Source organism: Thunnus thynnus, chromosome 15, assembly GCF_963924715.1.
Source record: "Thunnus thynnus chromosome 15, fThuThy2.1, whole genome shotgun sequence".
NCBI classification, from domain to species: Eukaryota; Metazoa; Chordata; class Actinopteri; order Scombriformes; family Scombridae; genus Thunnus; species Thunnus thynnus.
In genome coordinates, this window is record NC_089531.1 from 19,035,143 (window position 1) to 19,174,075 (window position 138,933).

Sequence of the window (138,933 nt, forward strand, 5' to 3'; positions counted from 1 at the left end):
ATCCCTGATTAAGAACTTTGACCATGCTGAGGGACTCACTTGGATCGGACTCAGTGACACCCAGAAGGAAGGAGGATGGATGTGGTCTGATGGATGTGCAGTGGACTTTGACTTTTGGAATTCAGGAGAGCCAAACAACTCAGGAGGAAATGAAGACTGTGTTCTCAACAACTATGATACTGGTCTAAAATGGAATGATGGCAAATGTTCTGATACCCTTCCGTCTGTTTGTGCTTCTCGCATACTCTGTCCTTAGCAACTGACATGGTTGCTATGGACGACCTGGTGAATTTCCACCTGTTGTTCTGTTAAAATGCAATGGGCCTCAACAAAAAAGTTACAAATGTTTATGAAGAAAAGTCATTTATCAAACCTTCATTTTCACCAGTGTTGGACATTCATAAAAGTTTGTCGCTACAGATAAGACCTGGGCTGATGCAGAGCTCCACTGTGTGTCAGAGAGGCCAACCTGCTGTCTATCCACAGTCTGAAACACAAAAAATAAACATATATACAATTTTACATGTGTGTACAGAAGTTATTTCTCTAACTCTTACTTTCACCATTGTTGGATGTTCACATATGTTAAAAAGATATATGGTAGTTACGGCCTTGTTAAGTACAGACTGTTATATAATTGACATCTTGGTAGGCCTGTAGACTTTACCAAGAGAGCCATCAAGACCTCTTCTTGTTTATTTTAAAAATGTTGTGTGAATGAAAGTCTTAATCAGGGGTCCACACTTAAAATGTAAATAATGATCCCATGCAGATATTTATAGGCCACTAATGTGGGGGAAGTATGTACACAAGTTATTTTATCAACCCAAATTTTCTCTGACATTTGACAGTCACACAGGTAACTTCCACTCATTGTGCAAAACAAAACAATATTAGGAGAATTAACAGTGAAATAATTCACTGTTTTTCACTTGCTTGTTTGTGTAAATTTAGATTATTAAAGTGTTTTTCAAAGTCTGCTCCACCACTTCATAGACTCTGTGTAGTAGATAAATTTGGTAACAGCTGTTTTGATCACAAGAACACCGAGTACAAATACTCTGTGGGAGGGGGGTAAAGTGTAATAAAGTCATGTATGCAACACGTTTTCAACATCATTTCAACTCAAAGGTAAAATCACAATGAGTGAAATGTTCAAGTGAGAACCACAATTTTCCAAAGCATTTTACTTGTAAAAGCATCTTTGATTCATTACAAGCAAAAGTTAAAGAGGATGTAAAGATGAAGGCCCACTTTCATACAGAAATTCAGTGTTATGAGCAGTTTAGTGCTTGTCTGTGCATTAAAACTCTCTTTCAAAGACAGACACTGATCCCTTTTTATCACCAACATTTTCATTCAGATGTTGCTTGATTCAAGTGTTCCAGTAAGCCGTGACAGTGTGACAGTGAGCCTGCATGCACACTACAAGACCCTGAAACTTAACCAGCTAAATGTCATTCAGTCATAATTTATTACATCACACCTGTGACATGTAAAAAATATCTTCAGTTAAAAAGATCTATGGTAGCTACGGCCTTGTTAAGTACAGACTGTTATATAACTGACATCTTGGTAAGCCTGTAGATTTTACCAAGAGAGACATCAAGACCGATTCTTGTTTATTTTAAACATGTTGTGAATGAAGATCTTAATCAGGGGTGTTCACACTTAACCTGTAAATAATGATCCCATGCAGATATTTATAGGCCACTAATGTGGGAGAAGTATGTACACAAGTTATTTTATCAACCCAAATTTTCTCTGACACTTGACAGTCACACAGGTAACTTCCACTCATTGTGCAAAACAAAAACATATTATTAGGAGAATTAACAGTGAAATAATTTGCAGTTTTTCCACTTGCTTGTTTAGATTATTAAAGTGTTTTTCAAAGTCTGCTCCACCACTTCATAGACTCTGTGTAGTAGATAAATTTGGTAACAGCTGTTTTGATCACACGAACACCGAGTACAAATACTCTGTGGGAGGGAGATAAAGTGTAATAAAGTCATGCATGCAACACATGTTCAACATCATTTCAGCCTAAAGGTAAAATCACAATGAGTGAAATGTTCAAGTGAGAACCACAATTTTTTTCAAAGCATTTTACTTGTAAAAGCATCTTTGATTCATTACAAGACAAAAATTAAAGATGATCTAAAGGTGAAGGCTCACTTTCATACAGAAATTCAGTGTTATGAGCAGTTTAATGCTTGTCTGTGCATTAAAACTCTCTTTCAAAGACAGACACTGATCCCTTTTTATCACCAACATTTTCATTCAGATGTTCACAGAAAAGAAAAATTCTTCTGGAACTTCTTGGCAGAGCATGGAGAAAGGATAAAACCTTCATTTAGTCAGCATATTAGAGGATAGCTTCACAATTTTTCTAGTTGGTCTTTAAACTCCAGTCAGGTGCCCATATGAATATTGAAACACTGTAATCATTCCTCCTGTTCATACTGACAATTAGAAGATCCTCCAAATGCATTTTCAATGTAAGTGGACAAAATTCACCGTCCTCATTTTATGAAAAAACATATTTCAGAGTTCCTCTGAATTTAATGTGAGGCTAAAGTCTTCCATATTAGTTGAATTAAATATGTATATTATTTTAAGACACAACTAACTAATTGGTAGTTGATGTTCAAAGGTGAATGCTTTAGTGTTATGATCAGCTTAGTCCTTGTGAGGCATTAAAAACTCTTTGTGATCGCTTTTTATGACCAATACTTCCCTCAGATGATCACAGAAAATAAATACTCTCATTCCTCTTCTTGGTTGGTCTGGCTCTGGGTGCCGAGTCTCCTTTAGGTGACCATGAAATGACGCTACAGTGCGGGGTGAATCTCTAATTTTTCTCCATTTCATACAAACTTTAGTTTGCTAATATCAGCTTTTCTACAACCAAAAACTAAAACTTGAGTTATATAACTGTCGACCATCAACGTCCATTTCTCACAGAAGCCACATGTTTTATTTCTTCACCTACTGGTTTGTGTAAATTCAAATTATCTAAGTGCTTGACTGTCCCAGCAATTTATATTCTGTTTTAGATAAATATGGGAACAGCACAGGTGTAACAGCTCTTATGATGTAATCACAAGTACACTGCCTAAAATACATGTAAATATCTTTTTATGTATTCAAAACTCAATATTTACTTGGTTCTGATGGTAAAATCACACTGTTGTGAGTTAGTTTATATTAGATCTATTTAACACAGGCAGCAGTCAGGGCTTAATACACTTTTTATATCTGTTCTAATTGAGGCTCTGGGCTTTTTCCCAAATCATTTTAGTGCCAAGAGCATCTTTACTTCATCACAAGGCAAAATTCAAAGGTTGATCTCAATATGAAAAAGCACTATTATACAGAACTTTAATGTTATGATCAGCTTAGTCCTTGTCAGGCATTAAAAACTCTTTCAAAAAATAGACTGTGGTCACTTTTTATGACCAATACTTCCCTCAGATGATCACAGAAAAATAAACATTCTTCTTGGCACTTTTTGGTGGTGTGTGGAAAAGCACTGAGCAACATAATATATGAACAGCTGCCTCGCTCTCTTTCCAGTTGGCATAAGCTATAACAAGAAACACTCCCTATTATGTGCATGTGTGTGTGTGTGTGTGTGTGTGTGAAAGAGAGGTAGTTTCACTGATGATTGACACCCAGCAGCAATAAGGTTTTCTGATGCTGCTAACCCCTATCATATTGTAGTCATCCTGATGAGTCTTTTACTCAGCAGGCTTCTGCCAACTAAACAACGGTGATGGATGATGAAGAAATGAGGGAAGTGTCAGACATTTAGAATTACTGACGACAATCCCACTCACCCAGAAAAAATGTTCACACATTTTTAATGACCTGAATGAAAAAAAAAAACATTTTATTTATTCAGTTTTGGCTATATTGTCTGTATATTGTTGTTTTCCAAAATGAAGATATTCATGTTGCTCCAAAGCTCTCACTATTACAGGAATGAATTCTGGTAGGGAAATACTAAATACTTAAAAAATAATAATACAAAAATGAAAAATATTAACTCACCCCAGGTTCTCAAAACCCACAAATCCCCTGGAAAAAACCGCAAAGGACATGACCTCCATATTCTCAAAAACCAGGTCTATTGAGGATATGGAGGTCCTCAGACATTTTGATTTGTCCTTTGGGAAAAGCACAGATGTTACTAATAACATAAATGATGGCTCTGCTTGATTCAAGTGTTCCAGTAAGCCGTGACAGTGTGACAGTGAGCCTGCATGCACACTACAAGACCCTGAAACTTAACCAGCTAAATGTCATTCAGTCATAATTTATTACATCACACCTGTGACATGTAAAAAATATCTTCAGTAAAAAAGATCTATGGTAGCTACGGCCTTGTTAAGTACAGACTGTTATATAACTGACATCTTGGTAAGCCTGTAGACTTTACCAAGAGAGACATCAAGACCGATTCTTGTTTATTTTAAACATGTTGTGAATTTAAGTCTTAATCAGGGGTGTTCACACTTAACCTGTAAATAATGATCCCATGCAGATATTTATAGGCCACTAATGTGGGAGAAGTATGTACACAAGTTATTTTATCAACCCAAATTTTCTCTGACACTTGACAGTCACACAGGTAACTTCCACTCATTGTGCAAAACAAAAACATATTATTAGGAGAATTAACAGTGAAATAATTTGCAGTTTTTCACTTGCTTGTTTGTGTAAGTTTAGATTATTAAAGTGTTTTTCAAAGTCTGCTCCACCACTTCATAGACTCTGTGTAGTAGATAAATTTGGTAACAGCTGTTTTGATCACAAGAACACCAAGTACAAATACTCTGTGGGAGGGGGGTAAAGTGTAATAAAGTCAAATGTGTATGCAACATGTGTTCAACATCATTTCAACTCAAAGGTAAAATCACAATGAGTGAAATGTTCAAGTGAGAACCACAATTTTTTTCAAAGCATTTTACTTGTAAAAGCATCTTTGATTCATTACAAGACAAAAGTTAAAGATGATCTGAAGGTGAAGGCTCACTTTCATACAGAAATTCAGTGTTATGAGCAGTTTAGTGCTTGTCTGTGCATTAAAACTCTCTTTCAAAGACAGACACTGATCCCTTTTATCAACATTTTCATTCAGATGTTCACAGAAAAGAAAAATTCTTCTGGAACTTCTTGGCAGAGCATGGAGAAAGGATAAAAACCTTCATTTAGTCTGCATATTAGAGGATAGCTTCACAACTTTTCAAGTTGGTCTTAAAACTCCAGTCAGGTGCCCATATGAACATTGAAACACTGTAATCATTCCTGCTGTTCATATTGACAATTAGAAGATCCTCCAAATGCATTTTCAATGTAAGTGGACACAATTCAATGTCCTTGTTTTGTGAAAAAATATATTTCAGAGTTCATCTGAATTTAATGTGAGGCTAAAGTCTTCCATATTAGTTGAATTAAGTGGATATCTTCCAAAGTTAAAGTGTTTTAGTACAAAATTCCTCTTCGTTTCCCCAGACAGTGTTTCTCTGTTGAATGGCAGTGAGAGGATAGTAATAAAAAGAGGAACATTTGCAGTAAAAAGTTGATAACTTTGGAAGATATCCATTCGATTTTACTAATTTGGATATAAGCTTCTGATAACCTTCAAATACGTATTTGCACAAACTGAGGGCTGTCCATCACTTACATTGAAGCACATGAGGAATGACTCTTCTAACGGCCAGTATGAACAGGAGGAATGATTACAGCAAGAAAAAACACTTTTAATGTTCATATGTAAATATGAATATTATTTTAAGACACAACTAACTAATTATAGTGTTGATATGAAATCTCATGGTGAATTGATGGTCTTTTCTTGGGTTATGCTCAGCTTCTGTGTGTTACTGTGTGGGTGAAAATATTTGGCAAGTGCTCTTGACCAATCATATAATGCCAGCAGTGCAGACACCCTCTCTAAAGCATTTAAAAGAGAACAGCCTTTCCCCTGTCTCTGCACGATTCTTGATCACACCTCACAGTGCAGATCAGCTCCAATCAAGAAATTACCAACATGCTCTTGTTCCTCTTCTTGTTTGGTCTGGCTCTGGGTGCCGAGTCTCCTTCAGGTGACCATGAAATGAAGCTACAGCGTGGGAACTGTCCCATGTTCTGGTACAGCTTCCAGGGCCGCTGCTACAAGTATGTCTCCACACATATGACCTGGGCTGATGCAGAGCTCCACTGTGTGTCAGAGAGTGCCAACCTGGTGTCTATCCACAGTCTGGAAGAACACAATTTTGTCAAATCCTTGATTAAGAACTTTGACCATGCTGAGGGATACACTTGGATCGGACTCAGTGACACCCAGAAGGAAGGAGGATGGATGTGGTCTGATGGATCTGCAGTGAACTTTGCCTTTTGGAGTTCAGGAGAGCCAAACAACGAAGGAGGAAAAGAAGACTGTGTTCACAACAACTATGGTACTGATCTGAAATGGAATGATCACTCATGTTCTCTCACCTTTCCGTCTGTTTGTGCTTCTCGCATAGACTGTCCTTAGCAAGTGATATGGTTGCTATGGACAACCTGGTGAATTTCCACCTGTTGTTCTGTTAAAATGCAATGGGCCTCAACAAAAAAGTTACAAATGTTTATGAAGAAAAGTCATTTATCAAACCTTCATTTTCACCAGTGTTGGACATTCATAAAAGTTCGTTGCCACAGATAAGACCTGGGCTGATGCAGAGCTCCACTGTGTGTCAGAGAGGCCAACCTGCTGTCTATCCACAGTCTGGAACACAAAAAAAAAAAACATATATATACAATATTACGTGTGTGTACAGAAGTTATTTCTCTAACTCTTACTTTCACAATTGTTGGATGTTCACATATTCGACTCCAGTGGTTCAATAAAAAAATCTGTGAGTTTGCAAATTTCGGTTTGTGGACAAACTCTCAATTTCCTTTATTTTTATGAATATTGAACATTCACACATGTAACTACAGTGATTGGTCGAAAAGAATATTCACGCAATTTTTGATAGTCTCAAAATTTTCTTTTTTGTCCCAATTTGACTATAAAATATGTTTATAGAATTACAATAAAAGGCATTTACTTTTAACAATAATGCAATAAAGACATTTCAATCCACAGATTTTTCCTCTTGCAAGTTTGTGTAGATTTAAATGATTGTTTTAGTTAAAGTGCTTTTACATGTCTATTCTAGATTTTCATACTCTGCTTGTTGATTAAATGAAGTAGCAGCACATGAATTTTATATTCTGATTCATCAATAATAGGGAGTTTTGTTACCTTTAAGCAGCCTCCTCCAGAGGCCAATAATTCTCTTTTTAACTGCGACACAAAGTATCTTCCCAACTCTCCATAGACCTTATTAATACAGATTGTCATTTTAACTTTTAAGGTATACTTAATAAATGTGTAGCTTTTCCAGTATATATGTGTATATTTTAAACTGCCACTCTTCACATACACACAACATAACTGTTTGGCCTAAACTACCTAAAACATTTAATCTGACATCTACCAGTAAATCCAGAGTTTTACATTTACTAACATGAGCAAACATATCTGTGGAGGTCTGCTTATACAGCTCCTCAATGGCAATTATGATGAGTTATTTTAATTCATTATGACACTGAGATATTTACAGCAATATTGAATCTCTAAATTTTATCTATTTCATACAAACATTATTTTGCTAATATCAGCTTTTCTACAACCGAAAACAAAAACTTGAGTTATATAACTGTTGACCATCAACATCCATTTCTCACAGAAGTCACACGTGTTTTTTTTTCTTCACCTGCTGGTTTGCATAAATTTTAATTATCAAAGTGTTTGGCTGTCCTAGCTATTTATATTAGGTCTTAGATGAATATGGGAACAGCACAGGTGTAACAGCTGTTATGATGTAATCACAAGTACACTACCTGAAATACACGTGAATATCTTTTTATGTATTCAAAACTGAATATTTACTCGGTTCTGATGGTAAAATCAAACTGTCTTCAGTTAGTTTATATTAGACCTATTTAACACAGGTAGCAGTCAGGGCTTAATACACTTTTTTATATCTGTTCTAACTGAGGCTCTGGGCTTTTTCCCAAATCATTTTAGCACCAAGAGCATCTTTACTTCATCACAAGGCAAAATTCAAAGGTGACCACTTTAATGTTATGATCAGCTTAGTCCTTGTCAGGCATTAAAAACTCTTTCAAAGACAGACTGTGATCACTTTTTATGACCAATACTTCCCTCAGATGATCACAAAAAAATAAACATTCTTCTTGGCACTTTTTGGTAGTGCATGGAGAAAAGATGTATTCATTCCTTAACTTAGTTTTGTTTAAAACAACACCAATCAGTTTTTACCTCACATCTTTATTGGGGTGGAAGGAGAGTGAATGGATTAGACCTGATGTATTATTTGAATAACTTGTAGCTTTCATTTGACATTTCTAGGTGAGCTGGTCATTTCTGGCTTATGTTGGCAACTGAAAATGTTTGCCCAGAAAAAATGTGCACATAATTTTTAATGATCTCTATTTAAAAAAGAAAAAAAAACATTTTATGTATTCAGTTTTAACTATATTGTCTGTATATTTTTGTTCTCCAATATGAAGATTTTAATGTTGTTCCAAACTCTCACTATCGCAGGAATAAAATTCTGGCAGGGAAATATTAAATACTTAAAACATAATGTCACGAAAAATGAAATATTAGCTTAAAAAAACTGCAGAGGACATGACCTCTGTATCCTCAAAAAACCAGGTCTATTGAGGACATGGAGGTCCTCAGACATTTTGATTTGTCCTTTGGGAAAAACACAGATGTTACTAATAACATTAATGATGGCTCTGTTTGATTCAAGTGTTCCAGTAAGCCGTGACAGTGTGACAGTGAGCCTGCATGCACACTACAAGACCCTGAAACTGAACCAGTTAAATGTAATTAAGTCATAATTTATTACATCACACCTGTGACATGTAAAAAATATCTTCAGTAAAAAAGATCTATGGTAGCTACGGCCTTGTTAAGTACAGACTGTTATATAACTGACATCTTGGTAAGCCTGTAGACTTTACCAAGAGAGACATCAAGACCTCTTCTTGTTTATTTTAAAAATATTGTGTGAATTTAAGTCTTAATCAGGGGTGTTCACACTTAACATGTAATTAATGATCCCATGCAGATATTTATAGGCCACTAATGTGGGGGAAATATGTACACAAGTTATTTTATCAACCCAAATTTTCTCTGACACTTGACAGTCACACAGATAACTTCCACTCATTGTGTAAAACAAAAACATATAAATAAGAGAATTAACAGTGAAATGATTTACTATTTTTCACTTGCTTGTTTGTGTAAGTTTAGATTATTAAAGTGTTTTTCAAAGTCTGCTCCACCACTTCATAGACTCTGTGTAGTAGATAAATTTGGTAACAGCTGTTTTGATCACAAGAACACCGAGTACAAATACTCTGTGGGAGGGGGGTAAAGTGTACTAAAGTCATGTATGCAACACGTGTTCAACATCATTTCAACTCAAAGGTAAAATCACAATGAGTGAAATGTTCAGGGGAGAACCACAATTTTTTCCAAAGCATTTTAGTGGTAAAAGCATCTTTGATTCATTACAAGACAAAAGTTAAAGATGATCTGAAGGTGAAGGCTCACTTTCATACAGAAATTCAGTGTTATGAGCAGTTTAGTGCTTGTCTGTGCAGTAAAACTCTCTTTCAAAGATAGACACTGATCCCTTTCTATCATCAACATTTTCATTCAGATATTCATAGAAAAGAAAAATTCTTCTGGAACTTCTTGGCAGAGCATGGAGAAAGGATAAAACCTTCATTTAGTCAGCATATTAGAGGATAGCTTCACAACTTTTCTAGTTGGTCTTAAAACTCCAGTCAGGTGCCCATATGAACATTGAAACACTGTAATCATTCCTCCTGTTCATACTGACCATTAGAAGATCCTCCAAATGCCTTTTCAATGTAAGTGGACACAATTCAATGTCCTTGTTTTGTGAAAAAATATATTTCAGAGTTCATCTGAATTTAATGTGAGGCTAAAGTCTTCCATATTAGTTGAATTAAGTGGATATCTTCCAAAGTTAAAGTGTTTTAGTACAAAATTCCTCTTTTTTTCCCCAGACAGTGTTTCTATGTTGAATGGCAGTGAGAGGATAGTAATAAAAAGAGGAACATTTGCAGTAAAAAGTTGATAACTTTGGAAGGTATCTACTTGATTTCACTGATTTGGATATGAGCTTCTGATAAACTTCAAATACATATTTGCACAAACTGAGGGCTGTCCATCACTTACATTGAAGCACATTAAGAATGTATCTTCTAACGGCCAGTATGAACAGGAGGAATGATTACAGCAAGAAAAAACCACTTTCAATGTTCATATGTAAATATGAATATTATTTTAAGACACAATTAACTATTTATAGTTTTGATATGAAATGTGCAACATAGCTAAAAGAGCAGTAATAAAGGATATGGCCTTTCTTGGACAAATAGAGTAATTTACAATTCATTTCAGACTGAACAAAGGTTTTATTTCATATTTTTACAATAGTTAACAGAGCAGTAATGAACATAATACCGAAAATCTGTGAAGGGAAAAGGACCTTCATAATTTTTAAGATGAATATTTTTGGGAAGAATATATTTGGGCCTCGTATTCCCTTCTTTCAAAACCGATCCTATTAGATCCCCTTTGTTTATTAAAAGTAAATTGACAGGTGGAACGTACATTTCTTGCTTTTGAAATTAAATTAAAAATAACTGAGCTCTGGTCATGAAACCAAAGAGAATAGTAACATTATAATGCAGAATATATGTAAAAATCTGACTGTTTTTATTAGGGCTGCCAAAGAACCTTGAACTCAGGTAGATATAAGTAGAATAAACTCATTTCCTTAGCAAGAAAATGTGTACTATATAACTGTATAATATATAATAATATCATATATAATAAAATATAATAAACTTCTACTTTAGGTTGTTCTAATAGAAAAGCTCAGTGCCACAATAAAATGATTAAAGGATTCTGACTGATACTGTAATAATGTTGTTGAGCATGTTTTTGATGCAATAAAAATATAATTATATAGAAAACAATCAGTAGAGATCTACCGAAAATGCCAAAGTTCAACAAATGTAAATCAATAGTCATCAATAATAAAGCAATCACAAATGTTACATTGAGTCATGCAGCATAGATGTACTGTAGAGCTCTGATGAAGACCCACTTTTAAACAGAACTTCAATATGTTTACATACTGTGTGGGTGAGTAAAACTGTATGTGTTTGCCAAGTGCTTTTAACCAATGATATCACACCATGAGTGCAGACAACCTCTCTGAAGCAGATAAAAGAAAGCAGCCTTTCACCAGTCTCTGCATGATTCTTGATAACATTTAATGGTACAGATCAGCTCCAACCAACAGATCAACCTCCCATCATGCTCCTGTGACAGAGAGACACCAACTTGCTCTTGTTCCTCTTCTTGTTTGGTCTGGCTCTGGGTGCCGAGGCTGTACATGTATGACCTGGGCTGATGCAGAGTTCCACTGTGTGTCAGAGAGTGCCAACCTGGTGTCTATCCACAGTCTGGCCATGTAGCTGCTAGCTGAGACCATTAGGAGTCACAGCTTTATATTAGGATTCCAAATAAGATCTTTTATGTATAAGATTGAGCTGTATGCAGAAGACATCTTTTTGTTTATTACTAACCCTTCAAATCCATACCAGCCTTTATGTCAATCATGATCAGCTCCCTGCCCTCCAGGTACCTGCTGCATCACAGAAACAAAGTGTAAGCACAAGCCAGGAGACCGTCACAAGTTTATTTATGTATTTCTGAGGTGACAATGTGTCAGTTTATGTGCCATGTTCAGAGGTTCAACAATGTGGAAGTGCATACTTCAGGAAGATGTAATGCTGGAATGTAAAAGTACTTGTTGTTATGTGTTGTGGCCACTTGAGGGCAGCAGGAGAGCAAGTCAGTGTGATGACGCTTATCTCTCTCCTCTGGTGTCAAGTGCTGCAATGGAGAGGAAACCAACATGAGGGTGTATTTAGTGTTTTTATTGGTCCATGTCATGACTGTTTAAAGTTATGTTTTCTTCAAAGCAATATTGTTTAAAACCTGTTTGCATGATAAAACAGAAAACACAAAGTTCACAATGCAAGAGAGGACATGTTGAAGGTTTTGTACTAACGTAATATTGTTAATGTGTAAATATATGCCCATATTTGGTATGTTGTTAGTATTTATCTGTTGTAAATGAGAAAAGATGTCAAGCACAAAGCAATACATCTCCCCTCGTGTCCCTTTAACCTTCTGACAACTGAAGCCACGTCTTTTCTAAAGCTGTGTTTTACTATGTCACAACTTTATTGGAAATGAATAAATTATAGGTTTTATGACAGCTGGTGATCTTTTCTTTAGGTTATGTTCAGACACTGTGTAGTAGTGTACAACTAATTGTGTTTCTCAATGCATTTGACCACTGATATCAATCCAACAGCCTCTCCGAAACAGATAAAAGAAAGCATTTCAGCTGTCTCTACAAGATCCTTGATAGCATCCAACAGTGCAGATCAGCTCCATTTAACACATCAACACCTCATCCTGCTACTGTGACAGAGAGACACCATCCTGCTCTTGTTCCTCTTCTTCTTTGGTCTGTTTGGCAACTGTCCCATGTCTTGGTAAAGCTTGAACGGCAGCTTCTACAAGTACATCACCACATGTATGACTTGGGCTGATGCAGAGCTCCACTGTGTGTCAGAGAAGGCCAACCTGGTGTCTATCCACAGTCTGGGTGGAAATACTTTTGTCAAATCACTGATCAAGAACTTCGACCATGCTGAGGGACTCACTTGGATCGGACTCAGTGAAATCCAGAAGGAAGGAGGACGGATGTGGTCTGACAGATGTGCAGCTTTATCTTTTGGAAAGCAGGAAAACAACGCTGGATGAGATGAAAACTGTGTTTACAGCAATGACATCTGTCTGTTCGGGTTTGCTATGGACAACCTGATGAATTTACAACTATTGCTCTGTTGTAATGCAATGGGCCTCCACAAAAAAGTTAAAAATGTTTTTCACTGATGATGGCCCTTCACATAGGTAACTCCATCGATTGAAAAAAAGGGAATTAGCCAATTTGTTTAGACAACTTCTCTGATTCCCTCTATTTTCATGAATATTTTACATTCAAATATGTAACTCCAGTGATTGTTCAAGAGGAATATTCACACAACTTTTTCCCCACACAAAAATGTATTATTGATAGAATTGCAAAAAAAAAGTCATTCACTTTTAACAATAATGGCATGAAGACATTTCAGTCCACAAATTTTTCCTTTTGCAATTTAGATCTAAATTACACTGAAACACAATGACATCCCGGTGTTATGACAACAACTTTATGGATCTCTGGCACCCTCTGATCAATCAATAGTCCCAGTGGCCTTAGTGACCAAATGACAAATGACAAAAGGCACACTGGATTCCTGCATTTCTATGTAATAGACAGCAGAAGTGGATTTGCCTGTACACAATAGTAAGTATGAGATATAGTATAAATATATGTATAATGTGTTCTCATCCTCCACCCATTTTCCATCATCCCTTCTCTGTTATATAATTGATAGTTACTGTAATCATGTTGTTGAGCATTGTTATGTTGCAATGAGGATATGATTATATATAAAAAATAACAAGAGCTTTCCTGAAAGTGCCAAAGTTCAACAACTGTAAGTCAATAATTAGCAGTTATTGCTTGTACTTTATATAACATGGACCTATACATTTTTCAGACGGCATTCCTTTTCAAAAGCAACATTTTACTACATCGATTTTTCTAAAATAAATGTAATAAAAGTGAATGTATTAACCTGAAGGGAAAAGGACCTTCATAATTTTTATGATGAATATGTTTAAGAAGAATGCATTTGAGCCTCCTATTTTATTCTATCATATAAACAAAGCCAATCCAAGTAGATCCCCTTTGTTTATTAAAAGTAAACTGACAGGTGGAACGTACATTTCTTGCTTTTGAAATTAAATTAAAAATAGCTGAGCTCTGGTCATGTAACCAAAGAGAATAGTAACATTTTAATGCAGAATGTATGTAAAGATCTAGGACAGTTTTTATTAGGGCTGCCAAAGAACCTTGGACTCAGGTAGATATAAGTGGAACAAACTCCTTCACTTAGCGAGAAAATGAGTACTATATAACTGTATATCATATATATAATAATATAATATAATAACCTTCTACTTGAAGTTGTTCCAATAGAAAAGCTCAGTGCCACAATAAAAGGATTAAATGGTTTTGACTGATACTGTAATAATATTGTTAAGCACTTTTTGGATGCAATAAAAATAGAATTATATAGAAAAACAAACAGCAGAGCTCTCCTGAAAGTGCCAAAGTTTAACAACTGTAAATCAATAGTGATCAATAGAAAAGCAGTTATTACTTCTCTTTGATTTCATTGTTTTCATTTCAGAGTCCTGGTTGATAATTAGCCAAACATTACAAAATATCACACCATCAGTGCAGACAGCCTCTCTGAAGCAGATAAAAGAAAGCAGCCTTTCACCTGTCTCTGCAAGATTCTTGATAACATTTAACGGTGCAGATCAGCTCCAACTAACAGATCAACCTCTCATCCTGCTCCTGTGACAGAGAGACACCATCATGCTCTTGTTCCTCTTCTTGTTTGGTATGGCTCTCGGTGCTGAGACTCCTTCAGGTGACCATGAAATGAAGCTACAGAGTGGTAACTGTCCCATGTTCTGGTACAGCTTCAACGGCCGCTGCTACAAGTATGTCGCCACACATATGACCTGGGCTGATGCAGAGCTCCACTGTGTGTCAGAGAAGGCCAACCTGGTGTCTATCCACAGTCTGGAAGAACAGAATTTTGTCAAATCCCTGATTAAGAACTTTGACCATGCTGAGGGATTCACTTGGATCGGACTCAGTGACACCCAGAAGGAAGGAGGATGGATGTGGTCTGATGGATGTGCAGTGAACTTTGTCTTTTGGAATTCAGGAGAGCCAAGCAACGGAGGAGGAAATGAAGACTGTGTTCACAACAACTATGATACTGATCTGAAATGGAATGATTGCCCATGTTCTAAAACCTTTCCGTCTGTTTGTGCTTCTCGCATAGACTGTCCTTAGCAAGTGATATGGTTGCTATGGACAACCTGGTGAATTTCCACTTGTTGTTCTGTTAAAATGCAATGGGCCTCAACAAAAAAGTTACAAATGTTTATGAAGAAAAGTCATTTATCAAACCTTCATTTTCACCAGTGTTGGACATTCATAAAAGTTTGTCGCTACAGATAAGACCTGGGCTGATGCAGAGCTCCACTGTGTGTCAGAGAGGCCAATCTGGTGTCTATCCACAGTCTGGAACACAAAAAATAAACATATATACAATTTTACATGTGTGTACAGAAGTTATTTCTCTAACTCTTACTTTCACCATTGTTGGATGTTCACATATGTTAAAAAGATCTATGGTAGTTACAGCCTTGTTAAGTACAGACTGTTATATAACTGACATCTTGGTAGGCCTGTAGACTTTACCAAGAGAGCCATCAAGACCTCTTCTTGTTTATTTTAAAAATGTTGTGTGAATTTAAGTCTTAATCAGGGGTCCACACTTAAAATGTAAATAATGATCCCATGCAGATATTTATAGGCCACTAATGTGGGGGAAGTATGTACACAAGTTATTTTATCAACCCAAATTTTCTCTGACATTTGACAGTCACACAGGTAACTTCCATTCATTGTGCAAAACAAAACAATATTAGGAGAATTAACAGTGAAATAATTCACTGTTTTTCACTTGCTTGTTTGTGTAAGTTTAGATTATTAAAGTGTTTTTCAAAGTCTGCTCCACCACTTCATAGACTCTGTGTAGTAGATAAATTTGGTAACAGCTGTTTCAATCACAAGAACACCGAGTACAAATACTCTGTGGGAGGGGGGTAAAGTGCAATAAAGTCAAATGTGTATGCAACACGTGTTCAACATCATTTCAACTCAAAGGTAAAATCACAATGATTGAAATGTTCAAGTGAGAACCACAATTTTTTCCAAAGCATTTTACTTGTAAAAGCATCTTTGATTCATTACAAGACAAAAGTTAAAGAGGATGTCAAGATGAAGGCCCACTTTCATACAGAAATTCAGTGTTATGAGCAGTTTAGTGCTTGTTGACACTTGACAGTCACACAGGTAACTTCCACTCATTGTGCAAAACAAAAACATATTATTAGGAGAATTAACAGTGAAATAATTTGCAGTTTTTCACTTGCTTGTTTAGATTATTAAAGTGTTTTTCAAAGTCTGCTCCACCACTTCATCGACTCTGTGTAGTAGATAAATTTGGTAACAGCTGTTTTGATCACAAGAACACCGAGTACAAATACTCTGTGGGAGGGAGATAAAGTGTAATAAAGTCATGTATGCAACACGTGTTCAACATCATTTCAACTCAAAGGTAAAATCACAATGAGTGAAATGTTCAAGTGAGAACCACAATTTTCCAAAGCATTTTACTTGTAAAAGCATCTTTGATTCATTACAAGACAAAAGTTAAAGATGATCTCAAGATGAAGGCTCACTTTGATACAGAAATTCAGTGTTATGAGCAGTTTAGTGCTTGTCTGTGCATTAAAACTCTCTTTCAAAGATAGACACTGATCCCTTTTTATCACCATCATTTTCATTCAGATGTTCACAGAAAAGAAAAATTCTTCTGGAACTTCTTGGCAGAGCATGGAGAAAGGATAAAAACCTTCATTTAGTCAGCATATTAGAGGATAGCTTCACAATTTTTCTAGTTGGTCTTTAAACTCCAGTCAGGTGCCCATATGAATATTGAAACACTGTAATCATTCCTCCTGTTCATACTGACAATTAGAAGATCCTCCAAATGCATTTTCAATGTAAGTGGACAAAATTCACCGTCCTCATTTTATGAAAAAACATATTTCAGAGTTCCTCTGAATTTAATGTGAGGCTAAAGTCTTCCATATTAGTTGAATTAAATATGTATATTATTTTAAGACACAACTAACTAATTGGTAGTTGATGTTCAAAGGTGAATGCTTTAGTGTTATGATCAGCTTAGTCCTTGTGAGGCATTAAAAACTCTTTGTGATCGCTTTTTATGACCAATACTTCCCTCAGATGATCACAGAAAATAAATACTCTCATTCCTCTTCTTGGTTGGTCTGGCTCTGGGTGCCGAGTCTCCTTTAGGTGACCATGAAATGACGCTACAGTGCGGGGTGAATCTCTAATTTTTCTCCATTTCATACAAACTTTAGTTTGCTAATATCAGCTTTTCTACAACCAAAAACTAAAACTTGAGTTATATAACTGTCGACCATCAACGTCCATTTCTCACAGAAGCCACATGTTTTATTTCTTCACCTACTGGTTTGTGTAAATTCAAATTATCTAAGTGCTTGACTGTCCCAGCAATTTATATTCTGTTTTAGATAAATATGGGAACAGCACAGGTGTAACAGCTCTTATGATGTAATCACAAGTACACTGCCTAAAATACATGTAAATATCTTTTTATGTATTCAAAACTCAATATTTACTTGGTTCTGATGGTAAAATCACACTGTTGTGAGTTAGTTTATATTAGATCTATTTAACACAGGCAGCAGTCAGGGCTTAATACACTTTTTATATCTGTTCCAATTGAGGCTCTGGGCTTTTTCCCAAATCATTTTAGTGCCAAGAGCATCTTTACTTCATCACAAGGCAAAATTCAAAGGTTGATCTCAATATGAAAAAGCACTATTATACAGAACTTTAATGTTATGATCAGCTTAGTCCTTGTCAGGCATTAAAAACTCTTTCAAAAAACAGACTGTGGTCACTTTTTATGACCAATACTTCCCTCAGATGATCACAGAAAAATAAACATTCTTCTTGGAACTTTTTGGTAGTGTGTGGAAAAGCACTGAGCAACATAATATATGAACAGCTGCCTCGCTCTCTTTCCAGTTGGCATAAGCTATAACAAGAAACACTCCCTATTATGTGCATGTGTGTGTGTGTATGTGTGTGTGTGTGTGTGTGTGTGTGTGTGTGTGTGTGTGTGTGTGTGTGTGTGTGTGTGTGTGTGTGTGTGTGTGTGTGTGTGAAAGAGAGGTAGTTTCACTGATGATTGACACCCAGCAGCAATAAGGTTTTCTGATGCTGCTAACCCCTATCATATTGTAGTCATCCTGATGAGTCTTTTACTCAGCAGGCTTCTGCCAACTAAACAACGGTGATGGATGATGAAGAAATGAGGGAAGTGTCAGACATTTAGAATTACTGACGACAATCCCACTCACCCAGAAAAAATGTTCACACATTTTTAATGATCTGAATGAAAAAAAAAAAAATTTTATTTATTCAGTTTTGGCTATATTGTCTGTATATTGTTGTTTTCCAAAATGAAGATATTCATGTTGCTCCAAAGCTCTCACTATTACAGGAATGAATTCTGGTAGGGAAATACTAAATACTTAAAAAATAATAATACAAAAATGAAAAATATTAACTCACCCCAGGTTCTCAAAACCCACAAATCCCCTGGAAAAAACCGCAAAGGACATGACCTCCATATTCTCAAAAACCAGGTTTATTGAGGATATGGAGGTCCTCAGACATTTTGATTTGTCCTTTGGGAAAAGCACAGATGTTACTAATAACATAAATGATGGCTCTGCTTGATTCAAGTGTTCCAGTAAGCCGTGACAGTGTGACAGTGAGCCTGCATGCACACTACAAGACCCTGAAACTTAACCAGCTAAATGTCATTCAGTCATAATTTATTACATCACACCTGTGACATGTAAAAAATATCTTCAGTAAAAAAGATCTATGGTAGCTACGGCCTTGTTAAGTACAGACTGTTATATAACTGACATCTTGGTAAGCCTGTAGATTTTACCAAGAGAGACATCAAGACCGATTCTTGTTTATTTTAAACATGTTGTGAATTTAAGTCTTAATCAGGGGTGTTCACACTTAAATAATGTAAATAATGATCCCATGCAGATATTTATAGGCCACTAATGTGGGAGAAGTATGTACACAAGTTATTTTATCAACCCAAATTTTCTCTGACACTTGACAGTCACACAGGTAACTTCCACTCATTGTGCAAAACAAAAACATATTATTAGGAGAATTAACAGTGAAATAATTTGCAGTTTTTTACTTGCTTGTTTGTGTAAGTTTAGATTATTAAAGTGTTTTTCAAAGTCTGCTCCACCACTTCATAGACTCTGTGTAGTAGATAAATTTGGTAACAGCTGTTTTGATCACAAGAACACCGAGTACAAATACTCTGTGGGAGGGGGGTAAAGTGTACTAAAGTCATGTATGCAACACGTGTTCAACATCATTTCAACTCAAAGGTAAAATCACAATGAGTGAAATGTTCAGGGGAGAACCACAATTTTTTTCAAAGCATTTTACTTGTAAAAGCATCTTTGATTCATTACAAGACAAAAGTTAAAGATGATCTGAAGGTGAAGGCTCACTTTCATACAGAAATTAAGTGTTATGAGCAGTTTAGTGCTTGTCTGTGCATTAAAACTCTCTTTCAAAGACAGACACTGATCCCTTTTATCAACATTTTCATTCAGATGTTCACAGAAAAGAAAAATTCTTCTGGAACTTCTTGGCAGAGCATGGAGAAAGGATAAAACCTTCATTTAGTCTGCATATTAGAGGATAGCTTCACAACTTTTCAAGTTGGTCTTAAAACTCCAGTCAGGTGCCCATATGAACATTGAAACACTGTAATCATTCCTGCTGTTCATATTGACAATTAGAAGATCCTCCAAATGCATTTTCAATGTAAGTGGACACAATTCAATGTCCTTGTTTTGTGAAAAAATATATTTCAGAGTTCATCTGAATTTAATGTGAGGCTAGGGTCTTCCATATTAGTTGAATTAAGTGGATATCTTCCAAAGTTAAAGTGTTTTAGTACAAAATTCCTCTTTGTTTCCACAGACAGTGTTTCTCTGTTGAATGGCAGTGAGAGGATAGTAATAAAAAGAGGAACATTTGCAGTAAAAAGTTGATAACTTTGGAAGATATCCACTCGATTTTACTAATTTGGATATAAGCTTCTGATAACCTTCAAATACGTATTTGCACAAACTGAGGGCTGTCCATCACTTACATTGAAGCACATGAGGAATGACTCTTCTAACGGCCAGTATGAACAGGAGGAATGATTACAGCAAGAAAAAACACTTTTAATGTTCATATGTAAATATGAATATTATTTTAAGACACAACTAACTAATTATAGTGTTGATATGAAATCTCATGGTGAATTGATGGTCTTTTCTTGGGTTATGTTCAGCTTCTGTGTGTTACTGTGTGGGTGAAAATATTTGGCAAGTGCTCTTGACCAATCATATAATGCCAGCAGTGCAGACACCCTCTCTAAAGCATTTAAAAGAGAACAGCCTTTCCCCTGTCTCTGCACGATTCTTGATCACACCTCATGGTGCAGATCAGCTCCAATCAAGAAATTACCAACATGCTCTTGTTCCTCTTCTTGTTTGGTCTGGCTCTGGGTGCCGAGTCTCCTTCAGGTGACCATGAAGTGAAGCTACAGCGTGGTAACTGTCCCGCATCCTGGTACAGCTTCCGCGGCCGCTGCTACAAGTATGTCGCCACACATATGACCTGGGCTGATGCAGAGCTCCACTGTGTGTCAGAGAGGGCCAACCTGGTGTCTATCCATAGTATGGAAGAAGAGCAGTTTGTTAGATCCCTGATTATGAATTTTGACACTGCTGAAGGATTCACCTGGATCGGACTCGATGACATCCCCAAAGAAGGCAGTTGGATGTGGTCTGATGGATGTGCAGTGAAATTTGTCTTTTGGGATGCAGGACAGCCAGACAATGCTGGAGGAAATGAAGACTGTGTTCACACCAACCATCGTATTGATCGGACATGGAATGATCTCCCATGTTCTGATACCCTTCCGTCTGTTTGTGCTTCTCGCATAGACTGTCCTTAGCAACTGGTATGACCTGGGCTGATGCAGAGCTCCACTGTGTGTCAGAGAGTCCAACCTGCTGTCTATCCACAGTCTGGAACACAAAAAATAAACATATATATACAATTTTACATGTGTGTACAGAAGTTATTTCTCTAACTCTCACTTCCACCATTGTTGGATATTCACATATTCAACTTCAGTGGTTCAATAAAAAAATCTGTGTAAGTTTGCAAATTTCAGTTTGTGGACAAACTCTCAATTTCCTTTATTTTCATGAATATTGAACATTCACACATGTAACTCCAATGATTGGTCAAAAGAAATATTCACATAACTTTTTGATAGTCTCAAAATTGTCCTTTTTGTCCCAGTTTGACTATACAAAATGTATTATTTATAAAATTACAACAAAAAGCATTTACTTTTGACAATGGCATAAAGACATTTCAATCCATAGATTTTTCTTCTTGCACATTTGTGTAGATTTAAATGATTGTTTTAGTTAAAGTGCTTTTACATGTCTATTCTAGATTTTCATACTCTTTGCTTGTTGATTAAATGAAGTAGCAGCACATGAATTTTATATTCTGATTCATCAATAATAGGGAGTTTTGTTACCTTTAAGCAGCCTCCTCCAGAGGCCAATAATTCTCTTTTTAACTGCAACACAAAGTATCTTCCCAACTCTCCATAGACCTTATTAATACAGATTGTCATTTTAACTTTTGAGGTATACTTAAGAAATGTGTAGCTTATCCAGTATATATGTGTATATTTTAAACTGCCACTCTTCACATACACACAACAGAGTTTTACATTTACTAACATGAGCAAACATATCTGTGGAGGTCTACTTATACAGCTCCTCAATGGCAATTATAATGAGCCATTTTAATTCATTATGACACTGAGATATTTAAAGCAATATTGAATCTCTAAATTTTATCTATCTCATGAAAACTTTTTGCTAATATCATCTTTTCTACAACCAAAAACTAAAACTTGAGTTATATAACTGTTGACCATTAACATCCATTTCTCACAGAAGTCACATGTTTTTTTATTTCTTCTCCTGTTGGTTTGCATAAATTCAAAGTGCTTGGCTGTCCCAGCTATTAATATTCTGTTTTAGATGAATATGGGAACAGCACAGGTGTAACAGCTCTTATGATGTAATCACAAGTACACTACCTGAAATACACGTGAATATCTTTTTATGTATTCAAAACTCAATATTTACTCGGTTCTGATGGTAAAATCACACTGTCTTGAGTTAGTTTATATTAGATCTATTTAACACAGGCAGCAGCCAGGGCTTAATACACTTTTTATATCTTTTCTAACTGAGGCTCTGGTCTTTTTCCCCAAATCATTTTAGTGCCAAGAGCATCTTTACTTTATCACAAGGCAAAATTCAAAGGTTGATCTCAAAGTGAAAAAGCACTATTATACACAACTTTAGTGTTATGATCAGCTTAGTCCTTGTCAGGCATTAAAAACTCTTTCAAGACAGACTGTGATCACTTTTTATGACCAATACTTCCCTCAGATGATCACAGAAAATAAAAATTCTTCTTGGCACTTTTTGGTAGTGTGTGGAGAAAAGATACATTCATTCCTTAACTTAGTTTTGTTTTAAACAACACCAATCTGTTTTTACCTCACAAGGTCTTTATTGGGGTGGAAGGAGAGTGAATGGATTAGACCTTATATATTATTTGAATAAGTTGTAGGTTTTATGTGACATCTCCAGGTGTGCTGGTCTTTTTTGGCTCATGTTCAGATACTGTGTGGCAGTGTGCAACTGACAATGTTTGCCAAGTGCACTTGGCCAATAATAGTACACCAACAGTGCAGACACCCACTCCACAGCATATAAAAGAAAACAGACTGTCACTTGTCTCCTCCAGGATCTCCATCCCACTCACTGGCGCATATCAGCTCTGCTCCTATGACACAGAGACACCATCATGCTCTTGTTCCTCTTCTTGTTTGGTCTGGCTCTGGCCACCGCATCTCCTTCAGGTGACCGTGAAGTGAAGCTACAGCAGGGCGACTGTCCCATGTCTTGGTACAGCTTCAACGGCCGCTGCTACAAGTATGTCTCCACACGTATGACCTGGGCTCATGCAGAGTTCCACTGTGTGTCAGAGAGTGCCAACCTGGTGTCTATCCACAGTCTGGAAGAACACAATTTTGTCGCATCCCTGATCAGGAACTTTGACCCCTCTGAGGAAGCCACCTGGATCGGACTCAGTGACATCCATATAGAAGGAAGATGGATGTGGTCTGATGGATCCGCAGTCGACTTTACCTTTTGGCATGAAGGACAGCCAGACAACTATCAAGGAAATGAACACTGTGGCACCTGCTATGCCAATGAGCTGAGATGGAATGATGCTGATTGTTCTCTGACATCCCCTTTTGTATGTGCGTCTCACACAGTTTTTCCTTAGGATCTGAGATGGTTATGTCTGATTCAACCAATGACTTTCCACCTGTTGCTCTGTTGAAATGCATTGGTTCTCAACAATAAATATATATTTGTGCAAGTTTATGTGTGTACAGAAAGTAATTTTTATCAAACCTTCATTTTTATGAATGAAAAGGACACTAAGATGTTTGTTATTATTCAGACAAGAGGGTCAAACAAAAGGGGAAATAGAAAAAGCAGAACATGAAACTTGTCTGCAAGATTTTACACCTCTGAATCGCCAATAAATTTCATTTGGCTTAAGAGTTATTGGGAATTCACTCAGTCAGCGATGAGAGCAAAATGCACATGATCCTTCCCTGTAATTTTGATGCAGCTTGATCACACCCTGGACAACAGTATTACAAAGTTGAAATTATATAATTGTATTCCCCTGACATGCTTCAATTAATCAAGCAATGTAATGTGTGAACAGCTGCCTCTGTCTCAACTCAGCTGATTCCAGTTGGCATGAGCTGTGACAAGAAGCACTCCATGCCATGTGCTGTGTTTGTGTGTGTGTGTGTGTGTGTGTGTGTGTGTGTGTGTGTGTGTGTGTGTGTGTGTGTGAAAGGGAGGTAGGGTCATTGATGGTTGACACCCGGCAGTGATAAGGTTTGCTGATGCTGCTAACCCCTATCATATTGTAGTCATCCTGAGGAGTATTTTACTCAGCAGGCTTCTGCCAACTAAACAACAGTGAAGGATGATGAAGAAATGAGAGAAATGTCAGACTTTTAGAATTACTGAGGACAGTCCCCCTCACCCAGAAAAAATATGCACATATTTTTTTATGATCTGAATAAAAACAAACATTTTATTTATTCAGTTTCAGCTATATTGTCTGTATATTTTTTAGTTTTCCAATATGAAGATCTTAATGTTGTTCCAAAGCTCTCACTGTTGCAGGAATAAAATTCAGGAATGGGAAATATTAAATATTTAAAAAATAATTATATAAAAAATTAAATGTATTAACTCACCCCAGGTTCCTTAACCCCCCAAATCCCCTGGAAAAAAATGCAGAGGACATGACTTCCATATCCCCAAAAAGCCAGGTCTATTGAGGATATGGAGGTCCTCAGATATTTTGATTTGTTATTTGAGAAAAGCACAGATGTTACTGGTAATATTAATGATAGCTCTGTTCATTCAAGTGTTCCAGTAAGCCGTGACAGTGTGACAGTGAGCTAGCATGCACACTACAAGATCCTAAAACTGAACCAGTTAAATGTAATTCAGTCATCATTTATTACATCACACCTGTGACATGTCAAAATATCTTCAATAAAAAGATCTATGATAGTTACGGCCTTGTTAATTACAGACTGTTATATAACTGACATCTTGGTAGGCCTGTAGACTTTACCAAGAGAGCCATTGAGACCTATTCTTGTTTATTTTAAAAAAGTTGTGTGAATGAAAGTCTTAATCAGGGGTGTCCACACTTAACCTTTAAATAATGATCCCATGCAGATATTTATAGGCCACTAATGTGGGGGAAGTATGTACACAAGTTATTTTATCAACCCAAATTTTGACACTTGACAATCGCACAGTTAACTTCCACTCATTGTGCAAAACAAAAATATATTATTAAGAGAATTTGCAGTGAAATAATTTGCTGTTATTTACTTGCTTGTTTGTGTAAGTTTAGATTATTAAAGTGTTTCTCAAAGTCTGCTCCACCACTAGCCTCTGTGTATTAGATAAATTTGGTAACAGCTGTTTTGATCACAAGAACATTGAGTACAAATACTCTGTGGAAGTGGGATAAAGTGTGTAGGAGGACAACTAATCTTTTACTTGAACTTGAAATTCATGTAAATTAAATGTCTTATCATTATGCAAGTTATATCATGTTATTTTTCATGTAAATATAAGAAAAATGGTACAACATTCATAGTTGTTTTACTATCCACCAATATTAAATCTTGATCTTATTAACTTTTATTAACTTTATACTACATGTAACAATGCTGCCCTCTATTGACAAGAGTTAAATTCCCTTATATTAAGAGTTGATGAATGTTTGGTAACCATGTATTTGTATTTTAAAATCACCCAAGTGTTTAACTTTTGATTTATTAACCTCATAGACAATCATATTTTAGTAGTTAAATTAGATAAGTACAGTGGAAACTGATTATAGTGCTCACGTTTACAGTGATCAATCGCTTATATGGATCAAAATGCTCGGGACAGAATCATTCCTATACAAATGCTGTTTAAATAATTCACTTAAAGTAACGAATAGTTCGTTCACAGTGTTCATTTTGGGTATTTTCATACATGAAAACATATGGAAAAAACATTTTAAACTACAGTAATTCTATTTTCTTTTTACCTTACTCCCATAGTACACATATGATGTGTATTTAGCGGCTACGACACCATTATCAGGCATTGCAGCACACCTCCGCAGGGTTGTTTAAAGGTGTGGGTGTGTTTATTTGTAACCACCGTGAAACAATCAGAAAATAACGTTTTATTCCTCTCTTTCATCTGCTTTCTCATTACCACTGCTCGCTTTCCTCATCCACTCTCTAGCTTGCTCGACCACTGCTTCTCTCTCTCTCTCTTTCTCTCTCCTGTATGTATGTTCATGTGGATGTTTATGCAAACATCTAACACCTGACAACAGTCAACTGAAAGCTGCTCTCATTTAACTGACAAAGGGAGAAACCACATCTCTGCCCCTTCATCTGCTCTGAATGTCACAAAATACTCTGGTGAAGGGATCATTTCTCTGAAAAACATAAAATAGACCAGTGTGTCACATAGAATCTGGGTGAGTCAGTTACTGGGAGAAGACGAGAGGGTCAAACAAAAGGGGGAAATAGAAAAAGCAGAGAATGAATCTTGTCTGCATGGTTTTACACCTCGGAATCGCCAATAAATACATGACAAACCTATGATTAACACATTATCTGAGGGGTGGTTTAAACAAAAACTCCATAGTCCATTTCTCCATAGACCATATTAATACAGATTGTCATTTTAACTTTTGGGGTATATTTAAGAAAGGTGTAGCTTTTCTAGTATATTTTAAACTGCCACTAACAGCCGCATCTACAGGTACATTAACACACATAAGACCTGGGCTGATGCAGAGCTCCACTGTGTGTCAGCGAGGGCCAACCTGGTGTCTATCCACAGTCTGGATCACAAAAAATATACAAATATACAATTTAAAGTGTATGAACAGAAGTTATTTCTCCAACTCTTACTTTCACCATTGTTGGATATTCATGTAGTCAACTCCTGTAATTCAATAAAAAAATCTTTGGGAGTCTGCAAATTTCAGTGTGCAGACAAACTCTCAATTTCTTTTATTTTCATGAATATTGAACATTCACAATCTGGAACACAAAAAATATACAAATATACAATTTTACGTGTGTGTACAGAAGTTATTTTTCTAACTCTTACTTTCAGAATTGTTAGACATTCGCATAGTCAACTCCAATGGTTCAATAAAAAAATCTTTGGGAGTCTGCAAATTTCAGTGTGCGGACAAACTCTCAATTTCCTTTATTTTCCTGAACTAGGGCAATGCCCATTCAAAATGTGCCTGTTCAGAACAGTCCTTTCTCAATACCTAGAGATTTGTGCTGCTTCCCTAAATGCCTCTCATGCAGACTATCAGTAGACTCTACAATTTATTGATGCTCCCTAAACGCCTGACACTCAGGATATCTGGAGACTACAATTTTGAATTGAACTGAAGTTGATCGGATGAACTGTAGAGCCTGTTCAAAACATGCCTGAGACATCCTGCACTATGTCTTGAACATACATACGAAGTTCTCAGGTGTGAGGGGAATAGAGCGTGACTCTCTAAACTTCAATTCATTCTCTATGGTAGTTCTTATCACCACGGATGTAATCCCATCTCTGACCACAATGTGGTTGCTGTCAGTATTTCTGTTCGTTGGGCAGAAGAAGAAGCAAATCAACGTTGTACAAGCAATGTTGTTTATGAGGTATTTTATATATTTCTGAATGTGCCTGAGACATCCAGCACTAAGTCTTGAAAGTATATGCCAAGTTTCATTCACAGGAACATTACACAGATCAATAGTGGGGCTTAAGTCTCTTAAACATTCTTAAATCATTTACATTATGGATGTAATCCCACCTCTGACCACAATGTGGGTTGCAATGGCAGGGTGGCATGGTCTGTATTTCCGCTCGTTGACTCCACAGGCAGAAATAGAAGCAAATCAACATTATCAATGTGATTTATGAGATATTTTTTTAATATATTTCTCAAGAACCACTCATCCAAACAACTTCACACATTGACATTAATCCACCTGCCGGGTATGAAGTAGATCGGATGAACAGCTCTTGAGATACGCGAAGGACAAACCCACATACATACAGACAGAGATTCCTTGCTTTATATAGAGAGATAATGAATATTCACACATGTAACTCCAGTGATTGGTCAAAAGGAATATTAGTAGTAATACAGTAGTTTTTCTATTTTTCTATGTATTTTTCTATATAATAGTTTTTATGGTAACTTTTTGGATTACTCATGTGATTTAAGATCTATATTTGATTTAACTTTTGAAGTGTTCTATTTTATATGTGCCTGTATAATATTGATGTTGTTTCAAGTTGTTTTTGCCCTTTTCTTAGAGGTGCAACCCCTGGGTAAATTCCCAGTTAAAATGGGCATAGAAGTAGAAACCATACCATTGCTACAATATTAGGCCCTGTCATTTGAGCATCAATCTTTTCCTAGGTTGTTTACAACATATATCTCAACGTGAGGTATGACAGACTATCTTGTTTATTTTTAGTGAGTGTATTTTTTTTAGAGTGTTTTCCTGCCTCGGATTAGTCTGTATAGAGATACATGACGTTTCTAAAATTACGATTGGTTAAGGGGCGGGTCTATCACGCAGAGCAACGGGAGTGTGAGCTTCTTTGAGACGAGAGTCAGTGTGTGTGTTCGGGTGCTGTGGCGAATAGCTACAAAAGTTAGTTAACCGTCAGATTAAGTGAGTCCAGTAACAGCCTAACTCATTTGTAAGGAGTTGGTTAAATGGCTAGGAGTTTTCGCCTTTGGCATTGTGTCTCATTTTAACGCTGTAGGCTGCTCCTGCTGCTTAGTTATTAGTTAGCATGCACGCTAATGTTATGCTAGCGTTTTATGTATGGACTCTGAAGCCCGCTCTCAGCATCAGACTGGGCACCTTTGGCTTTAGAGAGAAACCTACCGTTTCTTTCTTCTTTTTTCACTGGGACTTTCCTTCTTCATCGCTGCTGGGACGGAATGCGGACTTCCCTTCACCTTGCCTGGTACGGAGTTTGGTCTGGGGTCGGCCATCACAGTAAAGAGACGGTTTAACTGTCCGGCGTGGGTGAGTAACCCACAAGAGAAACTTGAAGTAGGGATGCACGATATTGGATTTTTTGCCGATATCCAATATGCCGATATTTCCAACTCATCGTGGCCGATTGCCGATTTTTTTCCAGCTGGCTGAGGAGGCTATTATGCATGCAAGCAGAGATTGTACTAAGTATGATCAAGAAAGACAATATATGAAGGAAGAACTTAGGAGGACTGGAGTTCAGGAGCTCAGCGTTAAAACTTTAATGAACCTGACACGTGGATGGAGCAGTAGAGTTTTCTTTGAGTTTACTAGACAGACAGGATTAAATGTGTAGGATTTAATCTCTGGTCCACACTCCGGAGCAGAAGGTAGCGGTAATGCACCTAATACGCTGGTTGCCAACTGCATTTATAAATCAAAAATTTTTTTTTTCCAAACAGAGTGGTACATCCTGTCAGTCGAGGTGTTTCCTCTCCGTGCAGCCGATCATAGCAGCTCCTCTACGGACTGTTTCTCACTGATGGTGCTTCCCCGCGCAGGCTCTACTTCACTCAAGTCGGGGCAGCTTGAGTGAAGTGGAGCCATCAGGGTGAAACAGTCCGTGGAGGGAAGTACAGTCAGGGGGCAGAGGAGATGGCAACAAATCAGCCTCTCATAATCGGCAGAAATGGCCGATGCCGATATTTAATTTTAAAGCTTTTATCGGCTGATACCGATGACATGCTGATAATATCATGCATCCCTAACTTGAAGTGTTGTTTATTCATGCAATCTGGGTGTTAATTGAGGTAATAGCTGTTGGATAGTTCATATCAGCTTAAAAGTACAGATTATTTTCTGCACAGTTAGAACTGCTAGATGCCGTGGATATTGTGGTGCAGAGCAGGTTAACTCACCCTAAGAGAACACCAAACGTGCTTTTGTTTTATTCTCTTTGTTGGGACGGGCAGGAGTGTGTTTGGTTATTAGCAATAATTCATAATTATCTATGATAATTATGAATTATGAAATCAAAAGATTATTAATATCAATCAATAATTCAGACACCAACTGTTGGATCCTTGAGGAGCACAGTTGGTTATTAACAATGATTAACAATTATCAGTAATAATTGATTAATTATAAAATTAATAGAATTATTAACATGTACTAACAAATACAGGGCATCACCTGGAAACCGGGACCAATAACCAAACAAGGTAGTCTTATAGGGATATTAATATTCTCAAGTGAACAAAGAAGGGTTGAATTCGAGCTCTGACTCCTTCAATCAGCCACTTTTAACAAGATGTTAGACACACTAGTGACAAAAGAACTTCTCTTTAAAGATATAACAGTATTTATTAAACTTAGCAAGGTCAACAAAGTTAACAAATGCTTCATTCAATAAACTACTAAACTTCTAAAATCTAATTCTACCAAGCAAAACACAAACAGCTATGTACAGGGTTGAACACATGCAGGGGAGTGCATGTGTGCGTGTGTGTGTATATGTGAGTGTGTGTGTGTGTGTGTGTGTGTGCCAAGATGGCGACTTGGCCTGACGTGATGACGTCATCGGTCTGCGACGCGGACGTGACTATGGGAGGAAGTCATGTCACGTGAGAACCGAATGGCGGAAATACGGCGGTGTCTTGGTTAGACAATAGCAAGATGGCGCCGCCTGGTGGTCGGCGTCTTGCACTCACCCAATTCCGTGAAAAACACACATGTCTGATGGAGGATAAGGAAAGACAAAGCAAAGCTTTGTCTGACGTTATCTGACCATCAGATGTGCAGAAAGATGTAGGTGCTGGTTTGTGTGTGTGTGTGCACGCATGTGTGTCTGTGTTTGTTAGTCGCAAGAGAGGGAGGAGGGAAAGCGATCGTGAGGGGAAGAGAAGCAGTTCCTTTGTCCACAGACAGCATGCGTATGGATGGCAGTCTGTAATGCACGTTGTCTGGTTTCTGATCGACCAAGCAACTTACTTACTCACTCACGGTGGCACAAATACAGCAGTAGTCCCGAGCGGGACAAACACAAAACAGTCTAGGGTGGTGAACACAACTAAACAGGCAGCAATCTTAAAATACTCTTAAGAGTAAGCAGGAAAAATGGACTCGGCGGTCCGTCAACTCACACAACAAATAAACAGTAGCAATAAAGCTAAAAAGCTAAATGCTAAACAACAGCACTGATGCTGAAAAGAACACACATCTAACACTGCCTCTGCCCAGACTCATGCCTCTTACTTGGTCCCTTAAGAAAGTGGGCAGGGTGTGTGTGAAGTCCATCTTTGTCCGGTTCTGTCCGGCTCTGTTCAGCTCTGTCCTTGGTTCGGATGCAGACGGTGGCCGTTCTCGCGCTGTGGCGACTCTCCGGCAAGCTGGCTCTCAGCGGCGTGGCGGAGAACAGCAGAGTCGACTCAGTGAAGAAGAGCAGGGCAGAGAAGTTCCACGTCTTCCTGAAGAAACTCCGTCTCTTTCTTCTCGAGGGAATTTGAGGACGCTGGTTGCAGCAGCGGTCTCTCTTGGATCCGGGAATGTGTTCGGGTGAACACGGGCAAAGTCTCGTCTCGTCCGGCGAGGGGAAAGACTTTGGTGAGGGGAAAAACACGTGCGTGGGGTACCCCCTTTAGTCAAGCTGACTCACAGAGGAACAGAAGTTACCCCTAGCTCAGTGACATGGGAAAGGCGTGTTTTTCAGGGTGTGCTCAGTTTTTAAAGGGGCGGTGATGTCATGGCTGTGTCATCAGGATGCTCTGCCCTGCAGGAGCATCTCTGCCAATGAGGGACTGTATGTTGACTGTTCCTTGCAGAGGTATGAAAATCGCAAAGCATCCCTGGAAATGGAGTTTGCAATGGACTCCCATTGTCTATAAGCAGCATTTTGGCGCTATTCCTTTGTCTCGTTGGAAACAGGAAAAAGCACCTCGTGGTCAGGCTTCACAGGTTACATGTAGGCCTTCTCTGTGTGACCTTGTGGTTTGAGGCCCAACATCTTTAAATTTTGGTGAATAAATTATATAATTTCATATAAATTTCCTCTTTGTAGGAACAGTTAGGAGCCAAGGTTTCAAAGGGAAGGGGTCAAGCGTTACAGTTAGACAGTCACTTTAGTCTACTTCCATTTCAGCTGGAATGTTTGGAAGTGTTATCTTGTCTATATGGTAATATTGGACATATTAAAAAAGAGGTGATACAAGTGATTAGTATTAGGATGTCGTTTAAGTTAAAGAACCCAGGGCGCTGTATCTCAGGGTAGTTAATACTGGGGAAAATGCTACAGAGGTTTTTTTCTTTTCCACATGTGGAAGTATCAGGCAGTGTCCAGCTCTGCCCTGATTGGTTCAGCTTGGGAGCAGATTGACTCTCAATCATGCAGCTCACAATCACCTAAGTGCTGAATGTGTTTGTGCCTATATATTGTTTGTCTTGCTCTGTGATGGTGATTTAACAAAACCTGACGAAGTCTCTGGTAGGTCGAAATGTTGCTCAATTAAATTTGCTAGGAGTTATTAGTACAGTGTGCAGATCTTTTTTCTGATTTTTGCCAAAAGAAATATTCACTCAGCTTTTCAGTAGTCTCAAATTTTTCTTTTTTGTCCCAGTTGGACTATACAAAATGTATTTTTTTTATAGAATTACAACAACCTCTTGCACATTTGTGTAGATTGAAATGATTGTTTTAGTTAAAGTGCTTTTACATGTCTGTTCTAGATTTTCATACTCTTTGCTTGTTGATTAAATGAAGGAACAGCACATGAATTTCATATTCTGATTCATCAATAATAGGGAGTTTTGTTACCTTCAAGCAGGCTCCCCCAGAGGCCAATAATTCTCTTTTTAACTGCAACGATCACGGTTTTTAGGGGCAGTCTGAGATTTCTTGGGGCATTTTTGCCCTTGCCCCCCGCCAATTTCCGACGCTGTTTGGGGTATACTTAAGAAATGTGTAGCTTTTCCAGTATATATGTGTATATTTTAAACTGCCACTCTTCACATACACACAACATAACTGTTGGGCCGAACCTACCTAAAACATTTAATCTGACATCTACCAGTAAATCCAGAGTTTTACATTTACTAACATGAGCAAACATATCTGTGGAGGTCTGCTTATACAGCTCCTCAATGGCAATTACAATGAGCCATTTTAATTCATTATGACTTTGAGATATTTAAAGCAATAGTGAATCTCTAATTTTTCTCCATTTCATAATAACTTTATTTTGCAAATATCAACTTTTCTACAACCGAAAACTAAAACTTGAGTTGTATAAATGTTGACCATCAATGTCCATTTCTCGCAGAAGTCACATTTGTTTTATTTCTTCACCTGCTGGTTTGCGTAAATTCAAAGTACTTGGCTGTCCCAGCTATTTATATTCTGTTTTAGATAAATATGGGAACAGCACAGGTGTAACAACTGTTATGATGCAATCACAAGTACACTACCTAAAATACATGTAAATATATTTTTATGTATTCAAAACTCAATATTTACTTGGTTCTGATGGTAAAATCACACTGTCTTGAGTTAGTTTATATTAGATCTATTTAACACAGGCAGCAGTCAGGGCTTAATACACTTTTTATATCTGTTCTAACTGAGGCTCTGGGCTTTTTCCCAAATCATTTTAGTGCCAAGAGCATCTTTACTTCATCACAAGGCAACATTCAAAGGTGAACAATTTAGTGTTAAGATCAGCTAAGTCCTTGTCAAGCATTAAAAACTCTTTCAAAGACAGACTGTGATCGCTTTTTATGACCAACACTTCCCTCAAATGATCACAGAAAATAAACATTCTTCTTGGCACTTTTTGGTAGTGCATGGAGAAAAGATATATTCATTCCTTGACTCAGTTTTGTTTTAAACAACACCAATCTGTATTTACCTCACAGGGTCCTTATTGGGGTGGAAGGAGAGTGAATGGATTAGACCTTATATATTATTTGAATAAGTTGTAGGTTTTGTGTTGTTGTGGATTTTCGGAGCTGATGCACTGGCAGTTGTCAGTTTGAAGAAGAGAAGACCAAACCAAACTTCGTATGATGATTCTGGGAAAACTTTAATGAAGAACCTTGCAAGGGAGAGCGACTCAAGGGACACCTCCTGTTCGTACGGTGTCCCCAAACTCGTCTGACCCTCACAGTCCAAGACCAGCCTTTAAGCCAATCATAGAAACTAGTTCGTCAGTTCCGAATCATAAACCTATGACCTAAATCTGTATCTTTGGTTTGTCTTGTTGCGTCTGATGATGACCTGCATTCTGGCCTTGGTTCGCCTGTGAGGCTCCTGGTTTATTAAACAACATGTGTTATCTTCTGTTTGAGAGAACAGAAGAGTACAGCTTGACATTCTGTTGTCCTGGTCAGTTATGGAATATCCATAACAATCCCCTCTTATTGATCAAAAGATCAATACAAATTACCAATTTATGACTGGACTGGTGGACTGTAAGGGCACAAACAGAGTAGAAACAACATCCGCACAACAGATAACAATTCTCACACAAAAGTAATACAAGAATCAACAATTGCATTGAACAAAATCAAAAGTAAAATCATCAAAACACATAATCATTTAAACACATAATGCAATAACAATAAAAGCAAACAATCAGTAAATTAGATAAAAAAAACCCCTCTTATGTACCCCTTTAAAACAACTGTCATGTGACCCATGAGTTCTGTCTTCCAACCACCAGGGGCAGTAGTGAGGCAAATCCTCAAAGAAGATCTCCTAGAACACCAAAGCGTTAAAGGAGGTCATTGACAGAGGTCACCAGTCACATGCGCAAACAACCTAAGACAAGACACTTCCTGCCTCTTACTAGATGAAATCCTAGCAACTTAAAGGGGAGTCATACAAACATTTGATTACATCATAACAATAAAACAAATCAATCACAAAGTGAAGTCTTCAACCCATGCACTTTGCGTACAGTAGAGGGCCATCACCATGGAGAGGTTACTAGCACATACGATGCATGGTGATGTGGAATCCATCCTCCTGGAGTGATCCTCTTCGTCGACGTGGATGAACTCTGCTTCGTCTCAAACAGTGTTTTATCATATGTAGACCACCGCCATAGTGTTGTAGAGTCCCAATGGGCTCATTGATTTGTCCGTATGTCCAAGATCTGGCTCTTGGTCTGCATTTTCTGGATCATTCTGCAAAGGGCGCCCCTGTCCATGGGGCACTGGGTTCATGGCACCGACTGTGTCATGAGAAGGAAAGCCTTTCCGCTCTCCTTCGCCTGGAATCAGAGAGACTCCTGTCTCTCTCTCATTTGGACCGACTTGATCTGTCCCCTGCCCGAACCTACTTGTGGCGTGGATCCATTCTGCTCTGCCTTCGACCTTCAGGGCCGTCCTAGTAGTCAGCAGCACCTGGTATGGACCTTTCCACCTAGGAGACAAAGACACTTTTTCCAGAGATTTGATTAATACCAGGTCACCTTCTCGAAAGGAATGAATTGGTTCTTCCGATGGTTTGGGGAGTCTGTCAGCCACCTGTAAATGATACTTTCTCAAAATCTCTGTTAGTCTTTTCACATACTCAGTCATGAACTCATCCGTCCAAAGCAGAGTAGCTTTGTGTGGTGTCAGTGGGGGACTTGTCCCTGTGGACATTGGTCTTCCCATCAGCACCTCGTGAGGACTCAGTCCTGTAGTTGCACTTGGTGCACTCCGAATGGAGTACAGCACAATCGGCAGTGCATCAGGCCATTTCAGGCCTGTGGCTAGGACTGTTTTGGTCAATCTGTCTTTGATAGTTGCATTCATTCTCTCAACTTGACCTGAACTCTGTGGATGATAAGGAACATGTAACTGCCACTTAAATCCTAAGATTTCTGACAGTCCCTGAGTGATTTTTGACACAAAAGCTGGACCTCTGTCCCTATCTATTCCCTGCGGCACTCCGTACCTAGGGATTACCTCTTTTAGCAGACACTTTACAACTGTTCTTGCATCTTCTTTTTTCGTTGCAAAAGCTTCTACCCACTTCGAGAACCTGTCGGTTATGACTAGCAAGTATTTGAAGCCTTGTGAGCTTGGCATATGTACAAAATCTATTTGCATATTTACAAAAGGACCTGATGGGGGTTCTAAGTGGTCATGTTTCACTGTGCTATTCTTTTTTCTGGTCTGTTGACATATCATACAACTATCCACAAGTGTTTGTGAAACTTGAGTAATGCCTGGAGCAAACCACTGTGAGCGAATAACATCATTCATCACCCCTCTTCCAACATGCGCTGGACCATGCGTCACACGTGCCAGTACATGAAGGAGAGCTCGAGGGCAAACCGGTCGACCATCAGGGTGGAGCCACAAGCCAGACTCCGCGTCAACTTTACAACCTTTACGCAACCAAAGACTTCGCTCCCTGTCATCAGCGTGATTTTGCATTGTCACGACATCATTAGCGGAAGGAACTGGAATTGGATTGGTAGGTTGTGTGGAGGCACATTGAAGTACCAAAGAGGGAGAGGAAAGTGCCGCTTGTTTGGCTGCAGTGTCAGCCATTGCATTTCCTCGTGAAACAGGATCAGTTCCATTCGTGTGAGCAGCACATTTGATGATTGCAAGCTGAGATGGGCGCAAAATAGCATCTAACAGGTCATTAACCAAAGTGTGATGCTGTAGTGGTTTTCCAGAAGATGACACAAAACCTCTCATCTTCCATAACTGGCCAAAATCATGAGCAGCGCCAAATGCATATCTTGAGTCAGTGTAAATAGTAGCCACCTTACCAGAAGCAAGAATACACGCTCTAGTTAGAGCATACAGTTCTGCTGCTTGAGCAGAGGTACCTGGAGGCAGTGCTTTTGCCTCTACTACCCCCCAATCGTTAACTACTGCATAGCCAGCTAGATGTGTGCTATCAGATGGTCTGCTAGCTGAACCATCAGTGTAAAAAATCAAATCAGAATTGGGTATTGGTGTCTGCAACAAGTCTGGCCTTGGGGATGTACACAGGTCAATAGTTGTGATGCAATCATGCTCATCATCTGTGTCAATCAATGGAAGGAGAGTAGCTGGATTCAATGGAGGTGAGCGTTTTAAAGTGATGTGTGGACTATGAAGAATGATTGCTTCATAGCCTGAACGACGTGCAGCTGTCATGTGTTGGGTAGCAGATGTGTTCAAGATGTGAAGTACTGCATGTGGAACGTGCACAACACAGTCATGAGCCAGTACAATTGGAGAAGATTTCTCAATCATGATGGCAACGGCGGCCACCGCTCTTAAGCAACCTGGTATGCCAAGAACCACAGGGGTTAGTCGAGAGGAGTAGTACGCAACTGGACGGTAATGAGACCCATGTTTTTGCACGAGAATGCCTGTAGCAAAGCCATCTCGTTCATGTACATGCAGATGGAACGGCTGATGATAGTCCGGCAGCCCCAATGCCGGAGCCAAGGTGAGAGCATGTTTCAGGTCCTGAAAAGCTTTGTTCATGTCCTCAGTCCACTGCACCTTGGGAGGAGCTGATTGCAGTGTGGCGTTTCGCAAAACAGAGTCCATAGCAGCATACTCAAAGATCCAATGTCTGCAATAATTCGCCATCCCCAAGAACGAGAGCATTTGTTTCTTGGTTGTGGGAGGAGGCATGTTAACCAGCAGTTTCAACCTCTCCGGTGACAACAGGCGCTGTCCATTTTTCAAAACATGACCCAAGTATGTCACCTCAGACCGACAAAATTGCAGTTTGGCAAGTGATGCTCTATGACCACACTCAGCTAGTCTCTGTAGGAGCAAGATGGAGTCCGTTCGACAAGCTTCCTGTGATGGTGAAGCTATCAGGAGGTCATCTGCATACTGTAGGAGAGTGGAGCCCCCTGGAAAGTGGAGGTCATCCAAGTCCCGTTTCACTGCTGCTGCGTAAACTGTAGGACTCTCGACAAAACCCTGAGGCAAACGCTGCCAGGTGTACTGTTTTCCTTTGAATGTGAATGCAAACAGATACTGGCTATCTGGATGCAACGGGATTGAGAAAAAAGCTGAACTCAAATCAATGACTGTGTAGTGTGTTGAGTTGGATGGTAGTGAAGCTAAAATCGAATTTGTGTCTGGCACAATTGGAGCTGTTGGCACTACAATGCTATTAATAGCTTGCAAATCTTGTACAAAACGCCATTCATCTGGGCGGTTTGCTTTTGGAATGGGTAAAATGGGTGTGTTACATGGGCTCGTTGTTTGAACCAACACACCTTGATCCAGTAAAGACTGAATTACACCTTCAATACCAGCAATTGACTTGTGTGGCAAATTGTATTGCCTGACCATTGGTAGTTTAGCACCAGGTTTGAGTGTGACTTCGTGAGGTGGAGCCGAATTCACAAAACCCACATGGTTTTTATGTTTAGCCCATAAAATAGATGGAACCTCTGAAAGCTCTGATGGAGGCCCATACTGTGTGGGGAGGGGTGGTTGTTGCAAAACAAACCTACTCTGAGGTAGCTGGATGTGCTCAGTTAAAGATAACATGTACAGCTCAAGGCCCAAGTGTGTTATTGTTTGAGTTTGAGGAGTCTGCGCAGCTCCTCTCAATGCCTGGCACTGTGCCACCATGCTTTCAAGCTGTTGTGGGTCACAGCCAGGAGAGACAGCTACAGTGATGTATGGAAATGAATCTTTATCATTAACCAATTTGCGCTGTGCGTCAGATAACCGAATTGGAATTGCACATCCCTGTGGACCAACAAACAAACATTGTTCACACTCCAACCCCTCTTGTGTATTCAAAAACACATCAGCTAATTGTTTGTACACCTCTGGGGGGTTAAATGCTGCTGTACAGTGACACTGTAGTACAGGCCTCATGGCAGACATCTGTGTTGCACATGCTGGTGAAATTTGAGCAATTTTTTGAATGCTAGATACTGTGAAACTGGAAGCCATGTTAAAATCAGTCAATGACCAACAATACAAACAATCAGCAATAGTTTTCAAAAACTGAAATGCATGAGCAGCCTTCACATCAGGTAGGCTTAAAAACAATCCATCAGGTGTGCATTGAATGGTGGCATGTAGCTTGCAAAGTAAATCTCGTCCCATGAGATTAATTGGACTTTTCTCAGAAATCAGGAAAGAATGTTGCACATCTGAACCTTCAACAGTTATTTTAGCTCTCTGTGATAGTGGCTCAACAACAGGAACGCCGGAAACACCCACGGTGGTGACAAAATTAGGTGTTGGTGTACATACATGCTCATCAGCTTTAACAGTGGAAATTGTGGCCCCACTATCTACCATAATGTCAACTCTACTACCATTTACTTCAACAGGCATTATTGGATCTTCTGAAGGATCTTTTGAAAGTCGAATTACAGCTGCTTGAATGGGAAATGTTTTTTCTGATCCTGCCCCTCTATGGCCTCCCTATGCTTGATTGTAATATTGTCCATGATTCACATTATCAACATGTGGAGGAGGTGGTAGTGGTTGTTGTTGTTGTTGTGGTAAAGCAAGGGGGGCTGTTTGTTGGAAATTCCTTGTTTGGTGATCCTGGAATGGGTAATTTTGCTTGTTCTGACGACGACCACTTCTACACTCATTAGCCCAATGTCCCGCTTTCCCACATTTGTGACACTTTCCCGGTTTTCGCTTGTTATTGTTTTTGAAATGCTGTTGTCCACCCCCCTGTCGCGCATGCTGTAACATTTGTTTTGGGAAGGAGGCAGATTTGTCTTCAGCAAAAACTTCACACCTATCTAGCGCCATCATTTTGTTTACCGTTGCTTTCCAGTCTTTGGTTTGCCAATCGGTGACAGACAATTTGTATGCAGCTGCAACATTTGGTTTTAGATTTTGCACAAAGGTTGTAACAACAAAATATTCATTTCCTTCTCGTCCTATTCCTGCATTGCTATCCCAAGTACGTGTAAATCTGTTAACAAACTCAGGTACAGTTTCATATGCATCTTGGACACAGTGAATTACTTTATTAAAGTCAGTGCGCTGTCGTGCACATTTTCTTATTGCTGTTTTTGCTTCTTCATTTAACCAGTCAATCATGGTTCTATGAGGAGGCCACTGGCCATCCTCTGTCCGAGCAGGGAAAAGAAATTCACCTTTGCACAAATCCCACTCCGTTCTGTATGAGCCAGCAAGTAATTGTTCAACATCAGGTATCAGACAGTTATACACAGAGCATACATATCTTAACCATCCCCAGTATTCATCTGGGTTTGTGGTCGGATTGGGGGCATTTTGTGTCATTCCAACTATCTCAGCAGGAGTCCATGGTTTGCAGACAGCTGTGTTGCCAACCATGATTTTTGGAGCATTTATTGAGGTGGATGTAATGTTTAGAGGGGGCTCTAAAATGTTAGTTTTCGATCTTGTATGTCTTTCCAGATGTGAATGTGTCATTCTAGTTGTACCTCGTCTCTGTGTCATCTTTGGCCTGACTGCAGGTTCTGTGTCGTCACTATGGTCTGTGTCAGACTCCTCCCCCTTACCTCTGGCTCCTTGTAACTCAAGTTCTACCTCACTTTCTCCTGAGCTGTCCTGAGTGTCTATCTCTGTTTCTTCAGCAACGGCAGCTAAATGTCTTTTCTTTTCCTTTCTTTTCTGGCTTTTTACCTGTTTGAATGACAAATTAGCTTTCTTTTCTTTTTCTGCAGCTTTCCTAGCTTTTTCTTCGTCGGCTCTATCTTTCTTTTCCTGTTTAACTCTTTCCCTTTCTCTAGCAGCCTGACTGTCTCTTTCCCTTTCTCTAGCTGCTATCTGCTCTTCTCTATTTTCTACTTCAGTCTGTAGTCTTTGTCCCTCAACAGCTGCGGCTAGTAAGAGAAATTCATCGTCAGTCTTTGCTTGTTGTGAAATGGTTTGATCAGTCATGTTAGCAGCTGAAAAGGGGTTTGAAGGTGAAAGTTGTGGAAAAATTGAAATCATTGTTTTGTTTGTGTGTGACTCTTGCAAAGGCACTCCAGCTTTGGATACAATGGTCAACAAAGTTTGTGGAGAGGGAGCATCAGTTTGCCGTTTTGCCCAACCGTATATGATAGCTTTGGAAATGGCCTTCACATTCTCACCATGCCTCTATTTAATTTTCATCATTTCTGTAGCTCTGGTTTGCAACTCTGCTTCCAACATAGGCAAGTGACATGCTGTCACACATTTAACACAGTTCTCCACTGCTGCTCTGAACTCATCAGAAAAACGATCAACTCTTTTTTCATCCAGACTCACTCCACACCTCTGACGAGCAACAGTTAACCACACATTTACACAATCTTTCATATACGCACTATCCCAAGATGGATTTCCAAAATCTGGGTTAACATTGTACTCAGCAATCTGAAGCTTATCTCTATCAAACGCTCCTTCGTATGGCCATTCGCCATCTGTCCACTGATTCATAAGGGAAGAAAATAGAAACACAAAAGTCCATCCTTTCAATCTACCAACAACTCCCGCCGGAGATTGTGGAGAAAACATCGCTCTATATTGTGCATCTGTGAGTGTGTGGGGGTTTGCTTCGGGAAGCTTATCAATGGCAGATTGACCTTTTACTTCTGAATTGGTGCGTTTGTTTCCTACTGAAACAGATTTGTTCTTTCTCTTGTGTTTTGGTGAATGAATTAATTTTGTAGTAGATTGTGTTCTACTCACTGCTTTAGACGTGTTGTTGCCCATTTTAACACATTTACATTAAAAACATCACACAAACAAACACATCAAACACAAAACAGACACATCAAACACAAAACAGACACATCAAAACTTTCCCAGCATCACCGAAGTTCTTTTTTTTTACACCTCTCTTCCTGGTGCAATAGCAGTGATCTGAAGCCAAACCGACGAAGCAACTCTTCGTCTTGTGTACACTGTTTATTGTTTGAAAAATTTTTTTACCGGCGCCCGACTCTAGGACTTAGAATCCCAAGTCTGAAAACATTTCTCACAGGACACAGAGTGGATGATCCCCGATCTTGGCTTAAACGAAATAGGCCAAATCCTACCCCGAAAACGTCTTTTCTATAGTTTAAACCTCAGGTGGGTCCCCCTGTGCCGGACGTAGCCCGAAGCTAGCCCAGAAATCCCAGCCACTTTTGTGGCACTGCAGGAGTTAAGACTCACTCAACTCTGCCTTTTTTTACCTCTTCACAACCACATGCTTTGCACCTGCTTATCACTGCACAGTTTCAACACATTTTCATGTGTTTAGATTCTTTAACCATCAGCTTTTTGCTTTTTTTTTTTTGTTCACTTTGTGACCACCTTTAAAGTGAAAGTGATGCACAGTTTCTTTGTGATTTCGTCAAACGCAGACATGGTAAGGCACAATAATAAAATAAAATTATGCACTTACCACGTCTTTGTTGTGTTGAAATCCTGTTCGTGACGCCAAATTGTTGTGGATTTTCGGAGCTGATGCACTGGCAGTTGTCAGTTTGAAGAAGAGAAGACCAAACCAAACTTCGTATGATGATTCTGGGAAAACTTTAATGAAGAACCTTGCAAGGGAGAGCGACTCAAGGGACACCTCCTGTTCGTACGGTGTCCCCAAACTCGTCTGACCCTCACAGTCCAAGACCAGCCTTTAAGCCAATCATAGAAACTAGTTCGTCAGTTCCGAATCATAAACCTATGACCTAAATCTGTATCTTTGGTTTGTCTTGTTGCGTCTGATGATGACCTGCATTCTGGCCTTGGTTCGCCTGTGAGGCTCCTGGTTTATTAAACAACATGTGTTATCTTCTGTTTGAGAGAACAGAAGAGTACAGCTTGACATTCTGTTGTCCTGGTCAGTTATGGAATATCCATAACATGTGTGACGTCTCCAGGTGTGCTGGTCTTTTTTGGCTCATGTTCAGATACTGTGTGGCGGTGTGCAACTGACAATGTTTGTCAAGTACACTTGGCCAATAATATTACACCAACAGTGCAGACACCCACTCCACAGCATATAAAAGAAAACAGACTGTTACTTGTCTCCTCCAGGATCTCCATCCCACTCACTGGTGCATATCAGCTCTGCTCCTGTGACACAGAGACACTATCATGCTCTTGTTCCTTTTCTTGTTTGGTCTGGCTCTGGCCACCGCATCTCCTTCAGGTGACCGTGAAGTGAAGCTACAGCAGGGCGACTGTCCCATGTTCTGGTACAGCTTCAACGGCCGCTGCTACAAGTACATTGCCACACGTATGACCTGGGCTGATGCAGAGTTCCACTGTGTGTCAGAGAGTGCCAACCTGGTGTCTATCCACAGTCTGAGTGAGAACAATTTTGTCAAATCCCTGATCAAGAACTTTGACCCTGCTGTCTCACCCACCTGGATCGGACTCAGTGACATCCACAAAGAAGGAAGATGGATGTGGTCTGATGGATCTGCAGTCCACTTTGTCTTTTGGGACAAAGACCAGCCAAACAATTCAGGAAACTGTGTGCACAACAACTTGGGCAGTCAGCTGAAATGGAATGACACTCCTTGTTCTGAGACATTCCCTTTTGTCTGTGTATCTCGCACAGTTTGTCCTTAGGATCTGAGATGGTTATGTCCGATTCAACCAATGACTTTCCACCTGTTGCTCTGTTGAAATGCATTGGTTCTCAACAATAAAAATATATTTCTGCAAGTTTATGTGTACAGAAAGTAATTTTTTATCAAGCCTTCATTTTTATGAATGAAAAGAACACTAAGATGTATGTATGTTCATGTGGATGTTTATGCAAACACAGCTCACAAACACCTGACAACAGTCAACTGAAAGCTGCTCTCATTTAACTGACATAGGGAGAAACCACATCTCTGCCCCTTAATCTGTTCTGAATATCACAAAATACTTTGAAGGGATCATTTTTTGGAAAAACATCAAACAGACCAGTGTGTCACATAGAATCTGGGTGAGTCAGTTACTGGGAGAAGACAAGAGGGTCAAACAAAAGGGGAAATAGAAAAAGCAGAGAATGCAACTTGTCTGCATGGTTTTACACCTCTGAATCACCAATAAATACATGATAAACTATGTTTAACACATTATCTGAGGGGTGGTTTAAAAAAAAAAAAGTATCTTGAAGTATCTTCCTAACTCTCCATAGACCTTATTAATACAGATTGTCATTTTAACGTTTGGGGTATATTTAAGAAAGGTGTAGCTTTTCCAGTACATATGTATATATTTTAAACTGCCACTCACGGCTGCTGCTACAGATACATTACCACACATAAGACCTGGGCTGATGCAGAGCTCCACTGTGTGTCAGAGAGGCCAACCTGGTGTCTATCCACAGTCTGGAACACAAAAAATATACAAATATACAATTTAAAGTGTATGAACAGAAGTTATTGCTCCAACTCTTACTTTCACCATTGTTGGATATTCATGTAGTCAACTCCTGTAATTCAATAAAAAAATCTTTGGGAGTCTGCAAATTTCAGTGTGCAGACAAACTCTCAATTTCTTTTATTTTCATGAATATTGAACATTCACACATGTAACTCCAATGATTGGTCAAAAGAAATATTCAGATAACTTTTTGATAGTCTCAAAATTGTCCTTTTTGTCCCAGTTTGACTATACAAAATGTATTATTTATAAAATTACAACAAAAAGCATTTACTTTTGACAATAATGGCGTAAAGACATTTCAATCCATAGATTTTTCTTCTTGCACATTTGTGTAGATTTAAATGATTGTTTTAGTTAAAGTGCTTTTACATGTGTATTCTAGATTTTCATACTCTTTGCTTGTTGATTAAATGAAGGAACATCACATGAATTTTATATTCTGATTCATCAATAATAGGGAGTTTTGTTACCTTTAAGCAGCCTCCTCCAGAGGCCAATAATTCTCTTTTTAACTGCAACACAAAGTATCTTCCCAACTCTCCATAGACCTTATTAATACAGATTGTCATTTTAACTTTTGAGGTATACTTAAGAAATGTGTAGCTTTTCCAGTATATATGTGTATATTTTAAACTGCCACTCTTCACATACACACAACATAACTGTTGGGCCGAACCTACCTAAAACATTTAATCTGACATTTACAAGTAAATCGAGAGTTTTACATTTAGTAACATGAGCAAACATATCTGTGGAGGTCTGCTTATACAGCTCCTCAATGGCAATTATAATGAGTCATTTTAATTCATTATGACACTGAGATATTTACAGCAATAGTGAATCTCTAAATTTTATCTATCTCATGAATCTTGCTAATTTCATCTTTTCTACAACCAAAAACTAAAACTTGAGTTATATAACTGTTGACCATCAACATCCATTTCTCACAGAAGTCACATGTGTTTTATTTCTTCACCTGCTGGTTTGCATAAATTCAAAGTGCTTGGCTGTCCCAGCTATTTATATTCTGTTTTAGATAAATATGGGAACAGCACAGGTGTAACAACTGTTATGATGCAATAACAAGTACACTACCTAAAATACACGTGAATATCTCTTTATGTATTCAAAACTCAATATTTACTCGGTTCTGATGGTAAAATCAAACTGTTGTGAGTTAGTTTATATTTGATCTATTTAACACAGGTAGCAGTCAGGGCTTAATACACTTTTTATATCTGTTCTAACTGAGGCTTTGGGCTTTTTCCCAAATCATTTTAGTGCCAAGAGCATCTTTACTTCATCACAAGGCAACATTCAAAGGTAAACAACACCAATTTGTTTTTACCTCACTTTATTGGGGTGGAAGGAGAATGAATGGATTAGACCTTATATATTATTTGAATAAGTTGTAGGTTTTGTGTGACATCTCCAGGTGTGCTGGTCTTTTTTGGCTCATGTTCAGATACTGTGTGGCGGTGTGCAACTGACAATGTTTGCCAAGTACACTTGGCCAATAATATTACACCAATAGTGCAGACACCCACTCCACAGCATATAAAAGAAAACAGACTGTTACTTGTCTCCTCCCGGATCTCCATCCCACTCACTGGTGCATATCAGCTCTTCTCCTGTGACACAGAGACACCATCATGCTCTTGTTCCTCTTCTTGTTTGGTCTGGCTCTGGCCACTGAGTCTCCTTCAGGTGACCGTGAAGTGAAGCTACAGCGCGGCGACTGTCCCATGTCTTGGTACAGCTTCAATGGCCGCTGCTACAAGTACATTGCCACACGTATGACCTGGGCTGATGCAGAGTTCCACTGTGTGTCAGAGAGTGCCAACCTGGTGTCTATCCACAGTCTGAGTGAAAACAATTTTGTCAAATCCCTGATCAAGAACTTTGACCCTGCTGTGGGACCCACCTGGATCGGACTCAGTGACATCCATAAAGAAGGAAGATGGATGTGGTCTGATGGATCCGCAGTCCACTTTGTCAATTGGGACAAAGGACAGCCAAACAATTCAGGAAATCAACACTGTGTGCACAATAACTTTGGCAGTCAGCTGAAATGGAATGACTTTCAGTGTGCTGAGACATACCCTTTTGTCTGTATATCTCACACAGTTTGTCCTTAGGATCTGAGATGGTTATGTCTGTTTCAACCAATGACTTTCCACCTGTTGCTCTGTTGAAATGCATTGGTTCTCAACAATAAATATATATTTGTGCAAGTTTATGTGTGTACAGAAAGTCATTTTGATCAAACCTTAATTTTTAAGAATGAAAAGGACACTAAGATGTATGTATGTTCATATGGATGTTTACGCAAACACAACTCACAAACACCTGACAACAGTCAACTGAAAGCTGCTCTCATTTAACTGACAAAGGGAGAAACCACATCTCTGCCCCTTAATCTGCTCTGAATGTCACAAAATACTCTGGTGAAGGGATCATTTCTCTGAAAACATAAAACAGACCAGTGTGTCACATAGAATCTGGGTGAGTCAGTTACTGGGAGAAGACGAGAGGGTCAAACAAAAGGGGGAATAGAAAAAGCAGAGAATGAAACTTGTCTGCATGGTTTTACACCTCTGAATCGCCAAAGAATACATGATTAACTATGTGGTTCAGACAAAAATGTGAAAAAAAAATATGAAGATACACCTTTCTAAAAATTTGTCTGTCTAACAATTTAATTTGGCTTAATAGGTATTGGGAATTAACTCAATCAGCGATGAGAGCAAAGTGCACATGATCCTACCCTGTAATTCTGATGCAGCTTGATCACACCCTGGACAACAGTATTACAAAGTTGAAATTATATAATTATATTCCCCTGACATGCTTCAATTAATCAAGCAATGTAATGTGTGAACAGCTGCCTCTGTCTCAACTCAGCTGATTCCAGCTGGCATGAGCTGTGACAAGAAGCACTCCATGCCATGTGCTGCGTTTGTGTGTGTGTGTGTGTGTGTATGTGAAAGGGAGGTAGGGTCACTGATGGTTGACACCTGGCAGCGATAAGGTTTGCTGATGCTGTTAACCCCTATCATTCTTTTACTCAGCAGGCTTCTGCCAACTAAACAACGGTGACGGATGATGGAGAAATGAGGGACACACATTTTTTAATGATGTGAATAATAAAAAAAACATTTTATTTATTCAGCTTCAGCTTTATTGTCTGTATATTGTTGTAACAAAGCTCTCACTATCGCAGGAATAAAATTCTGGTAGAGAAATTTTAAATACTTAAAAAAGCAATGATAAAAAAATGAAATATATTAACTCATCCCAAGTTCCCTAAACCCCCAAATCCCCTGGAAAAATGCAAAGGACATGACCTCTATATCTTCAAAAAGCCAGGTTTATTGAGGATATGGAGGTCCTCAGACATTTTGATTTGTCATTTGGGAAAAGCACAGATGTTACTGGTAATATTAATGATGGCTCTGTTCGATTCAAGTGTTCCAGTTAGCCATGACAGTGTGACAATGAGTTAGCATGCACACTACCAAGACCCTGAAACTGAGCCAGCTAAATGTCATTCAGTCATAATTTATTATGTCCCACCTGTAATATGTAAAAATGTCTGCAGTAAAAAAGATCTATGGTAGCTACGGCTTTGTTAAGTACAGACTGTTATATAACTGACATCTTGGTAAGCCTGTAGACTTTAAGAGTGCCAAGAGTGCCATTGAGGCCTATTCTTGTTTATTTTAAAAATGTTGTGTGAATTTAAGTCTTAATCAGGGGTGTCCACACTTAACACGTAAATAATGATCCCATGCAGATATTTATAGGCCACTAATGTGGGGGAAGTATGTACACAAGTTATTTTATCAACTCAAATTTTCTCTGACACTTGACAGTCACACAGATAACTTCCACTCATTGTGCAAAACAAAAACATATAATTAAGAGAACTAACAGTGAAATAACAGTTTTTTACTTGCTTGTTTGTGTAAGTTTAGATTATTAAAGTGTTTTTCAAAGTCTGCTCCACCACTTCATAGACTCTGTGTAGTAGATAAATTTGGTAACAGCTGTTTTGATCACACGAACACCGAGTACAAATACTCTGTGGGAGGGAGGTAAAGTGCAATAAAGTCATGTATGCAACACGTGTTCAACATCATTTCAACCTAAAGGTAAAATAACAATGAGTGAAATGTTCAGGGGAGAACCACAATTTTTCCCAAAGCATTTTAGTGGTAAAAGCATCTTTGGTTCTTTACAAGACAAAAGTTAAAGATGATCTCAAGGTGAAGGCTCACTTTGATACAGAAATTCATTGTTATGAGCAGTTTAGTGCTTGTCTGTGCAGTAAAACTCTCTTTCAAAGATAGACACTGATCCCTTTCTATCATCAACATTTTCCTTCAGATATTCACAGAAAAGAAACATTCTTCTGGAACTTCTTGGCAGGGCATGGAGAAAGGATAAAATCTTCATTTAGTCTGGCATATTAGAGGATAGCTTCACAATTTTTCAAGTTGGTCTTAAAACTCCAGTCAGGTGCCCATATGAACATTGAAACACTGTAATCATTCCTCCTGTTCATACTGACCATTAGAAGATCCTCCAAATGCCTTTTCAATGTAAGTGGACACAATTCAATGTCCTTGTTTTGTGAAAAAATATATTTCAGAGTTCATCTGAATTTAATGTGAGGCTTAAGTCATCCACACTAGTTAAATTAAATGGATATCTTCCAAAGTTAAAGTGTTTTAGTACAAAATTCCTCTTTGTTTCCCCAGACAGTCTTTCTCATTCTTCTGTTGAATGGCAGTGAGAGGATAGTAATAAAAAGAGGAACATTTGCAGTAAAAAGTTGATAACTTTGGAAGATATCCACTCGATTTTACTAATTTGAATATAAGCTTCTTATAACCTTCAAATACGTATTTGCACAAACTGAGGGCTGTCCATCACTTACATTGAAGCACATGAGGAATGACTCTTCTAACGGCCAGTATGAACAGGAGGAATGATTACAGCAAGAAAAAAAACACTTTTAATGTTCATATGTAAATATGAATATTATTTTAAGACAAAACTAACTAACTAATTATAGTGTTGATATGAAATCTCATGGTGAATTGATGGTCTTTTCTTGGGTTATGCTCAGCTTCTGTGTGTTACTGTGTGGGAGAAAATGTTTGGCAAGTGCTCTTGACCAATCATATAATGCCAGCAGTGCAGACACCCTCTCTAAAGCATTTAAAAGAGAACAGCCTTTCCCCTGTCTCTGCACGATTCTTGATCACACCTCACAGTGCAGATCAGCTCCAATCAAGAAATTACCAACATGCTCTTGTTCCTCTTCTTGTTTGGTCTTGGTCTGGGTGCCGAGTCTCCTTCAGGTGACCATGAAATGAAGCTACAGCGTGGGAACTGTCCCATGTTCTGGTACAGCTTCCAGGGCCGCTGCTACAAGTATGTCTCCACACATATGACCTGGGCTGATGCAGAGCTCCACTGTGTGTCAGAGAAGGCCAACCTGGTGTCTATCCACAGTCTGGAAGAACAGAATTTTGTCACATCCCTGATCAAGAACTTTGACCATACTAAGGAACCCACCTGGATTGGACTCAGTGATGTCCACAAAGAAGACAGATGGATGTGGTCTGATGGATGTGCAGTTAACTTTGACTTTTGGTTTCCAGGAGAGCCAAACAATAATAATAGAATTGAAGACTGTGTTCACAACAACCATGGTACTGATCTGAAATGGAATGATGCCAAATGTTATTACACCTATCCGTCTGTTTGTGCTTCTCGCATAGTCTGTCCTTAGCAACTGACATGGTTGCTATGGGCAACCTGGTGAATTTCCTCTTGTTCTTGTTCTGTTAAAATGCAATGGGCCTCAACAAAAAAAGTTACAAATGTTCATGAAGAAAAGTCATTTATCTAACCTTCATTTTCACCAGTGTTGGACATTCATAATGACAGATAAGACTTGGGCTGATGCAGAGCTCCACTGTGTGTCAGAGAGGCCAATCTGGTGTCTATCCACAGTCTGGAACACAAAAAATAAACATATACGATTTTACGTGTGTGTACAGAAGTTATTTCTCTAACTCTTACTTTCACCATTGTTGGATGTTCACATGTTCGACTCCAGTGGTACAATAAAAAAATCTGTGTGAGTTTGCAAATTTCAGTTTGCGGACAAACTCTCAATTTCTTTTATTTTCATGAATATTGAACATTCACACATGTAACTCCAGTGAATGGTCGAAAGGAATATTCACACAACTTTTTGATTTATGGAATAAAGACATTTCAATCCACAGATTTTTCCTCTTGCAAGTTTGTGTAGATTTAAATGATTGTTGTAGTTAAAGTGCTTTTAAATGTCTGTTCTAGATTTTCATACTCTTTGCTTGTTGATGAAATGAAGGAACATCACATGAATTTTATATTCTGATTCATCAATAATAGGGAGTTTTGTTACCTTTAAGCAGCCTCCTCCAGAGGACAGTAATTCTCTTTTTAACTGCAACACAAAGTATCTTCCCAACTCTCCATAGACCTTATTAATACAGATTGTCATTTTAACTTTTGGGGTATACTTAAGTAATGTGTAGCTTATCCAGTATATATGTGTATATTTTAAACTGCCACTCTTCACATACACTCAACATAACTGTAGGGCGTAACCTAAAACATTTAATCTGACATCTACAAGTAAATCGAGAGTTTTACATTTACTAACATGAGCAAACATATCTGTGGAGGTCTGCTTATACAGCTCCTCAATGGCAATTACACTGAGCCATTTTAATTCATTATGACACTGAGATATTTAAAGCAATATAAAAACTTAAATTTTCTCCATTTCATTTTGCTAATATCAACTTTTCTACAACTGAAAACTAAAACTTGAGTTATATAACTGTTGGCCATCAACGTCCATTTCTCACATAAGCCACGTGTTTTATTTCTTCACCTGCTGGTTTGCGTAAATTCAAAGTGATTGGCTGTCCCAGATATTTATATTCTGTATCAGATAAATATGGGAACAGCACAGGTGTAACAGCTCTTATGATGTAATCACAAGTACACTACCTAAAATACATGTAAATATCTTTTTATGTATTCAAAACTCAATATTTACTCGGTTCTGAAGGTAAAATCACACTGTTGTGAGTTAGTTTATATTAGATCTCTGAGGTTTTTCCCAAATCATTTTAGTGCCAAGAGCATCTTTACTTCATCACAAGGCAAAATTCAAAGGTGAACACTTTAGTGTTATGATCAGCTAAGTCCTTGTCGAGCATTAAAAACTCAAAAAATAGATAAATAGAATAAATAAAAAATAAAAATTCTTCTTGGCACTTTTTGGTAGTGCAATGAGAAAAGATATATTCATTCCTTAACTTAGTTTTGTTTTAAACAACACCAATCTGTTTTTACCTCACAGGGTCTTTATTGGGATGGAAGGAGAATGAATGGATTAGACCTTATATATTATTTGAATAAGTTGTAGGTTATATGTGACATCTCCAGGTGTGCTGGTCTTTTTTTGGCTTATTTTCAGATACTGTGTGGCGGTGTGCAACTGAATATGTTTGTCAAGTACACTTGGCCAATACTATTACAACAACAGTGCAGACACCCACTCCACAGCATATAAAAGAAAACAGACTGTCACTTGTCTCCTCCAGGATCTCCATCCCACTCACTGGTGCATATCAGCTCTGCTCCTGTGACACAGAGACACTGTCATGCTCTTGTTCCTCTTCTTGTTTGGTCTGGCTCTGGTCACCATGTCTCCTTCAGGTGACCTTGAAGTGAAGCTACAGCAGGGCGACTGTCCCATGTCTTAGTACAGCTTCAACGGCCGCTGCTACAAGTACATTGCCACACGTATGACCTGGGCTGATGCAGAGTTCCACTGTGTGTCAGAGAGTGCCAACCTGGTGTCTATCCACAGTCTGAGTGAAAACAATTTTGTCAAATCCCTGATCAAGAACTTTGACCCCGCTGTGGAACCCACCTGGATCGGACTCAGTGACATCCACAAAGAAGGAAGATGGATGTGGTCTGATGGATCCTCAGTCCACTTTGTCAATTGGGACAAAGACCAGCCAAACAATTCAGGAAACTGTGTGCACAACAACTTGGGCAGTCAGCTGAAATGGAATGACACTCCTTGTTCTGAGACATTCCCTTTTGTATCTCGCACAGTTTGTCCTTAGGATCTGAGATGGTTATGTCCAATTCAACCAATGACTTTCCACCTGTTGCTCTGTTGAAATGCATTGGTTCTCAACAATAAAGATATATTTCTGCAAGTTTATGTGTACAGAAAGTCATTTTTATCAAGCCTTCATTTTTATAAATGAAAAGGACACTAAGATGTATGTATGTATGTATGTAGGTTCATATGGATGTTTATGCAAACACAACTCACAAACACCTGACAACAGGCATGAAACTTGTCTGTGTGATTTTATACCTCTGAATACCTCCAATAAATACATGATAAACCTATGATTAACACATTATCTGAGGGGTTGGTTAGATAAAAAGGTAAAAAAAAATATGGATACACCTTTCTAAAAAGATTGCTGTCTAACAATTTCATTTGGCTTAAGAGATATTGGGAATTCAATGAATCAGTGATGAGAGCAAAGTGCACATGATCCTTCCCTGTAATTCTGATACAGCTTGATCACACCCTGGACAACAGTTTTACAAAGTTGATATTGTATTCCCCTGAAATGCTTCACTTAATTGAGCAATGTAATGTGTGAACAGCTGCCTCTGTCTTAACTCGGATGATTCCAGCTGGCATGAGCTGTGACAAGAAACACTCCATGCTATGTGCTGTGTGAATCCCCAAATCCCCTGAAAAAAAATGCCGGGGACATGACCTCCATATCCTCAATAAGCCAGCTCTAGTGAGGATATGGAGGTCTTCAGACATTTTGATTTGTCATATAGGAAAAGCACAATTGTTACTAAAAACATTAACAATGGTTCTGATCCATGCCATGACAGTGTGACAGTGAGTTAGTATGCACACTACCAAGACCCTGAAACTGAAGCAGCTAAATGTAATTCAGCCATCATTTATTATGTCACACCTGTGACATGTAAAAATATCTTCAGTAAAAAAGATCTATGGTAGCTACGGCCTTGTTAAGTATAGGCTGTTATATAAGTGACATCTTGGTAGGCCTGTAAGCTGCAGACTGTAGGCCTGACTCTAGACTGTAGGTCTCGATGGCACTGAGTGCCATCAAGGCCTATTCTTGTTCATTTTAAAAATACTGTGGGAATGAAGGTCTTAATCAGGGGTGCCCATACTTAACGTGTAAATAATGATCCCATGCAGATCTTTATAGGCCACTAATGTTGGGGAAGTCTTGTCGTGATGAAACTGTGAATTTTGTTTTTGCACTAGCGTTGAATGCAAATTTCAAATACAATTGTCAACACATGTTGAAAAAACAGAGAGTACATCCATCCAAAAATAATTTGGTATGTTTTACTTTATGGGTCCGTAATTAATTTCCTAGAATTTTGAAATTATTGTGTAGTTTGGTACTAATTATTGGGGTAATATGTAGCCTATACTCATATAAATAAAAGCTCAATTAAAGCACAAGTAAATATTGCATTAGCATTTCTTGCAACTGAGTAGCCTTACTGGAAATGTACCAATTGAACACTGCTACTATTATTAGGCTATATCTATAATCATCATTATCATCATCATTATCATCATCAATTTTATTGACAGATTCAGAGTCCATTAGAATAACCACCAAAGTTGTTCTTTTATTATATTATTCAGAAAACAACAGTTTTAAAAGAAAGCATTATAAATAATGTATAGATAATGACAAAATAATAAAGTGAATAATTTTGTTGGATACTCCTTTGCCTGACATGAGTTATTCCTGCTGTTGAAGCAACAGTTTGAGAACTAATTTCTTAAATTTCACCTGCAGAAATCCCTAAGGAATCTTATGCCTGAAAGTCTGCTTAAAATGTTGATACTGTTAATTCTCCTTAATACAATCATGGCACTGATAATCAAGGGCATTGGTACAGCATACAAGACAAACATGATGCTGGCAGCCTTTCTGTCTGGACTGGATAGCCACGCCCACATACCCTTTTCGCGCGAAAGAACGGACTGCACCATTATGAGTGTGGGGAGGGGAGACCCAGAAGAGAGACCACTCCTAAACACAAAGAAAAACACCTTCACCAAAACAATGTAAATGAGCGTAGGCTTTCATATAAATATTGACTTCATAAAATCGTAAATCGACTCTCAAAATTAAAATTAGTGGAATAACCACAAGTGTAGCCATAAGCCCAGCAGCGACAACACCCCTATTTTTTGCAATCATCGGACTTCTGTAGCGGCTAATTTTTAAATCCACCTCCACTCATTTGGGTTTTCATTTTACACGACAAAACTTTCCGTTGGACGGAGATTTTGCAGTAAAACGGATATAAAAATGACACTCAGATCAAAGGTAAGCGACAGAGCATTGTCTTCAAATGTAGCTCTCTTTCCCTCGTCGGGTTTTTTAAAATGGAAAAAAACACAATGAGTCAAAACGAGCACTATTGTTAACAGCTAACGTTGTTGGCTTGGCCGACCTGAATCTGCTCAGTTGTAGAGATACGTTGTAATAACTTTTTAACGGCATAAGCGACTGTACTAGCTGTAATTAATTAAGTTCGGTAACCTACACATCCTGTCATAATGTTATATACCGAACACTATTTTCATAACTTGTCATCTGTCTTTGTTTTGAACTGGATAACAGTTAGCTAGCTTACACGTGATCGGCTTCACGTTAATGTTCAGGTGACCGTTTACATTTTGGATAAATGTCTGAACTGTCAGCTAATGCCCAATGTGAAAGGAGTGTGGTGGCCTCAGTGTTTTGTCAAAGGAGCTGGAGAGGTGGGCCCAACCTATGTCGCCCTATCTCCGGGGAGGTCAGAGGTCAACATTCCTGAGGCTGGAGAAAAGGGTTCAGCTGATATCAGCAAGTTGGACCTGAGACATCAATCAATGCATGGATCAGACTAGGGCTGCAACGATTATTTTCACTATCGATTAGTCATTGGGTCTATAATAGCTCAGAAAATGGTGAACAATTTCGATCAGCCAAAGATGCAACCTAAATGTTTTCTTTTGTGTCAATTAACAGTCCACCAACCCAAAGATATGATATTACTGTCATTGAGGTCTAACTTCACGTTAAAGGAGCCAGAAAATATTCACAAATACAAAGTTGGAACCAGATCATTTTTTGCATTTAAAAAAAAAAAAAAGTCAAGTCATATTTATTTATAAAGCACATTTAAATCAACAAAAGTGGACCAACGTGCAGTACAATCGAAATAGCAAAAACCATAAAACAACACAATAAAACACAAAGACCAGTTTAGACAAAAAGACAATAAAATAATAAAGCAATAAGACCATAATAAAAGAAAGTCAACCCTCATACTGACTCAAAAGCCAAGGAATAAAGATGTGTTGTAACATGGGATTTTAAAACAGGAAGTATAGGGGCCAGCCTTACATGCAGAGGCAACTCCTTCCAGAGTTTGAGGGCTACAACTGCAAAGGCACGATCTCGCCTGTGCTTCAACCTTGATCTTGGGACAAGCAACTGACTAGTTGCTTGTCCCAAGATTGACCCTTGATTGACCCTGATGGGATGTGTGGTTGTAAATGATCAGAGAGATAGGTTGGAGCTAGCCCATTTAATGTTTTGTAATTACATGTTTTTATGGCCAATCCTGGTTTGTTTTTGCCCTCTGCATCCCCCCAAAAACAAAAACAATTGGTTGATTTTTGCAGTTGCTGTTACTATTTTCACACATGCATTTGGCTCTGTGGGACCCCAAACAATATGGAAGTGTCAGTTAAATGTCACTTTTTCTACTTCACTTTTTCCTTAGTCTAATCGCCCTGCCCCCAAGAAGTTGCGCAGACCTGAAGCAATAAGGATTGCCTTATATTTGATTTGGTACCTATCCAGGTAAACTCAAGACAGGCGGTCTCAAACAAAGCTGAACTAAATTCATTGTTTCCACAGCTTTCACTTCCTTACCAAGGATGTTCACTGATGGAATGGTGCTCCCTCTGGTGTAGAGTGTGGAAATTGAAATGGTCCAGTGTCTTTTTTTTTTTTTTTGTTATAGTAGCCCTTGTGTGATCTGACCAATGAATGGCCTTGAAAGTGCAGCTCTACTCTGGAGATTTTCTTGTAATTTACACATTCCTAGGAAAATATTTATCAGCTGAATTCAGATTTCTAGTTCTGGGTTGTGATGATAACATTTGACCACAATGTCTGCCTGCAGGCTCCATGTTTCAAGTCCAAGTTTATAACTGCTGAGCTGGCTCATCTGTTCAGCCAGTCAGACAGTGAAGAGGAGTTTGAAGGTTTCAGCGATGGTGAGGAGGAAGAGGACAGGGGATGCTTTAACAAGAGGCTGAAGACCAAGGTATGAAAAATTCAATATTGGCTGTATTGTTGGATGCCAATGCGGTGCAATAATGCAGCTGAAGCTCCAGCCTGCATGCTTTTTTTTCTCTGTTCTTCTCCAGATGGTGGAGTCAGAAGAGGATAGCGATGTGGACACAGGCTTCTATTCCGATGGCGAGGAGGCCCCCCCGCAAAAGAGAAGGAGTCTTTTAGTAGCCCTGAGGTGCATTAGAAAACATATAAACAATATTTTGCCAGCTTTATTGAAATTAACGATGATAACATCTGATCAGTTGTGTCTCTGCATGTTCAAACACCTGGACTTGTGTACAAGTCTGCTCCGTATGTTGCAATACAATTATGCATAAATATAATCCCAGTTTGAGCAGCACTTAGCATTTATGCCAGGATACTGTTTAGGTCTGTTAACATAGAGAAAGCAGTGTTAGGTTACACTAACATTTGTGATAAAAAAAAAAAAAAAAAAAGGTTAATTGGGCATAGATTCAGCTTATTGCTTTGTGCCAGTGTATTTGCCCAGTTATAGAAGGACCTTAGTAAACACATGACAATTTCATGACAATTGTGTTAATAGTGTTGATTCTCCAATGATTGAACAATGATCTTATTTCAATCTTGCTCCTCAGGTTTCCCATCAAAAGACTGTCTACCCCCAAACAGGAACCACAAAAGAAAAATGTCAAAAAGCCAGTCAAAGAAACCCCTCCTTCACAGAGAACCAGGCAGAGGATGAAGCAGCAGGATGAGGAAGAAGAGGAGGAGCAGGAGGAAAACAAAGAGGATGTCCTGTCTCAGAGCCTAAGGAAACGAGACAAGAACATCCAGGAAAACAAGGCCATGGTAATGAACCCTAACAACCTGTGGTGTGGTGCTAAATACACTTTCTTTGAGCTGCACTGACAATCTGAGCTCACTCTCTCAGTTCCATGTCCATAACAATATGAATCTAAAGTTTACATCTACATCATTCAGTCCCTCCCTTGTCGATGTCATTAGTCTCCTCTGTTGTTGTCTTTCAGCTGGCTAAGCTGTTTGCTGATCTGAGCACCATGGCTGACCTGACTCTGCCCACCACTCCTCAAGTGAGTACACACACAAGACCGGTTTCTCGTTAACATATAACATGCAATATTAAACATGTCCTCAGGCAGGAGATTAGCCATTCATTTACCGGTGATGAATAACTTTGTTGTAGTTGTTTACCAAATACTTTTATTCTGTTTCATTTTGGTTACTTAATCAAGCTGTTTTGTTTACACTAATCATTCTGGTTATGGTGCAGACTATGTTTCTTCTTTTTACTCAGCAGCAACTTAACAACTATGTTCAGGCATGTCTGTGATCAAGGAGAGCTAAATGTATGACTTGAATTGTTAGAAGTTGCAGGTATTAACTTAATGGGTCATTAGTATTCTTGTAAGTGTTATACTAACAAATATTTACCTTTTCATGTGTTCAAGTGTTGATAAGACCCATGTTAAAAACTGGTTGAGAAGAGGGCTGTGGATGCAGGTCAGATAACCTTTTTTGAGTTCCAGTCTGATATATTTTGCTACCGTAACTGGTTGGTACAAAGTACACTTAATTAAATAAACTGATTAAACAGATTGATCAGATTGTGTGTTTTCTACAGAGACTTTTTTCTTTCTTTTTTTTTTTTTACTGTTCTTATCTGTCTTCATCTTATCTATGCAGAAGAAGAAGCGCATTTCAGAGAAAGCAACCGCACGGAAACGCAAATTTGAACCAGAGAGGGGTTCAGAGAGGAGGAACCCGTCCCGTAAGGCCCGCCCTCCAGAGAACTTTGCAGTGGAGGAAAAGAGCGAGCCAATCACCCACAGAAGCCCCAGGACTGTAGACATCAGGAGACTGGTGGAGGTACGCTGTGCAACACATGTGCATACGCTTTAAGCGGTGTGCTGCCACGCAGTACTATACAGCTCTCATGTATATATAATGCAATGAAGTTTATACTGTAGGAAAGGGGAACTTGCTTGATATAAGAGGTTATTGTCGAGAATTTCTTCATGATGTATCAACTATGCTGTTAATAGAATATACACTGCAGTACCAGGGTAGTGCTTTGATAGTATATTGATAAATTGTCAATCAAATGTTCACATTTGGTGTTTTTATGTTTCTGAATCATATCCGATTTTATCTTACACACATTGACAATGATTTTCTTTTCATCCAGATGTTGTATTTTGTGAGAACTTGAAAAGAGGCTAAAAATCAATATTTTATCTTAACAATGGATCACATGACTACTTGGTTGTGAAATGGGATTGCTTGTAATGACGAATAAGAGATTTATCACCCGACTGCTGTTCCCATCAGCTACACAGAGCTTTTCAGCATCTTTCAGATAATTGTTTTGGTTTTACGGCCCACAACTTTACTGTTTTGGTTCACTTTCAGCGCTCTCATCATTATTTTTCCCAGCAGCAGCAGCAGGCAGCACTAAAAGCTCTAAAATCCACTGTACACTATCTGATGACTCCAAATTCTCGCATATGTTGCTCCGTACCTGCTGGATAGGCAACTGTTTGCTAACAAGTTCACCATGTCACCTTTTATAAGATGATAATATGTCAATGTTGAGTTTATATCTTGTTTTTGCTGCCCCCAAGTGGCCAAAAAAATCTCTTGTAGCAGGTTTAACATCTGTAGTGAAGAAGTTTGTTTACTCAAAATACACAATTTCAGTCACCAGATAAGATATCAAATCAACTTTCTACAAATTAATCTCAATAAACAAATTCTACTCAGGAAGAAAGCACAATTATAGTTTTATGTATAAAACTTTGTATTAAAAATATATTGGCTACATAGCAATGTCCTGTTAATGCTTTCTCAGTTGTACCTAAAGTCTGTCTGATGTGATTGGACAGGTGGACGAGGAACATGTTGGTGACAAGCGGAAAAAGAGGAGGAGCCGTAGTTCCAGGAGGAGCCAGTATGAAGTGAGATCAGTCGACGAGATCACCAAAGAAGATCTGGACAACATAGCGTACCGCAGCAAAGACAAGATCTGGGACAAAGAGAATGTGAGTCACAACAGGCCTTGGTCCATTCAATGTTGTCAGTACTATAATATATAATCAGGTTTGCTGGGGGTAGCGCTTTTCTTCACTGAGTGTGTGTGTTTGTGTGTGTTTTTCTTTCAGGGAAGCTCGTGTCACCAGTGCAGACAGAAAACTCTGGACACCAAGACAGTGTGTCGCAGCGGTTTCTGTGTGGGGGGCAAAGGTCAGTTCTGTGGACCGTGCCTGAAGAACCGCTACGGAGAGGATGTACGCACAGTGCTGCTTGACCCGGTCAGTACTAATACACACGTGTTCAACATTTAATTTTCTGTTTCTCTCACTGTGGGTTGGTCAGGTGAATACGGGGACTGAAAAGACACCAGAAAAGAAAGAAAAACAGTTTGTCAAACCTGAATATTGCAAGTAACTGTTAGAAACAAATTAAAAAGACATTTAGTTTATCTTCATTTATTCATTTATTTTTGGAACTTGTCACTTCATACAAAAAGCCACAGCGCTACAGAATGGACAATTAAAAGCAAATAATATCTAACGGGAAAAGTAAGAATTCTTCATTCAGAATGGGGGTCAAAGGGGGTCAAAGACAATATTAACAAACTTCAAAGTTTTAATGAAAGCCTCAGTAAGTTGTCTTTTTTGCAAGTGCATACAACATTTAGATTGTTTTTCTGCTTTATTTTATAACTGACACGAGAGACACAAGATAATTTTCCTCAAAAATGTGTACTCATCTTGATTTCACACAACAAAATAATACTGGAATGTGTGGAGTGCTTTTTGTTATTTGCTCACTTTACAAACACAAGACTGGAAAGGAAAAATATGACTTGTTTATAACAAGACTTACTTTCTACAGTCTGTTTAGCAAGTATACCAACTTAGTTTAGCGCGTTAGTATGGCAACATTTGCACTAGCACTAAACACAAAGTACAACTGGGGCTGATTTTGCCATTAGTTTGGTTGGTATTTAGTTAAAAAGTATTGGACAAACAGAAATGTTGACCTGATTTTGGTCATATACAGATGAAATGTTAGGGGATGAATGTAAAATGCATTCTTTGGGGACAAGTGTTTTTACCAAATTTCACAGGATCCATCTAATAGTTCTTGAGTTCCAACAAAAAAAACAATATTTCAACCTCAAGATGGCACTAGAGGAAACCCGAAGGGCTCAACAAAGCCATTCGGCTTCATCCTGAGGGGGACATGAATGTCCAGTAGCTGTCCAGACATTTCACTCTGAACCCAAAATGTCAACCTCATGGTGGCACTAGAGTAAAAGTCAGGGGATTACCAAAGTCATTGGAATACATTGTCTGGAAACTAATATGGTGAGAATCCATCAACTAGACTGAATAAATGAAAACTATGACTTACTGTTTACATTGTAGGAAAAGATCACTGAAGTGATTAGAATTGATCCTCAAGGGAACTTGAAAATCTGTAGCAAATTTCATGGCAATCCATCTGATAGTTTGAACAACATTTTTCACTATGAACCACACAAGTCAACCATGTTGGTGCTAGAGGAGCAGCCAGGGATCACCAGGGACTGAGATATTTCAGTCTGAACCAAAGAGGTGGACTGACAGTGTCTTCTCTTACCCCATGCTGCTAGCATGGTGAAAAAGACAGTTAGTAAGAGTTAAATATAAATACATACTTTGTTATGCTGATACAGCCTGATATGTGTGTGTCAGGGAGGAAAAACATGATTTGAACTGTAATTGTGATTTGGTGAATATTTCTAGGTTCTGGTGTTTTGGGGGGGGGGGAATAAACAGAACACAATAGTCAACAGAAATGATAAGAACCAACATATCTGAACGCACAAAGAAACTGGATTCATTTGTGTGTTTTCTTTGCAGACATGGTCATGTCCCATCTGCCGAGACATGTGTAACTGCAGTCTGTGTCGAAAAAAGGAGGGCCGTTGTGCTACCGGCATCTTGGTGGGATTGGCCCGCTACAACGGCCATGACAATGTTCACGAGTATCTGGAGAGGTAATGTCACCCCCTTTTCCCTGTACGGGTTAATGCCACACATATGCACACTCACGTTGTTGGAAAATGTGTTTAATTAAGTATGGAATTAGGAGAATTTCCAATAATTAGTTTTGATAACTCTTAACAGACTCTTTCTTGCACTAGGAGAACAGGGTTCAGCCTGCTGTAGTTACACTCTAGAGATGATCATGTGTTGGAGTGATGGACTGATTAGTGAGAAGTTTTCCATTTCTAAAACAAAAGGCCCTTATCTGGATACTTAAATCTTTGAAGCTCAGTGTCTGAAGAGTAGTGCCGAAACAATTAGTTGATCGACAAATCAGAAAATGAATTTTCAATTTAACCAAAAATGAATCAGTTAAGTAATTTATCAAGCAAAAATGCCAAATATGTGCATGTTCCAGTTTCTCAAGTGAGAGGATTTTCTGCTTTTCTCTTTTTTATATAAATGTAAATTGATTATCTTTAAGTTTTGGACAGTCATCTTGGACAAAACGAGCAATTTTAAACCCGTGTGTAGACCACAAGCGTATCAGACGTGTTTTTTACTCGCACGTCTCATGCAACAGATACTTTCATTTTAATCTATGCAGCTGTCTGAACCGGCTCCATGCAGGCAAGCGACCAAGCTGCGTTTCAGCTTCAAGTCTGTTTTCTTCTGTTTTATGCACATAACTACAGTCATTGTGTATTGGACTCTGAACACTTCCAAAACGTGTGTGACCTATGTTCAACACTGTACCTGAACACCTCCTGTGTAGACACACAGACAGAGCACTCGCTGCTGCTGCTGCTGCTAAACATGCCGCTCATACTACGCTTGCAGTCTAGACACTGGGTAAGACGTTAGCTCGGACTTTGGGAAATAGTGATGTGCATTTTTTACTATTCTCTTACATTTTATAGAAAAAAAGAGTTTTTCAATTCGTCAGAAAAATATGAACAGATTAATTGATAATGAAGATGATAATTAGGTTCAACCCTACTGAGAACTTATGCATTGTTTTTTCTTCATGGCAGCATTCAGAAGGAGCTGCAGTGAGAGTCCAGAGAGGAGAACCTACTCATACAGCTGGTACCTGGGGCAGGCTTTTGTGCTGCACAGTACTGTAGAACTCATTTTAATGCACATTCTTAGGTTTAGAGCAACCTTTTATCTAACTAGAGGAACTTTTCTTTTTTTCATGTCACCTTAAGCACATACACTGTTAATATGTTTTATATATCCTGATTTTAATTCTGCATAAGATGCAGAGATGTTCTTTATTGTTATAAGGCCGGTGCTTAATTTTGAGTTGTATATTTTCTTTGGCATATTTTAACTTTTGGTGTTCATTAGAACAAATCTAAGTGGTTATTTTCTGTGTTACGGATGCAAAACAAACCTTGTATACCAACTACTTTTCTAGAACTTAGTAACTTCACGGCATTCCTGTCAGTCCACTGTAAATTCTAATAAAGAATGTCAGTATCTAAATTGTTTGCCATGTTTTTTTATATGTTCATGCAGTCTTTCATCTGTTTGATGCTTGTTTCAGCTTTTTACAGGTGTCCGCAGTGCACTACAGTGTCTTTTAAGGAGGAAAATCATTGTACATTCAGAGCATCAATGTTGGCTGAAGGGGTGCTGCGGGCGAGGCTGAGTAGGAGTGTGTGTGTGTGTGTGTGGGTGTGGGTGTGTGTGTGCGCGCTGTGGATCTGGTGTCATTTCCCCAGGTTAGTGGGGTCAGGTCCAGGTCAACTGTTGGCTCCTGAGGCAGCGAGGGACTCAGTCAGCTGATTTCATGTAATGGCCAGGTACCTGAGCTGGAGGGCAGGGGTCACATCACAGTCAGAGATCAACCTGAGGTCACTGGATCTTCATGAGGCATCGTTGGCATGCAGCGTGTGTGTAAGAAAGAAAAAGGTAGATTACAACTGTCTGGTGAAGCTTTTATCTAATCACTCTTATCTTGTCTGTGTGATGTGTTCATCAGTCTTGCAGTGCGCACTCAAGATTAATGTGATGATACAGATCCTGAAAAAACCCTTATATAGTTTGAATTAAGAGGAAAAGGTTTTTGTCTGATGGTGAACACTGTATTCCTCCAGGTATTAAGTTGTTTACATTTTTGTGTTGATTTTATTTGCCCTCATTTTCTTGGTCCAAATCTCACCCGATGTATCAATTTAACATCCAAAGTGACAAAAATAATGATGTCAAAACATCCAAAAACGGTCCTTGCTCTGATACTTTGAGAGTTCACAACATTAAACTCCATTTTAGCTTCAAAACTCTACAAAAACACCTGAGGGTGTAGATTTAGGTGTTTTTGAAGTGCTTCAAAGGAGTGACATGTCAAAGGTATGTCTGAGCTGCCTACTACGTGATGCTTTTTGTTAACTGACTGTCAGAGTGACCTGGCGATGAACTCCCTGAAGTCACACTTTGATCGTAGGTGAGTTACACTCGGCAGATTTTGTTTATTATGTACAATCAAAATACAAATAACTGTCAAAGCAGGTGACTATCAGCAGGATAGTCCTCTTGTCTAAATGGTCACAGATTCAATACACGCAGCATCTATTTGGAGTTCATCAACAGCAGAAACTGGGAACTTGTAGCGGTAATTGTTTTCCAAAGAGCACTGATACTCCACCATCACTGCTGTCACAACACAGCTGAGCAATTACTCAGCAATATAGGGCCGGAGGAATTATAGTAACTATGTGTGTTGAGGTCAAAGTTTACCATGTGTAGAGATGAAAGATCATTAGGGGCTCTGTTGTGTTTGTGATCACATTTTCTATCAGGCTTTGGTGCTCGTTGATACCTTCGAGGTAGAGGAGAGGATGAGCATGATGCTGGGCTGAAAGTACCCCTGTGAGGCTCGCTCTCTGTTTTAGTGGAAAAGAGTGATGTGCAGCCACAGAGTGACATGACACGCCATTACAGAGGTGAGACTGGGTGAAATATCTTGTCTCGATGTAAAACAGCTTCTCAAAACACATAAATACCAGAGCATCAGAAGGAAAGATAAGACCGTTTTAAATCACTTTATTGTCAAGTGTTATGCAGGCAAAGCATCTTTTCTTCTTGAAGTTGGCCTTTTTCTTCTTTTTTTTTATTGACATAACACGTTTGTACAAACCAGTTTTAAAAATATCAATAAACTGGAGCCTTTGAGGCTAACCTGGCAAAAACCCATTATCAAATGTCATGGAGACAAACGAACATCTTTAGAAAAAGATTTACAAATGAGATGTCACTACAAAATATCAAAGAAAAAAAAGTTGGCTGTCACACAAAATATTACCAAAAACATCTAAATTTGTTTGGTATCAACCTTTTCAACTTTAAACAATTGTAACTTTTTTGCTTTCTTCTTTCATTTATTTTCTCCAAAAAAAAAAAAAAAAAAAAAAAGCACACATTATGGCGCAAAGAGAAGAAGAAGAAGAAGAAGAAGAAATGAACAGCAACGGCCAGACGTAGAAAAGAAAACAGAAGCACAAAGAGTAAAGAAGAGAGAAGCAGCACTACGGCAAAAAACTGAAACATGCTGTACACAACCTCAGAATCAACGCACACAAATACAAGTCCAGCAAAAGGCAAATATTACAAATCAAGGAAAATAAATTAGCTTTACACAGTGGGGTCCTGTGTGTTAACATACTGGGAGGGGACTTTTTTTTCTATAAAATAGAAGTATTTTTTTTAATTTAAAAAGAATGTACGCACTGAACTAACACAGAGCAACACCACCAGAAAACATCTCATATCCACATAGCTAAATAGCCCGACCCACTCCCACCCACAGCTCTTACAGCCCTGTCTCTTTAACCCACTTCACCTCTCTATGCTGTGGTCTGCTCTCCATTTCACCCCCTAATAATACAAGAGAGCTGCCCTCTTTCTCCACCCACCTCCCTCCCTGTAGTTCCCTCTGTACAACAGCTTGTGTTAAGGCAATTGTGGTACATCGGTCAACGTAGCAGGTTAGAGGCGGGATGGAGAGGGGGTCATCACCAGAGCACAGAAATCGAAAAAGCAACATCAGCGACCGTGCTGCTGTCTGAACCAAACCATAGTTAGATCTACCAGATACCATCTGATGGAAATCGAACATATAAAAATGAAAAACAAACAAACTGCAGCTGTGTTGAAATCATTCTGAGGTTTTTGCAAAGTTACAGGTTTGTTCAGACAACAGCACTGCTTTCAGATGTTTTTCCCCCCAATCTTGGAGCGAACTGGCTTGTTTTATTAACAGAAAACTTCCCCTGACAATGTAAACATGATTTCACTAGGATTGTCATTATAGTATTGCTTTCACCACACGAACAAAGTTGTAGAAAGCTAGATTGTTTTTCTCTATACAAACCTTTTTTTTTTTTTTCTAATGGCCACTGCGCCTCAATAGGAATGCATTATTTATAAATCTTTTTATATGTGCTTTTTTCTACTCCTCTTTTTTTATTTTAAAGAATTATCCCCTCTCTTCTTCAATAACAGTTTATCCGTTGACTGGTCACAAAAGAATCAACACCTGAATCTGATCCGAGGACTAAACCTGAACCATGAATAAAACTCAAATTAGGTAGATCCTCTCCACGACAGCATGGGAATACAAATGCACACTCACTCAAATAGTTCATATATACGCATACACAAACACACTCACACACACCATCCCAAGACTACCTCTGCTCTGTCACTGCTCTGCAACAGTCCTGTACCATGATTGACCCTCAGCTCTGTCTGACAGGTATGAAACAGGAACACAACGTTGTGCATAGAGATAGATTCTGTTGCGATTAGAAAAATGTCTCTTGATATTGGATGGTTTTAGATTCAGCAGGTCGCCCTGTCTTGTGCTAATCTAGACACTTCTTACATTCCTTTCCCCCACTGCGCATGGAATTATTATAGATTCATTTATAAAAGCCAAACTAATCTTTCACACGCTTAGGCTAAATTTTAGTTATTATATGTGTTAGTTTGTTTTTTTTTAGATTGTGATGTTTATATTTTAAGGTTTCTGTTCATTTCATGATCTCATCTCTTGAGTCCCTTTTTCATGAGAGAACAACATTTTTAAAATTATGGAATATTAAAAAGAAAGGAAAAAGCAGCCACCCAAAGCCGTCCCTGCAAAGACCTCCAAAAAACAGGAAGTCAACTTTCTGCAAAGTAAGAGGAATCCGTTGCCTTTTCAAACTCCTCCTCTTCCTCCAGGTGATTAGAGGTGGTCGGGGTGGCGGGGTCAGAGTCACGTGAGAGGGTTGCCACAGCAACGATTTGAGGGGAGGCGCCCAGGCCTTCGGGGGCATCTTCCTCCATGTCATCAGTGGTGATGATTGCCACCGCGGCTCCGCCCTTCTTGTTCTGGTGGGTCTTGATGTGCTTCGAGAGGTGGTCGCTACGCATGAAGCGCTTGGAGCATTCAGGACACTCAAAACGCTTCTCTCCTAGAGGGAAGGAGACAGAAAATGACAAAAGAAGAAGAGATCCACAACCAAGGGAGGTGTTAATTATAGGGGATAACATTTTTTAAATGTATAAATATATAGACAGTATGTATACTATAATATATACTTTGATTTTAAAAAATAATAATGTCCTAAAACTGGGCACTGTAGTTTTTAGCAAAAACACTGCATTTGTTGGAGACTATTTTCAGCATCGGATTTGGTGCACTAGTCGGTAATTAAGGCAGTAGGACAGTGTATATGGGATTACCTCAGTGTCCATGTACATTGTAATGAGGGAAAAAGTGCAATAATGTGTTTTTAATAGTTTTCGGACAACAATGGCCTGCTATGGCGCAGAGGAATAAGCTATATCAGACTTTGGCTACACTGAAAATACCAGGGTGACCTACATCGCCAGTCTACGCGTCTGTATGTGTTTTTCCTACCTGTGTGCGTTCTCCGGTGTCTCTGCAGTTCATCGCTCCTGGTGAACCTCTTGCCACAGAAGATCCAGTTACACACAAACGGCCTCTCACCAGTGTGCCAGCGCAGGTGGGCCCGCAGGTGGGACGTCTTGCCGTATACCTTCCCACAGCCCTCCATGTGGCAGATGTGCTGCTTCTTCTTTGTGGGGTCTCCGCTGTTCCTGCAACATACACTAGAGTCAGGTGTGTGCTGGTGTGTGTGTAGTAAATATCATGATCTTTCATTAAAGAATTATAAACAGCACATTGTTGGTACTCATAAGCCATTTTCATGCAGAATGCTAAAATAAATTTACATTAAACGAGCTTTGCTAATTAATTGTGTTTTTTTAGGGCTCACGCTGAAGAAAGTTTATTCTAGCAAAGCTGAATATACAGTATTTGACTGGTCTCACTGTCAGTTCTGGGTGCCTCATTGCAATATGAAGTGTTGGGTGGTGACAGATCAGATCTCTCACTTTAGGACACAAGCTGCACTGTGTTTTGTCCATCTGTCAAATCAGTTGTCGCATAACGACACGACAGTGATAAATAATTTTGGGATAATCGTAAGGTTTATAAATCATGAGCTTTGGGCACACATAGCTGTAGATCCATACGGGACAAACCAAGTCAAATTCCTCTGACTTTTTCACTTAATCACTCACTGTGACAGAGCAGCTCTGGGGCCAAATTAGTACCATAGGTGGGTTAAGAGAGACAAGACTCCAGTATAGAATTACATAAACATTTTGATGCCCAAAAGCTATTTTTCTTGTGAATTACTGTATACTGCACTATGTTTATATATTTCTGCATTAACTTGCTGCCTAGTGCAGAGTTTTTAAGTAAATTGATTATGCTTGTTCAAATTTGTCTAGAAATATATTTTATTTCGATATGAAGTTTGATTTCCCTCTAACATTAGATGTTCAACCCCAGTTTCTCCTGCTGCACTTGTGCATGTTGCTCTGTCTTTCTAATGTATTCATACCTTCCTTCTCCATCCCTGCAGTTCGGACAAGAGCAGGCAACACGACGAAGCCTCTTGCTGGGCTGTCCCTCCTGGTCTGAAGAACTCTGGATGGAGCCCAGCTGATCTGGACTCATTGCTGAACCCGATGCCACGTTTCCCACAGTGACCGTCACAGGAGATGACTGAACTTTGACCCCATCCTGACCCTGTGCTTGACCTGAAAGGTAATTGAAAATGACAAACTGTGTTAACTACTCAAGAACAATAGTTGTATATAGAGAAAGCTGAAAAACATATACACAACAGCATTGAGTACAGTGTCAGACTGAGCCAGCATGACATCCTGGTACAGTTAAACACTGAATGATAAATGTACATAGTGTGCCACACAACAGGAGAAAATCATTACAGCTTAATATTTTCTCAAAATTCACATTCTTAATAATTCTCACATTGTCCAACCACATTGCTTTAACCACATTGTTGTTCATATTAATAAACGGTTCAGTAATGGATGAGTCACATTCACACAGCTGCCCTGAGTGCACTCTTACCCTGTAGACCAGTAATGGTTAGGGGCACACCCTGCACCTGAACCCCGGTGCCGCCCAGCCCCGCGATGCTGACCGTCTGTACCCCAGATCCCGGGTTGATCTGAGCTGCGCTGAGCGTCAGGGGAGCTCCACTTAAGGAGACCAGCCCTCCACTCCCCACTGTCGTCCCACCGGCCACAGGGGCCAGTGTCAGCTGCTGTGGCACGGCCGTCCCCAGGCCGCCCTGCAGGGAGACTCCACCGGGCAGCTGCAGGGTCTGCCAGGTGATCTGCCCAGAGGGGGACAGAGTGGGAGTGCGAATAAGGACCTGGGCTGGGTTCTGGAAGGCCTGGATGGGCTGCAGGGTTTGTCCTGGGGCCAGCTGAAGGGTCTGAATGTGCTGAGGTTGCTGCTGGCCCTGAGCATGACCCTGACTCTGAGCCTGTGGCTGCAGCTGGATCTGCTGCACCAACTGGTGCCCCACCTGGCCCACGATCACCTGCTGAATGGCTCCTGCTGTGTCTGTCTGGTTCTGCAGTCCGTTGGCCTGGTTCTGGCTTTGTGAGTCTGCCTCACTGCTCTGTGCTTGGGTGTCAGCTGTTCCACCCTCAGATCCAGCAGAAACCACTTGTGTCCCATCAGATACGCTGTCACCTTCGGCTACTGCCGCTGTCGAGCCAGTTGATACTGCAGCAGGAGCCGCCCCAGACACTGCTGTTGTCACCAGCTGGTTGCCATTGGCAACAGAGAAGGTGCCATCTGCTGATTGGATAAGCTGCACAGCCCCGCCCCCTCCAACATTATTGATCACAGGCAAGGCCAGGGTCATGCCACCAAGGTTTATGGGTACTGTGGTCATAACAGGAGTCTGGGAGCCCTGCAAAGTCTGCAGCTGCAGTGGGAAAGACTGAGCAGGGCGGATCTGCAGAGGGACCGTCTGATTGGCTGTACTTGTCAGGATGGCCTGTTGGTTGGCTGGCTGGAGAATGGCCTGGGTCTGGCCTGGACTCGGGGTCTGGATGAGCTGAACATGCTCCGGCAGAGCCCCTATGGAGGCCGTCTGAGCTGGGCTAATATGGATCTGCTGTCCATCTGCAGTCTGCAGGTGAGGGATGACCTGATACTGGACCCCGCCCCCAGCATTGGGCAGGTTCTGAACCTGGATTATCTGGAACTGCTGCTGCTGCTGCTGATTGGCTGCGCTGCTGTTGGTCCCACTTACTGCCTTCACCTGCCCAACAGGAAAGGAGCAGTGATGCAGTTAGTGAAGAAACATTGACAGACAACACCAACAAACAAACAAAAAATATCGTCTCAAACCCACTGCCTCTCGCACCTCCTTCATCTTGCGTCCGCCAGGTGAGCTGTCATTAGCCAAGGTGGTGGCCACCGTCACAGCAACAGGCTGATTGGTGTTCTCCTTGGCCATAGTAGGTGCTGCTGTAATGATCTGCCAACCGTTCCCCGTGAACTGAGCTGGGACCAGTTCCAGCTGCTGGGGCACCAAGGCCTGGCCCCCAGCTGTGTCCACCACTATCTGACCCTGGAGTTGACCGGCCTGCAGCTGGATCTGACCAGGCTGGACCTGGACCTGCTGGGACTGGGCCTGGGCCTGGGCCTGGGCCTGGGCCCCTTCCACTCCCCCCTGCCCTCCGATCTTACTGCAGGTGGCCGCTAGCAGAGCCAACGGAGAGGGCTGAGAGGAATCCTGGAGGAGACAGGATAGGAAAGAGGGCAGAGAAGGGATAGAAGGGAGGGAAAGAGAGAGAGAGACGGTTAAACAGTAGTGACGAGGAAAGGAGGGAGAAGAGTTACAGAAACACACATAGGAAGCTCATATACACACATAAACAAGACAGTACAGCATGCAAGTAAAAAAAAACTAAAGGGAAAGGATCAGCAGGTATTATCATACACACACTCACACTTACATACAAGAAGAACAATTTGAAACAAGGAAGAGAAAATGAGTGATGGGTGGGGTAAAATTTATGGTGTAGAGAAAAGAAACAAAAAGCTGAGAGAAAGAGAGAGAGCTGTCAGTGGAAGTGGGCGGTATTACAGGAAGCGAGTGGGTGGGCGTGTGAGAACCACATTTCTCTTTTCTCAGAACACTGGAGGAAAATGCCGCCTTCTCTCTCTCTCCTCCCTTTCAAAGGAACTAGGTCGCAGGCAAATTTTTAATGCTATACACCTCTCAACACTGCATGGAAACAGCCTAAATGTTGTAACAAATACAGTAGCATGCAAAATAACATAGCAGCAACGCCTGTCATACACATTTAACAACAAAAGATGCACTCAAGAATAACTGCCTGGCTGAAAATAATCTCTAACATATATACATCCTATGAAAAACAGCTGAAAATAGAAGTTCCACAGCTGCAGAACCACATACCAATACTGCATGTCTTTAAGATAAACCCATGAGTAGAATTAAATCATTTTGACTGTAATTCAAACAGACAATTCAAAAGTACAGTGGTTGAAGTGTGACAACCGTATAAACCTATTCATGAGGCTCTGGGCTGGCTTCTCAGCAGGGCTCCACAGAAGCAGGAAGTGGAATTCACCAGAGAAACGCCCCCAGAGGTGTCTGGCTGGCTGGGAGGGAGGGAGTACATTTTTGGCCTCCAGGCAAAGCAAAAAGTAATGAACTATAATGAACTCTTATTTATTTTAGTACCTGTGATCCAGAGCTCTTCCCCTTTTTAGATGCTTTCCCTCCTTCAGATCCAGATGATTCCTTCTTCGAGTCTATGATAGGAGAACAAAATGTTAGAATATGCCCCAGTTATAATATCATCATCACATGTTGTACTTCTGAATAGTGCAAAGTCCCAAAGATAAGGCACAGTCATGTAGGAACCAAGTGGTGTGAATAAAGAATTTGACAGATATAGCAAAAACAAAGATGATCAATAAAGACAGAGGAGAAACCAGTAACCTCATCATCAATATCAAAGAGGCTTGGAGCCTCCTATCTGTCAGACGGAGAGAGAGAGTGGGAAAGAGGGGTGGAGACGGAGAGGGGGGGAGGGTACCTACCACTCATAACGCATTAATATACCAAGAGGGAGAGGGTGTAGTTCACGGTAGAAGGCCGGCCGGGTACAGAGGCGGAGGACGGCCTATATGTTCGGCGCTGGGCCGTGGCGGATCTGCCCGTTTCACGAAACCACCCACCGGCCAGGAAGGGCGGTGCCAAGCGCAGGCACAATCAAGCAACCCCAAATAACGGAAATAACGGAGAACACAGTGACCGTCCCCGGCCCGTCGGCCCCCTCGCAGCCCCGTCGTATGTCTCTTTTACCGGATAGACAGTCCATAAACGAGCAAATTAGCGCTTGTCAGAATGATATCCAGAGAGAAGTTGGCAGTGTGTGACCGTAGAGGCCCACCCACTTCCATTTAAGCATCAGGACAACACCCTCTTCTCTGCTCTGCCTGTCGCCGCCGTTTCTCTCGCCGCACGACGCGGGGACACCTCGTCGCCGTCCGTCGTGCACCGAAAACAAACCGTCACCAGTGTTTGTATTTTACGCGTTTTTCCCTTTTTTTTCGTGCACAATTGATTTTTTTAAGGGGGAGATACGGGGAGATAGCTGTGGCTTTTGTGGGCGGACGCGCTCCTCCCACATATTCAGATTGGACGACGGGGCTCGGCGTGCGAGGGTCGAGATGGGAGTTGTATTTTGGTGAGGCCTCGCCTTCTCGAACTGGATTGGGCGACCCGGACTACATTTCCCATGATGCTCTGGCGCGTCGGTTGGAGCGGCGGTGGTTGGTAGTCATGTTGGTGTGAGAGCGAGAGGGAAGGGCGGTGACTTCTGTGTTGTGGGGGGTTGGGCGAACGGGAAAGGGAGGCGTGTGTGTGTGTGTGTGTGTGTGTGTGTGTGTGTGTGTGTGTGTGTGTGTGTGTGTGTGTGTGTGTGTGTGTTTATTTCCACTCCAGTCTGTGTACTGGTGTCACAAGATAACAGTCGTAGTTAAAAAAAAAAAGGAAAGTAAATAAGGTAGCATAACCATAGAATCATTTAGTTTAATAATGGAGAGTAATTAAAAATTATGTAACTATATTGCTATTTAATAAAAAGTCTTATTTTTGCTTCTATTATAATATTTCCCTCATCAGTTCCCATTCCACCAATATCTTAAGTTTGAAGCTTATATGGTATAAAAACAGGACAACAGAGTGGTCTGCTGAGGACTCTCAGGGAATTCGCACTGATAGAGGTCTGAAATTATTAGGATACTCAATTATTCGATTAGTCAAAATATAGAAAATTAACTGCCAATAATTTTGATAATCAATTCCCTTTTTTATTTATAGTTATTTATCAATTACAAATGCTAAATATTTGCTGGTTCCAGCCTCTTAAATGTGAGGATTTGCTGCCTTTTCTGTCTTTTATGTAATTGTGAATTTAATATCTTTTGGACTGTAGTTCAACAACAACAACAACAACAAAATCAATTAAAAGAAATCAGAAAAGGAAAATTAGTTTTGGGATATGGATTAGAGCTGAAATGATTATTTAATTAATCGTGCTGATCAACAAAATTAAACAGTGACGATTTCAATAGTTGATCATTCATCTGAGTCATTTTTTTTAAAGCAAAAATGCCCCCCAAAGCTTGGGCTTGGGCTTTTGGAAGTTGTGATGGGCCATACTACTCTGTGCATTGTATATTGTACATAGTGTTCTTCAGATATTTGATTCTTTTTTTTAACTCTCCTGATATTTTATTTGTTTATTTTCTTTTAATTTTATATTTTTCATTTTCTATACCTAGTGTTTCTTTGATAAATAACATTTAGAGTGGAAGGCAAAGGAAGAATTTCATTGTACAGTGAAACTTGTTTTAAATGTGCATATGACAATAAATGCTTTAACTTTGACTTTGACTATGTTCTACTATTTTCTGATATTGTTTAGTCTAAATGGTTAAATGAAAAAAATCATGGATAGATTAATTGAAAACAGTGGATATTTGCAGCCATATGGTGGTTCTTGACACATCAACCTGTCTTAAGCTTCACAGATGATTACATATCTATGGTTCAAACGTAGAATTAAACGTTCAATAACATAAGGAACATTTACTTTAACAAGATCAAGTCTAAAATTCAGATTTCAAAAAGCTTAATGACCTCTAAAATTTAAAACCACTCCTAGAACAAGGAGACATCTTGCTGCTCAGTATGTATCAACATGCCACAACCTCAGGGGTGGTGAATGACCTAGACACACACACACACACACACACACACATACACACATACATAGAATATACTGTATATATATACAAAAATACATAGATATACTATATATAATTAATATATATCAATCTTAATGTTAGGTTAATGTTATTTTGTTTCATTGACTCTTGATGCTTTGGTAATATTGTTGTTATGACATTCATACCAATAAAGCAAATTTGAATTTGAAAAAAATTTCAATTTAAAAAGTACACTTGCCAATATAAATTTATTTGGCTATAAAAATTCCAGCAGCAGATAAGATTACTGAGCAAAGGTATTTGTTGCATTATCAGCAATCACACAGAGAAGCTTCTTGTGTGCGTAACAGTCTGTAACAAAGGTCAGGCGTGAAACACTTTCCATCTCCCAAAGGGAAATTATATGTTAAATTCATCCCAGCAAACAGAGCTACATCATAGCCTTGTAGGCCCGTATGGTCCTTGGCAGAGGTTTATCTGGCTGGGTTTGTCTTGTCCTTCAGAGAAGCCCTTCCTGAGTCAGGAATGACTTTCGCCAAGTGCAGTCACAGCCTTGGTACACCAAGCAGAAAACATTATTAGCAGGCGGCCATCCGAGGATATGCCCCTGGCACACAAAGGAAATGTTTACACTCATAGGCTGTCAGCCAAGGCACTGTGTCACTAAGATGCAAACGGCCACATTTAAACTAAGTCAGGATGATATTAAAAGTTACTCAGTTAGTACTGATGTAAATTTAAAACACTTCTTGTGATAGTTTCAGTATGTGAAAATGAGAAAATTGAGCTCCAAACTTTGGTTTCAACAGTGTAAAATGTAATTTACAAAATGGATCTTGATTGGAAAAAATATATATAATATGGTCACGTGTATATATATTTTTTACCACACTTGAAGTGTTAGTGTTATTATGTTGAGACATTTGATATCACGTCTTGATGACTTCAGCATTGACTTCACCCCATCAGTGGCCTAGAAAGAAATAACTGTGTTGAACATGGTTGTTAATACAGACCTGATGCACGTTCTGCTCACATGGTTTCTCTGTCTACTGCTAGCAGCCTGCATGTTTTCACAGATAAACACACACACACCTGGGGTGGCCCAGAAACATGCGTACACACACATGCACTGTAATTACTGCGGAAGCCAAGTGGCTTGTTCCCGCCCCTTGAGCCACTCCGCAGGGCGTTGCTAGGCAACGAGGTCTGGTCTGAAGATGGGGTGTTGTCTGTGTGTGAGTATGTAGCCTACAGTTGTGGTGATGGAAAGAGGTGTGGTAGAAGGACGACTATGGTCTGGACTATGGTAACTGTATCACACATCCGATAGCTTATTTCCAGTATTTAGTGCTATAATACTGTATATGTTCTTGTGAGGAGTTTGCTCTTAGCAGCATTAACCCTCACTAAAGTTAAAGTCATCCTTGGGTGATCATATTATTTGAGCAAAGTCACTGAGGGAACCAACAATTATAAGATCCATTTAAAAAAAAACTTGAGCAAAAGCCCAAATACAGTATCTGCAATAACTAACAAATTGATATTCCCACAATGTGAAGGAAGTGAAAATGGTTGTAATACTTGTGTTTCAACTCTTGCCACTAGATAGCGCCATATACCAGGTGGCACTTCATAGTTAGTCACAGACTGTACACTCATACCTGCACCTTTCTCAGTGGTGGAAGAAGTATTCAGATCTTTTACTTGAGTTAAAGCAGCAACACAAAAATGCCAAAATACTCCATGACAAGTAGAAATTTAGAAATATTGGCACCAAAATGTACATAAAGTATCAAAAGTAAAAGTACTTGTTATGCAGAATGGCCCTTTTCAGCATGTTATTATATATTGTATATTAATGGCTTATTATTACTGATAGATTAACATGTAAACCGCATTTTGATGTTGTAGTACATCAATTTTCACTACCTTACTTAATGTTAGGTAATTAAACCTGTAATAATGCATCAAACTGATCATAAGTTTTTCATATGTAAAATCTTAATCTGTAAAGTAACCAGTAACTATAGCTGTCAGTATTTCCCTCTTGAATATAGTGAAGTATTAAGTAGCACAAAATGAAAGTGCCTAAAAATTGTGCATAACTACAGTACATGAGTGAATAGTCGGTTTCTATGACTGACGTTTCTGCATTGTCCAAAAGAAACTTACATTTACGTACATCTACGTAAGTACAAACAGTATCTATGAGGAACTAACTAATGAAACAAGAAATTTCTTCTTCCTTCTTTCATTTAGACTCTATTGAGCAAGCACAAAACTGCAGCTTTAGCGTTTCAACAAATCTGCAAGTCAAGAGTTAAGAGTTTGCACATATTTGTGAGCGCAGAACAAGTTTTGAGACGTGCAAGGCCAGAATCGAGCATTTCTAGATGTTTTCATCCCACCAGAGCAATTGTATCACTACATTTTAGCAAGCAGTAGGGTTTGCCTGCTATCTTTTAAAACTCTGTGATTCTCAGTTTTGGCAGTTTGTATCCATCACATGTAAACTCCAGTGGATTTGACTGTAAAAGTCAAGTCTTATCCTGATATACTTAAGACAAGGAGAACCAGAATTAGCTGATACAGCCAGAGAAAAATATGAACATGTGCCCATTCGAGTTGTTTTTACTTACATGTCTGCCTAAATCAAAGAGAAAAAAAAAACAGACAACCCCTCGGAGTGACAGAGCATCATTTCAGGCAGCTCTGATGGATTTGATTTATAGCTCGGAGGTGATTGCATTGTCCACCTCACTTCCAGATGTCCCATGGCTACGAAACACAACTGTGTGTTTGTGCATGTGTGTGGGTGTGCAGGAATGTAAATTTATAATGGCACATATACGTACAAGCATGTATGCATGTGTGAGTCAGAGCATGCTTGCGTGCAGTCCTGTTTTTTGCATGATATCCCCGAGGTTTCTGCACACACGTATGCGTAGGTGTGCATTTGTCACACGCGGCTGTGGCGTCAGGATGTCTCCCTTTCCTAAAGGTAAGGCTGTAAAGACAAAGAGATTTATGAGTTCTACCATGAGTTAATGTTTTGGCAGATACCTCCGCTGTTCATACCACTTGTGTGTGTGTGTGTGATAACAGACATGTTTCACATAACTCTCCTATAACGACCTACATACTGTGGATAGATAGATAGATAGATAGATAGACAGATATATAGATAGAGATCAGGTGATAACTTCCTACTGTTCCTACTACAGATACACATGTAGCTACACACACAGGAACATACAAACACAATACATGCACAGAGTCACTATAGCTGTAAATGCAGCAATACTTTTATAATTTCTCTACTTTAATACACATCTAAGTGTCTGTGACATATGAACACAGAAACCTGAGTAGATGTATCCTGGCGTGATAAAAGATCTTTTTTTTATTCCTGGAAACATGACACATCACATTACACTGAACTGGACCTGCATGAAGCTCTGTGAAAGTTGGCAGCGTCTCACTTTAATGATAGTTGAATGATTGATGCTTCCTGGTGTCTGGATCAAGTGGAAAACAACCGGTGTGTCTCAGTGGGCATTGTGCCAGTTCGGGGTGTGGGTGGGACATCTGTCTAAGCCACAATGAGAAAACCTCTGTCAAGGTGATTCCCCCGCCCCATGTCTGGATGGTTTATCTTTTTTAGCGCACATACTGCAGAGTGTGCCACTTGTTTTTGTTTTGGAAAGCGGTGTCCAATCTTTTTGGCTTGTGACCCCTTAAACAGAGCAATGTTTTCTTGGGCGCACACGTCATTTTCAAGGCATTTTTTAATAACTTGTGTCTACACCTGTCCTCTTAAACAAAGGCAGAAGGCGCGATTGTCTTGAACTAGTATAAATACACTGCTAAGGATCAACAGTAGCTCATCCAAAGAGTGGTTTTTCCTGATTTTTAGAGGTTGCAGGTCGGCAACCGCTGCTCTAACAATTATGTAAACATGGCAAAGTACTTAAAAGAAATAATATTTCTAATTTGCCAATATTAAGATTGAGTTCAGTTTATGTGCCATTGTTGACAGTAAGTGGATTTGTGCGAAGCATGCTCTTATAGGGCTGTTTGAGCTAAAATCAAAGCTTATTATTATATAATTATTATTATTATTTTTAAGTAAAATCAGCACAATACCACACAGTAAGTTGTCTCAACCCAGAAGAACACCTTGACAACAAGTGACATTTGATATGATATATTGCCTGTTGCTGCAGATTGATGGGCATCTACAAAACAATATCAAATATACCACTTCATATCAGAGGAACAGCTCTTACAGATCTGTGAACACTTACTTTGTGTGTCTTAGAAACGCAATCCATTGGAGTGAAATAATTGTTCAATTAGTTGAACGACGGAAAATTAATCCTCAACAATTTTGATGATCGGTTAATCGTAAAAATCATGTTTTAAGTAGGTGAGCTGGTGTGAATATTTGCTGTCTTCCATCATAATAAGCAGACTTTCTTTGGGTTTTAAACTGCTGGTTGAATACATCAACTTGGGTTTGCCATAACTGTGACATACATTTTTAACTTTTACATTTATTCTACATACATTTATTTTACATTTATTTATTCACCCTACAATTCGTATCAGTTCACATATTTTTTCAGTTACGACATTAATATGTCACTAAGACTCCAACTCAGCGTTGCGTAAAGTCTTCTATCGTTGACATACGAGCAATGACTGATGGTGAGGTAATGGCTTTGTCAGACAGGTCGCTCCCATCTCGTCTAGTGCGGTACTTCCCTAAGTGTCTTTGTCCCTTTTCACTAGTGTGTGAGCAAATACTACATGACGGACTTCAAATACTAACAAATTGTTTACTGCAGAGTAAACAGCTCTGTCTACAACTCTTTGTTCTCACAACAGTGAGACCGACAGCTGAACATAATTACAAGTCCTCGACTCAGAAGACACCTTCAAACATGGGGCCTGAATGACCAGAATTCGCAGAATGTGAATGTTGGCGACAACCGCAGATATTTACTATATGCTCTCAGAATACTGAAGGCATGCCTCCATTTTTATCTGTACTGTTGTGTGCATGTGCATGTATGTGCATATGCATATGCACATGTGTTGATAGGAGCAGGTCAGGTACCTTCCCTCCTTCTCCCCTGCATACACACACACACACAAATGACACCGGAGACACAACAGATACACTAAGACAGAGAAAAAGTCAACCTGCGGTCACCCACAAGAGCTATGTGTGTGACCCCAGGGGTTCAAAGGTCACAGCACAGAGCTCCTGAAGACAGGAGATGAGATGCTTGAAGATGTAACATCATTACAGGAGAGATAGGAGCAACACCTTGAACTGAGAGTGAACTCCGAGTTGAACTGTGACCCCATAAACCATGAGTTAAGCTCAAGTTTTAAATATGATTGAAGATATATAATGATTGGTTCCGCTTTTGGCAAACAAGGCAGTAAAACACCTATTTTCACAGAGGAATTATAAAAAAATGGAAGTTGCAAAAACTAATTTTCATCAGACAGCTTTTTTTTGGGAGAGTAACAAGATTCCTGGTGATGTGTTTACTAGTTCAGGACACCGAAACCTTCCCTTCTTTGTTTATGAGAGGCCGGTTATTGAGAAATGTATTAAAAATGAGATGTGCCCTCAATTATCTCAGTTGTTTCACCGTTATAACTTCACAACTCAGATGCAGCTGAACTCTGAAAGACGCTGAATTAAGCTGAATTGAAAGACTATTAAAGAGGATGAGACCTATGCTGTGCTTTCAGACAGTGAGCAAGCATGTGTTTAAACAGTCTCTTTGAAGCTAAATGTGAAATAATTAAGTCCGCTTAGAAGTTTGCGTGGCTCTTCGGTGTGTGTGTGTGTGTGTGTTTGCGTGCATGGACCTCTTTGAAGATGGTACTCTTGTATGAGTTCAGGAAGACCTTTACAGCAGCGCTAAGTGGAGGGTGCAGCACACCATAAAGATCCAAGATAAGTGTGTAAATGTGTGTGTTTGTGTGTAGTTCAGTGCAGGACCTGACATGTCTTGCGGGCCTGGTAGAGCTGACGCCAACCACTTGTTTCTGGCTGTCTGTATATGTCCTGAATGACAGCCCAGAGGCGGTGCATGTGTGTGTGGTTAGGTGGGAAAAGAAACGTTTCATGTTTGACGGGAACCATCAATAAAACGGCAACCATGAAATCACCTCAAAACCACCTGAACCTGGTCCGAGAAAGTGTGCAGGAATGTGCGTGTGTGTGTGTGTGAGAGAGAGAGAGAGGAAGAGTGAGAGCAACAGGGAGACTGAAGGAGAGTAGAGAATGAGTATTGACTTGTGTTCTTTTCTCTCATTTTTTTTTGCGCCTCCATCCACCCTGACTGATTGACGACCACATAGAGCAGGATTTATGTGTGTGTGTGTGCAGAGATGGTGAGAGTGTAAATATGTGATTGTAAACACAATAAGAGTAGATATACAGATGATCTATTCGAGTTGTGCTTGCCTTACAAACTGCAGACATTTTCAGCCACACAGGGGCTGTTTTTGCATTTCTTTGTGGAATAAATTAACAATTTGTTGCACGGCAATTAGCATGAAAAAGCAAGCAGCTTTTTTCCAGTCAATTTAACATTGAGCCATCTCTCTGTGCTTTTCTTAACCCCCTCTCTTCTTCTGCTCCCTCAGCCCCTGAATTTTATGGCAGGCATTGTGGCGAGGTGAAGCGCAATGAGTGGGAGGAGCAATAGTTAAACAGGAACATAGCATGAATAGTGTGCATGTGTGTGTGTGTGTTTGCGTGTATCTGTCTGCATACACATGTATGTGCTTGGCTGGGTGTTGTTGCATGGGGTTGCACTGAAAAGTGCACATTTAAAAAATGCTAAGTACTTGTAGCTAACTGGAAAAGCCTTGAATTTTTGACGCAAATGTGTGTACTTTCTTTTACTGGAAATTTGCACTGGAAACTTTTGAAACTTCTGAAATGTCTTAACATTTTTTATTCTTTGATGCTAAATAGGCTATGAAGCTACAGCCAATAAGCGATTAGCTTAGCTTAGCATAATGACTGAAAACAGGGGGAAATAGCTAGATTAACTCTTTCAAAAGGTAACAAAAATCTGCCTACTAGCACTTCTAAAGCTCACTATTAAACATATTTTATCTCATTTGTTTTGGAAATAGTTCCAGGATGTTAAACCACAACTTCTACATTACTGTTTTTGTGCAGAGTAAACAAACTGGATGCAAAGTGTTCATTATTAAGAGGCGCTGATAGGTGGATTTAACATAGACTGTATAAAAATAATGGACATAGCCACCATGACATCACTCAGTGGTTTGTGGATTCCTGTTTTGAACCCTGGAGTTTGGCATTTTGACCGTCGCCATCTTGGTTTTTTGGAGCCAGAAGTGACCATATTTGGATGAGAGTGTGGCGATGTGGAGGAGCTCCCCAGGGTCCAACTGCAGCACCTTATGCACCGCAGTGGTATCAACTTGTCAATCACAAGGTAGCCATGCCCTAAACTATATGCTGCTTTATCGTCTATTTTACTCTAAATAGGGCCATAATTTGCAAAATGAACATCATGCTGTATTGAAGAAGATTTGAAACTAGACTGAGACCATAAACTCATTAGCAAAGTGTTTACTGAGGTAATAAATCAAGTGAGAGGTAGGGTCATTTTGCCATAGACTTCTATACAAATAGACTTCTTTTTGGAGCCTGTGGAGTCGCCCCCTGCTGGTCATTAGAGAGAATACAGGTTTAAGGCACTTCCGCATCGACTTCACTTTTCAGACCCAGAGCTACCTGCTTGGGATTTAGAGAGCCCTGCTAGCTGTGTCCCCCCTTTTCCAGTGTTTGTGCTAAGCTAAGCTAATTGCCTGCTTGCTCCAGCTTAATATTTGTGTACAAATAGGCTTATTTGCTTTCCCAGCAAGAAAGCAAGTAAACATATTTCCCAAAATGTCAAATTGTTGAGGTTGAACTTGAAGTTGAAACACTCACAGTCAGGAGTTAAAGTGTCAGTTTGAAGTGTAAATGAATTGACAAATACTGGAATTTCCCCTTTAAAAAACTTAGACACACAAACACACACTTAAATCCAAACACAGTTGGTTGCCATGGCTGGTTGTCTTACAGATACAGCGAGGAGTAGAGACCCCGAAAACAGGCCTTCTGGTGGGGATGGGGGAGTCTACTCAATCACTACTTGCTTCAGACAGACAGATACTAGCCATTGAGCATGCACACACACACACACACACACACACACACACACACACCCCAAAGATGACCTAGACCCCCCACACTGAGGTAGCAGTGATCAGATGCATCAAGTCCATCCATCAAGACTGAAAGTGAAAAATGACGTCTGGAAGTGTATGATTATGCTCCTGGGCTTCTACACATCAATCAAGGGACACTGCGAACACACACACACTCGACCACACATTAAACACAGGGAAGACGCAGAACTTGAAAAATGAACAGGAGTAAATTAATTTCCTTGTCTGAAAAGTGTGTGTGTGTATGTGTGCGTGTGTGTGTGTGTGTGTGTCGGTGAAGAGCAGATAGAGGGATGAACAGTGTTATTGGTGAAGAGAACAGATCACGGAGCAAGATTTAATCAAGGAGAGAGAGTGAGAGAGCAAGTTTGTGTATGAGAGAGTGAGATCTATCTGAGTGTTCCTCAGCAGTTGATGCTGAAGAACATCACCAGCTTCACTCAAGGAAAAAAAATCTTTACAGAAGCTTAAAAAAAGCTTAGCAAAACTGAAACATGTGTGACGTGTCACCTCACCAGCATTCCTGTTCTTACGTCTTCATCCCTGCTCCTTATCATCATCTTCTCTCCCTCTCATCACACCATCGGAGTGTGTGCAGTTCAGAAATGGTGATGAGTGTGTGTGTGTGTGTGTGTGTGTCAGAGCCAGCTGTAAGAAATAGAGTATAATACCAGACTTTAAATGCCACATCTGGTCATCTTTATCATGTCATCTACTATGACAGTCTCTACATGCTAGATAAAATAGTTAATCAATACAGAACACTTCCTCAGTTCAGCCATGTAGGAGAACTCATACAGGTTTAAAAAGGGGCCATTTCTTCCAAGTAAAAGAAATGAAAAATGTACGTTCATTTTCAAAAAGAGAAACAATCATTACCTAATTTTATAATCAGTCTGTATCTATCAATTATTGGTAATTTAGTCAGTGGAAGTGACATTTTTCTCACTAATAACTTTGGATAGCTACCTCCAAAAAAGTACCACAACATTCATGTTTTAACTTTTTATCTTTATATTTATATATATTATACTTGTTTTAGGGAAGCCAAATTCTGTCATCATTTGTGTTTTTTCTCCAAAAAGTCACTTCCCTACTTTTTGAAAATTACATCTGCTCCCTCTTCCTCATTGAAAATTTAGAATTCCTTAATATGAAAATTTTGTTGATTTCACAAGTTTATCTGCTGGACCCAAAATATCATTCATTCGGCGACCATTAGTTTGCATTAATTTCTGTGGAATATGAAATCAACAGACTTTTGAAACTGCCTTGAGTTGAGTTATTGATCGCACTGAACATCAGGTTTGCATTAATATTTGTCACATTATCATGTTACATTATCCTTGCATGACATGCAGTTTATGTGCAGATTGATTTGAAAAGTCTGCGTTGGATTACCTCACCACAACAATACAACATTGACAAAAGTCTACTAATTGGGGCACCATGACCAACCCCCGGTTTCCCCATCTCTCTCCCCTCACGCATTATATCTCTCCACTATCAGCCATCTGATGAAGGCATAATGATAGCGAGTGACAGAATGGATGTCACAGTGACAAGATGTGAGAAATACAGACCTGACACAAATTTTAAGAGTAGGGTTATTTTTTTATGCCAAAAGATGCACAACAGATACATGAAATGTCATAAGCTACTGTTAAATAAGATAATGTCACATTCACCACCTTGCACAAAGATTTTTTTATTGTTGTGGATGCAATCAAATACAGAACTTTATTCCTAACTTTGGAGGAGTAAGTCCTGATTCATGTTCTGGCTTCTAGCTAACATCTATTTCATGAATAAGTAAAATATTCCTCATCAGTGGAGACCCTCATGGCAGCTGCAGTTTTATTAGAAGACAAGATAACACACCCTCTAGGAGGCAACTTAGGGTGCAGCATGAGTGGATAAAAGCCACTGATCTGCAATCACCACACAGTAATACACACACAAACACACACACACGCGCTTCCTTTGAAACGTCTGAGATAAAGCCACCTCACAAACGTCAACAGCGTTTGAAGAAATCAATGAAGACTCCTCCTTCAGACGCATCTCATTAATGTCTTGGCGCATGGAACGGCTCTTCTGCATAAATCAGCAACTTTATTGTCAGTAGTTAACAGAGACAGGAGGAAAGTTGATGGAGAAGCGGAGAAACTCATAACGCAAGCAGCTTCGGCGAAGATGCCTGTTAAGAAGATACCACTTTACAGCACTCGGGGTGTGGGTGTGTGGATGTGTGTGTGTGTGTGTGTGTATGTGTGAGGCAGAGAGAGACAGACTGAGAGCTTTTCATCCACTCCAGTTACTAATCACAGTCTCATTCTCTCTCACCCTGCATAATTCACCCCCTTGCCTTTATAAATCTTTCTTCTCTCCCCACCTCTTCCTCTCCTTCTGAGGGCAGAGACAGCAGATGTGTTGGCAGGTTAAATGACCTCTGTGATGTATGACTTAACAAACCCCATGCATCCATCAACCCAAACCTGTGTGTGTGTGTGTGTGTGTGTGTATGTGTGTGTGTGTGTGTGTAGAACAAAGAAAGAAAGAGCTGCTACTCATAAAGTGCAATTTCAGTGCACCCTCAGCCCAAACTTGTACCTAACAAACACACCGCAGAGGCCTCTACACACTCATCCTTCCCATGAATTCATCCTCCTCCTCCTCCTCTCTTCTCCTCATTTCATGAATGAGTGTGTTTTGTGTAGTATGTAGATGCACCGTATACATGAATGTGAATGAAGCACTTCAACAGTGTAATTACATTGGCCAGGATTCCCTCTTTCTGCTGCATAGACAGATGAAAGATGACCTTTATGACCCCTACATGAGGGTGCGTGAGACGGAGACTTGCACAAAAGAGGTTAATATTGCTTGTATGAGAGATCAGTGAAACAGCTCTCTGGGCTGCAAAATATGTATTTGCATGCCACAAGCAAAGAGAAAACCCGTGAAAACATCCCTTTGTTCTACTTTGCTTTACTGTTTTCTGTTAGTCCACCACTGCACACGTCTATGGGATTGCACTGTTTAAGATGTTTGTCTTTTTGTGATGTAATTTAGTTTTTGTTACAATATAACACCAACATGCTAGTAAAGCTTATTCGATGATTTGAAAGTAAGAGAACTTGCAAGACGCCAAAATTCGGAGAGTTAGTTAAAGATAGTAAGATTATGTGTGTGTGTTCGCATGTGTGACTGGCAAAAGGGGGTTTTGGTATTAATTGATCATCTATTATGAAAGGAGATCTTGTACGTATACGATGTTATCATCGTAGCAACCCGGACACGTTTCACCGACTCTGCTGCCAGAGTCGTCCATCAGCCCTGTGCTGACAGACGGCGGACGTGCCCTCTCCACACAGTAATTACAGGAAGCCAAGGAGGAGCAGCTCCAGGCACATCCTGGCACACGGATCACCTGGATGACTTCTTCTCTCTCCTGTAAAACAACTTCAATTTGTGTCAAGGGTTGAGTTTTGCAAACATCAAAAAACAAATTCAGGTTATTCAGTCAGAGGTGAGACACTTACTGTAACTCCTCTGTAGCAAGAAATAGCAGCCAGTCAGTATTCATCATCAAATGTCACGAACAACAAATAAAAATAAAGGATTTAAACATGAAGGGAGTCTCACTACACTTCACAAGATATTCTGATAAACATTATGCAGCAAACAAGTATATTAAACTGAAAAGGAAGTGCTCTCCGTTCAGTTTCCTTCAGTACGGTTTAAACATCATAGGAAATGGCGCTCTCCCTGTCATTCACAAAACAATTCACATACAGTAATATCATAAAACACAGGTATTATAACACAGGCAGACATGTGAAATAAACATTTAGACAGTTTTAAAAGGCGTTGTTGCGTTCAGAAGAAAATTTAGGCCTTTGGCTGAACCTACAATGCAGATTGACCTACAATGAGTGCAAAAATAGAATAAACTTAATGTGATAAACTACCAAAAATGAACTGTTTGAGGATGGAGCACTGTGTTTGAAAGATGGCTGTAAAATATCTTAACAGAAATATGCCTGTTTGGATCACAGTGAACATACTGGTAGACAGCAGAAAGATGAGCTGTGCCACAGGGGAGGTCTGGATCAATATTGGAATCCGTTGTAACTGACTGAATTCAAGTTGACCGCAGCCTCTGTCCTGCACCCGTGTACAAAATACTAATGTTTTACAGCCACCTTTCAGGTTTGCAGTGAGTGAGTGATTCATACTCAAAAGACAGGTTTTGGGTGGAGTGTTACTTTATATTCATAGGTCACCCAAAAATGTCAAACATCTGAAACTAAGGAGGAAAAAGATCATCATCTGCAGGAAAAAAAAAAAGGCATGTGACAAAAATAAGGAGACATCTCCACACCAAGGAGCGGCGTCAATGTCACAATTGCACCACATGGCTGCACAGAATCTGCTTTTTTCTCTCTTTCTTTTACACAAATTGATTGGCTAACCCCCCAGTTGTAGCGAATATTTTTTGTGTCATGTTTAGCAGCTTGTCTTTTGACTCCGTCAGTCTCCCGCTAATTGTCTCAGCAGGGCAGCTGACCAAGATGGCTGCCCTGCCTTGCATGAGGATCACTGTGACTATACTCCACCAACAAAAGGGGAGATGAGGAAAACACCAAGGAGAAATAAAATACTCCACCCATCCCTCTCCCCCAAAAGTGCCAGATCTTTCTTTCACTCCTTTCTCTCTGTTTTTTCTGTCTCAGTGCCCACAAAGTAATTGGAAAGCACACGACAATCTTTTTTTGTTGACGTTCGATGGCGCGTGATAATGTGGTCATTATCATCGCTAAAGGAACAGGTTGGGGCTCAGGCAGGGTTTCATTGGGGGCCTTTAAAGCACACTCACACACACACACACACATACAAACACACACACTTTCAGTGTGGGAAAAGAATGCTCCTAAAAGAGGGACAGCTGTTTGGGTGGCTCGTGAGGATGGCGATCAGGTTAGAGGGAAGATGGGCTACTGTAAACTCCACCTGTGCATTCGGCAACGCCTGAGGCTGTGGGGGAGAGCAGGGCCAGCGTGGGAGCCTGTGATTTTGTCAGGGCCACTGGGAGGTTTGTATTAGTATAGGGGGCTGGCAAAATGACACAAATAGTTCCATAATAGACCATATGTATTGTGATTTTGCCATAAGAAATTCTCATAAATTACTTCTAAAAACTTCCTCAAAATTGCCACCCTAACCCTAATCCTAACCCTAATTAACTAACTAACAGACAGAAAGGTTGCAGTGATATATATCTGTTATATATATATGTTATATTATATCTGTTTAGGCAGATTATTTTACCCCCAAAAACCGACATGATATTTTAAAAATGCAGATACTCTGCCTTTGGATAATGTTCAAATAATTCAAGAGCAAATGCAGCATCTATGAACAAAACATATTATTACTTTCCTGCCTGTTTTAACAAGTTTGTTTAAGGAAATATAGCTTAGGAATTAAAGGTCAAAGGTGTTTGTTGTCCTTCTATTATTATTATTTATATATAATTAATTTACAGCTTAATATGTTTAATTATGTGATTTAAAGGTAGCAGCCACAACAAATTACATGAATTCACACATAAATGGAGTCAAAAGGTGAGATGGGATTTGTTGAGTTCTGCTGAGCTAGTTTAACTCTTTTTCTTTCTCCATCATGACTCAATTTATCTACATCTTTACTTTACAGACTAAATTTTAGTTTTAGCTAAAGCTTTCTGATGGCTATCTCACCAGTTAGCTTTCATTTGATGCAGCTGTCTGGCTTTGGCTGTCTAGTTGGTTACATATCTGTCTGTGACAGAGAGTGGCCTGGTTTTATAGTTACTACAAATTAAATAAGCTGTTTCTATAGAAATGATCAATTTCTATGACATAATTATCTATATATAGTTAAAGTAGAATTCAGGTCTTAACCCAATTTTGACCAAATATTTAGTTCATGCATTTTGCCTTTGTAAAAACAATGTAAAACAATTTCTACTTTTGCTGGAGACTTACCAGTCCTCTCCAAAGGCCTCACTGGGATATTATTGCACAACTGAAGTACTAAATTAAATTACTATTATATGTTTCTGAACATTCATGAATTATGTGAATAATTATTAAGAACCTGGTGAGGAACAAAATCATAACTTAACAATATATTTGCTACAGAACCTATATCTACCTGCAAAGGCACGTGTTCTCAAAAGTGGAAAAAACTGACCCCAAGGTGTAAAATTTATTGCAACTATTTTCACTTTCTAAAAATAACAAATAATAATGTAATATAATGTAGTTGCTTACCCAGTTTTTGTACATAAAAAAAAAAACATTTTAAAGAATAGACTATATATGTGAGATTCAAGCTTTCTGATGGAGTGAACAGTTTGTCTTTGCATAGCATCACCAAAATTAATCTTGCGCACTATCAATCACCCTGTGTAAACGGTGTGTTGGTGTGTGTGGGAGGGTTTGAGTGGATGAGGAATGTGATTAACTTTTCCGTCTGTGTCCAGCTGACTTTATTCAGGCTGGTCATAAAACAAGAGAGATGAAGAAAGGGCAGGGAAGCAGTTAATACCAAACAAATGAGGGAAATTGATTAAATCCTGCTGTTTTATTAAATTTGAAATTCAAATGAAATGCTCCCTCTGTGCTTCGGATGCTCATATATTAAGAGACTGAGGATCATTCTGGGTTATTTCCAGGGAGTGCATCATCATATTGATCAACCATCCCTTCACTTAATAATAGGACCTACCTATCTAGATACACATTCAGGTGATAAAGGTTTTCCTTCACAGTGTATACAGTCTCTGAGAGCTTGTATTTAGATGATTGTAAGAGAAGCACAGGAAGAGGTGTTTCTGTGAAAGCCAACAATTGTTTTGGGTTGAATGAGATGAAATTGTGGAGGCAGTGGTGGTGTCCTCCCTTCCCTCCCCCAGGGCTGACTGGATACGCCCCAGGGACAGGATGGGACGGACCGGACCAACCTCTCATTCATCAGCCTCTCCCACTGCATGGCTTCACAATAGCAGTAAAAACAGCAATCTTTATTTGAGACTTTTCTGTCTGACACATCCAGCCAGCCGGGTTGGTTTAAGTAACCAAAGGTGTTGGCCTTTTCCCTAAAAACACAATAAAACTTAGGGTATCCTTCTAGCTGGAGAGTGGCTTTGCTTTTGAGTTTTTCAAATAGAATCTTTAATTTGCTTAAACTGTGCATGTTTCCTCACAAATATTGATTTAATCAAATCACCAATGGGCACACAATGAACTGGGTCCATGGGGTCCCTAAGGCCCATGGAGTTGCACACTTTTCCTGATCCATCATGGACCCTCTGGTGTCAGACCTTTGTAAATAAATTTAAGAAATGATATAAAACTGCTAGAGTAATCATAAGTGATAATAAATGGAGAAGAGCACATGCAGTCATAGGTAAGAAAAAAGCTAATTGTCAATTAGCTTTTGGTCTATTTAATGGTAGGTGTGACCAGTTATTCGACTTTTCCGATTATCCATCACTGCTCGGGATTTATTGTCTTGAACTTCTTCTCGTCCCACTTTGTTGAAGTTTTAGAGCGAGCGCTCGTGAGACCTCACCTTTAAATTTTACGACGACCTCGAGCGCAAACGTTCAGAGACATTCTGAGCTGCTTTCTGATTGGTCCTCAGGCTCCCAGCGGCGCTTCAAAGCCACGAAGAAGCTACAACTACCAAAGCAGTTAGAGACGGAGCACAGACTCATCACATCGAGACACTGCGAGCACACACACACAAACACACACACAGTCAGCCGAAGTTATCACAGTACAGACCATGGCTGCTACACTGCTAGGGGTAAGTTTACATTTCCATATATTTTACCGAAACACCTTTTTTTCCGAGAAATTGCAAAACATATTCGTGGTTATTTAATGCGTCTGTGGTATTCAAAGTGCAGCACGGAGTTGTAGTCAAATACTTTCTTCTTTTTAATTTCCTAGTGTGCTGCTGTAACCGATAACATTTATAAAATAATATAATTATAGGCCTAATAAACTGGTATTACTGGCTTACAGTTGTGCCTAATTTACATGAATAGTATTAGGAAACCTGGTTTAAATCGTGAGTTTTCTTTCCACTGTTTCTTCCTGTGATCATGACAGAGTTAATGAATGCTGTTACAGGTTGGGAAACGAGTAGTATTGACTCAAGTGAAAAGAAAAGCGACAGTTGAGCATTTGATTTTAGGAACCATCCTAATGTATTCTAACTACGATAAACTGGTATTTTTTCAGAATATGAAAAAGTTTACTTGCTGCAATGTTGGAGCTGTTTGTTCATTCATGACAAAACATATGACTCCCCCGCTTTATCTGATTAAACTAAGTCAAAGATTTGTAAAACGAAGAGCTATGCCGCATTCTTGATTTACATAAATTTAATCTTTGAGACCCAAAGTGTTTTTATCAGTGCGCGTAACTAGCGCACTAGATTTATTGCGCGTCTTTACGCACATTGTATTTGGCCTTGAGTCGCTGACCTAAATGTTTGTGCGCTCCCCTCAGGAGGAGCCCCGGCTGGGCAGCACCCCTCTGGCTATGCTGGCCGCCACCTGCAGCAGAATCGGTGAGCCCAGCCCTTCGTGCTCCCCTGCTCTTTCCGATGGGGCCCCGGGGCTCGTCAGGGGTTTTCACCCATGGAAACGGAGCGCCCCGGGCACCAGCAGCTTGGGCACCTGCCTCACCTCACTCGAGGTTCCCTCTGGGACCTCCAGGAGTAACGGGACCGGGCTGACAGAGACCTCCAGCGCTTTCTCGGTGACCACCGCCACCTCCCCCTTTGGAAATGATTTTTCGATGTACCAGACCGCTGTGCCATCAGACACCAGTGTTCCCGATCCCGCGCACACACAGCGGTCTGTGTTTCTGACCAAATTTCCCCCCTCAATGGAAAGCATAGCGGGGATATACCCAAGGATGCACTCACATCCCTATGAGTCATGGTTCAAGCCTGTGGGGGAGGTTGGTAATGGGTCTTCTGCCTGGTGGGATATGGGTACCAGCTGGGTGGACACCCAGAGCCCGACCGGGTTATCCTCTCCTCTGAGCGGCTACAGCACTGACTACAGCTCCGCCTTCAGCTCTGGTGCGTCTCAGCATCTGCTCCCCGCCGCGCAACACCTGTTTGACGGCTTCAGGCCACCTGCCCCGGCCTCCTTCTCAGAGTCCACCACGTCCGGTGCACCTGCGCTGACAGGAGCCCCCGTCGTTTCTCTGCCGGCATCTTCCCGCTCCTCCTCACGTCGCTACACCGGTAGAGCCACCTGCGACTGCCCCAACTGCCAGGAAGCGGAGAGCCTTGGCCAGGGGGGCACGAGCCCGCGGCGGAGGGGCTTGCACAGCTGCCACATCCCGGGTTGTGGTAAAGTTTACGGTAAGACTTCCCACCTGAAGGCTCACCTGCGCTGGCACACCGGGGAGAGGCCGTTTGTCTGCAACTGGCTCTTCTGCGGGAAACGGTTCACGCGCTCCGACGAGCTCCAGAGGCATTTGCGCACGCACACCGGAGAGAAGCGCTTCGAGTGCTCGATTTGCCACAAACGGTTCATGCGCTCCGATCACCTGAGCAAGCACGCGAGGACGCACAGCGCGGAGGGCTCAGAGGACAGCGGGGAACCGGGACTCGGTAAAACCAGCAGCGACACGGACAATAGCATCACAGGTAGCCCGAGCCAGTCTCCCGGGCTGCACGTGCGTGAGACTGTCCAGAGCACCAAGGGACAAAGTGCGGTGGAATAATTTGCAAAACTAAACGAACAAAGCAACACGTGGGCATTTGATCACCAGCCTGTATGGAGTGTACTTAAAAACTAAAACTGGCACTTTATGATGAACTTCAGCTGCGGATGAACATTGTGTCCTTACCTCATCTATGTTATTTTAGCCTTCTTTAAAATACATTTTTACTCTACAGTTTATTTGAAGACATTTGTCTGTGCCTAATTTATTCTACGAAAATTCATTTTTATTAATGGAGTATTTGTTTTTATATATCTGGGGTTATTTGTTGATATACATTGATTCTGCCATTATGGTTGTAGGTTATCTTAAAACATCTTTGGTTGGAACACTAAGTGTTATAATTTATCTTGCTTGTATCTCACTGACATCAATAAAACAGGACAATTTTGGGACATTTTTCGTTTCTCTTCAGGCCTACTATCATTTAAGCATTTCTTACATATAATTTGCATTGCATTATAATTAGTGACTGAAGAGTCTTGTTTTTTGTTGTTGTTTTTAGAAAAATAAACATAAAACATTACATAAATTATATCGAATATAAAACTAATTATCAATATCTTAACCAGTCTAAACCAGGCAAAAAAATATTCTTAGTACTGCTTGAATTAATCAAACACTCTCATTCCATTTTTAAATGGATTATTAGGATGTTATCCACAGTTTTTACAGTAGACGTTTAATACAACATATATTAGTTAAGACATGTTAAACGCCATTAAATGAAATAAATTACGACTTGAAGTAATATTTCAGTTGAGTTGTGGGTATAACAAGTCAAAACTTCCTCCTTTTATCAATCACTTTGCAGTAACCTTCCTCTCAGTTACCTTTGTGTGCATCTCCACCTAGTGTTCAGATTACACAGTCACCTGTGTTTGTTGCAGCACATGTGGTTTGGATCCTGCTCTTGAATCCAAAAGTTGGTAAAACTTTGAACTTTTGTACATTTTGTGGCACTGCACATATGAACACAACACAAAAATGTACTTTCAACTGAGCTGAACACCGTGACATTCATTAAAAATCAGGGCATTTTGCAAATAAGACACTGGTCTTGCTTCATTTGCTACTGTCTTAATAATAATATTCGTTGGGCTTCTCATGTCTCCTTATACTAACATGAATTAGGCCACATTTTCCTTAAAAGTCTTAATTCAACTTTAAGTCCAATGGTATAGAAAAGCAGAAGCTCTCAACAGAAATGATAAAAATCTTGCACATTTTTATTGTGATGAAAACAGTCATGCTACACATCTAGTCACATTGATTGACAGCAAAACTACAAAAAAAAGTGCTGTTGTTATTCCGAACTCAGTGCCCGGTTAGATGAGATGATTAATACCTTATTGCTGAATTATTCTCAGGGTTAGAGACAAACTGCTCTTCATAAACACAAACAGTACTTCCACCTGTAACTCAAGTAGCCTTGCCATAAAATAGCACAATTAATATATCAAATACAAAGAAAATATAATAACATCACAATAAATAATAATTAGTGTTCCTGACTTACAGTAAAATAGAGCAGCTATTGCTGTAAACATTGCGTTAAATAATAATCAAAAAGAGGAACGGGATTGGGCAAGCGAAATTCTCACAAGATGCCATGCAATTGGCACTCTGGATCCAGAGGATCTAGTGCATGAGGGGTGTTAGGAGTGTAATTCCACCTCTGATCTCTGTACCTTTAGAGCTGAGTTGTACCTTTGCCCAGGCGTTGTTATCAAAGTGTAAAGTTGTCAGTCCAGTGCAGCTGGATGTAGCAACAGATGATCATCATTAAATAGATTCATGCAGACACAGTTCTGTCTCTGATGTAGAGGTCACATGCTCAGGCTTTTGATGATATTGTTACCAGTAATTGTCAGTATATTGTTATTTAAAATACTTCCATTGTAATTCCAGTGGATTTGTTACATTAGCTTCAAACGCACTTATTCACTTTTAATGCCTTCTAATGCCCAATTTATAGCACAAGAGTTCTTCCAAACCCACTATCCAGTTCTGTCCTGACATGACGAGCCTCCTCAGTTTTCAGTAGTATAATGCAAAACAATTGTTCTAGTGCAAGTCTAACAGATTATTAACAACTGAAAATCACATAAAACTACATTCTCCCCTATCATGATAGAAAAAAATGCCATAAAATAACACTAATTTGCTATTGCAGTTGATCCGTTAACAAAAAGACAATGCAAAAATACAATGAAACAGTTCAAAACACTAGAACAACGTACACCACCAATCACTGAAAAATCTACTCAAAGTAAAAATGTAAAATAAAAAGCCATATTGAGTCATTGGTGTGCCTCACGAGTTAAATCCCAAGGCAATACAGCTGAGGTCAGGAATGTGTAGACAGTATAATTGGAGGAAAAAAAATGTCGTACCTCAAGCTGACCACACGGGGGCAGACTAAGACAGAGAGATATTACATTTGGAGTGTTGGGGAGCCACACAATCACGTAAACCTAAAACATGTAGTGTTTTAACTACAAAATCATAAATAGAGAGACTAGATAGAGCATCAATGCATGTACCTGCACCACACACATACACACATGCGTGCACACACGCACACACATACACACACACACACACACACTCATAAGTTAGAGCAGTAATTGCTACATGGCTAAAAAGCGAGGAACCCTTTACCCTGTAGAAGAAGTAGCCTCCCTGCTGCTACAGAGGAAGAAGAAGTGGGGGACTTGTGCTCTTTGTCTCATCTCGATTTCCGGGATACTGGCCACGTTAGTCACACACTATGAAAAGTATTTCAGTTCATTTTACAAGTGTGATTCCACAGAGGTTTCATAGGTTAGTTTACTACCATCAGAGTGTCCATGTAGAACTGGTTGGAGTTATATGAAGGTTAAGAGAGAGAGCAAGAGAGAAGCCATAAGTCCAACTCTTCTCTACTGAATGTCTCTACTGACTTCCTTCTGATCTTCACCTTGACCTTTGACTCTGCCTAGCACTGCCAGGGGTCACCGAGGGGCATCTTGGGAACTTGGATGTGCATCTCCACAGGTCGGTCGGGCGGGTGGTCCCTCCTGTAGGTGACTGTCTTCTCATTGGTTGTAGGAATGTATGACAGGTCCTGAAGGGTAACAGAAATATGCAGTTAGTCACACCCAAACACATACACACGCATGCATCCATGGATCTACACAGACAGATTTAAACCAAAACATGATGCTTGATTTAGTGTTGCATTTTTTTAAAGGCGGGGGAATCACAAGAGGTCAAAATTGATGCAGTGGTGCCTAACATTGGTCATGTGAAGGCTAAAAATACTGTGCTGTGACAAAATGAGGACTATGTCCATAAAATCTTCCATTAAAAATATGTAGTTCAAGCCAAGATCACTCAAGTGATGGCACTTGAGTAATTTTCTAAGACTTAGGAAAGCTGCTCCAGAGCCAGAGATGACATTTCAGTGTTTTCACAGGCTGTGTAGAACTCCTGACTGCTAAATTGACATTGACATGTAAAATCAGTGCAGTGCCCCTTTAATATTTGCTCATTTTGAGTGGATTCAATAAAAATTCGACTTAAGTGGAAGGAAACCATTTGTCACCTTATGTAATGATTGAGGAAGTATGTACAGCTTTACAACACTAGCAAAACTCCCCTGAGAGTATCATTTTTTATTTGCAAAATTAGCAAGAATTTAAGTTTTACCCAAACAGATGCATGACTTTGTAATATGTCATTGAGATGATGTACAGTGGTGTCACGAACCATAAATGGCTCTAATCCAAACTGGCAGTCTAAACCAGTTTAGGCACACATAACCCCAGAAACTCCCCTACCCCTTGTAAAAACCTCCATCTTTTCTTTCTTCTCAGTAGTGCTGTACATCACTGTAAGGTCACAAATCTGGACTGTGTAGATGGCGAGCTGGGAGTTGGGAGGAAATGTAAAATACAGCTGTACTTCTGACGGCAGACTCAAATTTCTCACTCCTGGTTCTAGCAGACAGCGTGCATGAACAAAAATAAAAGAATTACGGGGTGCCTTAATGCTTCTGAGGGCTCCGAGGACGCCTCAGCTCCGCTAAATTAAAGCCCTGCAGTGCTGATGATAACCACATTCAGCCTTGTATGGACCTTTGTGAGCAAACCTTGCCAGTGCAGTGATAGTCTCCATGCTCAGCAGCGTCCCCTGGTGACCAGCCTCTCTTCTGTAGCAGCAATCTGGACACGGCCACCACCACCAGCCCACACAGCACTGTCAGCGCACACACACTCAGGAAAGTTCCTACCAGCCGGCTGTTGCTTGCACACTCTGTGGACACACACATAAACACAAACACGCGGGTTTCACTGTGGAGAGCTGGGATACTGTGATGGGAAAAAAGTTTAGGAAAGTGAGTCATAGGGAGTTTAAACAAACACTGACACATATACACATGCACACTTAAATACACATGAAAATATGTAATCAAAAAAGACATGGAGGTGCAGAGATACCTCGTGACCATATCCACACAAAAGACCAACACACGCACATTTATACTTTTATACTTGTGACGACCACCTTTCCTTAGCCCCCTTATTCATCCATAACCATCACAACTACATGCCAAACCCCAGCCCTTACTCTAAATCTAATTCAAACTTTAATCTTAAAACCAGGTTTTAATCCTCAAATAGCCCTAAAAGAAGTGAGGACTGGCCAAGCTGTCCTCAATTTCCAAAAATGTCCTCACTCTAGGTGAGCCGTGTCCTCACAAAGATCGATGTACCAATAGAAAATTGTTTTACATACTTTACTAATAAATCCAACATTAATTAAAGTTCACAAATATTATAATCAAATTGTAACTATCAAAGTTTGTGGGTTGCTGTGAATGATATACTATTATATATTAGTTTGTTAATAATACTGATGCATCCATGCATAAGTAGTATTTTAACTGCATTATATACATTTAGGTAGTTTACACTATACAAAAACATTTCATTTTTAAAGCTTACATGTCTTACAGTAAAATCTTAATCTAAAAACTTATAACTGTAGTTGTCAGATAGATGTAGTGGTACAGTACTTGAGTAAATGTAATTAATTTCTTTCCACCATTGAAGAGTACGTACACACACACACACACACAGAGCTCAGTCAGGGGCAGCGGTGCCAGTGGTGCTATACTGAATAGTTAGCTAGCTGTGTATCTGCTGGGGAGCATGTGTGGATGACGGGCTCAACGGGCTCGACGGGCTCATCGCTTAACACAAAGAGCCCAAAGATTGCTCTGACATTTTGTAACAGGGTTACCATGGAGACCTGGCTCCTGCTGCACCCGGGAGGAGTGGGTGTACGCAGGAAGAGAGTGTCCCGTTGGGTGGAGGGGTGGGGGGATGAAGGGGTGAGGGGTGATTGCGGGGGGGGTCGACACACAATGAGCTGTGCTGTTCCAAAAATTGGGAAGGCGGGGATGAACTGTAGCATTTGGATGTGTAATAATGTGTGTGTGTGTGTAACCCAGGGCATGTGTGAACTAGTGTGTTTCAAGTTGTGCATGTGTGCATGTACGTGTGTGTGTGTGTGTGTGTGTGTGTGTGTGTGTGTGTGTGTGTGTGTGTGCATTTGTGCGTGGCTGCGAAAATCAAGAAAGGGACTGGGGAACTGGGAACTGAGGGGAAATGTAAAATACAGCTGTACCACTGACAGCAGGCTTGCTGACTCAAATACACCAGGGTATAGTAGTCCAGCAATGGTAGCAACGGAAGTGACCTGGAATGAAGGCGAGCGTGTGTGTGTGTGTATGTGTGTGTGTGTGTGTGTGTGTTTATTGACATTATACCTGGTCTTGTGCTAATGTGAAGCTGGTTCTGTCCAGACTCTGAGCTCGTTTGAAACCGATAGCGACAGCTGTCATTACTGATGTACATACACTGAATCCACATCTCCCCTGTTTGACCTAAAAAGAGAGAGAGAAAGCCGAAGTGAAATGATGTTCAGTCCAAATATGTGAAAGTTTACACCCAGTGCTGTGTTTTTTGGCTCTTAATTTTTCACTTTAAACACCAGACAGACACAGTTAGCAACTATCTGGTGAACATAGTGGGGCATTAAGCAGATAAAGAGCCACATTATATATGTGACTTGACTTACAAAAGCCAAATGGACACAACCATGACCTCAAATGAATACTGCTCCCAGTTGGCCAAAAAGATCAATTCATGCAGCTTTAAGTTCTTGTCTAATAATAAAAAGACAAGCTGCATCTTTTTGACGAAGAGGAAGCTCAAATGGTGCCCATGCTTTCGATTAAACATAAAAACCACATCCTAGTTCCTATATATTATCAACTTCTCTCAGAACAACAAAACCACACGTGGAGCAAAGCCCAGGTGTGAAATTGTGCTCAGAGCAGATTCTATTGGCTAAACCAGCTGTACCTGATACATCATCCGTGTAGCCCACCAATGAGGCGCAAGTATTGTTGCAGTGTCCCGCCTCTTTTTGCGTGAGACCATGAGACAGGTGGCAGCCCACGCACTTCCTGAGAGAGAGAGAGACGGAACAAAATATATATAACTGTATAAAGATTTCAGTATTAAAAGTTTCCATCATGCTTTGTTGTAGAAGGAAATGAAAAAGTACCAGTATGATTGGCAGGTGGTTTGGCAAGCAGGACATCTCTCACAGAAGTTTCCAGAGTATCGGTGGTCATCACACACACACTTGTCACACACGCACTTGCCCCGCCCGCTGCACAGCAGGCCGTCGGACGACTGGCAGGTTGCTGTGGAGTCGGTACAACCGCAGCTATCACCTGTCCAGCCGTCCTCGCACACGCACTCACCTGACACACACACACCCCGTCCTGAGAGGGACAGACAGAGACAGGACAAAATATTATGTTTGTGCATCAAAGGTGCTCATATTATTACCATTTTAATCCTCTGTTATGTCTCTATGAACTGAATTTATGTGATGAAAAGTGTTTTTTTTTATTTTAAGTGCGTCCCTGTTATTCTCCCCCTTACCTCCACACAGCAGTCCGCCTTCGTAAGGGCAGGAAAAGTCATCTATCTCGCAGTATTTCCCGTATACTGTCCCGAGCCTGCTCTGCTCACACACACACCTCCCGCATTCACATACTCCCCGACCACTACAGTCCACGTCAGACCCATCAGCTCTGCAATTCCAGTTTGAATCTCTGCTTGAGTCTTTAAGAAGTCCCTGATCTGGCCTCTGCTCCCACTTGGTGCTGTCTACAGTCCCGCTGCATGGTGATTCGTTGCTGTCACGGCAATGTCCTGTTGGTCCACAACTGCAGCCACATTTAGAGCGAACCCTAACAGTAGTAGATTCGTTGTAACCCACAGGGCGAACCATCACTGTTATATCTTCATCTTCACCATCATCCGGACAAGAGCGCAGGCCGATGGTGATGTTGAAGTAAACCTGCATGAAAAGACAAATAAATTAACAGTAACTGAGTGATGTTTTAGTGGTTTTTGAGAAGGTAGATATGTAGATTCATGTATTTAACAGTAATAAAATGCAAATACAACACTGCAATCACTCAGTCCTGACATACAGTACATTAAAATGTGGGTAAAAAACATATTTAAAAGCTTAGTTGTGGTTCCTGTTAGAAAGGATGAAGGCTGACAAATCTGCAGGTGGGTCAAGATAGGTTAAAAAAAGAAGCAGTTTAGCAACCATTTCTTAAATCTCTTAAATCTAAAAGGAAAAACATATAATGAGCTTCCTCTCATTGCATAATTATAGAAATCTCTGATAGGACTTAAATCGTGTGTAACCAGGAACTGTGTTCTTGACAACTTTCTAAGTTTAATGTAATTTCCTTTCCAAGTTTCATGTTTTTGGTGTAGAAATATGCGTACAGTCAAGCATTTCATTTGATTTTTATCACCATTCTGGTAACTGTGGGTACTTTCCGTAACTCACTTTAATCCACCCATGGATTAAAGGGCTGAGCTTCAGTCTCTTTGTACAATAGAGTAACTATAGAGCAGTGATTAAGCATCTTGGTAGACAAAGTTAAGAGCCCCAAAAGGTTAAAGAGGAGAGGGGTCTCACAGGTAGTTAAGGGAGAAAACAGAAAGGAAATGTTCTTTTAAGTACCAAAAGATCCCTTTGGTTGTTATAATTGAACATTTCTGTGACACTCAGCCTTCTGTATAATCATTATAAGTAAGTCAGAAAAACCTGTGTAGTACAAAGAACTCTCTGCAGCACTAAAATCTTCAAGTATGCCTTTTCTTTTAGTGGCTACATGAAACAGACTGCGAGTACAATAGATTTCCAAAAACACATGTCCTATTTGTTTGTATAAAGGCCTCTCATATTAGGCAACAGAAGGATTTTAGGATGAAAAGTTCACGGAATCACATGGAAATGTTTTCCTGTTAAATACAGCCCCTAATCCGCTCAAGTCGGATTATTTACCAAATCTTTTCTGTCACGTAAAGCTCTCAGTGATGTGTTTGTCAGCGTGTTTGCATGTGTCAAAGTAATCCAATACAACCAACAAATGTCCTGTGACATCTCTGGCAGCTTAATTCAAAGATCTGTAAATAAATATGACTGACATTTAGCTGTTTAACTGTATTAGTCATGTGTGTGTGTTCTAATACTTTCATGTACTGAAGGTGTGTTTACCGTCTGGTCAGGTTGAACCCCCGTGCAGCTCTGGTCCTTAACAGTGGACCCATCAGGACAGATGGGAGACACAGACACCCAGTACCTGCTGACTGCCTTGTCTTCGACTGACACTGACACCGCCACCTCTGACAACAACCTCTGGGCGCAGAGATGGTGAGAAGAAATGAAAAAGAAACATTAAGTTTACTACCTGACATTGAGAAATTCTTTTAAGTATTATGTTTAAGGGGAATGTAGGAAAAGATAAAAGACAGTAGAAAGAACAGTGGCCATTTTAAATTTTAATGACCATAATTTGTGAGATTGAAAATTAATGAAGCAAGAGGGAGAACGGGTGACAGAAAGGGAGAACTGTGATTAATTAAAGTTGTCACATGTCCTGAGAAAGCCCTCATTGTCGTCCTTTCATTCTGAAATACAAGGGGGCTTATGGGAAAAAGGAGGTGGGGCCAAAAATAGCATCTTTGTATTCGTCCATGATTAGGACACATGGTTTCCGTGGGGATCTGATAGCTATTATAATGCCAGCTTCTGTTCGGGCTCTGCTGCTTGTGTGTGTGTGTGTATGTGTGTGTGTGTATGTATGCGTGGCTGTGCACCCGGAACTGTGGATTCGGCAGATTCTCGTAGCAAACAATGGAGCGCTGTGCCTGAGGCAAGATTATAGCCTAGACTGCTGCCAACTGAACAAACCCCTAGTCACTCACTCAAACACACACGTACACACACACACACAGAGGGCCTTAACCCTCCTTAACCTCCTGTTCTCATCTGTGTTTTTCTGTTTCATTAGGCCTTCAGCAACCAAAAACAAACTTAATTTCATGCAATTTTAAGTTTTCTTTACAAATATCTTTGGCATTTTTCTGCACTCTGAGCATCCAAACCTAAATTTCCTGCGTACTTATAAGTAGTATGTGCTTTCAGACACTCAGTATCACTTATTCCCACGCCTTGTCTGCGAACAGGATTGTGCTATTAGTGAGTTTGCATATTTTACAAAACACAAGGCCCAAATAAAAGTTTCATGTTCCCTCATCAGATAAGCGGACTAATGCTTCTACTCTTTTGAACTGGGAGTGCGTGGGCTCATGGATGCAGCTCATGCTGTGCTGCTGCACTCTTCTGCCCAACCTTTCACATATCCCTGTTCTTTGTTTGTGGTCTAAAGGATGAATAATACACAGAGGGAGGACAGGACAGGAAATTTAAAAATGAGAGAGAAGTGATTCTCTGCAGTTGCAGAGAGTGGTTGATTGCTCTGTACCTTGTATGCATCCACCACCAGCTCTATAAGGTTTGGGGCCTGGAAGAAACCTATCTTTCCCAGGTAGGAGCCAGGCAGCAGGCGCACTAACTCCTAGAGAAGGAAAGGTAGATGAGGTCAAAGCAATACTTTTGATTTTGTTAAAAGTACACTAGTGTCAGAAACCTGACATATCAATACCACTTAAATAGCAACATATTTGTTCCTGAAGGAGAGACGCAAGAGTTCAGTTCAGCTCTGGAGCTGTTCCTACTGAAGCTAGCAGGGATTCACTGTGTTGCTAAGGACTCGTGACACGTGGTAGGTGTTTACTGATGTTATGTTGAACGTTTCTGGCTAAAACGAAGTTGCACTTCCTGGGAAAACTATGTATCACAACGGAGGCATGTGTTGTTTTATACACTCATGTAGGAGAGATTACCTCATACCACTGGTACTGTTGCTTCTCCACAGCAAAGATGGAGTAAATATTGTTTTCCAGCAACTTGTCAGACAACTGGCCCACACTGGGATGGTCCTGAGAAAGAGACACAGTAAATTAACAGTTTTTTAGAGAAACATGCTTTTCACAAGACAGCAACAATAGTGTACACAGTCCATGTAGGCATGTGACCACGTGGGCTTTAATTAGTTGATTTGTCACGCTGTGTAATAAATCCTCAGGGTAGCTCCTGTGAGCCTGACTGCTCAGCATCTTGTCCTCTCACCATCCTGGTGCTCCCCGTGTAGATGTTGTTCTCCAGGTGACACAGGCCATCATGTGGCGTGACAATCCCTGCCAGCCGGCTGTCCAGGGCAAGGTGGGAAGGCTGGTCGGTCATCAGGAGCAGCAGACGTTTGGATTCTGGCCGCCAACCCACCGCTCTCTGACAGAGAGACAGAGAGGAATTAAAATGTCATCCAAATATGGTTAAATTATGTTTAATGGTAATTTTAAGAAAAACCTCGCTTTGATTTGAAGGAAACCAAACAACCATCACAATTATACAGGACTAGACAAACTACACCTTATCAGACATAACTGACAAAATTGGCAAAAACTGCTCTAGTATTTAACTTATTTTGTTCATTTATTTAACCGTTATTTAACCAGGGGACTAATGTTATGATTAAAATCCTCTTTTTCAAGAGGTCCTGTCCAAGATGGGGGATAAAAGCAGGAACACAAAATATGTCATAAGAGCAAAATTGAATAAAAATGCAACTGTTAAATTATGCCAAATTCAATTATTGTCAAAAAGAATCATAAAAGAGTGCAAACAGAAACAGCTTAGAGTACCTCCTTAAAGACAACATAAGAACAGTCTAAGAAAATAAAATAAATACAAAGAATCTAAAACTAGAGATGCACTGATACCGTTACTGATATTGGATATCGGTCCAATACTGACTCAAACAGCTGGATCGGATCGGTTAGGAAAGCAACGTTTAAGTTAAGCCTGATTTTGCCTTACACATAAAAGAATGATCCCAGTCTCTCCCACACAGTGAGGCATACAGCTTTTAAGTAAATGCTGGTATCAAACCGGCACTCAGTATCGGACGGCACCCAAAGCCCAGGTATCGGTATCGGGACTGACAAAGTCAGATCGGCGCATCCATATCTAAAACTATCAAACAATAAATGAATGAGACTGAATCTCTCACATCCCTCCATATCCAGTAGAGAAAGCATCATTTTCCGCAGCAATTATTAAAAGCCACAAAATATTTTACGTTCTGTTTTTGGAGAAGAGTTTTACCAATGACATCATTACTATTACCTCATATCACTTGTCACCAAGACACGCACAATGAGTGCTGTGGAAAATATGTGCATACTTTATATCTTAAATGTTTACACATGTTAAGATACTGCAAATTCAAAACATTTTCCTCATCTGAACTATATTAGTTCCCATGGAAAAGCAGTAGTCAGAGAGTCTCCGTCTTTATGTCTGTGATTCGTCATAGACAGTGTGAGCAAAAAGGCTCTGTGTGGATCTCTGGGCACATGTGTGTATTTAAGGAAACCCAGTGAGCTTATAAATATAGGTCTGACATAATGGAGAGTCTATTTCTAGACTTATGACCACCACGGTGTTCCCCTACAGCCTGCTTACTCAGGACCCCCAGCATGGTCTGACTCACACCTCTCCTGCAGCCATAGTATAAATGACTATGACTCTATGTGTGTGTGTGTGTGTGTGTGTGTGTGTGTGTGTGTGTGTGTGTTTATATGTGTAGCTGTCATTCCCTATTAGTGCTGTCATTACTTAGTGGCATTCCAGTTGTACTATCCAATGCTGAGTCACAGTGCCACCAAATTCCTCTTTCACTGCCATGCAGACTTATCACCATATTAGGGTTTATCTCATTTTTTCTGAACTATTCAAGAAGGACATAATTGAGAACCCCTTACATTAAGAGAAAGTGTGCATGCCCTGAAAATCAATCTCAAAATATTTTTATAACCCCTTCTCTCTTCTTAACAAACACCCACACACCTGGCAGACAGCAGCTTGCAGCATAGCATCCAGTCCTCCCTCAGGCGTGTCCATGTTTCCGGAGATGCGCTGGCGTTTGATCACACGTGTGAACTCACTCATATTCCCTGTCATACTTAAGACGTGGTGGAAGCCGTGGGCTGGCCGACAGCGGATTTCGTAATCACTGGTGAGAGGCGGAGACGAGTCCAAAAAGATTTTTAATTGCAACATTCAGGAATGCAGAGCTCCAAATCAACAACCAGAACAAACAAATGTCAAAAGCTTGTTTTGTCGGTCTCCCAGCACAGCTCATCATCATAACAATGTTGCCCCCAACAACTGATGAGTCTTTGGCTTAGTCACACCAAAATTGGGAACAATTAATGAGAACAGCTGGCTTGGATCTTTTTAGTCAAGCTGGTGGCGTGGCTCTTTTTCTGTCTGTCTCAATTATTCAATGAATTTGCACAATATTTTGTCAACATTCATAATCCCCAGAAGATGTATCCTAAAGACTTTGATGATCCCTTGACTTTTCCTCTAGCACTACCATAAGGTTGATATTTATGGTTTTGAATGAAATGTCTAAACAACCATTGGAAGGATTGCAATTAAATTTGGTGCAGACATTCATGTTCCCCTCAGGATGAATTGTATTAACCTTGGCAATCCTCTGACTTTTCCTCTAGCATCAACATCAGCTGAAAACTTTACTTTGTCCAATACTTTAGTTCATGACCAAATACCTGCAGAGCTATAGCTAGAATGTCATTGTAATGACATTCCCATCTGCTTCAGCTGTATTTTGTATTTACTGCTAAATAGTAAATGCCAGCAGGCAACTAAGACAGTGAATATGATAAACATTATATATGCTAGACATACAGCCTCACAGAGCTGCAAGCATGGCTGTAAACTCTTAGTCTTGTTCAAATAATCACTCAAATTACCACAGCATTTATGTTATTTGGGGAATATAGCAAGGCAAACTCTGATGGTGTTATAAATGTATGATGCTGATTGCAAGAAAATTCACAAAATGAGCTACTTAAGGCGGATTAACATTGCTTTATCAGGCTAGTTCAATAATCCAGCTGACAAATGATGTGCCTTACCTGCAGGGGTTGTTGATCTTGGAGGGATGGACATTGATGTAAGGGGAGACAGGTTTGTCCACAAACGAGCCGAAACCCAGCCAAAGGTCTGAGGAGTGCTCCGTCATACGAAGAGACAGAGCTACGCCCACCGTCTTCAGCTGGACCGTAGACAGCAAGCAGAAGCAGGTGGACACAGGATGGGAAAGCCAATTATGAGTAAGTTTGTTGCTTGTTTATCAGATGTCAAATGTAAAGACAGTAGCCATATAATAAGCCTGAATGATTTAATACCAAACTGTTATCTGTGTTCTTAGGTCTAGATTTTTTCGGACCGTGATCAAATCAATGTGAGAATTTGAGTAAAAAAACGTTGTGATAATTCCAAATTCCTCTCTTCTTAAGAAAAGAGAGCATAATGCTTCCGCACTGACTCACTGAACGGTGGTGATAGATCAAAGGTAGAGTTGAATTTATGAACACCTACATGATCAAGGTTTTCCTGCATAGATGCCGATACATCCACCAGGTAGTACAGATCCACAGGATAACGCTCCAGCTGCTTCACAGCCACTATGAAGCTAGCCTCTGAACCTGGAGGCACACACACACACATACACAAACATATAATAAAATAACAGCAGATAACTCTAAACCTTACTTCAGAAAACTTCAAGCAAACCAGAGATCCACCATTTTATACTTGACTTCAAGTCCTACTCGAGACACAAACATGTTCAAATCCAGAGGCATCTGTACCGGGTCTGAGGGTGATGCTGATGTCTTGTGGGGACACTTGTGTGCTGCTGGTGCTGGCGTTGACCTCCACTTTGATCTCCGACTGCTCCATGAACTCTTGTCCGCAGCCTCTTCTGAGCAAGTTCACCGGTAGGTCGCAGCGGTGGCTAGGGCCCGCTCCATCCAGAAAGTCCTAGAGGTCACACAAAGTCAAGATCAGGTAGTCTTCTTTTATTAATATATTTTGATTATTTCAGTTATTAATTCTACAGTAATAAAATTATATAAAATATAGAAAACAGCACATAGAGAATGAAAAAAGACAAAAGAGAAAACCTGCTAGACAGTTGTAAAGATAATCCAGCTACACTGATATTATCACAGTAATCGGATTTGTCAGGAATGAGAAGTGACACAAACAACAGGGTCAAGTTGAAAGCCACACTGTCTCATGTGACCTCACAGGTTTCCTATTTGTCTAATCATTATTTTCTACTTGAATCACTGTCTGCAGTAGATTTCCAGAGTACAGTATTTATCGCATGTGTTAATTTACCCATGGCTTTTGATCTTTAGTCTCGGTGTGATAAGCCTTTTTGCTTAAAGCGCTTTGGTTTATTTGACACAAGAAAGTCATTTCAAATCGAAACCAGTTTCACAATCAGTCGCGTTGGTTTCATTATTCATTTCTGACATGTTTATGATGTTTGTATTGATTTCTTACATGGTTACACTGACATGAGAACCACTGCTGTTTTATTATGCGCTTTTTAAGTTATTTATTAGTTTGAAATATCAGGAACAAATGTGTGTTTTTGTTTAGTCATGCGATCATTGCGTCACTGGTTAAATCTTAAGTAGGAATTTTGATGGATAGAGAAGAGATTACATGGTTCGATGGGCTTTTTCTTATTCAGGATATAATTTAATCAACACTTCACTGAATGACTCTTGATATGTTATATAGCTAACCTCTCCACTAACAACCATAGCTGCCCTGACAATACAACAGTGTCATGACTTGCAGCTTTGCAGTGGATTAGTGACCTTTGATCGTTTAGTCTGTGAGAAACACAAATACAGAAACATAACACTAGACCATAAAATGTGAATATTTACAACATGCTCATTCATAAGATGATGGTATGAGTCATTTTTCTGTAAATAGTGCGACAAGACCAGCAGGATTGTACAGATGGGGAATGAATACCCTTAATTACTTTTAAAAACAGCAATTGCATGAAAGCAAAGCAAACAGTCTACAATAAAAGCTGAAACTGAATATGTGACCAGTGCCTGAACCTGAAAGTTAGACTGAATTTGGTTTATTTATGGCTCTCTCCCTGTGGCTATAATTTGTCCTCTAACAACTCTGAATATCAAAAAGTTTCAGAGTGACTTCCCGGGACTTTCCTTTCTTTCCTTTGGCTGGCACCGAATGTCAATGACTGTGCGTTAACATGCGTGTGTGCTGTACCTGCTTAGTTTGAGGTGCTTCTCCAAGCATGACTCTGAGTTTGTGTGTGTGTGTGTGTGTGTGTGTGTGCTTGTGTGTGTGTGTGTGTGTGTGTGTGTGCGTGTGTGTGTAGGTGGTTAGGAGTGTTTGAATGCTTTCACACACCGGTGAAGCCGGCCCTACTTAATGATGTCAGATAAGGTTAGGGTTCACAGGGTGGGAAACCACCTGAAGTCTTTAAACACACATGTTGACAGTCTGGTGGAGTTTTGTGCGTGTGGGAGTTATTGTGTTGTTCAGGCTGCTGTGTTTGGAGGCTTTACAGCTTCTCAAATCTGTTCAGTGATTCTGGAAAGACTCTTTACGAGACAGACTGACACCAAAAAAAGCAAAGACAGATACAGACGCAGGCGGATCCGCAGAATTGCAGTGATGTGTCTAGACTAAACACATGGATAGAAAGTGGCTCTGCCTCTGCTGCTGCATGAGAACGCACGCATGGAAAGATTCACACACAAACAGCCACACACACAGGTCATAGGGCAGGCCACCAAGCTTAAACATATGCATTATATTCACATCTGTGGATGGCATCAAAGCCTTGGTGTGTGTCATCTGAGGAATGCTGCTGAATATCTGCCACGTTCCCCCTTTTTTTTTTTTTTTTTGTTTAAGCTTCTCTCTCTCTCTCTGTTAAACACACATTTTTGTACGCACTCCTACCTCCTTGAAGCACCAGGCACACTGCGGTCCACGTCTGAGACACTCGGCACAAGAAGTGATACTGGGAGACCAACATGCGCTGTCACCTGTCGAGAAGAGAAGAGGCAAAAGAATCTGTAAATTCAATTAGCATATGAAAGAATGTGTGTGTCAGCACTCATTAGCCATGCAGTCGAGCCCCTGTGGATATGTAGAGATCTCATGCATACTTTTGATGATCGAAGCACCACTTAGGATCTCATATGGAGTTATTCACTACGAATCAGCCGGCCGTGTTGTGGGAAAATGACTGGGAGTGTGGGAACAGGTGCTTCAGTCATTGAAATGGTGCAATAGATCATTTCCACAGACATACACACCAACCCCCACACAGAGGACATCTAATCATGAATCAGTCAGTTAATACTGCATGTGCATGAACTTGTTAATGGAGTGAAGGGCCAAATCACTCTTGCAAGATACTTTTATACAGCCTTAGTAGAAAAATACAGCAAGAATCAAGACTGAAGATTTTACGAGGTGACAAAAGGCGCAAAACGGACCTCAGGCTTACTGTAGTGGGATTAATGATTCATTGAGATGATTTATCTGCTGAAATCCAATTTTCCACAGCCATTGCAGTGAGCTGAGATAGAGAAATGTAGGACAGAGAAAGGCTGCAGGTCTGAGCATCACTAACAGCCCACTAACAAGCCGCTCTGACCCAATTAGCGCTCCTGGCCTCTGGCAAAGCTCTGAATAGGTGAAACATTTAACTTCTAATTATAACTGATCAATAAAGGCTGAAGTAGAAGTTGATGCAGTCTAGGCTGTTCAACAGACACTCAGACTGGGGCCCCAGGGCCAAGATTTTACAGGTTCCCCCTTAAAAATAAGCATCTATTTCACTCATTTAAGTGAGAATTTATAAGTCTGACTGCTTTAAAATCTTAATTGTCCTCCTCTAACATGTGATAATGACAGCTTTGTAGATACTGAGTGCTAAAATGCTCTTAAATATGCGTCCTTAGACATAAATCTTTTTTCAAGAAGATCTTGGGAAACCAGTCGACCCCCTGCAGAGCACAGATGCCTCTGATGCGGGATGGGAGCTGATGTTGCGCAGTGATGGTTTGACATGATACAAGATGTAGGCTAATTGCTAGGATATGATGTAATTGGTCCTAATGAACCTCCACTCACCCGGTCGGGAAGCTTCTGCGCAGACCCCTAAGAAGCCGAGCAGGAGACACAGAGGGACGCTGCCGTATGTGCGGAGCCAGGAAGTCATATTATCCTATCCACACCGGGAGTGCGACCGGAGCGAGGAGGCAGAGGAGCAGGCTGTGCAGCTACTGGAGATGACGTGGAACCGGGGGAGACCGGGCACCGTGCGTCCGCCGCCGCACTAACAATAGCCGGGAGTGCCGGACCGAGCCGCGGGGCATTGTCGTTCACCCAATAACCTTCTAATCCCGGAGAGGTATTCACATCCCCCGGTCAAATCAGCTTACAAGCGCGCTCCCCCGTCGACCAGGAGAGGAGGTGAAGTAATCGGTCGAGTGCGGCGACAGCTCGGCTGCGGCGCAAGTCCCTCCATCTATTTCCATCCAGCCGCAGGTGTGCGACGTGTCCGGGTCTGCTTCCTACGACGGACCTCCTCTCACAGCTGAAGTCTCATCCCGGGACAGAGCTGAACGGAGTTACAGCGAACACACCAGTAGCTGCCAGTGCTGCGTTCAGCCGGTGCGCACCAACATGCTGACTGAACATCCCACACTAAAACCAGGAGAGTGACCGTGTTTTAACCGCTGTACTGACTCAGGCGGTGCCATGGCAACGACGCTGTCCTCGGTTTTATCAGAGAGAGAGAGAGAGAGAGAGGGAGGGAAGAGAGACAAATAAGGAGAGAGAGGAAGACAGACGTAAAGTGCTTACTACAAGCAGTTGCGGTGGGGTGCATTCCAGCTGAAGTATGGCCTTGAATTGAACACTGATGTTTATATTGCTTCTCCAGGGAGTCATTTAACAACACTGAGGGCTCCTGTGTGTGTTGGGGGGGGACTGAAATTGTGGATGGATGATGGGGGTGCAGGGGTAGAGGGAGGGGGGTCAGGAAAACCAGAGCTCTTGCAGAGGGGTTCACAAGCTGGTGCTAAAGGAGGAGGAGGGTTTAGGTCCATTGTGCACAGATTCCAATGACATGGAGTAACCTCGCTCCGCCGGCTGCTCCGCTGAGCAGGAGCCAAAGACTTTCTAAACAACTCAACATTTTAAGCTTGGGGGAAAACAGAGCCGCTCAGGGACAAACGACACAATAGTCTACCATCTTTGGCATGATTGGATGCTTGTCTCTGGCAGAGGTCTACCAGATAAAGCAGACATGTTTTTCTTGGCACGTAGCCTAAACAGTGACTGTGAAGACTCCAGCAGTTGCAACCAATTCACAGCAGTAAGCTCACCCTGCACACACACTCACACAAGTCCCTTATCTACTCTGTTTGACCCCATCTGTCATTCAGGAGCGCTGGAACCAAGCCAGCTACGCCTCTCCTCTCATTCATTCACATAATTTGTCAAACAAGGATTTTTGAAGGGGGAGTGCCAACACCTCCTCTGTTCGTGTCCTCTTAGCAGTCACTCTCAATTATGGTAATGATGCAAACACACACCATACTGTTTTCTGAGTGTGTGAAACATCTCTGAAATCCAGATTCCAAGACCTTCCACTCATAGATGTCACCCAGGCCAAGGCAGGGAGGGTTGGACAAAATATGGATCTGTTCTCCTCCAAGCAAGCTTGATAATGGACTCTGGTGTAAACACTACCTCGGCCCTATCAATACTGGTCAACATCAGCATCTTAATGACATCTGTCGTCGTTGTAAAGCTGACACAAAACACTCCTCTTTCTATCAATCCTCCCCCACCTTTTTAACCTCCAGGTCCTCCCCCTTCTTTTTTCTCTTTCTCTCCCACTTGGTGTGTTTGTGTTAGCAGTCGGCTGGGCTTTCCCTCACGCTGGTCTGGTTTCATCATTCTCCAATCACACTCACACACACATACACACCAACCTAGTTCATGTCCACTTTTGAACCACCACTCCCACTTTAACACCTGCCTGCCTTTCTTTCTCTCCAAATCCCCATTCAAAGTCAACTCCTCTCACCGGTTTTCGCTCTGAAGTGTCTCCCACACTCGCCTTTCAGCCGCACATTCTTTGGCACAACTGGATAAGTTGATGGGAGGACAAAGTAGGGGTCAAAGGTGAGACGGGACCCTGCTGGGGATTCCCATGCACAGACCTAAACCAGCCAGCACAAGTGCACAAAGTGGGTGAATCTGACATTGTGAGCAGTGAAATATTCTGAAACATTTGTGCCATTTACTGTGTGTGGGAGTCTAACAATCACACAATTGTAAATTATTTTTCTCTTCAAATCACCATGATTCAGCAAATTGAATTCCCCTCTTGTACTTAGTAAAAATTTGGCATTTAGTGAACTGAATTTTCCCCTCAGATTATTATCACCTCTCCACACCTACGTGCAAGCATTAACACACAGACAGTACAATACACACACTCACTGAAATGTTTTTGTTTTCAAATTCTCTTCAGACAAACGGGTTTTAGATTAAACAGCAACTTCTTTCAAAACCGCACAAATGAGGTCATGGAGATTTAAATTTGGCAACTGCTATTATTGAAACTGTAGTCACAGACAGATACATTTCATTTTGTGACAGCATGAAAGTCTAAAAATAGCTCTTGAGGAACCTTTCCTCTGTATGTTCCTGTTTTTCTATGTGTGTCTGTGTAGGAGTATCTATTTGTTTGTAACGATTTAGTCAAAGAGTCTCCTCCATGGAAATTCAACATAGAACTGAAATTTTTGAGGTGATAGTGAGCAACATGTGTTGGTACGCATGACTGCATTGTCTAGTCTGAACCCCCTTGTTTCTATTGTAACCACTTCACTATTTTGAATGTCACTGTGGTAACAATCTGTAAATTTTTGAGTGAACGAAATCTCTATTACCTTATTGCGCAGAATGACGTGCTAATCTGTTTTTTGTTATTTGTCTTAAACATAAGTGAAACGCATGTGATTACTGCATGTTCAGTTTTTAGTATCATTTTTGTTCTGCTGTGAGATCCAAACTTATATATAATGCTGAGTGAGTTTGACAAATCAAAGGCCAACAATCCTTTTTGAGATCATATTTCATCTTGGGATAAAAAGAAATGCGATTTTCTGTCAGGGTTAAAGCATTTCAGCATTACATTTTGTGCTCATTTTTGCAGTACAGAAGGAAATATTGTACTTTTTACTCCAATTAATGTATCTGACAGCTACAGATAACAGTTACATTAAAGATGAAGATTTAACTTACAAAACATGTGATCATTGTTACAGATTAAACAACCCAATAGTACATACAGTGGTTAAAACTGGCTCCACTTCTACCAGCAACAACATATAACTATTGCTCACATATTAAATCATATGTAATAAAAAGCATATAATAGAATATATAATAATATTACACTTACAGAGGCCATTCTGCTGCATGATGAGTACTTTTGCTTTTGACATTTTGAATATATTTAGGTAATACTTCTGTACTTCTACTTTAAAGAAATCTTGAATGCAGGACTCGTAATGGAGTGCTTTTACATTGTTGAATGCTTTTACTGAAGTACCAGATCTGAATATTTCTTCCATCTCTACTATTAAGCTGCATCCATTCAACTTCCATTCCACAGCTCTCAGGTATGATGTGGGGTTTTTTTTTTGTTGTTGTTTTTTTACTGTTTTTCAGCAGTGATACCAACTGCGGAGATTTTCTCAGTTTGTTATAAAGTGAAAATCATAGTTCTCATTTAAAATACATGTTGTGTAGCTGCACTGTTTGTTTGTCTACTGGGGATACTGCTGGGGAAGGAATTTGTATCTGTTCTTCATGAATAATGTATTTGTTAACCTTCAGTGGAAAATGACGAGGCAACAGATAGACATAAATGAGGGGAGAAAATGTACAAAATACTTCAAGGTGCTGCTTTGGCAAAGAAGCCTTGAAGATAAAAGGATCCATTTTGCAATTACACTCAACAGCAAAAGTGCAAATTACTACCAGACATGTTGCTATTACAAGACTTTTATGCCCAAATAATTACTCTCCTTAAAATCTAACAGCAAAACATTAATGTTTGATAATTAGAAATAATCAATAGGATCAAAGTCATGGTTAATGAAGCTTAAAGATCTGGTATTATGGCCTTTTTGACACATTTGTGTAAATACTCAGTTGATTTAAACATATCTGTGATGTTTATTCACCAAAATTTGTTTAGATTTCTCTCTGACAGCACAGACTCCCAAGCTATTTACATAAAATCAGCATTATTAATGAGCACCTACTCCGATTGGATGGAGATGTGGCCCCCACCTTCACCCCCAGCCAATTGGAATATGACCTAATGAATAATGCAAATTGCCTGGAGTAATGGCTGCAGCTGGAGACGTTGGACAGTATATAGAGGAAGGAGAAGAAACTGCTGTGGCGCAGTTGAGATTTCAAAAGGATGTTACAGAATGGTAAAATTGTGCCTAAATTTCCTCACAAAGTGAAAGTAATTTTTTCAAGCATAACTGGTGGTCTGGCTAGCACAGATATATAACATTCCTTTAGCTGAGAAAGAAACAAGGTTTGCAAGGGCTTTTGTTTTAAAACTTCATCCAAAGATTGAAGATAAAAAGTTGGAAATCCTGCGGCAAACTGAGTCATTAAGCAGACAGTCAGCTGTAAAATTTGCGAAACACACACACAAGCACTTGCCGATAACGGAGGAAAGATTGTCTCCAAACATGACCATTCCTGACATAGTTTTCCATCCTCTGGAAGGCGGCAAAGACTTTTTAGCTGCTGAACAGCCAGCAACACTCCCAGTGTCCTGCTCTGCTTGTCATCCGGCTGAATTGCAAACTCCGACTACAGAAGTTATGTACGCACTCAGTATAGCACTGGGCAGTAGAGGGCTCATGCTAAAGCTTCACACCATATTTGATGTGACTTTCTGGTGTGACATAGTAACAGGTTCCGCCTCAACAACGCAAGCTCTTAAGCTGCAAAGTTCAAAATTTCAAATTACTTAAAAAGACAGAGGAGATAGAATTGAGTAAGTTTACAGCACAAGAGGGCCTTCACCATCACCATAATCCTTCCCACAGCTTATTTGTCTTGTTTTCCCACATTACCAGCCCTCTAAGACCAGTGGGCACTGCCCCCAGTCATGAATTCAACCTTAATGAAGCTTATTATGCTTAATGAAAAACATGTTCATTATCGCAGAAGATGTGAAGCAATGGAACAACGGTGGATATTCTCCCACAGTGCAACGTCTTTTTAAGTGTCTTTAAATATCGACACAAAGTAACTGAGATACTTTGATAAAATCCCCCACCTTCTGTTACCAGCGGTATTGTTTGTGCAAGTGTTTTCCACATTGAGACCACAATACCCATAAACCCTGCTGCTTACTGTAGCAAAAATGTTCAAACTACTTGACCAACTTCTTCCTTCCATCTATCACGTTCCCTAAGGCTACTAACATGGCAGAGTTAATTTTTTACACAGGAATGTCAACATCACTTTAAGAACTGGATCAGATGTTTCGTCTGTGGTTTCATGGTTGGAATGATGGCATGCACTTAAATTTCCGAAAACATCCGCGTGGTGGCTCCTGTACATAACCGAGGAAACCCCGTGGTTCTAACCATGTCAATGCTGACATTTGCATTGACCATCGGTGGCCTTGTGGTCAAATGCATACACGCATAGACACCTACGCTTCATTCAACCACGAGCATGACTATCAGCACATAACAGACGAACCAAGACCACAGTGAGCCATGCATTTCTTGTTTTTACCATTTCATAGTCCAGAGGAAATCCAGTATTTCTTGAGAAATTTCGTAAGTAAGTTGACTAACAGACCTCAGCGATGTTGATGTTTTTCTGCATTGACTCTACTAAGTGTATAGCTGGATTCATGATAGAATATATGAACTTTGACTCTTAGTGCATCAAAGCATTGACAATGCAAACAAAACTCAACTCAACTCAACTTCAAAATTCATTCTTGACTCTAGAAATAGTGGTTTGACAAAATAATCTTAGCTCAAGGTCCTCTTACTAGCTTTTTCCAGAGCTTTTAGTGACATCTCATGGACTTTATCACAGGATGGAATTAGCTGAGTTGTCACTGGTCACTAATGTGTGACTCGCTTACGTGGTTGGGCTGTCAGGAAATCAAGCCACAAGGAGTCAGTCACCCACCACAAACCATTCAACACTTTATTATCTTTGCTGGTAGACCCTAAAGACGAGACCCAACCCAACCGCAGTGTGCATGACATCACATGCGACAGCCAGGAAACAAGAGACTGAATGAACACCACAAACATCATCCTATCAGACTAGTCACAATATCAACTGGGTAGGGGTCAGACTAGGAGCACGAGCTAATGGACATAGTTCCATACATAGGTCACATGATTACAACTGAGCCATCTCCATGACAACTGAACAGAAACAGATGAAGACCTTGAGATGCAACTGAAAACTCAAGAGAAAGCTAGTAATTGTACCTTATATCAAATAGAAATAAAGTACTAAAAGAAAATACAGAGTCATAAAAATAGTAAAAACTCCCTTTAAACACCAGAATTCTGCATTCTTCTCACTGAAACCATGTGGCATGACCACCTGTTACTGTACTCTTCTGGGCACACAGAAACACGCACTCATTTGTCCTTGAAATGTGAAAGTGAAATGCAAGAGGAGACCCCCAAGAGAGGCTCTTTATCTTTTCCCCTCATCATACCCCTTCCCACTCACCAGGGACTCTCGGAGAGTCCCTAATTTTCTCACCCACATCCTGGGTGCCAGCTGCTAAGCACTCTGTGACTGTAATTCTATCAAGGCCACCAGAGCTGCTGTTCGGCTCTGTGCCAGCCTCACCATGAGAAAGAAAGAGAGAGCGAAGGAGGGAGGGAAAAAGGTCACCAGTCTCAAGGACTTTTAGCCACAGTGTCTATATTCAGGGAAATAACACATTTGGACTGCAGTACTGGCTGCAGCAGGGAGGAGTAACAATGATATACCATCCTGTGGTTCAGCTTGCCGTCCAGTCCACACACACACACACACACACACACACACACACACTCACTCACCACCAGCTCCTCTGAATCTCCACTCGGTTATATTTCTCTGACATAGCTGTGAGGTTGTTTGTTGTGATTTGACCCAACAGTCATGTGGATTTCCAGGTAATACACCCACTATCTGTGTCAACGCTGCAATGCTGTTCCACTGCAAATGACTAATGTGGACTGAATGAAGCCATTGTCTCCTTTTCCCAGCCAGAGCCAGGGAGTAATAAGTTGTATTCCCTGAAAGCGACACGATTACACATGAAGTGCTTTCAGAGTGGACTATGGTAATTTTGATACTAACTAGCTCACTGGCTGACACTTCTGTTTATGTATGTCAACGTGCTGCCTGTGAGTCACTGGTTAGAGCAAAAGAGCCGACTCACTCTGTTTCTGGCAATATTAGATGGTGAGGAAGTTAAATTATGGAAGATTATGTTCTACCTTACAGGCAGCAGTTTGACCTACAATAAGAAAAGGCAAGGGAAGATAGGGAAACTTTTATGTGGCTTTGTAACAGATGGAGAGCTCTCATAGTGGAAAGTGAAAGTTAAAATGAGCAATAATTAACAAGAATAAACTAAATTAGCCTAATCATATTTTTTGATCATTCCCCGAAAGGTCATAGCATCAGGGGAAATCTGCAGGAAAATCCAGGAAAGTTTTCTACTTTACCTTCCAGTAACGGACACTGGTTAATTGGTAGCCAAGGCTGATGCCAAGGACAGTTAATACTGTAAACAATAACTAAGTTGTGCGCAGATAAGCAGGTAGTTACAGAATTTCACATTTTAAGCAAAGTAGCTATAATTTAGCTGCCAAGCTAGTTTCTCATGATGCAGGTAGTGAGTTCAAAAGCACTGGCCTAACTGGCTAATTACAAAAGGTCAAGTTGAATAGTTGGCAATGAACTGCAAGTTTATACGGTAAGAGTGCCTGAAAATTTTTTTTTAAAAACACAGAGCCTTTAATTTACACTTTCACCCGTGCTAATCTCCTTTATCCTCATTGTGTGGAAGTTATATAAAATAATGCTTTACAATGTGATAATTGCTCATAACATATTACGAAAATTGATTTTGAATACTATAGGCCATGACTTTAAAGGTACTATCTGAATCACTTTAACATTAGCAAATTATTGCACTAATTTTGAGACTCTATTGTAAAACTACACAAAGGAAACCAAAGATGATTGGAATGAATTTTAACTTTCCATACAACTTCGTCTGATTTTTCAGGAAATTGCAAAACATGACAAATCATGAGGAGGATGCTGTTATTGCAGTCAAACAAAGCTTAAGTTTTCAGTGTTTCTACTACAGATTTATTAAGAGTTCATTTAATTTGACCCAGTGGCTACTTGCGACACTGCCACATCTGCTGCATAGTAGTGGATGAAAGAGCTCAGCGCACTTCACCTTAAGACCCCTTCTGAGGACTTTGTGGGAGTGTACAGACTGTGCTTGGCTGACATCCTCTCTAACCCTCCTGTTGTTTTTTTATTTTGTTTTCCAGTATAACTCATAGCAACTTCTACCTGAGTAGAAGACTAATTAGCCAGAATAAGTGAAAACACCTGTGTGGGTGTGCTTTGATCATAGATGTGACACCAAGATGTAACAGCATACAGTATATGTAGGCTAGATTTTGACTAAAATAGTGTTTTGTGAAATATAAATAAATTACTTTCCACTTCAGTTTAAAGTGTGTAGCAGTACAGTGAGAAACAAAACTTCGTATGAGTCAAACAGGCAAATCAGAGAAGTGGGTCCGACAACACGAGTATTGGATGTGTAATGGGAGAACTGGGAGTGGTGTAAATATGTTTATGTGTCTTTTGTTGCTCTTTATCTACTTCTTATACTGTCTTACAGTTGGCTGAGGCCTGAACAACTTATTCACTTTACAGCAGCTCCAGGAAGCTATTACATCACCTCTACAACTGTGTGTGGGTGTGTATGTCGATCCGTAAATTTATTTGTCCAAGTGTAAGGTTGATGATGTGAGTGAGAGCATGAGTGCATGTCCCTCCTACTCCCTATGCGTCATTCATGAATATGTCATCCTTAAACAAAACCACTCATCTATAGTTTTTCAGCAATTTCAGCAGCTCTCTGATCTTCCTCATAGCAGCAGCAGACATGAAAAATACCAAAGAAAGCAGAATCTACTGTGAGAAAGGAAGCGAGGAGGGATTGTTTTTATTAAAACAAACTGCTTTGAGTATCAGTATGAAACTTAGCCTTTGATGCTTGACGGTACACTTGAGGGAGTCATCTAATGTGTATTGACACAGCCCCCTCTCTTTCCTTCTTCTTTCCTCATAAATGCATGCACACAAACACACAGCTGCTTCAGTGGACTTTGGACGACTGTGCTTCGGGAAGACAGGGAGTTTCCTTCCTGGGTGAACTAGTTAGTGTGTCATTCAGTGGACTTCTCCTGTGGTCAGGGCTCGGCCAGGAGAGGTGGAGAATGAAAATATGCAGTGAACCTTTTCACCCTCAGAGTGAACGTGCACACTCACAACTCTGTTCAAAGTCAGCTTCCCTTCTACCTCTTATTGTACAAATTGTTTTTCTTTATAAGCTTTGAACACCTAAAGAAGTTTTAAAGCCACTTTGAGTGTGTTATTAACACAACCAGATTAAGATTCCACTGAAACAAAGAACAATCTAAACTCCTATTCTTAACATTAATGTTCTTCCATGAGTAGAAGTAAAAAGATCCAGTGGGTTTAATTAATAAATCAATCACCAAAAATTCAACTTTTTCTCTTCCTTTTGAAACACCACATAGTAACTTAAAGGATAGATTCACAATTTTTTCAAGTCTGTCTTAAAACAACAGTCAGGTGTCTAAATGAACATTGAAAGATGTTTTTCTTGCTGTTATCATTCCTTACTGGCCAAGAAAAGATGCCTGCCTAATGTGCTTTCAGTGTAAGTGATGAGGGACAAAATCCAAAGAGACCAAGAAATTATTGTTTCAGTGTTCATATGGGCACCTGACTATTATTTTAAGACAGACTTGAAAAATGGTGAACCTATCCTTTAATCTTACTGCATAGTATGTTGTGTATGTGAGAAAAAGTCATGTCTTGTACAAGACCAGTTTGAGAGAAATCTGGCACACTAAATTCATCTTGAGCTCTTGAACATGTGATGGGCATGTTTCACTACACATTTCATGGGACAATTAATTCATTAATTGAAAAAATGGTCACAGCCCTAAAGTTCAATCCAGTACAATCCAATTCAGACTGATAGCACATTCCATAACATACGCAATATCTAAATTAATAAAAGTAACATAATAAATGCATTCCTGTCATTAAAATACACCACATTATATTCTCACCTTATGCTTTTGCTGCTGTTTATTAATATTCTTATAGTGTCCATTGACAGGCTCTCACTGTGTGACAGGGCCCTCTTGTGGCCCCACCTTGTAAACAGAAGTCATGACATACTGAAAGGGGAACATATGGTACAGAAATATCCTGGATTTGTCTCCTTTCTGCCTTCTCTAAAGTGTCTCCATGCTGACAAAAAAAGGCCATTATTTGGCAATAGTTTTGACTTACAGTTGCTTGGACTTGTTGCTTGTAGAGATGAATTGTCCTTTCCTTAATTCAGCTTAAAATGGTTTCTGTAACCCCTCAAAGAGAATGTTTCAAGGCCTCAACTGCCTGTAGTGGGGCTGAATCAGGCTGGATTGCACTCAGTTTACGCAGTCATTCATCTGTTCGTCCATTAGAGGCCAAGAGGGACGTGGACCGCCTGGTGGTGAAGTGTTCAACCTCCTCACAGAGGACGGAGGGAGAGATCCAATTTCACTGTGACTAGAGGAAAAAGAGGCCACTGACTCTGCACTGGGACTTTCACCCCTCTTCACTCGTACTTGCATTTGTGCATCTTTGTGTTCGTGTGTGTGTGTGTGTGTGTGTGTGTGTGTGTGTGTGTGTGTGTGTGTGTGTGTGTGTGTGTGTGTATGTGTGTTTTGTGGTCCCTGCTGTGAAGTGTTTAATAGTTAATAAGAGCCTTGTTTACTTGGCAGGGCTGCTGCCCACACAGCAGATGCTGCTCAAATGCTGAGAAATACAACTTAGGAAATACAGGAAATAGTTCCAAAACACAGTTTGAATATTTTAACATTGTCAACACAAAATCTAACAAATGGCAGCCAACGCTCATTGTTTAAGAATCTGGAACAATTTACAGAATATTTTCATTATCATTAAACACAGATGCCATGTAGTGCTTGTGTATCCATTTTGTTTTATTATTCAAGTTTTCAGTTAAGTAGCATGGAACATGATTTTCCCCAATAAAAGTTCTTAACTTTAATTTTATTTTTTTTAAGACAGAGCTTATAGTGACATTATAAGCATAGAGACACCATGACTGTGTTGATGCATGCAATACACACACACACGAACAAACTTATAGACACCAAGAAAATGAATCCTCCCAATCAATTAGCCTCTTGATCAATATGTCTCCCCAAGGAATCTCCTATAGAGAAATAGCACATTGCAGATGTCTGGCTTACCATTCACTTTCATTATTCATCACACATACACACACACCTATTACTGTTGCTTTATAAGTTTGGCTGTTCTAAAATCTAAACTTTGCTCACTTAAATCTCTTTGTTTAGTATCTTTCAGCCCATTTACTCTACAAATCACACAGTCTATATATAGGTCTATACTTTAAGATTATTATTTGGAATTTTTGTGTTTTTTTGACTGTGGAAAGTGCAGAGAGACAGGAAACAGAGAGAGGGGTGTTACATACAATAAGGGTCCACTGCCAGAATCAAAGCATGGGCGTTGCAGATGTTGCAGTGGTATGTGTGTTCACCAATAGGCAACCAGGGCGCCCATGATCTTCAATTTTTAATGGTTTTTTGTAACCTTCCAGGCAGTAAAAGGTTATCATTCATTTCACTATAGTATAAAAATCAACTTGTTATGATAAACCTTACAGCAGCACGTTTTAAGTACCTGCAAGTTGATTTTCATACCACGCAGTAGGAAAACCCAACAGTCATGTAAAACTGCAGTAAAATCACACCGCTTCGATCTTTTAAGGACAGCGTGAGAGAAGCATGGCCTCATAGCACCTGGTCTGTTTGTTTGTGTATTTGCTTTATCGTGATGGATAATACATGAATGGCTGTTTAAAATATAAGGGTGACAATATAACCATGACAAAACAATCGCCTCTTACTGACAGGTGAGCCAGGTCACATCGGGGGAGAGAACGGAAGAGAGAGAACCATATCAACAAATAAAGTTTGAGGAACAAAAACACACAGACAGACATGCAAAGACACAGAGAGACAGCATGTCGTGCTAATAGACAGGCAGGTGTGGGGTTTCATATGTGCTCCACTGCAGATAAACAGTATATTCTGCTGTTTCTTAATAAAGTCCTAACTCTTAGTGAACCCCAACTACTGTAGTTTCTTTTCATAACAACACCAACTTATGAGTATTAAAGGATTTCATGTTTATCTTTTGCAGAGGGAAACGCATCTTTTGTAAATGTGCCAATGTTTTGAAGAGATTTTTATTTTCTACTGGAGCCACATTGAACTGTCTGAAACAGCTGTGGCAAGAAAGGGAAAAAAACAGCCAAGAGACAGATGATAAGTTGTAGCTGCTGCTGCTGTTGATATTTCTCTGTGTAATTGGATTGAATCCCTGCATTTTTCTTCATTTTAAATAATGTCTCCACCAGTCATGATTTTCATTCTTCATTCATTTATCAATATGTTTCACACATCATTGATTAGATTTTTTTTTTTTTTTTTTTTGCTTTTAAATTGGATTAAAGGTTGAAAAAGTATATCTGAATGTGTGTCGGAGGGCAGCAGAACCGTAATTTAAGGTAAAGTGTGTGGGGAAATTTGCATTTTTATATCAGCAGGCTTAAAGGAAAAACATCATTCATATTCTGCCGAGCTGTCAAAAGGCATCCTGGTAAATGTCGGAAATCATTCGCTGAAATTGAAGTAGGCATGGAGAGCTGAAGGATGATGAATGTACAAAAAAAATAGATAAACAGTTCCTCATCTCTAAATAACTGTGAGCATAAGTACTTGGTTTGGTGAATCACTTCCATTTTGTAACCATCTCTACTTATTACACTGTCCTTACTGAAACATTGAAGAGTATTGACCACAGGAGAGTGCCCACAGAGTGCTGCTGCTTCATTAGGAATCACCTTTGACTTTTTAACACACATTTGCCTGCTAACAAGCACCTTTTCTCTTTGACTAATGACCTTAATAAGTGTAACAATGCGGCGATGAAAGGCACCGCATCGATTTCTGCTATAATGACCACATCCATACCTCTGTGTATTGTTAGCTGCTCAACTGTGTGGGTAAGTGTGTGTGTCCACATTGAGGAAAGATGTTATTATTCAAGATTTCAATCGTCTGTGAGACAAGAAAATAGACTGTATATATACATGCAGTATATATACAGTATAGGAGAGACAAAATGTGGATGTTTGAGCAACAATCATTTCAGCCTCTATGTTATCCAACAACAGAAGAGAATGAGCTAAGTGGTTGGTTTATGTGCATGTTTGTTTCAGACTATATGCTGAGCACAGGAGAGTTAATTGAAGGAATAGTTTGACATTTTGAGAAATACACTTACTCTCTTTCTTTTGGAGAAGATAAGAAGTCTGTGTGCTAAATAGGAAACAGAAGGTGATTAGCATAGCTTAGCATAAAGACAGGGGGAAACAGCTAACCTGTCTCTCTCCACTGCTCAAAAATGCACCTCCCTGTAAAGCTCACTAATGAATGTATCTGCAGTATGCGGCAAGTTATTTGTCACTGTACCCTGACAGCAGCGGTTACAGCATGAACTCTCTGTTCAACTGTGTTGTGTTGGGTTAAACAAAAGAGGCCGACCCTGACAAACATCTCCTATAACTCTCAGTGAGGGAGTGTAGTTCCCAAAATGTTGAACTGTTCCTTTAAGGTTTGACCAACAAGAATAAAGGAAGCTTTGTTCTATTATTGTCTTCTTTCTTTCATTTTCTTTCTTTCTCTCTCATGCATGTCCTTTTTAATGTTTCCTTTCATTATCTTGTTACTAGATAACCTTTCTCTACTTCTTTCAGTTTCTGCTTCTACATCACTCGCTTTCTCTTTCACTCTGTTAATGTTATGGTCAGTAACAGGAAACAAGCTGAGAAAATTCTTGAGAAACAACTTGTTAACCATTGCCATATGACTCAACAATTGAGTAAAATCTCTTTCTCGCTCTCTCTATCTCTTCCTTTGATTTAGAACGTTTTAGGAGACTGGGAGTGATGCCAGTACATGTGGGGAATGTTTTGGTGTGTGTGTGTGTGTGTGTGTGTGTGTGTTGTTTCTGTCCTGATTTTAAGGGCATTTCCCACCTCTCTCCTGGCGCTGACTATATCACCATACCCTGCAGTTAGTAGAAATGTCCATTTTCACGCAGCATGCTCAGTGCTTGGGCCCAGCACACACACACACACACACACACATACACACAAGTGCTTCGCTTGCGTTATGAACTAGGAAACAATTGCACTGCTTCATACGTCTTGACAGATGTGACAAGTGATTAAAAGCTCACGTCACATCACATTTAAGGTGGAGGGACAAAACACTCGTCTTCTCCCGCTTTCAGCCCGTCCACACACTCACTAACAGGCACACACAAGCACTAATTAGTCACTTTATACAGATGGTGGCATCACCTTTTCGCACAAGCAAGTAGGTCCTTTTTGTCAACTTTTCTCACTGCAAAGGCGTTAATTAAGCGAGCCAGCCACGTGACCTTTGACCTTTCGTGTCTGACACTGTCTCATCTTGCGCTTAGCAAGTTCAGTGTCCTGTCAGGAGCTGACAGAGGGATTTCTGGGTACAGCTTTGAGTCAAGAGGCGAAACAAAAGCGCAGAGGAGATTCTAGCAGAGTGTGTTAGTATACTAAAAACAAGGAGATTCAAAAACAGGCAGAGAAAAAAAAACAAGAGAGATACAAAAGGAGAAAGAAATAAATGCTTCTTTGCTCTGACTCCCAGAGTGTGAATTGATTTTAGAATTGGTTGTCTTTGTCAAAGTGCACACAGTAAGAATCTATTGATTGATTGCATAATCTCTCTTCATCTCCTCCTCCTCTCATTCCTTAGCTCCTCTCTCCTTCATTCCTCTGCTATCTCTTTCTGTCCATCCCTCTCTACTGGTTCCTCCCCCTCCTTTCCTTCTCTTTTTTTTCCTGACAACCCTACCCTACCTTACCCCTGAAAACACACAAAAACACACTCACACAGACACACAACATGCTCTCAGGTTCAGGCGTTTTCCCTAAGTCATCAGTTGAAGGTGAAATACAACCTCTTCTGTCTGACTCTCACTTCTTCACCAAAGAAAAGATGCATATGATGTGTTTTTTTTAAATATGCAACAGGAAATAAGCATCGAATAATCAACACAGCTGCACTTGTGTTTGACAGCAAGGCAGTTTGTTTGTGTGTGCCTGTGTGTCTGTGGAACATCTGGAGCTCAGGATTGAGATGGATGACCAGCTCGCCATATCCCCTCCAACCATTTGCAGCAGAACAGAAAGAGGCGTGGCCACACACCATCTGGACGGACAGAAGTGGGACTCAAACACTTACGGTTTTCACATACACACTCACAGGCCTTGTGCTAATTTACCGTATAGCAGATACGGTGCTTATGTGTGGGTGTTTTCTTGTGTTTAACTGATAGTGCGCTTTAAATGGTGCATGAAAACTGCTCAGTGTGAAAGTGAGTGTGTGTGTGTGTGTGTGTGTTTGATACTGTGAGTTAATGGTGTGTGTGTAACAGGGTCCTCTCAAATGACTGACTAAATTGGCAGACTGCTGTCCGTGCTATATTTTGCATCCCAAAACTGTGTGACGTGTATTTATGCACAACATGAATGTGTAGGAATTTTCCACATTCCATTAAATAATCTTTAAGAATATCTCTTTCTGTAAAACACAGTTATATTTTTATATGCAACAAAGTTATGTAACATAAAACCAGAGTTACTCCCAAAAACTGATATTTAAAATGTATTAAAAGAAAAAGAACAGAGGCATATTTGCATTTTTAAAGGATATGGCTGGTGATTTGCTACATTTATCCTACTGTCAACAAATCTCATGTGCAGAGCCAAACCATCAATGAACTCATCCTACTTACAAGTATTGTGTGTGTATCGAAAGCCTGATACATCTTATTCCTCAGTGCCTCCATTGTTGTTTTTAGAACTGGTAGAGAGTAGTTCCGTGTACGGCAGACACCACTGCTTCGCTAGCTTGTTGTGCTACATATCACAACCTCTTGACTCTGTACTATAGTTCTTTCACAAGTTTACAATGTAGTACAAAGCCAAGAGCTTGTGATATGTAGCACAACAAGCTAACAAATCAATAAGACAATAAGAAAAATATAGAAAATTGCCTTATCCTTTAAACTTTATGTTTTATTTTAAAACCACCATCAGGAGCAGGTAGAGGTGCCAATAAACAACAGCTAATAAATACCTGGGGTAGTCAGCTGATTGTTCAGTTGAAATTATTAGGCTGATGATGTAACAGGCCTACACTGCTTGTAGATAGTGCATTAAAACATTATCTATGGCCTACAAGCTTCTAAAAAAATAAGTTGCTGACATGAAGTTGACAGCAAACGTGACATGTGTTGACATTTCAGATCTTTCAATGGCATCTCATAGTTTTCCTCAGTGATCATCAGATGCTTTGGTGATCTTTGCTGGAAGCTCTGACAAACTAGTGAAACCCCCAGCCTTTGATTTTTAGATTTTTATACACACTGTTCCCAAAAGTAAAAAATTAACCATCAAGCTCAAATACATCTTTTTTTATCAAGTCTCAAAGTGAAAATCAGATGAGTTTTACCGAACCAATCAGTTCAGATGTGTGTAAATATTATAGTAAGCCTGTATGTATGGTTGGTGGACTGATAAAGAACAATGAGTAAAATACTACAATACATAACATGATCACATGCTCACATTACTAGTTGTAGCTGTCATGGAGTGAAAAGCTCCCAGGCTTCTCAGAGTGCAAGTTATGATGTCGACAGGAGCAACAGATGAGAACTGAGGATCTACAGAAACATGCAACAACATGCAACATTTTCTTTTTGTAAAAGAAAGAAAATTTCAATACAAAGAGACTTAAAAAAGAGGTGTTTCTTAAATGAATGAGTGATGGGTTTCATCTGACAAAAGACTCAAATGATTGCAAAGACATTCTTTGAATTATATGTCTTTAAACTACATTTCTCTGCCTCAGGTTGCGTTGTTATGTTCCTGCCCACATGGTGAACTCCAGGCTGATGTGATGGAAACACTACTTTGCTGTTGGTGTACAGTGGGTGTTTTGTCTCTGTCCCTTGAGTGCACAGCTAGGGGAAACTGGCACAATCTACTAACACACTGCAAGATGTAATGAACCAGTGTCAGAAAACATGGTGTCAAAGCATTTCAATTATTCCTTGTCCGTGTACATGTATCTCAGTGGGTCCTGAATCCTTTAGGAGACAATCTAACAGCAGAGTCGCTGTCTAACCTGATGCTCTCACACCTACACTGATACATCTGAGATACAAAGGCAATCTCCAAGTGGCCCGCGGCGTCTTCGATTCCCCTCACTCCTCTAGTCTCCCAGGAGCGATGACAGATTGACATTTGCCCGGTGCTACACTCATTATGGGCCAGCAGCCATATATCTCCTAATGATTCAGTGCCACACTGAGAGTGGATGGCACCACTGAGAAGCTTATAATGGGCCTCTGGGGACACCGTAGTTCCAGGCACTTCCTGCTCACTCTCCTCTTTATCCACTTAGCTGGATAGAAGTTTATATATCTTATATATCTCCACTCTGCTGCCGCCTTGGGCCAGCACAAAGGATATGTGTGGAGGAGCAGGACCGGTATATGTCATTCCTTCCCAGGAGTTTCAGCTTTCTGCACTTTAATAAAACATTACTGTAAAGGGCAGGAATGATTATCCACAGTTAAAATTACATCCTGCTTGAATGAATTTCAGATTTGAATCATTATTTCCCCTCAAGCTGTCAGAGAGCAACAGGAAGAAGACAACAGCCTAACAGAAAACATTATGGCTCTAAATCTATCTACCTTTATCTCAGCAAGTGGAAAGTTTTCTTGGATGGAGTTAATCTGCTCTCTTTTTCTCTATCATGTACCCAGCAAGACTAGGACATGACAGCCCCAGCTCTTAAAGGAATACTTAGACATTTTAGGGGAAATACGCTTTGCTCTCTTGCAGAGAGTTAGATGATCTGTATGAAATGTAAATATACTGTAAGTCTACAGCCGGCAGTCGGTTAGCTTAGCTTAGCATAAAGACTGGAAACACAATACACATGAGAGAAATCAACGGTGGAGGAGAGCAAAGGCCAACACTCATCCCTCCTTTCCCCGTCTGTTTTTTCTTCTCTTTTCTTTGTCTTTCATCCTTAATCTCTGTTTGAAGGTAACAAAATCTGCTTACCAGCACCCCTAAAGCTTCCTATTTAATACTTTATCTATTGTTTGTTAAATCCACACAAAAACTGAAATTTAAAAAGGACAAGCTAGCTATTTTCCCCTGTGTCCAGTCTTTATGCTAAGCTAATCGATCGAGCTTATCATCTAGCTTCCAACATTATCCAACCTTTTTGCGTGTGGCTCAGTGACAAGGATCATTATCTATACCAACACATACAAATTTACATCCATCCATTTTTTCTTTACCACTTATCCTCTAGGGGTTTGCAGGGAAGCTGGAGCCAATCTCAGCTGACACTGGATGAGAGGCGGAGTACATCCTGGACAGCTCGCCAGTCAATCACAGGGCTAACATAAAGTATAGAGACAGACAACCATTCACAATCACAGGCAGTTTAGAGTCACCAATTAACCTAACCTGCATGTTTTTGGTCTGTGGGAAGAAGCTGGAGTACCCACGCAGGCAACAGGAGAACATGCAAACGCCACATAGAAAGGCCCCAGACAGCTGGTGGGTTCGAATCCAGAATCTCTGACTGTGAGACCACAATGCTAACCACTGGCCCACCATGCCACCCACAAGTTTGCAACTCTAAAAACATGGGAGAGTTATCCTATTTAGTACATTCAACAGAGAAAAATTCCTCAGCACAGTTTTATTCACATATTCACATATCAGCATGGGGTTCCTGTGTGACACAGTCACATTTTATTGTCACTGAGATCATAAGGGGAGCCAGAAGACCTGACATTAAGCACTTTTAACTCCCTGTGGTGTCCAGGAAATGAAGGTTACATCACAGCTACAGCGATAGAAAATAAATATGAATTTCTGCTGTTTGGGGTTAAGATAATAAAGACATTCTGGAGACAGAGGAGGACAGTAGTGTTATATCTGCTGGTTTAAAAAGCAGAAAGAAAGAGAGAGAGAGAGAGAAACAGAGAACGAGAGAGAGAGAAATTCAGTGTGTCATCAAGTCCGCCATTGATCAGAATCTACTGTGCAGTTCAGGCACCGGGCCAAAGACTGCATCTTATTCCAGACTAATAAAAGTCTGCTGGATCAGGTTAACAGCAACTTTCTACTGAAGCCGCTGCTATAAAACACAGTTATGTAACCAATGTCCCACAAACATAATATAGAGCCGAAGCAGTGACGCCACTTCTGGAGTGTAGCCACTAGATTCTGTTCGTCAGTGCAATCTCTCTTTGAGCATTTCTTTCATCAGCCTGTCTCTTTGAAATGTGTTTGTGGGGTTTATTGTCCATATTGCTGGTTTAGCTTTGTGGAAAATGGTGGTCATGAATAAACACAGAACCATTAAAGCTGCACTAACCAACGTTTTTATATAGTATTAACAAAGGATTAAATCACTGTAAAAAGGGTCACTATTCACACAAAGAATTATCACCCAACTCTGCAGTTCTCCTCAGCTGAGCTTTCTAGTGAGTGTTTTAGCATCTTTCAGGCCATTGTTTTGGTTTTTCCAGCCTGCAACTTTATTGTTTTGGTGGACTCTCACTGTTCTCATCAGTGTCAGACACAGCAGCTGTTTTCAGTAAAAAAGCTCTGATAAACTCAATATACGCTACTTTCCAAGCACCAAATGACACACTGACAGAGTTAGCACCAGCTGGTGAATATAATGCAACATTTAGCAGTGAACGAGCCAGACATTTCCTGGACCCTGCAGTGAATTAAAAGTGCTTAATGTGAGGTCCTCTGACTCATGATCTCAGTGACAATAACAGCTCAATGCAACCGTGTGTGTGTGTGTGTGTGTGTATGTATTTGACAGCAGGAACCCCCATGATGATACATGAATATGTGAATAAAACTGCACTGAGGTAGCTGATGGCTGATGGAGACCAAAACAGAGCTAAAAGGATAGTGAATATTGGACTAAATAAGCAACTGTTTGCTAGCACGCTCGTTTCAAAAATATGGTAATGTTGTGTTTACAGCTTGCTCCGCTGTCCCCAAGTGGACAAGTGGTTCAAATAAACAACAATATTACATTTGTTTTTTAAAAATGTTGCATCCCTTCAACAAATGGAGTGAACTGCATAGAATGCATTTGAGCATTATGGTCCAAAGCTGGCTATTTAATAATTTGTGTTATAAATAGCACTGTTCATGAACAAAACTAGGAGGTTCTGGTTTAACTTCGGCTCTCAAGTCTGTCCGTACCATTGTGTCTGTGTATTGTCCCTGTGATGGCATGACCCAATCTGACAAACACCTCTTACATCTATCACCACCTGTTCTTACCTTGTGCCTCTTTTGCCCCATTATAGTTGTCTCGTTGAGTCTTGACCAGACCTGACCTTGACCTGCCTGTGCTAACCCACAGTAGCTTAACAAATAACACGTTGCTGTCCATCTGCAGCATCAGCAGTGCCCGTGACCCATGGCAGGGGAGATCAGACTGTCACATGCCAAAATGGACTAACAACATGAGGCAACCAACTTGCTGAAAGATACCGAGTTCAGGCTGGACTTGGTGTCTTTGGTATCTCAGGCATGTGTGTGAAATTATAGAGTGACTGCATGCAGTAAGCGTTGCTGATACTGTATGTTGTGTTGAGGTCAGCGCTACAACTGACAGCTTTCCTCTGCCTTTAAATTACTGTGATCATTACTTGATTATACATACGGTACACGCTAAAGAATGATAAAAGATTCATGAACTCATGTGTTCAAATAAACCCTTGTAGGTTTTAATGTGATGTGTAATCAGTTCTTTTTTTTCTGCAGTAGCTGATAGATTGCATTTGCTTTCAGGATCCTGCTAAAAACGTGAATGTAAACACACTGGTGAAACAGTAGAGTTTCCAGTAACACACAGCTCGATGATTCTGTATCTTGTAGAAGCTGCTTTTACTCCGTAGTGAGTCGATTGATCATTGATCAGTTAAAAACCCTGTATGCACACACACACACGTAGACAATCTGAACCAGTTGATGTGTGTTTATTGGGTTGGGTTGGCTTGCTATACTGTCTCCATAGCTTGATTTTATTTAGGAAAGATGCAGAGGTAGCTACAATATTTGGATTTTTAGCTTTTCTTAGAAAGAGCTGGGAGAGGCATTCTGTCAGTGGAGCACTTTGTTCAAGATACAATCGTCTCTATGTTGAGAAAAGATGCTATGATTACTGTAAGTTAATGATCAGCAAGTGTCAAAGCAACTTCAAGTAGTGCTCTAAGTGGAAAAAAAATGAGATAGCATGTGGAAATAAAAAAGGAAACCAGCAAACTAGCACTTCTGTTGTCACCCAAATCAAGGGCAGCAACAGAAGTGCACTGGACTCCTGCTTTGAACTACAAATTTGACTTTCACATGTACATACGTACAGTATGTAAATATTTTCCCCTTTTTTTCCTTTCATTTGCATACATTCAGCTGTGGCTTTGATGTATCTGCGTCACTGATGGATGTGTGTTGGCTGTTGATGGTGGTTTCTGCAGGTGGAGGTGCAAGACGAAGATTAATCACAGTATTTTCCACAAGTTCTACATGTGGTTTTAGGCGCTCTCAGAAAGTCATTTGTAAAATGAGTTCTCTCGTTTGTCTTTTCATGTGCTTTTCATGTGGTCGGGACCAACTTGATCATCATAAATGATGGTGATGTGGTATGATAGTAGTAATAGCAGTACTGCATACAAAAACACAAAGAAGCACAAGCAAAAAGATGTGTCCAGCAGGGTAAGCAAATACAACTGGTTTCTCTTGCTGGGATCCGGAAGATAGCCTCATTTATTCACCAGTATTTACAAGTGTCAGAGACCTGCCACAGATGCTTCACTGAAAACCCAGAAAGTCATACAGCCCTTACACTCTATGAAAAGGTGAGCACAGCATGTTTTATGCAATGGTGATAATCTTTATTTCTATAAAGCAGTGGTTCCCAACCTAGATGTTGAGACCCGCACAAGCTGATCAACTTGAAAATAAGATAGAAAAAACAAAATTCTGCCACACAAAAACATGTTTATATTTCAGATTTTTATTTTAATTTTTTTTTTTTATAAAATACTGTATAGTTTTACCTTTTCAGGCCTCTAAAAACATTTTAATGAATCAATCTGAGAAGAGAAAGTCACTCTTTGACTGACCTGCTCACATCATATAGACATGCAAAATGAAAATCATAAGCATTACAAAGTACTTATTTTTCAAAGTCTCTTCTGTTGGATTGTATTATAATCTACAACTTTAGGTGCAAGTTTTGTTATGATTGAATTTGTTGCAACTCATAATGTATCATCACATCACTTTCAGTTTTCTGTCTCTCTCCGCAGATGATGACACCAGCTTCCAGTAAAACAGTGTGTTTAGCAAAGATAATTGCTCTTGGGCTTATCTGTTCTTTTCTTGCATACTTTCTCTATTTCGAGCCTCCATCTCTTGTTTGCCAATTTATATCTATGTTGGATGATGAGGAAGCTTTTAAAGGCATGGATCCAAATGAAAAACCCATAGTGCTGCTGTGGTTCTGGCCTCTCGGCGTGAAGTTTGATTTCAAAGCCTGCTCTACCTTCTTCAACATCGACCGCTGCGTCCTGACAGATGACAGATCCCTGTATGACAAAGCGCAGGGAGTCATTATCTTCCATAGAGATATAGACTTGCATTTGCGAAACATGCCGCAGGGCCCACGTCCTGCTTTTCAGAAGTGGATCTGGTTTAATGTGGAATCTCCAGCAAACACAGCAAAGAAACCAGGTCTGGATAACCTTTTCAACTTAACACTGAGCTACAGAAGAGATGCTGATATCACGGTGAGGAATGAGCTGATAATCAGGAAAACAGAGATGAAAGATGACTTTGTCTTGCCCAAGAAAGACAAACTGGTGTGTTGGATTGTCAGTAACAAAGATCCATCTACTGGAACAGCTGTGAGAGAGAGATATTACCATGAACTGGCCAAGCATATCAAGATACATGTATTTGGCAAAGCTTTTGCAGGGCACAGGCTGAGATATGAAGACTATTACTCAACTATTGCTAGCTGTAAGTTTTACCTCTCATTTGAGAACTCCATCCACAGAGACTATATCACAGAGAAGGTGAACGGACCCCTCGTGGCGGGGACAGTCCCTGTAGTTCTGGGTCCACCAAGAGAAAACTATGAACAGTTCCTTCCCTCTGATGCCTTCATTCACATAAATGATTTCCCTGATGCAAAGTCATTGGCAGAATTTCTGCTCCACTTGGACGTGAAGGACAAGGTGTACATGCGTTACTTTGAGTGGAGGAAGTACTACACAGCCACTCCTCATCTCCTGTCAATCAATAATGAATTCATTCAGCCCATCTGCCTCGCCTGCAACCACATGTCAAGAGACAAGACTTTCCATGTGGTTCATGACCTTTATAAGTGGTACTCTTCATGAAAACCACAATGAGAATATTATTTGTGGTTCAGAAATGCACAATAATAGCTTGAACCTGGCTAAGCTGCTAGTGTTGATGGATATTTTGAGTGATATATTATTCACTTTTTTAGGAGTTAGATGAGAATATCGATGCAATCTGTACGGTTAACATGAGGCGATACAGCCAGCAGACTTTTAGATAAGGTTATCATAAAGACTGCAAACAGGGAGAAACAGCTAGTGTGGCTAGAAATACAAATAGTCCAGAACTTAACCCCCCGCACAACCACATGTTGTCGTTCTTACATTTTAGTTTTTTGTATGGATTAAACAAACAAGATATAACATATGAATTACAAAGCTAAGACAACCAGCTGCTAGCTGTAGCCTTATATTTAACAGACTGCTGGAGTCGATCTTCTCATCTAACTCACAGCAAGACTAAACTGAACTGTTCCTTTAACCCGGATATTAAGGCATGTATTACCTCTGTTATTGGGTTTATCCTAAACATTGTCAATATAAAATGTCAAAAATGTGTTTAGTAATAATTATTAAAAGCTTTTCAGTGTCAAATGTACTAGTAGAGAAAAAAAAGTAGAGAAAAATTCAGGAAATGTGTTTTTGGGGATTGGGATTAGAGCTGGAATGATTATAGCTGACTAATTGATTAGTTGATTGACAGAAATGGCAATCATTTTATAATGAATGAATTGTTTAAATTTTTTTAAGCAAAAAACACCCAAAATCACTGGCTCCACCTTCTCAAATGTGAGTATTTTCTGGTTTTCTTCTTCTGGGATTGTAAAACTGCATATAATTGGGCTTTGGACTGTTGATCAGAAAAAACAAGCAATTTGAAATTGTGAATTTGGGCCTTTTCATAGTATATGAAATTTAACTTGAACCATTGTATGACCTACTTTAAATGATGAAGTGAATGAAGGAGAGCAGTGACACAATAAACAAGAGAATGACCTGTGAATAAATAGATGGATTATAGTTATATCATATCATATTATTATTAATATATATGTTATATATATTTATAGATTTGAGGGTGAGAGGGGGGATATGCGGGGGCTTGGAGGGTCTATACTATATGTGTGTTTGTATTTTTTCATTTTTATTATTATATAGTTTTGTTGCTATTTTTACCTTGCTTTCATGTCACTACGCTGCTTCACATTTTGAAAAATAAAGTTCAGTTCAGTACAATAACCAGCAGACTGTGATGAAAATAATCACGTCAGTGGTATGAATCACTGTCAGCAAATAGTCTGCATTTGTGAACACAAGCTTTGCATGGCAAAACAGGGCTTTTGTTTTTTTTTAGAAATTTCTCAAGCCTATCACCTGGTGTTTGCAGAGGCAGGCAAAACTCTATTCAAAACAGGTTTAATCTGTCCTCCTGTCACTTGCTGCCTGTTTTTGCATTGTTCATATGATCCAGTAGGACAAGTTAAGTTGGAGACAAAGATGCTTCTGACAGTTTGTGTCCAGTATTTGCTCTGACTCATCTGTCATGTCAAATGTTCATTCTTGCTTTCTTTGTGTTATTTTTACACTCACCTGAGTGGAGGTAAAAGGTCTGTGATTGGAGCTGAAGCGAATGATGATGCAAATGTATTCAATTAAAACATGACAAAACATTTCTCCACTAATTTAAGTAATTTTACCATTAATTTTACTTTTTTGGCAGGTTTTTGGATTAGGAATATTTGTGCTGATCAAAAAAAACGTTAATAAATAAAGTCTCCAGTGTGCAGTACTTCACTTTAATTATTGCATACCTTTATCCCAGCAAGTTGTAGATACTTTAACATCTTTTGAGAGTGATTGAGCAGGTTTCAAACTGAATTTTCTAAATGCACAATGACCAAAAACACAAATCAGTTGTTGTAAAGTCAAATCCCAGGGTTTTGAATATTTGACAGCCAAGTTGGAGAGATTGCTTATGTTAATGAGTAGGTGGAGCGTAAGTCGAATGTCACGTTTCAAGGTCTTAACCCTTGTATCCTACAAGGGATGAGAAAAGCAAAAAAATCTTCTTGAGTTGTTTCAGTTGTCAGACCTGTGCGGTTTCTCAGTTTGGATCCTGCAGAAATTCGACACACTCACCTTCCAAGCGGCAACTTCATTTAAATTTCCCAGGGACAAGCAAGTATTCTGACCAAATTTCTCTCTCATTTACACCCAGCTGCTTTTATTCTGATGAAAATGACCACTGCCAGAACTCAGCAGCAGAGCTTTTTAATGGGGTGGGGGGGCATTTCGTAGTGCATGCTCATTTGGATCCAAACTAACATTATATTATCATTACTAGCTTTTTATGCAACATGGTGTTATACTGTTTAAGAGTTTTTTAGTCAACCTTGAGATTATAAATTCTTGAAAAACTTGATGGTTTGATTTCACAGTTAGTTTAGTCACTTTAAAGTCCATGTGATACCTTCTATGAGATATTAAAATTGACATAATGCCAATAATCAGCTGAGGAAATGTTTTGCCAATGATAAGGGATTCTTCTTTCCTTGCAGATTTAATATGGCTTCCACCCCCATTTTTTGTGTTTTACGGGCCATCCTGACAGTGATTCCTGTGCTGGCTGGATTCATAGTCCTGTTTTTAATGTACTATAAGTCATTTCCATCTCCAAAATGTCATCCTCCCCCGGCTCATTCAGATCGGCTGACAAAGCAGGCTAATTCTCACAGCACGTCAGCGGTTACAAAACAGTCAAACAGCCCTGCAGCGACACAACAGACCGACAAGCCTATAATGCTGCTGTGGTTCTGGCCTGAAAACAAAAGGTTTGATTTTAAGGACTGTAAAAAGCTTTTCAACATTGACAGCTGCCACCTCACAGATGATAGATCTTTGTACTCCAGAGCGCAGGGAGTTTTGATATTCCACAGGGCTATCCTAGATGACCTCTCCAACCTCCCCACCTCACCTAGACCCAGATTTCAGAGGTGGATCTGGTTTAATGTGGATTCGCAGAGCAACACGCGCAGGATACAAGGCATTCAAGGCCTTTTTAATCTAACCTTGAGCTACAGGAGGGATGCAGATATCCACGTTCGTTGGCAACTAACTGTCAAGAAGAACACAGATGGAGATTTTGTGCTGCCCAAGAAGGAGCGGTTGCTTTGTTGGATTGTGGATGACACTGACCTCCACACAGAATCAGGGGAGAGTTACAGCTACTATCGAGAGCTTGCAAAACACATCCACATTGATGTTTTTAACAGCTCCAGCGCCGGGTTATTGAGGGGTGAGAACTATTTTCTGACCATTAGCAGCTGCAAATTCTATCTTTCCTTTGAGAGTTCAATTGACAGAGATTACATTACAGAAACATTCAGTGGACCTCTGGCAGCCGGCACTGTGCCGATAGTGTTGGGCCCACCAAGAAGGAACTATGAGGATTTTGCCCCAGGTACTTCCTTCCTACATGTGAATGACTTTGCTAATGCCAGGACACTGGCTGAGTTCCTCCTGAGGCTGGATAAGGATAATGAGGCTTTTATGAGATACTTTAATTGGCACAGATTCTATACAGCAAGACGTCATCTAACTGGGGAAAATCATGAGTTTGCACACGCTATCTGCCAAGCCTGTGACCATGTGGGTGTAACCAAGGAGTACAGAGTGATGCCTGATCTGTACAAGTGGTTCTTTCTGTGATGTGTTTATTGATCTCCCCTTCCTCTGCAATGATTAAACAAATTGGCATCTCACTATGCCAGAAGTCCTCATTATTGTATCATCTAGAAAAAACAATGCAACTTTTGTCTCAAAACAAATACTAATAAAACTTCTGATGAAATATGTGCAACTTATAGGGAGTCATATGGTGTGTAAGTAATAAGTGATGATATTTTTTTTTAAATGTAACTGTGGTTAATCAACCACAGAGATGAATATCCACTATAGCATCCAAAAATAAACCTTTAGAACTTTATAACTTTGGACCAAAGTCCATATACATCTTATTCACAGGCACAAAGAAGAAATTATGACTAGAATACATCAACCTCATTTCAAATGAGTCATGTTTCAAAGCTGTTGTCATTAAAGTTTGCTTTAGTTTTTAAAGTGATGCAAAAGATGATGCCTTTCTTGGAACTTTAGAGCTGTAATGTACATTGACCTGTATTCACCTGTATTCAATTTTTTATAGTTACCTCTGGTACTTTTTTCGCCATGCATATGATTTTGGTTTTATTTGCTGAGTGTATTCTGTGGCTTACTGAGTAACAGGGTCACTGTTTCTAGAATGAGATGCTGCTTTCATTTTTATTTGTTTATTTCCATTTTTCACTTCTCTAAGCACTACAAATCAAAATAAAAACAAATACAACCAAAACTATTATCATGGCTGGATACAAACAGGGATAAGTGAGAAAATAGGCTTTTTTATAATAGTGTACACGCTTACACATATGTGAACAACTAATTTACACAATAAAAATAATTAAATTACACAATGCCACCGTTAATAAACTGATTGTAAGCATGATGACAATTTAACAACATAAGAATATTAAACAGAATAGTAATACAAGTCGGTATGTATGTGTTTTTTAAAATTATTTAATTCACTTTAGTCACACAACAATTTTCATTATCTATAGATTTACAACATAGCTTCCTGCATGTTGAAGTTTAGTCTGTAGCTTCATGCATAATTTGACCTTTCTAAATATATTCAGATCCACACAGGCATGTAATCATGGAAACTCAGACATAGAGAGGTACACCAAAAGAGAGACAATTTCAGTGAAAAATGTATTTTTTTTAAAATTATT

At 39.9% G+C, this 138,933-nt stretch overlaps 13 protein-coding genes, 1 long non-coding RNA gene and 1 pseudogene across 15 annotated transcripts in view; 12 read left to right on the top strand and 3 right to left on the bottom strand.

Annotated features, from left to right (window-relative positions):
• Positions 1–522, top strand: part of LOC137198193 (lactose-binding lectin l-2-like) — an 814-nt gene extending 292 nt beyond the window's left edge. The window contains exon 1 of the mRNA XM_067611855.1: positions 1–522. This exon is cut by the window's left edge and continues 292 nt beyond it. Within this exon, the coding sequence (XP_067467956.1) occupies positions 1–256 (256 nt within the window). The 3' untranslated portion in view covers positions 257–522.
• A 4,528-nt stretch (positions 523–5,050) lies between these two features.
• On the top strand, positions 5,051–6,612 carry LOC137198194 (lactose-binding lectin l-2-like). Its single transcript, XM_067611856.1, has one exon. The coding sequence runs from the start codon at positions 6,059–6,061 to the stop codon at positions 6,545–6,547; it is 489 nt and encodes a 162-aa protein (XP_067467957.1). The 5' UTR covers positions 5,051–6,058; the 3' UTR covers positions 6,548–6,612.
• An 8,120-nt stretch (positions 6,613–14,732) lies between these two features.
• Positions 14,733–15,502, top strand: LOC137198195 (lactose-binding lectin l-2-like). Its single transcript, XM_067611857.1, has one exon. It carries the CDS (start codon positions 14,748–14,750, stop codon positions 15,234–15,236), a length of 489 nt encoding a protein of 162 aa, XP_067467958.1. The 5' UTR covers positions 14,733–14,747; the 3' UTR covers positions 15,237–15,502.
• Positions 15,503–20,074: 4,572 nt separating this feature from the next.
• Positions 20,075–21,203, top strand: LOC137197773 (lactose-binding lectin l-2-like). The gene has a single exon (XM_067611183.1). The coding sequence runs from the start codon at positions 20,608–20,610 to the stop codon at positions 21,130–21,132; it is 525 nt and encodes a 174-aa protein (XP_067467284.1). The 5' UTR covers positions 20,075–20,607; the 3' UTR covers positions 21,133–21,203.
• Positions 21,204–28,528: 7,325 nt separating this feature from the next.
• LOC137197776 (lactose-binding lectin l-2-like) lies at positions 28,529–43,518 on the top strand. Its single transcript, XM_067611186.1, has 2 exons — positions 28,529–28,965; positions 42,883–43,518. The coding sequence occupies exon 2, from the start codon at positions 42,943–42,945 to the stop codon at positions 43,420–43,422; it is 480 nt and encodes a 159-aa protein (XP_067467287.1). The 5' UTR covers positions 28,529–28,965; positions 42,883–42,942; the 3' UTR covers positions 43,423–43,518.
• Positions 33,971–42,711, bottom strand: LOC137197780 (uncharacterized). Its single transcript, XR_010931502.1, has 2 exons — positions 42,251–42,711; positions 33,971–35,332 (listed from the first exon to the last, which is right to left on the bottom strand). It is a non-coding gene; the product is annotated as an uncharacterized lncRNA (long non-coding RNA).
• An 89-nt stretch (positions 43,519–43,607) lies between the features above and the next one.
• Positions 43,608–46,469, top strand: LOC137197775 (lactose-binding lectin l-2-like). The gene has a single exon (XM_067611185.1). The coding sequence runs from the start codon at positions 45,885–45,887 to the stop codon at positions 46,368–46,370; it is 486 nt and encodes a 161-aa protein (XP_067467286.1). The 5' UTR covers positions 43,608–45,884; the 3' UTR covers positions 46,371–46,469.
• Positions 46,470–48,494: 2,025 nt separating this feature from the next.
• LOC137197774 (lactose-binding lectin l-2-like) lies at positions 48,495–51,943 on the top strand. Its single transcript, XM_067611184.1, has one exon. It carries the CDS (start codon positions 49,547–49,549, stop codon positions 50,033–50,035), a length of 489 nt encoding a protein of 162 aa, XP_067467285.1. The 5' UTR covers positions 48,495–49,546; the 3' UTR covers positions 50,036–51,943.
• Positions 51,944–51,971: 28 nt separating this feature from the next.
• LOC137197779 (lactose-binding lectin l-2-like) lies at positions 51,972–54,418 on the top strand (annotated as a pseudogene).
• Positions 54,419–54,611: 193 nt separating this feature from the next.
• Positions 54,612–63,277, top strand: cdca7b (cell division cycle associated 7b). The gene is made up of 10 exons (XM_067611182.1): positions 54,612–54,743; positions 56,596–56,739; positions 56,843–56,943; positions 57,368–57,581; positions 57,761–57,823; positions 58,437–58,619; positions 59,636–59,791; positions 59,912–60,061; positions 61,661–61,797; positions 62,821–63,277. The coding sequence occupies exons 1-10, from the start codon at positions 54,726–54,728 to the stop codon at positions 62,840–62,842; spliced, it is 1,188 nt and encodes a 395-aa protein (XP_067467283.1). The 5' UTR covers positions 54,612–54,725; the 3' UTR covers positions 62,843–63,277.
• Positions 63,278–64,822: 1,545 nt separating this feature from the next.
• Positions 64,823–72,862, bottom strand: sp4 (sp4 transcription factor). The gene is made up of 7 exons (XM_067611181.1): positions 72,276–72,862; positions 71,914–71,984; positions 70,564–70,935; positions 69,249–70,458; positions 68,713–68,911; positions 67,701–67,900; positions 64,823–67,251 (listed from the first exon to the last, which is right to left on the bottom strand). The coding sequence occupies exons 1-7, from the start codon at positions 72,280–72,282 to the stop codon at positions 66,959–66,961; spliced, it is 2,352 nt and encodes a 783-aa protein (XP_067467282.1). The 5' UTR covers positions 72,283–72,862; the 3' UTR covers positions 64,823–66,958.
• A 17,588-nt stretch (positions 72,863–90,450) lies between these two features.
• sp8a (sp8 transcription factor a) lies at positions 90,451–92,955 on the top strand. The gene is made up of 2 exons (XM_067611882.1): positions 90,451–90,617; positions 91,328–92,955. Exons 1-2 carry the CDS (start codon positions 90,597–90,599, stop codon positions 92,558–92,560), a joined length of 1,254 nt encoding a protein of 417 aa, XP_067467983.1. The 5' UTR covers positions 90,451–90,596; the 3' UTR covers positions 92,561–92,955.
• An 813-nt stretch (positions 92,956–93,768) lies between these two features.
• On the bottom strand, positions 93,769–111,004 carry itgb8 (integrin, beta 8). Of its 2 annotated transcripts, XM_067611177.1 has the most exons (16): positions 110,144–111,004; positions 108,962–109,047; positions 106,804–106,975; positions 106,532–106,638; positions 106,066–106,205; positions 104,969–105,134; positions 103,190–103,348; positions 102,904–102,999; positions 102,483–102,575; positions 101,213–101,353; positions 99,568–99,988; positions 99,182–99,404; positions 98,977–99,080; positions 98,379–98,495; positions 96,696–96,859; positions 93,769–95,669 (listed from the first exon to the last, which is right to left on the bottom strand). In XM_067611177.1, exons 1-16 carry the CDS (start codon positions 110,229–110,231, stop codon positions 95,541–95,543), a joined length of 2,406 nt encoding a protein of 801 aa, XP_067467278.1. In that variant the 5' UTR covers positions 110,232–111,004; the 3' UTR covers positions 93,769–95,540. The 2 variants fall into 2 exon arrangements, with proteins under 2 accessions (XP_067467278.1, XP_067467279.1); XM_067611178.1 differs by lacking the exons at positions 108,962–109,047; positions 110,144–111,004 and having other exon boundaries at positions 106,738–106,817.
• A 21,931-nt stretch (positions 111,005–132,935) lies between these two features.
• On the top strand, positions 132,936–134,653 carry LOC137198207 (4-galactosyl-N-acetylglucosaminide 3-alpha-L-fucosyltransferase 9-like). The gene has a single exon (XM_067611883.1). The coding sequence runs from the start codon at positions 133,043–133,045 to the stop codon at positions 134,135–134,137; it is 1,095 nt and encodes a 364-aa protein (XP_067467984.1). The 5' UTR covers positions 132,936–133,042; the 3' UTR covers positions 134,138–134,653.
• Positions 134,654–136,666: 2,013 nt separating this feature from the next.
• On the top strand, positions 136,667–137,809 carry LOC137198649 (4-galactosyl-N-acetylglucosaminide 3-alpha-L-fucosyltransferase 9-like). Its single transcript, XM_067612520.1, has one exon. It carries the CDS (start codon positions 136,667–136,669, stop codon positions 137,807–137,809), a length of 1,143 nt encoding a protein of 380 aa, XP_067468621.1.
• Positions 137,810–138,933: the final 1,124 nt, after the last annotated feature.

Bases quoted from the DNA above. Each gene is read 5' to 3' on its own strand.
- sp4 (XM_067611181.1), bottom strand. The intron at 70,459-70,563 runs GTGCGAGAGGCA...CCTGTTGGGCAG, and splicing joins GCGGACGCAAGATGAAGGAG to GTGAAGGCAGTAAGTGGGAC. The intron at 67,901-68,712 runs GTATGAATACAT...TGTATGTTGCAG, and splicing joins TGCAGGGATGGAGAAGGAAG to GAACAGCGGAGACCCCACAA.
- LOC137198649 (XM_067612520.1), top strand. From the start codon at position 136,667: ATGGCTTCCACCCCCATTTTTTGTGTTTTACGGGCCATCCTGACAGTG.
- cdca7b (XM_067611182.1), top strand. The intron at 57,582-57,760 runs GTAATGAACCCT...GTTGTCTTTCAG, and splicing joins TCCAGGAAAACAAGGCCATG to CTGGCTAAGCTGTTTGCTGA. The intron at 60,062-61,660 runs GTCAGTACTAAT...TTTTCTTTGCAG, and splicing joins GCACAGTGCTGCTTGACCCG to ACATGGTCATGTCCCATCTG.
- sp8a (XM_067611882.1), top strand. From the start codon at position 90,597: ATGGCTGCTACACTGCTAGGG. The intron at 90,618-91,327 runs GTAAGTTTACAT...CGCTCCCCTCAG, and splicing joins TGGCTGCTACACTGCTAGGG to GAGGAGCCCCGGCTGGGCAG.
- itgb8 (XM_067611177.1), bottom strand. From the start codon at position 110,231: ATGACTTCCTGGCTCCGCACATACGGCAGCGTCCCTCTGTGTCTCCTG. The intron at 106,206-106,531 runs GTAGGTGTTCAT...TCTACGGTCCAG, and splicing joins TGCAGGAAAACCTTGATCAT to CTGAAGACGGTGGGCGTAGC. The intron at 103,000-103,189 runs GTGAGAGGACAA...TCTCTTTCTCAG, and splicing joins ACACGGGGAGCACCAGGATG to GACCATCCCAGTGTGGGCCA.
- LOC137198207 (XM_067611883.1), top strand. From the start codon at position 133,043: ATGATGACACCAGCTTCCAGTAAAACAGTGTGTTTAGCAAAGATAATT.
- LOC137197776 (XM_067611186.1), top strand. From the start codon at position 42,943: ATGCTCTTGTTCCTTTTCTTGTTTGGTCTGGCTCTGGCCACCGCATCT.
- LOC137197775 (XM_067611185.1), top strand. From the start codon at position 45,885: ATGCTCTTGTTCCTCTTCTTGTTTGGTCTGGCTCTGGCCACTGAGTCT.
- LOC137198195 (XM_067611857.1), top strand. From the start codon at position 14,748: ATGCTCTTGTTCCTCTTCTTGTTTGGTATGGCTCTCGGTGCTGAGACT.
- LOC137197773 (XM_067611183.1), top strand. From the start codon at position 20,608: ATGGTGCAGATCAGCTCCAATCAAGAAATTACCAACATGCTCTTGTTC.
- LOC137197774 (XM_067611184.1), top strand. From the start codon at position 49,547: ATGCTCTTGTTCCTCTTCTTGTTTGGTCTTGGTCTGGGTGCCGAGTCT.
- LOC137198194 (XM_067611856.1), top strand. From the start codon at position 6,059: ATGCTCTTGTTCCTCTTCTTGTTTGGTCTGGCTCTGGGTGCCGAGTCT.